The sequence below is a fragment of the Alnus glutinosa genome, chromosome 13 (assembly GCF_958979055.1).
Source record: "Alnus glutinosa chromosome 13, dhAlnGlut1.1, whole genome shotgun sequence".
NCBI lineage: Eukaryota > Viridiplantae > Streptophyta > Magnoliopsida > Fagales > Betulaceae > Alnus > Alnus glutinosa.
Window position 1 is genome coordinate 22,183,759 of NC_084898.1, and position 105,270 is coordinate 22,289,028.

The 105,270-nt window shown below is 35.0% G+C and overlaps 10 protein-coding genes across 20 annotated transcripts; 3 read left to right on the forward strand and 7 right to left on the reverse strand.

Moving 5' to 3' along the window:
- Nucleotides 1-8,551: 8,551 nt before the first annotated feature.
- LOC133853732 (binding partner of ACD11 1-like) lies at nucleotides 8,552-17,636 on the reverse strand. Its single transcript, XM_062289753.1, has 5 exons — nucleotides 17,509-17,636; nucleotides 15,604-15,707; nucleotides 15,413-15,488; nucleotides 9,413-9,493; nucleotides 8,552-9,335 (listed from the first exon to the last, which is right to left on the reverse strand). The coding sequence occupies exons 1-5, from the start codon at nucleotides 17,512-17,514 to the stop codon at nucleotides 8,763-8,765; spliced, it is 840 nt and encodes a 279-aa protein (XP_062145737.1). The 5' UTR covers nucleotides 17,515-17,636; the 3' UTR covers nucleotides 8,552-8,762.
- Nucleotides 17,637-23,893: 6,257 nt separating this feature from the next.
- On the forward strand, nucleotides 23,894-29,442 carry LOC133854473 (syntaxin-22-like). The gene is made up of 7 exons (XM_062290699.1): nucleotides 23,894-24,279; nucleotides 25,398-25,491; nucleotides 26,126-26,265; nucleotides 27,024-27,098; nucleotides 28,209-28,366; nucleotides 28,455-28,555; nucleotides 29,061-29,442. The coding sequence occupies exons 1-7, from the start codon at nucleotides 24,092-24,094 to the stop codon at nucleotides 29,124-29,126; spliced, it is 822 nt and encodes a 273-aa protein (XP_062146683.1). The 5' UTR covers nucleotides 23,894-24,091; the 3' UTR covers nucleotides 29,127-29,442.
- Nucleotides 29,443-31,595: 2,153 nt separating this feature from the next.
- LOC133854923 (uncharacterized) lies at nucleotides 31,596-36,034 on the reverse strand. 3 transcript variants are annotated; one of them, XM_062291202.1, is made up of 6 exons: nucleotides 35,842-36,031; nucleotides 35,601-35,647; nucleotides 35,255-35,372; nucleotides 32,552-32,945; nucleotides 32,263-32,429; nucleotides 31,596-31,912 (listed from the first exon to the last, which is right to left on the reverse strand). In XM_062291202.1, the coding sequence occupies exons 3-6, from the start codon at nucleotides 35,363-35,365 to the stop codon at nucleotides 31,619-31,621; spliced, it is 966 nt and encodes a 321-aa protein (XP_062147186.1). In that variant the 5' UTR covers nucleotides 35,366-35,372; nucleotides 35,601-35,647; nucleotides 35,842-36,031; the 3' UTR covers nucleotides 31,596-31,618. The 3 variants fall into 3 exon arrangements, with proteins under 3 accessions (XP_062147186.1, XP_062147185.1, XP_062147187.1); XM_062291201.1 differs by lacking the exon at nucleotides 35,601-35,647 and having other exon boundaries at nucleotides 35,842-36,030; XM_062291203.1 differs by lacking the exon at nucleotides 35,601-35,647 and having other exon boundaries at nucleotides 31,773-31,908; nucleotides 35,842-36,034.
- Nucleotides 36,035-36,062: 28 nt separating this feature from the next.
- Nucleotides 36,063-43,588, forward strand: LOC133854924 (protein SAMBA). 3 transcript variants are annotated; one of them, XM_062291205.1, is made up of 4 exons: nucleotides 36,065-36,360; nucleotides 38,175-38,285; nucleotides 42,404-42,511; nucleotides 43,215-43,588. In XM_062291205.1, the coding sequence occupies exons 1-3, from the start codon at nucleotides 36,213-36,215 to the stop codon at nucleotides 42,460-42,462; spliced, it is 318 nt and encodes a 105-aa protein (XP_062147189.1). In that variant the 5' UTR covers nucleotides 36,065-36,212; the 3' UTR covers nucleotides 42,463-42,511; nucleotides 43,215-43,588. The 3 variants fall into 3 exon arrangements, with proteins under 3 accessions (XP_062147188.1, XP_062147189.1, XP_062147191.1); XM_062291207.1 differs by having other exon boundaries at nucleotides 43,220-43,588; XM_062291204.1 differs by lacking the exon at nucleotides 43,215-43,588 and having other exon boundaries at nucleotides 36,063-36,360; nucleotides 42,404-42,764.
- Nucleotides 43,589-47,765: 4,177 nt separating this feature from the next.
- On the reverse strand, nucleotides 47,766-48,749 carry LOC133853978 (mitogen-activated protein kinase kinase 10). The gene has a single exon (XM_062290002.1). It carries the CDS (start codon nucleotides 48,747-48,749, stop codon nucleotides 47,766-47,768), a length of 984 nt encoding a protein of 327 aa, XP_062145986.1.
- A 2,919-nt stretch (nucleotides 48,750-51,668) lies between these two features.
- On the reverse strand, nucleotides 51,669-58,491 carry LOC133854098 (heat shock factor protein HSF8-like). The gene is made up of 2 exons (XM_062290130.1): nucleotides 57,927-58,491; nucleotides 51,669-53,342 (listed from the first exon to the last, which is right to left on the reverse strand). The coding sequence occupies exons 1-2, from the start codon at nucleotides 58,209-58,211 to the stop codon at nucleotides 52,122-52,124; spliced, it is 1,506 nt and encodes a 501-aa protein (XP_062146114.1). The 5' UTR covers nucleotides 58,212-58,491; the 3' UTR covers nucleotides 51,669-52,121.
- A 2,549-nt stretch (nucleotides 58,492-61,040) lies between these two features.
- On the reverse strand, nucleotides 61,041-61,785 carry LOC133854099 (heat shock factor protein HSF8-like). The gene has a single exon (XM_062290132.1). The coding sequence runs from the start codon at nucleotides 61,500-61,502 to the stop codon at nucleotides 61,134-61,136; it is 369 nt and encodes a 122-aa protein (XP_062146116.1). The 5' UTR covers nucleotides 61,503-61,785; the 3' UTR covers nucleotides 61,041-61,133.
- A 5,072-nt stretch (nucleotides 61,786-66,857) lies between these two features.
- Nucleotides 66,858-71,032, forward strand: LOC133854852 (uncharacterized). The gene is made up of 7 exons (XM_062291117.1): nucleotides 66,858-67,085; nucleotides 67,180-67,269; nucleotides 67,350-67,504; nucleotides 68,458-68,578; nucleotides 69,866-69,985; nucleotides 70,074-70,144; nucleotides 70,599-71,032. Exons 1-7 carry the CDS (start codon nucleotides 66,978-66,980, stop codon nucleotides 70,843-70,845), a joined length of 912 nt encoding a protein of 303 aa, XP_062147101.1. The 5' UTR covers nucleotides 66,858-66,977; the 3' UTR covers nucleotides 70,846-71,032.
- A 6,312-nt stretch (nucleotides 71,033-77,344) lies between these two features.
- Nucleotides 77,345-82,745, reverse strand: LOC133854450 (pentatricopeptide repeat-containing protein At3g22470, mitochondrial-like). 7 transcript variants are annotated; one of them, XM_062290666.1, is made up of 5 exons: nucleotides 80,134-82,745; nucleotides 79,947-80,033; nucleotides 79,380-79,465; nucleotides 77,504-77,681; nucleotides 77,345-77,402 (listed from the first exon to the last, which is right to left on the reverse strand). In XM_062290666.1, the coding sequence occupies exons 1-2, from the start codon at nucleotides 82,213-82,215 to the stop codon at nucleotides 80,007-80,009; spliced, it is 2,109 nt and encodes a 702-aa protein (XP_062146650.1). In that variant the 5' UTR covers nucleotides 82,216-82,745; the 3' UTR covers nucleotides 77,345-77,402; nucleotides 77,504-77,681; nucleotides 79,380-79,465; nucleotides 79,947-80,006. The 7 variants fall into 7 exon arrangements, with proteins under 7 accessions (XP_062146650.1, XP_062146649.1, XP_062146651.1 ...); XM_062290665.1 differs by having other exon boundaries at nucleotides 79,380-79,515; XM_062290667.1 differs by lacking the exon at nucleotides 79,380-79,465.
- A 1,685-nt stretch (nucleotides 82,746-84,430) lies between these two features.
- On the reverse strand, nucleotides 84,431-93,640 carry LOC133854400 (uncharacterized). Its single transcript, XM_062290596.1, has 7 exons — nucleotides 92,995-93,640; nucleotides 90,270-90,344; nucleotides 89,668-90,184; nucleotides 86,793-87,178; nucleotides 85,827-86,053; nucleotides 85,571-85,718; nucleotides 84,431-84,992 (listed from the first exon to the last, which is right to left on the reverse strand). The coding sequence occupies exons 1-7, from the start codon at nucleotides 93,565-93,567 to the stop codon at nucleotides 84,864-84,866; spliced, it is 2,055 nt and encodes a 684-aa protein (XP_062146580.1). The 5' UTR covers nucleotides 93,568-93,640; the 3' UTR covers nucleotides 84,431-84,863.
- Between the last annotated feature and the right edge of the window lie 11,630 nt (nucleotides 93,641-105,270).

Consider the following 105,270-nt stretch of genomic DNA (forward strand, 5'->3'; position numbering starts at 1 on the left):
ATGTTTAGCATTTTTTTTAAAGTATATTTCTTTACAAAATGCAAATTTCTACTTATTTTTATTTATTTATTTATTTTTTGTACAAAATTTCAATATAGTCCTCAATGAAAATGAAAGGCAAAGGGATAAGAAAGTAATATTTTGTTGAACACACAAGCACAAATCACTTGGATAAATGCAGTAATTCGCGAAGATATAGGGTATTTTTATTTTTTTCTATATTTAAAAAAGAAAACAAATTTTAGAAAAGCTATTGAGAGTGCCACACTTTCTCTGTTTTCTTTTATCAACAAATTAACAAATAATTTTATACACAAAACATTAAAAAAAAATTCAAAAATTCAAAACTTCTTTGATCTTTATCTCAATTTTTTTGAACCAAAAAAAAAAAAAATTACCTTTAAGAAAAAGTTATCAAACCAACTCTATAATTCTTATAAAATTTCTCAAATCTCAATAAGCTTTTTAAATTAAAATTTTCAAAAAATTTATTATATCATCATTAAAATTTTAAGAAAATATTCGATGATAATTGGTTGATTTGTTAAAAATAAATGTTGACATGATAAAATTAAGATATTTTAATTTTGAAATAATAGTTGACATTTGAAATATTGTAATAGGAGGGAGGGCTTGCAGTTGTTACACGCGTCACAATATGGAGACGGTTTGACGGGAGAAGTATGTAACAAAAGTGTCGGTCGCTGAGGCAGTACATTAGTCCAACAGTTTTTTGTTCGTTTGGGTGTGCTTTTGCAGGGGTTTAAGCTTTGCATTTTCACTGGACGGTGTCGCAAGCGCGTGATAAGATGCGCTTAGCGATGACGATCACGTGCCACGCTGTGATGACAGGTGGCACACTTCTCTTCTGTATCGTGCGCGCTGTGTCATCACGGTTGATCATAGACTTGTCGTAATGGTTTACATCACGTGGACTCACAATTATTTATTCCGATTCTTTGGATGAAATATGATATTTTGCCGACAAATGATATAATTATTATTATTATTATTTTATTATTTTTTAAATTCTTTTAAATAAAAAATACAAAATTAGACCCTATCTCATTTACATGATTTTGTGATTTTTTGTTTAATAAAAAAAATTAATAATTGTGTCAATAATTTTGCCATAGATGACAACATATCATCTGTCAATTTAGATACATAATTAATAGAGCTTTGTTTGGCAAACCATTATAACTCTCCCTTTATTTCTTTTCACTTTTCCTAAAAAAATCAAATAAAAAATATTTTAACTTTTTTTATTCTTTTTATATCACATCAATAATTTTTTATTACTATTTAAATAAAATAAAATAAAACTCACTACAAAACAAAACATTTTCACTTTCCTATAAAATATTCTTAAATTTTATATCACATCAATCATTTTTTACTACTATTCAAACAAATATTATTCACCAAATAAGACTTAAGAATCTCAATTTAATGGTTAGTCTCTTGAATTTTTTTATTTTTTTTTCCCTTTCAAAATGAGGTAGGAAGAACTTTCTTTTTTCTTTTTTTTTTTCTTTTTTTTTAAATTAACATGAGTGACATAAAAATCGCTAACTACAACCGTCTTAAAATTATAATTGTACCATATAACCGTTTTTAAATTTAAGCATTTTAAGATTATTTTTTGGTGTTAGACTTCCATTAAACTTCTTTTTTAGGATTTTTTTTTTTTTTTTTTTAATATATGGTGTCATTTAAAACGACGTCGTTTTGTGTGTTTATATATATATATATTATCAATTAGCAGTTTAGGATGGTTAGTGGTTAATGAGCTGATATTACCTAATTCATATTATTGTGCAAAAGTAAGAATTTCAATTTATTATATTATATTCCCAAAAAAAAAAAAGAAAAAAGAAAGAGGTGAAAAGATTAGTTGAATAAACCAATTCAACGAGAACTGTGACGCAAGAGTGGTTTCCGTAGCGGGTAAGTTTAAGCATGGTTTATTTTAACCATTAATAATTTTATATATATATATATATATATAAATATAATCGAGTCTATGATTTAATAATAGAATATAAAAAGAAACGACGACGCTATCTCATGCTATTATTCCACAACCTTCCTTTTCAATGAAATTAATGATGGAAAAAAAAAAGAAAAAAAAAGAAAGAAAAGATAATGCCTGCCCACTGCCCTCTGGTCCAGTGGTCCCTCACTTTCTCATTTCAAACAAAAACGAAAACAAAAAAACAAAACGGTCCCTACTACCCGACATCACCTCGTGATTGTTTCCGGCCTTTGTTTTTTTTTATCCTTCTACCAAATCGATCACAAGGTAAATTATAAATTGATAAATTAAATTAAATTAGTTAAACCTTTTAACTAAGGGAAAAACTACATCAACCCCAATTTTTTTTTTTTTTTTAAAAAAAAAGTACCTCTAAAATTCTTTTCAAAATCAAATTTTTACCCCCACAAGGGCATGTTTGAGTTACGCATTTTTTTTTAATTATTTTTCAAATACATGTTTGAGTTGTTTTGTTAAATTTGAATTATACTAAAGTTTTATCTAACTTCTTCTAATTTTGTTTCAGATTTTTTAATCCATCTAAAAATAATTTCAAAAAACAAATTTTTTCAGTATTCACAATTTTGAATATAGTAAAAATTAAAACACTAGAATATAATACAAAAAAATCGCACACCAAAACGCACCCTTAATTCTAGTTTTGCTACTGTTCTCGACCCTAACTCGCTAATTTTGTATTAAGTTTTCGGATCGTATCAAAAATTTTTAACTATAGACTAAAAATTTCTAATTATTGACAACAAGCCGTCTCAAAAATTTCTAACTTTTAATTACGTGACTTATATATTATGGACCCCAAAAAGAAAAGAAAAAATAAAGTTTTTTTTTTTAATTATATGTTATTATTTTTCAAATACATGTTTGGGTTGTTTTGTTAAATTTGAATTCTACTAAAGTTTTATCCAACTTCTTCTAATTTTGTTTCAGATTATTTAAACCATCTAAAAATAATTTCAAAAAACAAATTTTTTTTGCGGTATTCCCAATTTTGAATATAGTAAAAAAAAATACTATAATATAATACAAAAATAAATCGCACACTAAAACGTACCCTTAATTCTAGTTCTGTCATTGTTCTCGACCCTAACTCGCTAATTTTGTATCAAATTTTTAGGTCGTGTAGACTAAAGATTTCTAATTATTGACAACAAGCCGTCTCAAAAATTTCTAACTATTAATTATGTGACTTATATATCATGGACCCCAAAAAAGAAAAGAATAAATAAAAGGAAGGTGGCCCATTTGCACAAAACTTTCCAGTATCTACCAAATGATTAGATTACTTATAATAATAATAATAATAAATAAATAAATAATAACTAGATTGGACACGTATAGACTTATTAGCTCTAACCCAACATGCATTCTGAAATGTTCTTTTGGGAGTTTTCGTGTGGTTTAGAAATAGTGGAGTGTCTTACTCCACGACATGCCCTCTTAATTGAGTTAATCCAATCTGCTTCAATTTTTCTGATGTGAAACTGTTGACAATTTTTCTTTTGTTGTAGCCAGAGCCATATAAAACAACAGACATGTTGATCACACACATTAAACTTTCGATGTTGAGATCCTACAAGAAAATAAACAAGTGAGAGTGACACGACGGAACCTCCTCCGATGGCATTATATTAGTGATGACGAAGTAGAGAGATAATGTCTGGAATATGAATACGAGTGAAAATGTAAGTAAATTAAAGAACGGATCAGAAGAAGGTATCTGAGTTATCACGACTTTTTTCCACCTTTTGTAGGGGCTGCTTGTCCTTGATTGGTAAGTGTGCCGGGTAAAGCGAGTGTCGTGGGACATGGGATCATGTATTAAATATGGTGATTTTTTTCTCTTATTGGACGAGTCTCGGAGGACAAGTCTCGTAAGATTCGTAGTAGGCTTTTCTTAGGTGGAGGACAACCGACGGTTACTTCTCTTCCATATTTTGAGGCGCAAGTAAACGTAGGGGTTCCAAGTGTGCGTGCTTCTTGATGAACTCGAGTCTTTGATCGGAACCGAACCTGCTTTTGAGCCAATGGACCTTTGGTTGAGCCAACTAGTCCTTATAGTATTCTGAGTACTCCAAGACAAAATATTACTCCAAAGTCCAAACTAAGTAAGAGAAATCTGTCTTTAGAGTATGTAAATCTCACATGCATGATTTCTTTTTTAAAAAAAAAATGTGTGACAACAACGTGCTTTAAAAGAAAAATATCAATTTAATTAAAAAAAAAAAAAAAAACCCTTCTTTTGTCTTGTCTAGGTGTGGTCCTGCCACGAACGTGCAGATTTATTTATTTATTTGTTCTTTTTTCTATTTTGGTCTCATTAATATGACAAATTCAAAAACTTTAATTTCGGTTATAACAAGATTGTTCTTATCCCCAACGTCTATAATTTGGAAGGTTCTTGGATTTTGCCATGTCGTATACAATGGAATTCAAGCAGTGGGGCAGCTTGAAAAAGAATGGAAACTTTCCACCATTAAAATCCCATCAAAGGTTGCTTCAACACTTTGCAAAACTCAGCTTTTAGTATTGCCCAAGCAACCACCAAATAAAAGAAAAAAAAAAAATAAAAAATAAAAAATCTAACACTCAAAATTTTTTTATGATTTCCATGGGCCAAGTAGGTAAAATTTTCTAATATCATAAATCTTAGCCTTGAATTTCTATCCTAGACAAATTCAAATAAGAGTATAACTCAACAATAACAACAATAATAATAATATAATAATATTACGTGGAGAATACTTTTACAAAACTAAAGACTTTCCTCTGAACTAGGTTGGAGGGCTTTGAGCATGCCAGAATTAAAAATCCACATGAGAATTACATGCTTGAAGGACATATGTCAATTTAATAGACTGGATTGAAGGAATTTTCTCTTACCCAGTTTAGAGGAAAACTATAATTTTATGATAAGATTTGGCTTAAGTGTCGTAAAAAAAAATAAAAAAAATACAACGCATTTTTTGTAGTTTTTTCAACGGTTCAGATTTAATTTTACTCTATTTTTCTCATGAAAAACTTGAAATTAAATCTAAACCGTTTAAAAAATTACAAAAAAAAAAAATTGATATATATATATATTTTAACAAGGTATAAGCCAAATCCTTTAGAATATATAAGGCTAATTAAGTAGGGCATAAATTACAACCAAGTTAGGTGGCATTGACATCTTTAGGTGGTGTGATTGAAACAATATGTTAATAACAATGAAGCATAAAGTAGAGAAGTAGAGAATGTCATAACTCATAAATATTCTTCTCCTTCTAGAAGAGAAGCATTTATTCATTTCTTAGTTGTGGAAGTGGGTGGGAGTGGTTTGGAAACTTAAGAGTTAAGATAGGTTTATTTTTTTTGTCACCAGTTTTAGAAGAGGTGATCAGGAAGAATAATTCAGCATTAATGCTTCTTGGCTTTTCATGGCTTTTGTAGATCCAATGCACTCCAATTAGCCTTTTAGAAATTCCTATCTTCAACCCCCAAAAAAAAATATGCTAAGTTGGACTGCACAGCCTTAAGCAACTCCTGAACATTGGCTCCTCCTAGCATAACTTTTAAGACTTAATTAGGTTGTCCACTAGCTAAGTATTTTATGCCCACATGACTACATATGATAATGAGCCACAAATTCTAGAAGTTCAAAAATATAGTTTAAAAACCTGCTTGGAAATGCTTTGGGTTATGCTTGCTAATGTATTTTCCAAGTGTTTTCTGTATTCAAAAACAAAAATACATTTTTAAAATATACAAAGCACTTTTTATAAACATTTTCACACCTTGTTATAAATATTTTCACAAAAGAAGTGCTTAATTTTTACAAACTTATTATTCAAAATTAAAAACTAAAAACTTACAAAAAAAAAATAAAAAAATTAAGGTGTTCACACTGGAGGAGAGGGGTGGTTGCGCGGCCACTCTTGTCCTATAAAATGTAGTCGCGCCACCACTACAATAGGTCAGGGGTGGTCACTCACCCACTCCAACTAGATTGGGGTACTTACGCTTGTATAAGGGTGGTTGCATAGCAACTTCGACTAAGACATAGATGGTCGCGCAGTCACCCCTCTCTTTCACTTAGGATAGCCAAACATACATTTTTTTTTTTTTTTTTTTTTTTTAACTTATTTTGTTTGTGTTCTCTCTGAATAAGTAAGTTTACTTTGTAAAAAGTTTTTTTTTTTTTCACATTTATGTTAAATGAAAACACTTCTTTAAAATAATAATAATAATAAACTTAACTTTTTTCGGCTTTTGCCCTTTTTATCTTGAAGGCAAGCTAATTTTGCGGGACATTGATAAAAAAGGGTGAGTATGTGAGGAGAATTTCATCATTTCATTGACATTAAAAGCCACGGCAGCTTTTGAGAAGCACATGGAGTGCTTCTCATGTCAAAGACTCAAAGGTGGCCGCATGGTGCTTTCACACAAAACAAAATCATAATCTATTAATTAAATAATTATATTTTTTATTAATTTAAACTTTTAAGATAAGTCAAGATTTTCGAGCTCCAACCTTTAGCTTGCGTTCTTGACTGGTGCTCGCCGGATGTATCACTCATCTTTCTCCTAAGGTAAGGAATCTTCTGTGTATTATAATCTTTACCAGAATGAATCACATGTTGGTTGAGAATTGCTTGGAAATGCATTAATAGTTACTTTGTCAGGTTCTAGTTGTTCTAGGGAGCTATTCTTCTTTTTTGTCGTTCAAGCCGCTTTCCCTCATCCCACTCATCCAGCCCTAGCTTCATCAGCCCCCTAGATTTAATATAGTTTCAAAATTATCAAAGGCCTTGAATTCAAATTTTCTCTTTATAATTTATCCTCATTTCAATTAAATATTTCACGTGGTAGATTTCACTTGTTAATGGATGGAGTTTAAGCTTACATGGAAAGAATGTGTTAAAAGTATTAATTAAATTATTAAATTCACTATTATCAGTCAAATTAAGCTTTTGAAATAAATGGTAATTTAACATCATTTCACATACTAATAGTTATCAGTAATTATTTTATAAACTCAACAATTTCATACAATAAGATTGCATATGAATACTTCTCAAATGCTAAATGGGGTGATTGTATAAATCATAGGAAATGGTGGGAGGATTGTAGCCTTCAATTTCTCGATGCAACACTAATAAGAAACTTTACAAACAATCAATTAGATTAAAGTTATACACTTAAGAATAATGTTATTTTTCACATCCATTTATTGGATTCATTTTACATCGGCTGAAGTAACGTGTTTTCAATGGCTAATAAGAAGCAAAAAAAATAAAAAGCTACTTAAAACACGCTAAGTCAACCGGTGTGAGTGAGTATAAAGAATAACATCACTCATATACATATGAATAATTTCACATCTATACAAACTTAATTGTCATAATTTAAACCAAAACCTCTAAAACTTAAAAATGGCTAGAATCATTCTACTCAATTTTTAATTTTTTTATTTTTTAATTTTTAATTTTTATGAGTAACTTTTCCTAGTTTTGGACGTTTCTAGAGACAAAATAATGTTATACACTCCACATTTATCTTAACTATGCTGACATAACAGGATTTAGTAGCCATTGTGTGTGTGTGTATATATATATATATATATATATATTTTTTTTTTTTTGATAAGTATATATATATATATTTAACAAGGCATGATCCAAAGGATATATAATAACAATAATTCAATGTTGTAAACTTTTCCTTCTCTGTCTCTTCATTAGATAGTAGATTTAAATTGTATATAGAATCATATCTATCCAACTTAAACTAACCCAACTAACCGACCCCATTATCCCTTGATGTTTGTTTCAGGCATGCATGCCCAAATGGATAGGGTATCCACGCTGTCTCGACCAACTTTTCCCATTATCAACACTTATCTTATAAATCTAGGCTGTCTGGTTGGTGGGGTATTGAAAATGCTCAGACTATATATTAAACGAGTTAGCGACACAAGTAATCTTATACTTTAACAAAGCAACAACAATAATAACAACAAAAAATTCTCAGTCTTTTTCTATTTACCTATTTTTATGGGTCCAACAACAATAAACATTAACTGTATGAGTTTAAAAATCCTTAAATAAAACGTAAAGGTCTAAACGTAACGTGATAACTAGGTTTGATAAATCTCCCTTTTGTTTGCTCTCAATCTGGCTGTTTCTGACGCTCTTTTAGGGTACTCAATCCCCTCAAAACTTGTATAAAACTTGAGCCAAGTCCATGGTTTATACCATTGCATAATATATATAACCTAATGTTGCACGACGCCTTCACTGTAATCGAATAAACTACTTTCAGAGCAAAAAACAAACCCTTCTTTTCTTCAGTGCCATTTTATGGAACTTAATTCTCAGCTATACATGCTTTTGTTTCAAAGAAATATATCTATATGTTATATGTACAAGTAACATAAGAATACAAAATCGTGTTAAAATTTGTTGCTAATGTGAAATGTAATCCAAAACCACACTGAAAGATATAATCGGACAGTAAAAAGAGGAAAAATGGTCAAAATAACATATCATGATCTTTCAGTTTGACATTCTTAGAAAGAAAAATCAAAATATAAAATGCATCATGACCAACCAATTGGGTATTTGTCCTAGAGTCGCTACTACTTCCCACGCTAGAAACACAAAGCAAGTAATCCGGAGAGAGATTCTAGAAAGTTCAGAAAAATGGTATTTACAGTGGTGGGAAGTCAAAGGATTAAACCTTGGGCAGGTGCTGGCTTAGAAGGATGCTGCTCACTCGGTGCAGATGCTCTTGGAGACTCGGAAAGAACCTCAGCGTAGCCATCCACCACTTTTCTTTTCTGTTCTTCTTCAACCATTACCACTTTCTCTTTTGTTTTCTGCCCAACTTCCTCAGCTGCCTTAGCAACTTTGCCGAAAGCCCCCGTCACCCATGAAGTCCCTGTTAATATATAGCGGTTCTTCATTATGGCAGATCCGGCACTACTCATTTTTTGCTCTGCCACTGCAAATGCTGATTTGGTTTTCTCTGAAACCTGAAACTTCTGGTCCACTTCCCGTACTTTATCACCGACAACAGAAGCTCCGACGCTTATTTTCTCACTGAACCCGATCTTTTGGTCAATAGAAGCAACTTTCGCTGTGGCCGTCGAAGATAACCGGTGCTTCTCATCAAAGGTCTTTGCTTTATTGACTGCATCTTTGCCTAAGATAAAGCCCTTAGCAAGCATACCGCTAACCACATCCTCCGCCTTCCTCAAAGCAGATTCAGTACCACCTGGAGTTTTATTTTCTATTACCTGCAGAGATTTGAAAAAATCAGGTCAGGGTCGCTCTGGTTTATGCAGTATAACAGTAGTCTGTCAACGACACTTACAGGGGGTGCTGAAGCAACAAATGGCAGCTTGTAATCTGGGTCCAGAGTTATGGTGACAGACAGATCAACTATTGTTGCTCCCTGAGATAAAATGCATTTGAAGTGAAAGTTTCATATGCATAGAAGAGAAGGAAGCCCGTGTATGTCATACGAGATCGATCTATCATAAGGTCACCAATTTAATGTTGTAAAAACGTATAGTCGTATAACTAGGTAAAACCAAAACTTTAGTCAATAGATTGTTCTTCCCACTGAATATATTTTTTTGATAAGTTTCTTCCCACTGAATATATGTAAAGCATGATCTGAGATCTCTATCCATTACATGCTTATACATCCTCAATAGATGGAGCATTTAGTTTATGATGCTTAAAACTTCAACAACAAGAATTCAAACATATGCCACAAAAGCTTACAAACAAAACTAAAAGCCCCTCAGAATCTTTCACCTATATATATTACGCCAGAAACTTGTACAAACATAGTGGTGCAATACTTATCAAAAAATGAAAGCCATCATTTCAAAACAAAAAAAAAAAAGAATCAAAAACTGCAAGTTGATTTAGGACTTGAAAAGCAATTGGTGGAGCAACCTTAAAACCATTTCCAATTGTACAAAGCCAAATTCATTGCTCTGCTTATGAAAGAAAGAGAAATTTGGGTATTGATGGTTTATAAATTGTCTAGCATATCAACAAAATCAAGCTTAACCTGCTAATCTTTCCTTTCCTTTTCATTTTTTTTTCCTTTCCTGCAGCAGGCCATCAGCTTTACTTTTTTTTTTTTTTGATAAGTAAGAGAAATATCATTAAAAAGCGCAATGCGCGATCAAGTACACAGGAAGTATACAAGAAAGGCATCTAAGTGGAAGTAGAAAACAATACAAGGAAATCATTAAAGCTAAACGATAAGGGTGCGAGGAACGCAGCCGACCAAGAGTACAAAGAATGAAAGAAAAAGGAAATGAGATCCTCAGTAGTTCTTTCTTTGTCCTCAAACTGCCTATCATTGCGTTCCCTCCATAAACACCACATAAGGCAACAATGGACCATCTTTCACACGACTGCACTCCGGGAGCGGCCACCCGTCCACCAACAAACGAATAAATCTACCACCCGAAGAGGCATAACCCAAGACAAACTGAAGCGACTAAAGATGGAGTTCCACAAAGCGCGAGCAACCTCACAATGGAGAAGAAGATAATCCACTGACTCTCCATTCATTTTGCACATGCAACATCTATCAATCACTATGACCCGCTTCTTCCTGAGATTGTCCAAAGTAAGGATCTTCCCATGCGCTGCCGTCCAAGCAAAAAAAGCCACTTTCAAAGGAACCTTGGTCCGCCAGATACTTTTCCAAGGAAAATGAATAGCCTCTTTGCAAGCAAGAGTCTTATAGAAAGATCTAACATCAAATTTCCCTTTGTGAGAAGGAGACCACCAAAGCTTATCCTCCCCCTCGTAGTTCACTCTGGAAGAGTACAACAAAGAGAAAAAAGAGGCCAAAACATCCACCTCCCAGTCATGGGCCGCTCGGAAAAAGCTAACATCCCACTGATAAGACCCACTCACCACAACCAAATGGTCTGCTACAAGAGCATCCTTGTCACGTGCAATATCATACAAAACTGGGAAAGCTTCCTTGAGAGGCACCTCACCACACCACACATCATCCCAAAAACGGATCCTAGATCCATATCCCAACATGAGTCTGATATGGTTGCGAAACGAACTCCATCCCTTCCTTATATTCTTCCAAAGCCCCACTCCGTGAGACCCAGGGGGGTCTAAAGAACACCAACCATCCCGAGTAGGTCCAAACTTTGCATCCACAACTGATTTCCACCAAGCCTCTCTCTCATGGACATAGCGCCACAGCCACTTCCCTAAAAGAGCCTTATTGAAGAGCCTCAAATTCCTGATGCCCGAGCCACCACTTGAAATAGGGGAACAAACCTTGGGCCAATTAACCAGATGAAATTTAAATTCTTCACCTATGCCACCCCACAAGAAATCTCGATACAACTTCTCTATACGACTAGCTACACTGGAAGGAATAGGGAAAAGAGATAGAAAGTATGTCGGAATATTAGAGAGAGTGCTTTTAATCAGGGTTACTCTGCCACCCTTCGACAAATACAACCGCTTCCAGCTAGCCAGACGTCTCTCGATCTTCCCAACTACCTCATCCCAGCTAGACTTAGCCTTATAAGGAGCCCCCAATGGAAGACCAAGATACTTTAAAGGAAGGGATGAGACACCACAACCCAAAATGCCAGCAAGATCATCCATATTATCCACAATACCCACAGCTACCAAAACTGACTTATCCAAATTAATCTTCAAACCTGAAACAGCTTCAAAGGACAGTAATAACATTCGAAGATAGAGGAGATGATCAGGACTAGCCTCGCAGAAAACTAAAGTATCGTCTGCGAATAAAAGGTGAGAAACATTAATCACTCCAGTGCTTCTAGAGCCCACAGAGAAGCCAGAGAGAAAACCCCTTTGAACAGAAATAGAGAACAGCTTACTAAAAGCCTCCATCACAATGACAAACAAAAGAGGCGACAGAGGATCACCTTGTCTAATACCACGAGAGCTGCTAAAAAAACCAGAAGGGGTGCCGTTCACCAAAACCGAGAAACGCACCGATGAAATACAGTGCGCTATCCATGAACACCATCTCTCCCCGAAGCCACATCTTCTCAACATATACAATAAGAAGTCCCAATTAACATGATCATAAGCCTTCTCAATATCCAATTTACATAGTAACCCAGGCTCACCTGATTTGATGCGGCTATCCAAACACTCATTCGCTATAAGAACAGAATCAAGAATTTGCCTCCCTTTCACAAAAGCATTTTGGGGATTCGAAATAATCTTCGCCACCACCTTTTTGAGTCTATTAGCAAGAACTTTAGCAATGATCTTATAGACACCACTTACAAGACTAATAGGCCGAAAATCTTTAAGATCCATAGCCCCAATCTTCTTCGGAATTAAGGCTAAAAAAGTGGCATTAATGCTTTTGACACCACTTACTAAATAAAGTATCTGCTAAGTTTTAGTTTCGGTTAAAAGATCTCAATTGTAACTAGAAATTCTACTTTGCAGAAAGGTAGAACCAAGACGAGCAAAAATCGACCATCAGTTTCTCACCACCTTTTTACATATGATCTCATGATATTCAATAGAGCTCACCAAAGAGATGCGGGATTCATCCAATCGGCCCTTAAAACTCTATGAAATTTCAAGGGAGAAATCCGGTACTTCAGTTGAAATTTCAAGGGAGATAGGGTGCTTCCTCGAATGCCTCATTCCTTGATCTGAAGAACTTTCTCCGTAATGAGAAATATTTGAGGCCTACCAAGCTCTTTGCAACACTCCAAAAGGAAGAGCTTTGAGGAAGTAAAAGAAAAGAAAAAATCAGGAAAAGATTTCTGGATGGAAAGCTAAAGTCTTATCCCAAGCAGGTAGAACCACCCATATAAGGTCTGTAACTGCCAGCATGCCTTCCTACAGAATGTCTATGTTTCTTTTCCAAATAATTATGCAACTTTCTGGATGTTATGCTTAAAAACTTTTGGTGGAGGTTTAACAAGGACAAGAAAAGATATGTTACTCTGAAGGCTTGGGGCACGATCTGCTCCGCAAAAACTTTGGGTGGCCTTGGATTGAGGAAGATGTATGACATGAATTGCAAATGTGGGATGAAATATTCAACATAACTCCAACATACTTGGTTTTAAGCTCTTAAAAGTAGATACCTCGCAAACTCCTCTTTCTGAGAAGCCTGACTCGCAAGTAATGGCTTTTGGATTTGGAAAGGTATCTTGAAATTCAGACCCCTACTCGAAAAAGGGATTGACTTGCTACAGGATAAAAAGTGGCAAAAGAATCAACATCTGGGAAGATCCCTGGACCCTGTGACATGGTTAATATGAAACCATTCCAAAAGACAGAATGGATCTGGAGTCAAATGACCTACATATGGCAGACTTGATTCTGCAAAACCTTATAGAAGATGGGATGAAGATAAGCTAAGACAACTTTTTGAACATGAATCCGTAAACAATATTACAAAGGTAGACTTCCCCCAAGATTCCTCTGAAGATTCATTAATCTGATTACCGGGCAGTAAACGGCAATTCTTGGTAAAATTAGCAAATAACCTGATTTTAGAAGATGGAATGAAGATAAGCTAAGACAACTTTTTGAACATGAATCCGTAAACAATATTACAAAGGTAGACTTCCCCAAGATTCCTCTGAAGATTCATTAATCTGATTACTGGGTAGTAAACGGCAATTCTTGGTTAAAATTCATGAAAGACTGAAATTGCTGGTTTGGAAAGTCGTATGTAGAATCCTTCCAGTTAGGACAAATTTGAGTGCTTACATCCAATTAGAGGAAGATGATCTCATATACCCCTTATGTCATTCAGAAGTAGAAACTCATAAGCACAGTTTTTGAGCTGCCATTTCTCTCGAGTAATGAGAAAAAAATCCCCTTGGAAGGCTATTTAAAGTCAACCCCCTCAATGTGAAAACTATCTTCAAAAAAGAATGTGAAGGAGGCATACACTATGCTGAAGAAACTATGCATTCTTTTCTTGCATACCCTACTTCAGCGACACTCATGAAAAATAATTCATTCTGCCTGCTTTCTGTTCAATCTCAATCAGAAGAGGTCTATTTCCAACAAGGCATGATTAAAGTCCAACTTTTACATCCCCTGACTAAAACAACCAACGCCTTCAAATTCTCGCTATTAATGTGGAGCAGGCATAGGTGTAAAGCGAAACGGCCAGCACTTACTCAACATGGATAATTTACTCAAGAAGTTCTACATATAAAAGTCTAAATTTTAGTTTTACCCATCTAGTGAAAATCTCCAATAACATTCAAGAGACACATGAATGGGTTATCTTATTCTATCAACAAACCTATATAAACATGGCATATCAAGTGAGGAAGGTGGACCAAATGGGAAAATATCACTTGGTTTACAGTTGTTTTCATATCCTAAAAGATTTAGAAGTATTTTTTTTTTTAATTGAAAATAATAAAAATGCTCTTCAAGGTCACTTCTCCAGATTCCTAGATCTGGCAATCAGGAAGTAGATAGGTTAGTTGTAACAGAATGCTCTCCTTCTAGAAACTTCATATGAAACTATATTCCCAATTGACTTTCTATTCTTGATTTTGTTTTATCATTGCTCTGCTCTGAGAAGTCAGTTTCCCCACTCTTATATGTGTTCTCTTCCTTAAGAACTCTTTTTCTAGGAAAAAACAACAAATAGAATTTTTATTATGTTTCCCCACTGAGATCCATTAAATAGGAATATACAGAACCATCTTGTACAATATCATCTCTATACTGGAATCTCTCACTCTTCAAGAATGGATGTCCCCACTAGCTTTAAGAACCACACACAAAGCTGTTCAGTGTCGGTGCTTCCTAGTTAATTTCTTTTTCTTTTAACTCTGCTCACCCCTTATATCACATCTTTGCACATAAAGCTGAGACTGATTTATAACCGACAACCTTTAATCCATGTTGTAACTAAATCCAAGGCATATGGCGTGTTTAGTACCATTTAGAAGTTCATTTTCATTTAGGATCATCTTTGAAATCTTATAAACAAAAACTGAAGGTTTTAACTATGTTGTTTTCTCTATTGTTTTTCTTAAGAACAATTACGAAAACATAGGAAACATCATTGTTTTCATGCACAAAGCTTTATTGCAGTTATCATGATGCACTAAAACTTATTGAAGCTAACATAAATAACTGCCCTATATGCCATGGCTCTTAGGCAACTAACATGCGCAATGTGTTCTCCACATATCAGGTTTTGTTTAGGCAATCTTCCATCCTCACACCATTAAACCTCTCCCCCCCCCCCAAATAATTCAGAAGTCTTCATATTGCAAAGCCTAAGGCACCAAACATACACTAACATAATATATGTACTCAAAAGTGAAAGTACCGAAAGAAGAACTGCAGTCTCAGCTCCTTGTGAATCCTTGAAGCTAACATATGCAATTTGAGACCGTTCATTATCACTGCATAAGCATTCGATAAGCTTGGTATTCATTTAACAACCCGAGAGAGAGAGAGAGAGAGAGAGAGAGAGAGAGAGAGAGAGAGAGAGAGAGAGAGAGGAATGATGGAACTAACCTCTGCATTTCAACATATTCAATATCACCAGAAAAAGAAAAGAACTCTCTGATGTCCCGCTCAGATGCTCCTAAAGAAACATTGCTAACTCTAACAGTTTTTACCTGCAACAAGAGCAAATATATAAGTTAAACACCACCGAGGAAAACTAGTACAGCATACATGATTATGCTTCAAAGATCCCGTGTATTAGGGTTGCGCCCCTCTGCGCTTTTTTATTGAATTTTAAATTACTTATCAAAAAAAAATGCAACAAAGCAAAGGCTCATACAATGTAAGAAATTGAGAGCATCAATTTCCAATTCCAAGTTGGAAAACGTGGAATGAACATCCATTAGAACCACTACTTTGGAAAAAGTAAAGAAAGCAAAGTGCTTTTTAGGGCTGAAATTCAATACTTTTAAGTAGTTTAATGGAAAATTCTTCTAAGATGTGCTCTCTCATAATTAGTGATTCTCAAATATGATTTACGTCAAACCCCAGTTTATCAATGTGACAAATTCTGGTAAAGCCACCTGATGCCTCGTCAATATGCACATTTGCCACTTATGGCTATCATGCCTTACTTTATATTTTTCAATCCCATTAAGGCTGCCTCTTTCAGAAATGAAATAATTAATTAAAAAAAAAGGGAAGCATCTAGCATTCTCAAGATTTGAGATTGAGCAAAGTTCTGTCTTCAATTAATAAATGGTGGACATATAGGAACTTCTGATCCCACCAACTCGCAAAGAGGCCATAATCTATACAATAAATTACTCACTAACATTTCGTTAAATAATCTTTCTGGTCAAAACAGAAGGATAACCATTTGAATATTTTTCTTTCTATGAGGTCACAGTAAGAATCAAATCCAAAAATCTCCTCCTCCCAACATACAACTTAACAACATGACCCCTTTGGTAACAACCGAATCTTAAAAGAACAGAAGAAATTTGATCAAGAAAGACTGTCCGTTTCTTGACATTGTGCACTGAAATCAGTGGAGAGATTTGCATACATGTTTTCTTCAAATCCAAGTCGCACTTAGGACAATCAGATGACTGCACTAATCAAATGGTTTCATTCCTAAAACCATGCCAGCCAAAAGGAAATACACTGTAAATAAATGGTTTAGTACAAATGCTTTGCACTAATGACATTTCCATTCTTAAGGAAGTTCAACGAAATTTCAAAAAAAAAAAAAAAAGAAGCCAAAATTGAAAATCCAATAGCATGAGTAATACTCAGTCTCCTAAACAAAGTATGCTAAGCAACACAAGAGAGGAACATTTCTCATTGAATTCACTTCGATCTCCATTGCGAAGCAGTCCATAACCATCAAAGCCATGAAATAATCTTGAGTTCTACGCAGGACCTACATGCTTAATAACGCAATCGATACACATACATTTTTTTTTTATCAATAAGAATTTTATTCAAGAAACAAAACTAAGAACAGTAGAAAGAACAAGCAGCACAGCTGAGAAAAAATAAGATACTCAAATTACACGAAAATACGTTTCTACAAACCAAAAAAAAAGGAAAAAAGAAGCAGTTTCAGAACCAAAACAATAAACAATTAAAAAAATCAACAAAAATTAAACAAAAAAAGTACAAAAATTATATAAATCTAATCAGAACTAGGTTAAAACGAATCAGACCATTCCAGAAATAGCATACCACAACTATACATTCTAACATACAGTACATTTCAACTCTCTAATCACGCAAAACACCTAATTGCACAAAATCTATTATAAGAAGCAATAACATGCACCACAGATCTGTGCAGATCACTAAGTCAAACAGCAAACTTACTCAGTAAGCAAACAATCAATCAAAGCCCAGAGACAAGGCTTACAAAACCCTAACAAATCAAAAAACACATACACAAACACGAATAGAGAGCAGAGAACTACTGACCGACATCGTCTTAATCGTTTCCGAGAACCAGAGCCAGAGCGCTTTGAACTGTTGCAAGTCTTTGTGAAAGAAAATGGGCAGAGGGAGATATTTATATACTTATTATTATTTTTGTGTATGAATGAGGGGGACGCCCGGACGTGGGGGTTTTGGGTATCGTACGTGTGAAGTCTTCGCATGCGCGAGTAACGTGAGGGAGGGTTTCCCCGGGTCGGTGTTGATAGGGTCCGACATAGGGTTGGACTTTCGAGAATGGGACCCACGTTCTGGGACCCAGCCATTTATTTTGGCGTATAAAAAATGGTACAGAATTTCATAAAACTGTTTTTTCTTTTTTTTTCTTTTTTCCTTTTTGAAGGAGCGTGCTGCGTGGGTGGCGGTGTATTCACCATTTTTGTTTATTAATTTTTTTTTTTAATTGTTTAATACAAAATAAGTGAGAAAAATAAGTATTTTGATTTTAGTTGAATTGAATAGGCCGCAGTAACCCATCAATCCATAACTTTCATATAATTATTGATTTATTATTAATTTTTAACTAATATTAATAACATATTGTACTGAAAGAAATAACTGAATTCTAAAAATTTCTTCTTTTTTTTATTTTTTTTGTTCATCATAGCAAAAATATTTACGGGTTTCTCAAAAAATAAATATGTCGGTGTATAAAAACCATTAGACGGGTTAAATTGATCCTTTATGTGCATTGGACCGATGGATACGAAATTTGGAGGGAAAGATTTATTGTTGTCAATTCAAATTGCAAGAATTTATTTGATAAAGTTAAATATTTAAAGGACTTTTTAATAACGTATCAAAAGTTCGAGACACATTTTTGAAATAATATATGTAATTTTTAATTAAAAAAAATTACCAGTCTTGAAAAAGGGAACAAAGTGAAAGAGGTTTTTTTTTTTTTTTTTTTTTTTTTTTTTTTTTTTGGGTATTTGATTTGGGTAGAAGAAAATGAGAGAGAAAAGTCAAAAAGAGGAATTCTCTTTCCTTTTGAAAAGTGAGACTGTTTCAACATCATTTTGTTTGACCTCCAGGCTTTAAGACAGTGAGACACCCTCAAAGGGGTAAAGCTGTGATTTTGTTTGACTAAAATCACCCCTAACTTTTTTTTTTATTTTTTTTATTTTTTTAAGGGTAATTGCATCGTTGATCTATGTGGTATGTCATAATTATTTTTTACTCCCTATGATTTAAAAAGTTCATGGAGGTCCTTGTACTATGCAATAATTACAAATCGATCCCTAACTTCAAATTCTATTAAATTTTTTAACAGATTCCGTCAAATGCTACATTAGCACCACGTGTTGCCAATAAGATGGCGACACGTGTCTATCTTAATAAAAAATATAAATTTAGTAAAAAATAAATAAATATACTTATTTTTTAAAAAAAAATTAAAATTTAAAATTCCCCCTTTTTTTTAAAAAAAAAATAATAATAATAAGTATTTTTATTTATTTTTTAATAAATTTTTATTTTTTTTATTAAGATGGACACGTGTCGCCATCTTATTGGCGACACGTGGCACTGACGTGTAGAGCTAACAGATTCTATCAAAATGGTGGACGGAAAATCGACCCAGTGAGTAAAACGTAATTATTGCATAGCACATGGACCTCCCATGAACTTTTTAAACCATAGGAAGTGAAAAATAATTATGGCATACTACAGGGACCAACGGTGCAATTATCCTTTTTTTTTTTATTGATATTATTATTATATAACTAAATTGAAACAAGAACTACAACAACAAATAAAAATAAAATAAGAAAATTACAATAATCAAAACAACGAAAAAAAAAGCAGGCCATTTCTAATATATGAGGAGGACCATCGTGATTGAGGAAGTTAATTAAAATCTTGATAATCACTTCCATCTTTCCATCTATACTAGATTGAACTTCTTGTTAATCCTTTTTCAAAATTATATTAATCCTAATAAATATAACCCTTTTTGTCAAGTATTGTACATAATGGATACATCTAGATGGCAAGAAGCACAATAAATTTTATTTATTTATTTATTATTAGTATTATTTTTTCAAAGAAGCACAAAGGCATAACCTTGTAGCTGAGGCATGACTACCCGTCGAGATCCTTCGGATTGTTATAGTAAGCGCAGCTTGCCTGTCCTATAAAAAATTGAGTAATGTTACACTTTTACGTTGCTAGATTGATGTGTTCGTATAAGAGTTGATGAACACTATCACATCAATCTGGTAAAATAAAGATAGAATATAATTGTAGTATATATAGCATTACTCATAAAAATAAAAAATAAAAAATAAAGGTCTCGCTTAGTAGATTTTCAAAATACTCTTCTTTTTTTCTTGGTTCACTTCTCATACGCTGAAAACTCTTTTCAAATACCAATTTACCAAACCAATTTTCATATGTGGCCCCACAACTAACACACTTTTAAAAACAAACTACAAAACTCTTTTTAAAAATTACCAAACACTTTTTAAAAAATAAAACATAATTTATATATATATATATATTTTAATAAAAAAAAAAAAGTGAGGGTGTTGTGGCCGCTTGATTGCAGCTGCCACCATCCAGCGTCCACCAGTGAGATTTAGTGGTATGGCAGCCCCCTCCAAGGCCGCCAACTCACCACCATGGTGATGGCACTGTCACAGTGGCACAACACCTTCGTTTTTTTTTATTTTTATTTTTCTACCTTTTTCTTTTATTTTATAAAATTATTTCTCAATTTCTTATTTTTACAAAACACCCTACAAAATTTTACCAAATCAATTTTCAACTTTTCGATATTCCCCCATCAAATCAATTCTCAATTTTTACTTTTTTTTTTTATTTGTTTGTTTGTTTGTTTGTTTTTGTTTTAAATCCAAAGCACTTCTCAAAACCTTATCATACAAGTTTATTTATTTATTTATTTGTTCTTCTCTCAATAAACAATTCAAAACATACAGAATTTTTCAAAACATGAAACCTTTTTTTTAAAAAAAAAAAAAAAAAACTGACATTCTTATAGGAATATTTTGAGAAAACAATTAATTAATTTTTTTAGGTGTACGGACTAACTTATCACTTTGAAAATAATAATAATAAAAAAAATATATTAGAGAAGGTCGCCACATTGCCACCTCAAACGAAGTAGAGAGGTGGTTGCGTAGCCACTTCCATTAGACAATGGTGATCGTGCGACCATCTTTATCATAGTCAATGATGACTGTACATCTATCACAACAGGCCAGATGTAACCACGCAATTAACACAACAGGCAAACAGTGGTCGGGTCACCACCCCGACCGTATAGGGGTGGCCACATAGCCATACTGACTAGATCAAGATGACTAAATAAGAGTGATCGTGCGACCAATCCAACTAGATTGAGGTGGTTGTAAAACCACCACTCTCTTCTTTTAAAAGTGTATGTTAGCCACTCTTTTATATATGGGTATGCACATGCTTGTGTGTTTCCAAAATAATGCATCAGATCTTGAAAATACCATCTTAAAAGGTGACTCTCAAATTGTCCTGGTGAGAACCATCCAAAATGGTAATCATTTGGCAAAATGGATAATTTGATTCATTGTTGTGGGTGTCTACTTGGCTTTCTTGCAATCTGGATTTTGATATATTTAAAAAGGGAAAAGTACACATAACCCCCTCAAACTACCATATCATTGTCAATGTACCCCCCAAATTACCAATTGTGTCAATCTCCCCTCTTAAACTACCAGAAAATGTCAATGTCCCCCTAATAACAAAAATGCCCTTCATAAAATTATTAAAATAAAATAAAAACTAAAAAAACTTATTAAAAAAATATAAAATAACAAAAATTTATTCCAAAAAAAAAAACTGTTTTTTTTTTAAAATAATAATAATAATAATATTTTTCAGTTTTTGTTTCTTTAAAAAAAAAATTGTTCTTTTTCTTTTTTTTTTTTTAAAAAAAAAAATTAATAAAAACAGGTTTTTCTTTTCATTTGTTTTATTTTTAAAAAATAAATAAATAAATTTCAGTTATTTTTTGTTTTTTCGTTTTTTTTTTCTTTCAAAAAAAATTGTTCTTTTTTTCTTTTTTAATTTAATAAAAACTGGTTTTTTTTTCATTTTTTTTTTAAAAAATAAAAAATAAATTTCAGTTATTTTTGTTTTTTCGTTTTTTCATTTTTTTTCTTTAAAAAAAAAATTATTCTTTTTCGTTTTTTAATTTAATAAAAACTGGTTTTTCCTTTTCTTTTTTTCATTTGTTTTATTTTTTTTTTAAAATAAATAAATCTCAGTTATTTTTTGTTTGCTTTTTTTTTTTAAATAAAAAAATTTGTTCTTTTTTTTTTTAAAAAAAAAAAAATCGTTTTTATTTAATTTTTTAAAAAATATTTAATTTTTTTTTTTTTTTTTAAGTTTTTTAGTTTTAGTTTTAATTTTTTGAATTTATGAGTACATTTTTGTCTTATTAAAAAAAAATTAGGGTCATTTTTGTCTTTTTGTTGGTCTTAGGGGGAACATTGACATTTTTTGGTAGTTTAGGGGGAACATTAACACAATTGGTAGTTTAGGGGGGTACATTGACAATTGAGTGGTAGTTTGTGAGGATTATGTGTACTTTTCCTGTTTAAAAAATTCATTGTAATACAAACAATGAGGTTTATGGCCAATTAGGAACCATAATAGACCATGTTTGTTAACAGTTTTATTTTATGTTCTCAAGGCAAAGAAATTAACTAAAAACCTAATACATAAAATTATCTTTATATCCCATTATAACATTTAAAAAAACAAAAAACTCAAAATATATCGACAAACATTTTAGTCTAATTTATCCGGATAATATCAGCAGCTCTAATCTTTTGGGTGTAAATCTGTATTTTATTTATGAGAAATGCTATATACACTCACACTCCCAATCTCCCATATTTATTAGAGCATTCATAGTCTATTTTTTTTAGCTAAAAAATTCACATTTTTTTTAGTTTAACTAGCAAATTTACAAAAGCACTGCACAATAAACTCTATAAATCTCACTCTATTCTATTTGAATATAAATTTTATTCTCGCTTTATTTTTATTTTGTTTATTCTCAAAATCACCCTACAAACTGAGAAAGAGTGAGAAAATGAGAGAGAGAGTGTGGGAAAATGAATATAAAAATGTATGAAAATGAGATAAAGAGGAGTATTGTTTATCAAAATATGAAGTACAAAGCTGACAAGTAAGCATTCCTAGTAGCCTCACCAAATTTTACTCACCAAAATAACTAAAAATTACTTTTTTCTATTCTGATGAGCCACTTTATTAAAATTCCCCCAGCAGCCTCACCATTTTAACTAGTCAATATTCACTATTCCATTTAAATAATAATTTTTTCATATTTCTTTATTTTTTCTCTATATAATATTTTTATAAAAAATCATTTATATCCATGAAATAAGGACATTATCGTGTGAGAGATGGGAGATGAGAGAAGAAAATGAGAGAAATGTGAAACAAAATTTGGTGAGTGGGTTGTTGAGTGAAAATGCCTGGTCTAATTTGACTAGTAATTTCAGTCATCAAATTTTTTTGGTTAAAATGGTGAGGCTGCTGGGAGTGGTTTTTAAGAGTTTTCATCAAATTGGCTCACCAAAATAGCTAAAAAACTAATTTGGTGAGGCTACTAAAAATGCTCTTATAATAGATAATGAAAAGAGAGCTTGATAAATAATGGTTTTTTGAATTTTATGCAATAATAGAAATCCCTTATGCACATGAAGATCAACAATATATATATATATATATATATATATATATTTTTAAAAAAATTAAACTAAAAATTGAGATTTAATTTATTATAGACAAAAATTTCTTTCATATTAGGTCGGGGAAATTTACTATAATTTTTTTTATAGTAAAATGTTACTTCTATTCAAGTAACCACAAAAAGAAAAAAAAAGAAATGTTAGATGTTATAATTCAATTCAAATAACTGCAACAATGCTGACGTGTTACTCTTAACTAATTATTGGATATTTATTAAATGTAGATTGAATAAAATTATAATATCTAAGAGTAGTGTTAGTGACTAACCGACTATTTATTCTCTCAAATTGATGTGACTTTTAAAATTATTATTAAATTTATAATAAATTATTATTAAATCTTGATTGAATAATATTTTTAAAAGTCATATAAATTTTAAGCAGTTATAATAAAAATAAAAATAAAAATAAAGAATTCTAGCGTTACTCAGAAAGACTAGGTCCACGTGCATATCACTCTAACAGAATCAGCATGCTCGTCGCCCATCCCAACCACCCACGTGTCCCTTTCGACCGGTCCCGATCGACGTGCCTGCACCGAATAATCAACGGAAACGCCTCACCTAATAATTTAGGTCTCTCTCCCTCTCTAAGCGAAAAGTCATTTCTCTGTACCGTCAATTGATCTCTCTTTCTCAGCTCCCTAAAACCTAAGTACCATCTCAGGTCAGGATTTTGCAGATCCTTGTAACCGAAAGCCGACCTTGCGTCCCTTTTTCTCAGGAAAAATTTCCTTTTGGGATTGATTTTCTCGAGAAAGTTAGGATTAGGTTTCCGAGAAGAGACGGATAATGAGCTTCCAGGATCTCGAGGCGGGCCGGCCCTTGTATTCGAGGCGAGACCGCGTCAATGGCAAGCAGGACTCCACCCAAGCCGTCGCCTCGGGGATCTTCCAGATCAACACCGCCGTGTCCACGTTTCAGCGGCTCGTCAACACGCTCGGTACCCCCAAGGACACGCCCGAGCTTCGCGAGAAGCTGTGAGTTTCATTTTCTGGTTTTCTTGTCTGGAAAATTATTGGGTATTGTGCATTTACTTGATACACATGTGGAGGATATAATTCGTTTCTATAGGTTGAATTGTATGCTAATTGGGTTATCGTTTGGTCGAATTGACTTTTTGTGTTCAATTGGGGTTTTTTTCCCCTTTTTTATTTTTTTGGGAGGGGGTAATGATTAGTTTGGGATTTGGATCATTGGGTTTGAACAAAGCTGTAATGTATGATTTCAAGGCCTACAATGTATACTCTGTTAAAGAGAAATGCTACATGCTCTCAAAGTTCACTCCCTTTCACTAAAAATCACAATTAGATTTTGGATAGATCATCGTTGGATTTTGGATCTAATGGTAATTTTTAGTTCCACATCAGGAAGTGTGCACTTTGGAGAACGAGTGTACACTTGGGAGTGTGGACTTAGGAGTGCATTTAACATTTCTCATATGTTAAATTATGTATTTTTGGCTAGCGTTTGGGAAGTAAATCTATTGCTTTTGTGGGCGATAGTCTGTGTTAAGTTTCGCTTTTGAAGGCAGTGCTGGTGATGAAAGTGATTGTTGATTGTATATGATGAGGATTTGCATTGTAGGTAGAGGATTTTTGAGGTAATATATGTTAGGGAAACTTATACGTGACGATAATTTGTTACTGGATGTGCAGTTAGCTTATTCAGCCTTTTTGATCTATCTAGTATGTGGAAATTGTACTGTAAAGTGCATTTCTGTGTGCTCTCTTAGGCCTAAAAGTAAAGGGTTCAGGACGCTCATTTTAAGACAAAGATGTTCTTTTATTTGTCCAATCCACCCTTTTTGTCAACATGCAAGAAGATAAGGCCATGCCTGGGGATTAGGACGCCAAGTTTTAGTACCTCTTAGCATTTTGCTTCTTATGTATTATGCTCTCTAGTTATCTTCCAAGCCAAGTTCTAACGCCAGGGTTTCTTGTGTGATTTTTGGAACTTACTATGTTTGCAGTGTAATTTATAAAGTTTTGATTTATGTATCCTTACAGGCTATCGTTTCTGTGCAACTATCTTGTTGCTTTATTTCTTTAATTTTGGTACTCATCGAATTTTTTTTTTTAAAAAAAAAAACTTGCAGGCACAAGACAAGGCTACATATTGGGCAATTGGTGAAGGATACTTCAGCTAAACTTAAACAAGCCAGTGAAATAGATCATAATGTAGAAGTTAATGTAAGTAGTTTATAATTCAAAACTCTCCCGCTCTCTCTTCCTCTCCTCAGCACGTACCACCAGCCTTATCATAAATGGTGAAAAAAACATCTTTGGTCTTCAGTTAACAAATTAAGATGCACATGTGACTATGGTTACCTTTTGAGTTTTGTATGGTTGTGTACTGGAAAGTGTCAGGTCAATACTTTTAATTACTGAATATGTCATGGTTTGTTAAGAATTCGCAAACCATGACAAACAGGTGATGGTTTATCAAAGTTAAAAATTCCATAACCTGGTTACTTGACGATGAGCTTACAGTGAACTGGTCGTTAGTTTTAAGGTGATGGATAAGAATTTATGTATAGACTATGGAGATTGAACTGATATCTAGAAGCACGCTTGGGTGGTGCTAAAATTGGATCAAATCTGTATACTTTCTATGTGCTTGGGGACGCCTTACGCTTTGAATAATATTTCGATTACATAAAAAAAAGGGAGTTTTTAGAACTTAAATCGCTTGCACACTTGGGTGGTGCTAAAATTGGATCAAAATGTTTTTAGAACTTAAATCTTTTGCCCTTTGCTTTGTTTTTGCCATTTAATTCTGGTTTCAAGAGTATAGTGATCTTCAACGTCTCCCATCTAATTTCAGGCCAGCAAAAAAATTGCCGATGCTAAACTTGCAAAAGATTTTCAAGCAGTGCTGAAAGAATTTCAGAAGGCTCAACGGCTGGCAGCTGAGCGGGAAACAGCATACAATCCTTTTGTTCCCCAAGCATTTCTTCCTTCTAGGTAATAGGTGTCAAACTTTTTTTTTTTTTTTTTTTTTATTAGTAAGAAAGGTTTTATCAGAAACTTTAATGATTAAACATGCAACTTTCTTAGTTCCATCCTTTTTTCTTTTTCTTTTTTTTTATTCTTTTGTGCATGCTTGCAAGAAAGCAAAATTTTGAAAGGTGAATTGATTCTACTAAATTTCTGAGTGGATTTATTTGCTTGCTGGTGGACGGGTGGTCGCTCTCGGAGTGTTGTTGTGTGGAAGATGATTTTTTCTTGCCTTTTGTGGTGCTTGTGGAGGGAACAAAATGATAGAAATCTCGAGAACAAAGAAAGGATGATTGAGGAGCTCATTACTTTCTTCTTTTTTTCTTTGTTCTCTTAGACTGTTGCATTCCTAGCTCCCTTAGTGATTAGCTTTAATGATTTTCTTATTCTTTTTTCCTTCTCCTTCTTAATCGCTTCTCTTGTATATTCCATGTGTATTTGATTGCTATTTTCGTTTTTCTAATGATATTTCTCTTACTTATAAAAAAAAAAAAACTAAATTAATGAGAATACTCGTAAGAACAAAATTTATTTTTGGGGTAGAAATCTGCCTCAAAATCATTTTCCAGGATTTATTGTTGTTTAGTATTTGCTTGTGCAGCTCAGCCAGTGGTTGTCAATGCATTTATGCTCTATAATTTTGAACTTGACTTGTATGTATCTTACATGCATACAAATACATATTTGTATGTATCTTACATTTGGGTCATTTATGCTTCATACAGCTACACAGCCAGCGAGATAGATGTAAGTTCAGATAAGAGTCCGGAACAGCGTGCTCTTCTTGTGGAATCTAGAAGGTGAGTTGTGTTTATTTCACCCATTTGGGTCTTTGTTTCTCAAAAATTTATTGCAAAATTATTATTCTGTTTCTGTTCAAACTACATTCTCCAATTTTCTTAGTCTTTGAGTGCTTTTGTATTATGTTACATTTCATTTTTATCTTGGGTTTCAGAACTTATGGTTATATTTTTAGACTTAAACCAAAATATGTTCCTTTGCTACGTGATACCTTGGACACATAGTTACACTGTGTCTAGTGAGTTGTATGCATTCTTCTGTTTCTTTGTTTTCCAACTTTTTTCTTGGTGAGGCTCTAAGTGAGACTGATATATGATTTCCCTTGAACAAGATAATATTTCTGAACTGAGAATTTGAGGTAAAATACTTCAACCTCCCCTAGATTTTGACGAAAAAAAATTCTTGGACCTCATTTTTAAAAAAAAAATTATTTAAGGCTGCCACGTGTTTCATATGTGGCAAACACTTTCGATCGAGACCGTTGTTGGCACAGAGGAAAACTATTAATGGCATTTTTAAAATAATATGAAAGGCCCGAAACACCTTAGTTGTTGTTAGAAGATCCATAATAATATGATACATCATTACTCAAAACTCTCAAACTCGTACCCTACACATGCAGTTGTATTTTAGTTTCTTTTTTCTTTTTCTTTTTCTTTCTTCTTCTTTTTTTTTCCCCAAAATGAAGCACAATCCTAATTTTTGTAAAAAAAAGAAGAAGAAGCCAAGGGCAGGATCATCAGCATATAAGTTCTATTGACAGAATCCTCTGACATGGACTAAAGTATAATTTTAGAAAACACTAGGGAGTGTCTTGAAGTAACATTTGAAAGAATCCTTCTCTTTTCCTTTTCATAGAGTGAATGCTACTTATTTAGTGCCAAAAGGATGTCGGCGTTGAAACCTCAAATACGGAGGCCATTGTGCATCTGGGGAGTTGAAGGCCTCCACTTCCTTCAGCTTTTTGCTACTCTGCATCTTGATTTTGTTCAATGTCCATTGGGAATGCTCTTTGTTTATCTACTTTGGTTAGAGGGTTTGCACTCAGGCATTGGTTTAACCAGTTGCTCAAATTGCATACCCTTAACTTATAATGATTTGTGCTGCAGACAGGATGTCTTGTTGCTGGACAATGAGATTGCCTTCAATGAGGCTGTGATTGAGGAAAGAGAGCAAGGCATACAAGAAATCCAACATCAAATTGGTGAAGTGAATGAGATCTTTAAAGATCTTGCCATTCTGGTCCATGAGCAAGGAGCCATGATTGGTAAGTCATCTAGCTTATTCTCTTTAAGTCACCAATATTTGTCTTTCTGGCTCATGTTGTCACACATCATGCATATTTATTTTTGCAGATGATATTGGCTCCAATATTGAGGGTGCTCAGGCTGCAACTTCACAAGGGAAGTCTCAACTTGTGAAAGCGTCAAAGACACAAAGATCAAATTCGTCTCTGGTAATTTATAATGCCCCGTTCTCTTGTTCTTTTTCTTTTTCTTTTTCTTTTTTTTTGGGGGGGGGGGGGGGGGGCGGGGGGGTGTGGGGGTACAAAATGAGAGAGGGTATCGACATGCATGAATGCATGCATTCTTTGGTGGGACCACCCAATTTAAAAAATGTCACCAATTTTACTTGTTTTATGATATATGTATGTCTGAAAGCCAGTCTCTTATATACTCTCTATGTACTTGGGGCGCCTTAACGCTTTTAATGAAATCTCGAGTACTTATATTAAAATGTCTCGATTACTTATTACAAAGAAAAAGCTAGTCCAAATATCGAACTTAAGATTTGGGTGGAGAAATGGTATAGATTAAGTGCAGTCCCATTCTTTATGTTTTTCTTGGTGGATGGGTTGTACCATTCTACCCCTTAATCACTCTGCTCAATCATTTCTTAATCTGTGAACCAAAATGATAGATTGTAAAATTACATTCACTTCTTTTTTGTTTTGTATGTAGACGTGCTTGCTGTTGGTGATATTCGGGATTGTGCTCCTTATTGTGGTCATAGTTCTCGCTGCCTAATCAGAAGATAGCCTGGTTTGTTTGGTGGAGCAAATTTGGTTTGTGCTCAGCAACAAGATGGTATCTCTTTGCTAATTTCTTCGAAAGTGTTATTTTACGTGACACCATGGCTGACCGGAGTGTGTAACTTTTCTCCCTAGTATATATATATATATATATATAAATCGGGTGTCCGCTTATCGTCTTTGGTTGTTTTCGTTGGGTGACTGTTTGTTATCCTTTGTAAGTCTGTGTTTGGGGTTCTGAGGACGTGTTACAAGCTTCTTGTGTAATGGTCCCGTTTCCTATTTATAATGAAATTCATTATTCTTTGGCTTGTCTTGTGGTCTTTATGCTGTGAAATTGGCAATGCCATCTGCCATTTAGTTTGAGGTAGAGTCTAGGATCTGTTTGGTTATCTGTGGAAATGGAAGCAACATGAAATTATTATTACAACTTTTGAAGAGAAACAAAGAAAGCAGTCGAACACCAAAGAAGGAAAATGGTGAGGCCATTCAAATTAGCAGGACAATCAGTTGTGGAAATCATTTTCCGGCACTTTATCATGTTCAAGCTCCAGGAAAGTGGAAAAATTATGAGGCTGTTTCTTTCTCCTAAAGCTTTGTTTGCTTGAAGAACTGGTGCTGCTACATTTATATCCTAGTGAATGATATTGCTTAATCACTGTTAGGTAGTACTGCAAGGTGTGTGCTCAATGATATTTTAATTTGGGCTAAAATATACTTTAGCCCTATAAAAAAACTACTGTCATTTTTGTATTTAATGAAACTCAACTTTAAAAAATGACATCCCGGCTCAAATTACCACTCCCTTATCAAATAAGGCACTCCAATAAGAATTGACATTAAAATGAACGGAAAATAGTCACGTGATTATTTTCTAATACATAGCAAGTCCTTAAAATAGTTTTAAAAAAAAGTAACGAAATAAATAAAACAATTGAAAAAAGAAAAAAAACCAAAGGGGTGGCCAAACCGCCACCACATCTAAGGTGGGTGGTTCGGCCACCCTATGGTGTTTTACAAGGGGGCTCACAATTTTATAATTTATAATTTATAATTTATGATAATTTCAAATTTCAAATTTTAAATTTTATTTAGAATAATTTGAAGGGTATTCTAAAAAAAAAGAAAAAGGAAAAGAGGTCATATGTGGCGCAATTGACCTTTTTTCTGTCCAATTTGACAATATTTCCTAACAGTGGGTTTAGTTTGATAGGGGATAGTAATATGGCGGAGCTAGGTGTACTTTTTAAAGTTTGGCAGCATAAGTGCAAAAGTGACAGTATTTTAAAGAGCTAAATCACATTTTCCCCTCTATTTTTAGTCTTATCTTACACTGTAATGACTATCTTTAGGGTGTTTGTTGGGGTTTCCCACTCCCCTCCTCTTGTAGTTTTATTTTATATTAATGCTATGGTTATTCTGCTCAGGAAAAAAAAAAGTTGGCAATTCAAACCCGATCCAAACCACTAGCGAGTAAAGTGAGTAAAGCGTTGATCATTAAATTACCAATTGTCCCCAAAATTTAGGTTTATAGAAATGAATGAATTTAATTACTAACTTTTCTTCTTACGTGTGGGTTCAAACTTTATCTCAGTAAGTGAGTCTAACACATGAAATACTCAACCAAAATGGAGATAAACTGTGGAGTCCATGTTCACACCCAGGACTTCTGTTTTGATATCATATTAAATCATCGCTAGTCTCAAAAGCTTAAACTTATAGTAATTGATGGATTTAATCTTTTAACTTAATATTCTACCACTAACTAACTTCTATAGCAAACACCAATTCTTTAGAAAACTAAAGGGCATAATTATCTCACTTGTCAACCTCAAAAAATATACAACTTATAACCTCGTGATATTTTGAGCCAAAAAGGTGAGATTCTGAAAAGAGGGAATCAGAAACTGGAACTCCCTTACCTAGATGTACCTATAGTAGCACTTTATCTGTCGTGACAACAGTTAAAAGGGGCCTAAATAGGCCTATAATGAGGGAGATCTGCAGACGCTCCCTCAAGAGGGATTGAGTTATAGCCTTACTCTAACTCTAGATAGAACCACAATGAGAGGGATTCACAGGCATTTTAGAGACTGAAACTCTTTACCTAGATGTAATTATAGTAACACCTTATTTTTTGGGATGGGCCCATAATGATGGGAGATCCGCATGCACTCCTTCAAGACGAACCGAGTCATAGCCTAACCCTAGGCCTAGCAGGCTAACAATAAAAGGAGATTCGTAGGTGCTCTCTCAAGAGAGACCGAGCCATAACTTGACCCTAACCCTATTAAGGGGGATAGTAGTAGGAAGCCGGTGACCAGAGATTAAACGTCATGAGTCTCGTCCTCTTAGAATCGTGCTTATAGAGATTCAAAGTTTCAAACCTATGTCCTCCCCTCACCAAACCACTTGGGAGTATGTCCCTAGCCAATAAGCCAACCTTTCCAGCAGTGAAAAGTCAAATCGTTAAGCCAGAAGATAAAATTACGATTGTTTCAGAGTTTTGTACATTCTGGCGTCTGAATAAAATATGCATGTCAAAACAATAAACAGAGTTGATAATAAGGCTGAAATAAAAGTAACAAAAGATACAACTCCAGCATGTGTCTTCATCCCGGCAGGTTTTCTCCACACAATCTCACCACTTTCCAGTTCAGCATCGTCACTGGTCAAAGTAGATAAAAAGCTCTGATTATGTGTCTTTCCCTCCATGCTGCAGCGCACAAACAAATCGGGTGCTCCAAATTTGACTCTTGAGTAGCCACTTTCATCCACTGGCTGCAAAAAAAAAAAAAAAAAAGGAAAAAAGGGATTTTTTTTTTTTTTTTTTTAAGAAGTATTGCAGCCAACCATTGCAGCCATTCAGTTGTTCTGACAGCATATGACTCTACATATTTTGAGTATGCATGAATAAAAATCAGTTTTTTTTTTTTTTTATTTTTATTTTTTTTTTTTTTTTTTTTTTTTTAAATATCAAATAGCAAAACCACTTTTTCCAACCATGTATGGAACTTTGGCAAAATGGTTAATAGGATAACTTAAAAATATTGCCAGATACATGGATGTCTAAATTATGAAAGTAGGAACTGTTTCTTTTTTTCACAGTTCATAATATCCTCATCACTTACCGGATACCGTGCATGTAGTGGAAGCTCTATGTTGATGTCAAGTCCATTCTTGTGCCTTGACAAGAGATTGGGACTAACATCCATGTGAACCTCAACAGCAGAACGGTTGGACAGAAATGAAGGCAATTCCAAATTTGTATCTCCAAAAACAGCTACATTGTTAAGCACTGCAGCATATGGTTTAAACTAATTATACTTGAGAAAGAACAATGTAATATGCTTGAATTTAAGAAACTGGATAATTTTTTATTTTAACTTTTTGTTAGGAAAAATGAAAGTAGAATTTTACCACCACGCTGAAGAAGATGTTGTAGCTCAAATGGGTCAGCAAAAACTCCGGATGGCAGTCTTTCAATAATTATGACCTCACAATAGAGAGTTGGTAGTAGCTCAGTTATGGATTTTGGATCAATGTTAAGTCTGATGGATGTGGATAGATGACGATGAGAACCTTCACCAATCAGATTGCGCTTTAGAACTGACAATCTTGGCACAAGGTTCAAATTATCTTGCAGAATTCCACAAATCCCAGAGGGAAGTGCTCGTGCCACAAAATCTTGGAAATCTGAATCAAGCAAACTTCCGTGCTTTTCATAATAAGATTCCATTATAAATTTCTTGTCACTACAAAAAGAGCTCATATTTGAATTGTTGGAATCGAAATCCGGATTAGACCTTCGTGCCTGAAATTATGGACACACGTGAGAAAACTAATTCGAAGAGAAGGTGACTATTGGCAAAAAAAATTCCCTAAAACATTGGATTCGATGCTATTTGCAATATTTCTGACTTGGGATTAATGATATTAATAAATTCAGGGTGTGTAGAATTTGCATAACTCTATGGACTTGTTATCATGATACGGAACCTCCAGACCGCATTAAATGTGAGGAACAGAGATTTTTAATTAAGACCAAGCAATCAAGAAAAGTGTTGTAGAGGTTCTTCTATTTAAAATGTGGGGGAGGGGATTCAAGTTTAGAAAGGCTTACAAATTTTGATGCAGCAGCTAATAGGTAATTTCCAAGAGTTAGCATATTTGAAATTAAAGACAACAATTAGAGAAACTTGAAGACTTAATGGCATTCTAGTTGAGGCTTGAGGGTATATGAGATATGATGTAGTCAACAGATGGCCACAAAAATATAGAGAGAAAGTACTTTTTTTAACTTGCAGATGGCAACAAAGGAGGAAGCAATATTTGAACCAACAACTGCGTCATTAATTGACTGCAAGAAAGATTGATTGTACATAAAAGCTAATTCTTCCATGCTTGGGGAGTTGAATGATGAAGCTCCATATTGGCTTGGGAAAGCATACACACATTAGAAAAGAAAGGACTATAAACTGATATATTAATGTGTTCAATGGATATTCATGATGCAACAGTGAATATCAGAAAAGGAAACAAAGAAAAGATAATTGAATCTTAATTACAATATGATCAACTAAGCCCAATTTTTTCCACTGGTCATGAACAAATTGATTAGGCATATTCTATAAGAGATTCATATGTTAATAATGATCATGTCATTTGTTCTCATCATTGACAAGAGATTCTAGGCAATGGAAGTTAGAAACCATTTGTGACTTCTGGTATGCTTCCCCATTAATCTCTGCTATTCTCTTAAATTAGACCATATGTTTGAAATATTAAATGAGATACGTTTTGTCTCTGTCCTTATTCCAAAACCTCTGATTTTGAAACAAATATTCATCATTCCAACCTAGTATTGTACCAAACCTATTGCTCCTGAAACCTTTCCTACTTCCTAATTTGTGAACTAATAATGTCAGTTTCAGTGTTCTATGTGAAACGTTGTTCTTCTGGACTTATGAAGCTATAAAAAATAAAATCAAAGCTATTATAAGACAGCTAATGCAGCCTGTGCTTTTCCGTTGTAGATAAAGGCCATGTCAATAAAAATTATGGGTGAAAAATATGGTTTAGGTCAAGCAAAAGATGATCGTTTTGACATCTTGTTGTTTGAGCATGACCATATACATATATTGACCATAACTTCCTCAGATGACACAAACTGAAAATTAGTATGCTTGTCCAGTAGATGTTTTCTTGATTGTTTGTTTGAGAGAGAAAATAAGATAAGTATATTTCAAAAACCATGGAGCAGATATAAGAAGTACAGCTCCAGCAAGAGGAAGAGGGAAAAAAACAAGAAGAAAGCCATAGAAATTCAGGAAAAAGCAAACATTTTGACAAGCAGGAGGATCTCTAAATAACATTAAGAACCATAGTTATTCTCTATAAAAACACAAGCAAGAACACCAAACAGCCACCATGTCAGGAATGCCAATATAATAACACAAGAAATATACAAAAAGGCCACCATGTTGACAATGCCAGTGATTGATATCAGCTATATTCCTCTCCTTGCAAATGATGTACTTAGGTTTTGCAAGCATAATCATCATTGTCTTATAATAAGCATCCCTAAACTTGGCAACACACTCTAACTATTAATTTTACTCTTTCTTTTCTTCTAAATGGTCTATAAGGAGGAAAATATAAACCACATTATCATTCACATAACCTTTCCCTCGAATCTCCAAGCCTGGCAACAGCCAGTACCCAGAATCTCTACTGTAATAATGACATCAACCAGTGAACTGCAAAATTACCATGAACCCTACCAATCATCAAGCAAGAAACTGAGAAATCGGTGGGAAATCAGTATCAATGGGCATGCTCCCCATTTTATACAGAAGCAAATGCTTGGCAAAGCACATACTTCAACTTCCAACTCAAAGAATAGACAAAACCCAAACTTTGTTCAAGTGAAATTCCCTAGTCATTAATAGATTGGAAGGTGTAACATATATAACATCCAGACAGATGGTTAGGAGTGTGTGTTATGAAAAGTACCTCGAATAAGAACAAGAAAAAAATTGCCAGCGTACTAAAATCAACTATCCAGGTTGAAAGATACTACATTCATAAAAATTCAGCTAACAAACACTACGGTCAACTCACCTCACTTGAAAGTGAAGAACTATGCACGCAAGAGCCATTGCTAAAGAAGAGTACCAATGAAATTCCAACCAACAGATAAATGCACAATTGAATATGTCGCCGAGTTTCCATGGAGTAACTGAAAAAGAATAAGAAGTGGAGCTATAAATCCATATAGAAAAAAAAATGCAACAAATGTTGACTTAACAAAGTAGCAAAATAGTATAAATTCCATGGAAAACATTTTGAATTCTAAAACGATTTCATTTTCTTGATGGGAATCGACACTAGGGTCAAAAACACAGACAAAACAAGACCAACTTCTTCGAATCTAATAATAAAGAGTGCTCAGCTTCATAACACTAACTGAAAAAAGGTTCAATCTTGCAGCCTTCAATTTCCACAGAGTATCCCCTATATTAAAAAGAAAAAGAAAAAGAAAAAGAAAAAGAAAAAGAAAAAGAATCATCTAATACCCAAAATTCCAAGTAAAACCTGTGATTCCCATACTAATTTACCAAAACAATAAAAAGATCAGATTTATTAGTAACATAAATGGTTTAATCTCTCAGAACATGTATACAGAAGAAAAGAAAAAAAAAACTCACCTGAATCGGCTAATGATGGTGGAAAGTTCGGCTAACAATGGAAGAGAGAGAGAGAGAGAGAGAGAGAGAGAGGTTGCAGAGAGAGGTGGGCTAATATGGGCCTGGAAGCAGCCATGGGGCTCATTTCCTCAGCATACAGTTGGGCTTGAAAGCCAGAATCAAGCCCGCCCCCAAAACCAAATAAATAAATAATAAATTCTGACTACACCCAAATTTAAACGAGGTTAGCGCAGTGATAGTGCAGCTGTAGGGGACACACCCATTTGCTTCTATCTGTGAATTTGATATATATATATAAAAAAGCTTTCTTTGCCTAAGCGTGAAATTTTCCCAAGTAATTTTCCCAGAAAAAAACAAAAGGGAATACAAGAATGAATAGTACATCGCCGGCTCATTCTTCGATATCGACCACAGCAATTGTGGGAGGGAGTAGCAGCAATGCTGCTTTGTCCACAGAAGAGTTCCACATCCCACCTGATCTCATATCTATACAGGAGCGCAAAGACGAGGCTTTGCATGGTTAGTTACTTTCGTTTAGTTGACTTTCTCTTTTGTATTATTTATCCCCAAAAAAAAAAAATTATCTCTTTTGCATCACAGACCCATTTGAGTGACATGTACATTCTCTTGGATTTTCCTCAATTAATTTGGCTATCTGGATCATTTTGTTTCTACGTTATATTTGTGGGTTGCTGCTATTCTCGTTAAAAGTTGTTAATTTGGGCAATCTGGGTTCTTAAATTTCTTTATTGTCTATGTGTGATTAAGCTGATCTGGTGAAGTTCATTAATTGTAGTCATCTGGGTCATTGTTTTTTCTGCATTATCATGGTGGGTTTAGTTAGTTATTGTTACCTCAAGGGGTTAGACTCGTAGGCTTTTTGGATTGGGTGAAGTACCTCAGCTAGTTATCTTATGTGGGACGGTCGCCTGTACATGCCTAGGATTAGTCAGGTGCTCCAGGCCATATTGTTGTGAATTTATATCTGAATTTTAGCTTTTACTATTGTGAGTATTAAGCTATGTTCTTGAAGTTTGTTTGTTTGTGCCATCTGGGCCATTGTATTGCAAAATCTTGGTTGGTTTAGTCTTTTCTCTCTCTTTTTTTTTACTGAAGTTTCTTATAATTTAGACCATCTGGGTCATTTTATAGTTATTGTGAAATTCCTTAATTTTAGCCATATGGGCTTTTCAATTCTACATTTAAGCTATAATTGTAAAATTCCTCAATGTTAGCCATCTTGTTTTGGGGAGGGTGGAGGTTAAGGCTTAACTTCAGCCATCAGAACATTTTCACTTCTACAAAAACTTTAGGGTTTGCAGGACTGGTCTTGTGCTTTTCAGGCTTATCATTGACCCTCTATTTAATTGCTGATACTTGTTTTTTTTGGTGGTCTGGGCTACGACAAATTTTGAGCAACTGTGTGAAGTGTAGAAGTAGGATTTGGACCTGTTTTTGTTCCTGACATTTGTAAAATCCTGAAGCCGTTGAAGCGATTTTGTTGCTGAAGCAGCCAAGTAAAAGAAAAGAACAAGAAATTTGAACCTTATATTATGTGTTCTTTTGGTTTCCTAAATGGAAGATACTTTCCTTGGCTGTGCGAAATAATGCCTACTAGTGGATGGGGGAAGACTAAGAATTTTTATTTTATGTTTTTGTTTTATGGGTTGACAGTGGATGGCTGACAAAGGCAAATAATTATTTTAAGATCAGGTGTGTGAAGAATTCTTTTTCTAGGCTTGTAAGTAATGAGAATTCCTATATTTTCTCATTAACCTTTCAGATTATTTGTTTATTCCACAGTTTCAGTTAGATTTCATTGGTTCATTACTGTGAATATTGTAAGGAGAGTTCATGGGGACTGATTATGTCTAGCGTTTTTTTTATGATTCTTCTGCTCATTAAGGTGTCTATCAAGCTATATTGTTTTTAATTTACAGGAATTCACTGGCCTAAAGCATCTTTTGAGTTAAATCTCCCTGTATATGGCTTAAAGAGTTTCTGAGGTTGAATTCCTTGTGTTCTTCATTTACTCTTTTTTCGGTTTCTGAGAGATGATGTAAACAAAGTTAAATCTTTGGATCTTGTGTTTCTTTTTGTTTTTGGTTGGGAAAAAAATAAAAGACTAACAAAAAGAGAGAATCCGCTTAACGATATTATATTAGACTCAGTTGAATGGGGTTAATTTTCTCCATGGATTCTAAGTAGAAAAGTGTACAATTGTTGTATTGTCTCTCCTTTTCTTATGCTTTTATTATTTTTTTAATTATTATTTTATACCAGATAGACCATTGTTCTTGTAATAAGACACTGATTTGCTTTCTGAATTCTAGTTTTAAAGTCAGATCTGATGGCTGCACTTGATAAGGAGGTTAAATCCTTGGATGAAGATAACTGGAAGTTTGAAGGACCTCGCTCCCGTATCCACCTTATATCAAGGCGAGGTTAGTTCTTCAACCCACCAAACCTATTGCTTTTGTCATATCCTTTGAGCTGTTGATTTGTTACTAGACTACAAGACCCTTATAAATTTTGGTGGATCCTAGGTCCATAATCTGCAATAATTCATAATGACTGCTACGAATATTCTAGTAATAGTTTTAAATACATTCTCTAGTCAAATTGCTGTCAATCTTAGTGGGTACCTCATGTTTGATTTGTCATGGTATCGCTTCAACAATTCAGTTTAGGTTTTTCAAAACATAATCCAAACTAGTTGCAGATTTTCATATTGGCGAGTTAGGGCTGATAAGGTGTTGGTTGGCTTTTTTTGTCCCCGCTGGCTATTAACTTTGCTGATTTTCTTGTTCGTTTTTCTATTCCTAGTTAGATGTTTCCTTTTGTATACTTCCAGTGTATTAAGGGGCGCCTTACGTTTTCAATAAATCTAATTTACTTATAAAAAAAAAAAGAAAAAAAAAAAGGGTTTTGGTTGGCTTTGTGTGAGAAGCAAATTTTCAATATTAACTTCCTGGTTACAAGTTGGCTGAGACTGAAAAGCTTAAATGAACAGAAACTATATAACCTGCCTACTTTTAGGGATTTAAGTGGGGTCAAACTACTAGTGCTTGGCTCTTCAAAAGACGTTTTCAAGATCATTTGTGGGATGAATGCAGTATGTTTATTTATCAATTAAAAAAAAATGAATGCAATATGTTTATGTTAAATCACCACTTATCCCAATAGCTTAAGTTGATAGAAAATAATGACTTTAATCATTCAATTGATATTATAATACTTTTCCTTACGTGTGTGGTCAAACTTTCCTTCAACAAGTGAGGTCTAACACGAGAAGATATTTAGCTAAAGTAGGAGATAAACTGTAGAGTTAAGGTTTGAACTCAAGATTCTTACTTTGATACTATGTTTAAAATATTAAAATTAAATATATAATAGGAGAAGCGGAAGCAAGAGAGAGACAAAGATTTGAGGTGGTTCAGCCTTAGAAGCTTATGTCCACCGTTGGTAATTCTCAATAGGCCTACATTTTTTGTTTATATGAATTGATTATAATGTGTTACAAGATGGTCAATTTATAGGGTAGAACTGGTAGGTGAGGTGTGCTAGGAAATGTAAGGAAAATCATGAAGATTATGATTTGATACAGACATATTTAGTTAAGAATCCTCTGGATTCTAACATAGCTAATGGTTTCAAAGTTATCCTGGCTGGTTTCAAAGTTATCCTGTCTGGTTTCAACTTTTCTATGATCAGCCAACCTGACTCCTTCTTTGGCTGTAGGAGGATCAAGCTACCCATGCTTGTGCTCTGTAAAAGAGTTTCATATTGTATGTGGAATGAATGAAGAACACTCAATCTTGTCTTGTAACTTGTTGACTTTCAGATTCTGTTCGTTTATGAGGCAAAAGTGTTTTCCGAGCAAAAAATGTTTTCAATGTAAAATATTTTCAAGGAAAATGATTTCTGTTTCAGTGCCGGGTTGAAAACCTGAAAATCGACGATAATTTACATGTGTTGTCTTCTCTGGAAATTCATTTACAACTCCAGAAATCCAAAAACACCAAAAACTCATCTGCCACCTCCATTACAACAATAACACCAAAGATATGCATCACTACAGTGCATTGCCTTGGAAGGGATAAATTTCCTGTGTACCTAGGTTGCGCTTTTAATGATATTTCGAGTACTTGAGATAAATTACAAAAATAAATCTATGCACTTGCCTAGTTTTACTTGAGAGCCTCAAGAACACCTAAACATTCCCCGGCAAAGACATTGGAATCTAAATGCTGCTCGTACTAATCCCCTAGAAACCGAGGTACCACCAATCACATCCAAACAAGAAAAAAAATTCACAACCTTTCCCTTATCATCCTCCCTAATTTACCGATCTAGAATTACAAAGTCACTCCTCCTTGCCTTAATCTCTGCTGGGGCCTAGCAAATTGCGCTGGTGGAGAGTTGTGCAACGGAGGCGATGAAGCAGACCTGAGAGGCATGGCTGCTGGAGAAGGAGAAGTGGTCAATGGAAATAGAGGCATTCATGTTGTTATGTAAGAGGGTGGGGTTGATAGTAGATGAGCTTGATAAAGGCAATGAGGGTGACGTGGGAGGAGGCTAAGGATGAGAGAGGAGGGAGAAGGGGCAGAGGAGAGTGGGGGTAAGGATGAGGGTGAGAGAGATTGGGAAGAAGAGGCGGAAGTTGGTGGAGAGTTCAAGGAGGAGGGGTTGTGGTACTGCAGAGAGGAATGTCTAGCTTATTAGGTGGTGGTGGTGGAGGATTTGGGTGGGTGGAGGCTGAAGTTGGAATCTTTGAGGAGGCCGGTGCTATCAATGGTTGCATGTGGCGGACTTGCTCCGAGATGATATAGGAGCAGGACTGGAGGGTTTGGCTTTGGCCTTTGGAGGGTGAAACATGACAAAGAAGCCATGTAATAAGTATTGAAAATGTTGAAAATGTAGAGAATTTTTTCCTTTGGTGGCATTTTTTGATTGCATCAAATATTGAAAATGTAGAGAATGTTTTACGTTGAAAAAATTTGAGATTAGAGCAATGCTCAAGCAGAATATTATGCATGGCTTAGTATGACTTGTTAGAACTTTAAGTACCTCAACTGCTTGAGCTTGATTCGGTTAAAGATTTATTTCTTCTTCTTCTCTAATATTCAGATACAAAAGCCAAACAGTCCTAAGTCGAAGTTAATTGATAATTACACAGGCACCTAGTGGATCCTGAACCCACAATCTCATTCCCCATCCTGTTCTTATGGGGAGAGGCAATGCCATTCAAATCAAGCTCATTCGCAATTTGGAGCTTGTTAATTATTCAAGCTTAGCTCAAATACCCCGTTGCTCAAATTCTATCTTAACTAATAAATAATAATCAATGAATAAATAAACTTGAGATTTATAACTAATGGGCAAATTATCTATGCATTGTTCTTTCCTTTTTCTGTCTCTCTTTTTTTTTTTTGGGGGGGGGGGGGGGGGGGGTGTCGTTGTTCTGTATTGTCTATACCAAATTCCATTATGCTCGTATAGTGGCCAAAGCATTGCCCTGTTGATAGAGCTCCTTACTAGATTCAGTGTCGACTCCTTAAGCATGATTTTCTGACTTTTCTGATTAACATGCAGCGAGAAAATCTTGTCATAACTGAGGTTTAAAGGAGTTGGGATTACGACCTACAGCATAGTGACCAAATTAGGCCTATCATATACATCGCTTGGAGAGAGCTCCTTGACGTTGAGATCCCAATCTTTGATTTACTTTGTCTTGTGTGATTTTCATTTTGGTGGAAACCCATACAGACAAGCTAAGAAGTGGACTGCTTTTAGCCCCACTATAAGTTGAAGGTGCCTAGGGTGGCTTAGGGTGGCCAAAATGTGTAAATTATTTCATTTGTTTTCAACCATTCAGTTTGGGATCTCATGCTTTAGCCTCTAAGGACGGCTTCCACCATTGGTGGATTAGAATTTATGTTGGCTGTGCCGAATAGTTGATGTATCAAACGCCTTCTCTCAGAAACTTAAAAATGGGAGAAAAAAGTTAGAAATCGTAGTGTCAAGGATTCTACTTCTTGGTTGAAATGCAACTGTTTTTTGAAATAGACAATGTCAAACTTTATAAGAACATATGTTGGGGAGGATTTAATGTGTAGTTGAAGAAAGAAGTACAACAGGAGGAAGAGATCCTCTTACAAATCCAACCATGGAACCCTGCTACAATTAGTTTCTGTGTTTTGTTTGAATGAGTATCAATAGAGGATTTGCATGTGCTGCACGGAGAGCAATGTAATCTATAAGGTTTATAAAACGTGTCTAGAAAATCAAAGCAAAGGGGCATGCTTATTGTGGTCTTGCTCATTAGCATGGCCTCTGCAATATCTTTCATGTTTTCTCTAGTTTTCTATTTATTTATTTTTTTTTTTTTGAAACATTGCTTACACCTCTTTGTATTTTGACAGCCTGGTTTGGTTTTATGTTGCTTCAATCCTTCATAATTTCATTTTATTACTTCAATATTACTGTAACCATTACCTCTTCTATCTGTTTATTGTAAGATTAACATTGGTGATTTTTTTCACTGTAAATTTCACTTCAGGTGGTTTTTTACACAAGCAGACAGGATCAAAGAGCTGGAAATTGGCTCCACCAAAGTGATCCATAATTCTTAGAACAGAAGCTTATTATACTTGTGATAAATTAAGAGGTTGTGCTTCTTTCCGTCTTCAAATTAATTAAAGCTGTTCAAGTAGAGAAATTCGTCTTGAGTCCATTGAAGGGTTGTCTGTAAACCCCTGAATCTGTCTCTTATTGTTGAACATATTCCTTCTCTGTTTTCATTGAATTTGATGACTAAGCAAATGTATATGATGTGATCAGCACTTTTCCAATTGGTAACCTATTCATTTCAGGAGGTCCCTGACGCAAAATTGGAATGTTAAACAACTCTTGAATGTCAATAGCACCATATGGCTGTGTTTGAGCCTGACCATTCTGCTAGTAAATTTTAGTGATGGCTTATGAGACAAATCTTGATTTGCCTGATTATGTGCTTATTGCTGCATAGTTTTTGTTTTGTGGCTCTCCCTTCTAGTTAGGGACCTCTATTGCTGGGAATTACTTTATTTCATTTATTATTTATGGGAATAACTTTATTTTAATTATTATTTATGGGAATAACTTCATAAACTTTGGAGGCATCAGCCTCTTGTCAGTCTACCTTTTGGCCATTTATCTGGTTTATGAGGGTTATTCTACTGATGAATTTATGGGCTCTTCTACCTATTAGGCTAAAGCTGAAGCTTTTCAATTGTAAGCATTGAACAGAGTCCTAAACACTCACTATATCTTGATTTCTCCATACAACTTCAAGTAATTTTTTATTTTTTATTTTTTATTTTTTTTTTCAGTACAGAGGTTGTATGTGAATCGCCAAAGGGGATGATGCCCTAATGGGGGTAAGGTCTTGGTTCCAACCCTCATTATGAGGTCATGAAAAGGTTTGCTACCATTTAAAGAACAGGCAAGTTGAAGTCTTCTTGCAGCTTGAGACTGGTGTGTTTGTCTTCCAAATTTGAGATCGCAGAAGCCAGACAAGAAGTCCCAGATCAAGGATTATGGTCATTTGAGAATCAGCCTATGTTTCTCGGATTACAGCCTTCAACTAGGGCGATTGGCAAATAAAAAATAATTAGGGCTCACATTATGTCAGAAAATCATATCATTTCATGCTAAAATGTCTAGTTTTTTATTTTATATTATCATTATTATTATTATTATTATTTTTACAATCTCATGATATAAAGTTTTTATCTACTTCTAAAGTGAGTTTACTTATGTTAAACGCTTAGATCCACCTTGGACATACCGAAAGGTCAAACTTTTTGTTCTGCAAATCAAAATCAAAGCTCTAAGATTAGCCATGTAACTAAGCACCAACATAAACCCATAGTAGAAACCCCAATGTGGGCTACAGTGAGATCAATCACTGCTGGGCAGTGGTTGATCACAATTTTTATTTTTAAATTTTAAATTTTGATTTTTTTTTCTTTCAATAAAACCAAGTTAAAGCAGATTTTTTTTCCTTAGAACATAAAAACATTTACTTATAAGTAACATTCTTATACTTATTGCCCATCTACACCATTACGTCTTGTGTACTTGGATTTGCAGTCCTTGTGACCATGACAGCGCCTGTGGCAGTAGATGTGCCGATCGACTTGCCAATTAATCAAGGTGCACTCGACTTGGCTATATAACATAGTGATAGATTACCACCTTCAAGCAAGTTTCCTTTAGTGGTTCCACTTCCATCCAAACAACGGTAAGTTGGTACCAAGCAGACCAAAATTACCTCCTCCACACGTGTGCCCTCATCATAATAATTGTTACTCATTCCTTTACTTCTCATGAAACATCTTAGAGTTACGTGTGAAAGGGTTTAACATCTCTATACTTTTCTTATTTAGAACTTTCTATAAATGAAAAACTATTCTTAAATAGTACTTTCCCAATTTGGAAATGTACCTTAATTAGAATGGTTTCAGATTTGGAAACTTTCTAAAAATAGAACAATTGTATCCAAAGACTGGAGTGACTTAAGATAACTTTTTCACTTTAAAACTCTTTAGGAAAAAGATTTCATGAGAGTATATCAATTCATATAACATATGTGAAATAATATATTCATACATTCATAGTGTACGTAGGAAAAACAATTGATAAAAAGAAATGCAATGAAATAAATTTTAGAAGGGGTAAGTGATTAAACTTACCTCTATAGTCTTCAAATAATTACTTAAAATTCCTTAACCTAGACTTAACGTAACCTTGCTAAAACATTGGTAAGGATGAATTTAATGATCATGCATGAATTATGCTTATGACCTAAAAATATAGGGTTCATAAATCCTTACTACTTGTCCTTCATCCCCATGATATACTCTTAAAGAGTATTTAAGGATTATATGTGATAATTTTGTGAGGGGTAGTAATTATGGACCATGCTTTACTTACTATCTAGATTTGTTTCTCTTGATGTTTTTCCCCTTTCTCCCACCTGAATCCAACAAGCCCTAAACCAAATCCTTCCCACTATCTAAGTCTACCACATACAAAAACTATTGTGTTCCGAGCACTAAAATTCAAGTTCTAAAATAATGCTCAGTCACTAAAACTCGAGTTTTAATACTCCAACAATGTGACAGCAAGACCTTTGTTGCTTCAAAAATTCATAATTAATTCACCTTAACTCCAAATTGCATCAACCCAATTTCACTCCTTGGAATAATTTTCTTACTAAATTTGTAGAATCTTAGAGATAATTTGCCTATCCTAAGTCTCATGATAAAACAATCCAGATTCTCATGATCACTTATATAAAATCACCAAATAAATTATGGTCGATTCCTAAACTGTTAATAATAGCTCCACAAAATTTTATGACTTAACTCCCATTAGATATTTCTTAGGAAAGTCAGAAATAATCACTAATCACTAGTTTCTACTAGTCCAGTGACAAAACACTACAGTTACATTTAGTACACAGAATGGTAATTCTATTAAGAAAATGAATAGTTTTTATTGAAGATAGAATAATGTTTAATGATATATGTTGAGACAGTTTCCTGTGTGGTGGCGTGTTTGTGATTAGTCTTTTCCAATAAACTTCGCTTTCTTCAAGATCTGCAAAATAACAAACAATTTGTCGAGGGTGTCAACTACGCCCACCCACTCCGATGCCTAAGTTAGTTTGACAAACTAATTTTCGGGAGTAACGGGAATGAACAATAATCTCAGAGTTATTTAGAACGTGTGTTTTATACCTGACGTAGCCGTCTTATTTATAGGCTCAAGTTTCACAGTTATGAAACTACTGGAGTATTGTTTGGAGCATAATCGGATTAGGAGTTTGAGTCTTAGATCGCATAGGCTTTAGACTTATCTTAATAGAGTTCGAATTGGGTAGTAGAGTCCAAGTCGGATAGGACACTACCTCTTTAGCTGATTCCATGCTAATAGCTATCTTATCCCATATTTTATGGAATAAGAGTCTATCACGAAATATTCAGGATAAGAGTCTTTTTGAGATTATGCAGAGTCCTAGATTCGAGTATGGGCCCATAAATCTCGGACGTAACGCCCTAAGTGTATTCAAACACTTATTTGTTGAGTCTGAGAAGATAACTTTGAGGCAGTGTAATGTGTCTTGATCATATATCCGAGGCAAAGTGATCCTGAGATGTCTTCAATCTGAGATCGGGAGATCTCGGGATATTTCACACCCTGTGGAGTCTTTTGGTCCTAGGTGCTCAGGCATCGAGGTGAGATTTAGTCCGAAGTCTTATTGCCTGAGATGGTCCTGCCATATAAAGTTGTGACTAATCCTCTGAGATAGTAGTGACCGAGATCCGACCAAGCTGGGTCAGATCAATGGGTTCGACCCCTAACTTAACTTCGGGTCCACGTGGCTTCGGAACTGATTATATTCCCAACAAATGAAATAACATTGGAATAGTCATTCTCATTGCCCATGAAGAAATGACTATTCCTTAAACTAATGACTAACTATTCCTGTCAATTCCTTAGTTTAAGGAATAGTCATTCCCTCATGAGCATTGAGAATGTTTATTCTAAGTATTAGATGATTATCATATACTCTAACATCAAGGCTATTCTATTCTACATTCTTCCATTCCTAATAAAAGTCATCTCTTTTTCCTAATATATAGAGTAACCATTCTGCGTACCAAACATAACCTCTAACCCTAACTTTTGGAATTTCTAAAACCATCCTAAATGGCCTCCAAACACACTTACTATATTATATAAATTAAATAATAATATCCTACTGAATTTGGTAATTTTTGGGCATATCCTCTGCCAAATCTTTCTCACCGCTGTTGTCAACCTAGAAATTATAGGTTTAGAGCGGCATCCGATTTTTATAACCCCTAAAATCATATTTAAAACTCTTTCAAATTAAAATCAATCCATTTTAAATCCTGAAAACGTAAGACATCATAGAACAATATTATGTTTTCGTTTTGATCATATCAGTGCCTTTTATACAATTCGAAATTTCCATTTATCTCATGACGTACTGGTGCAGAAACTGTGCAGTGTGTGTGGATTCATGTGATTCATGTGTTCTAGCTATTATCCTACAACCCAAATTATATTCAAAGAAAACGACCATATCTACCCCTTATTAAGATTGAAATAGTGGTTAATTTGCTTATTGCATGCCCTTCGATCTCTTGCAGTTCGTGTAGGCTAGCTAGGCCAGGGTAGTACTGTTTGTAAGGGTGCATGCATGTGATGGCCAATTGTTGCCCAAGTTCTTAGGCTTCTAGGGTTTTTGGTTGTTCAAGAGAAATGTGCTAATAATTAGTGCAATAATTAATGTAGCGTAATTTGATTATGAAGATGCAATCTGTACTAAGCAATGAAAATAATAATAATAATAAAAAAAAAAAAAAAAAAAAAGTGCCTAAAAGGGGTGACAAGCTAGGAAGGTCATTTGGAGATGGCCGGAGAGGAATTTAGATAAAATTTTGAAACAAAAGTGTAGACAATTAAGCTGGTGAAATGAGAAAATCTGGGAATTGAAAGTCGCCAGCTGCTTAATTAGCAAGTTCTCTAATTAATGATGATCAAAACACATAGAAATTAAGAATTTAATTAGGGACCTTCATTGATCTTTTGAAGACTAATTAGACAAAAATTTCTTATAATTTCAACTAATTATAACCAAAATATTGTATTGTGAAGGACTAATCCCGGACCAAAAAGAAATTAATTAGTAAGATTAATTAAAAGAACTGTTATAATTAAACTCAAATCAAAAAGAATTTCTAGCTAGTGTGAGGTTTAAAGAGTACGAAGCAAGAGCATGCAACTCAATCAATTAAGCAGCCCTAGCCTTTCCATATATAGAACTGCAACAACGTAACATCGATCTATATATTCACAAAAGGATGGCCAAGAAGCTCAGCAACCGTGCCTCTCTTCCTCCAGTCCTTCTCTAGACACCTCCGAACAAAGCTCCGAAACTCCGGTGAGGCCATCTCCGGCATCTCCGGCCTCTCCCCAAAGCAAATCGCACACATCAATGTCACCCAATCTGGATTTTGCTCTGGACTGATTAACGGAAAATGACCAACATGGCATTCCAACACCACCACTCCAAGAGACCACACGTCCCCCGCAAACCCGTTTGCGTTATCACCGCCCCACCTCTCTGGATCAAATCTTTCCGGGCTCATGTATGCGCAAGTGCCCATGTTAGAGTCACATGCCTCGCGTGTCGCCGCCACCTGCACATGGCTGACCCCAAAGTCTGCAATCTTTACCTCTTCCTTTTCATTTACAAGTAGGTTTGACGGTTTTATATCCCTATGCACAATCTGCATACCATGCAGATAGTGCAGTCCTTCCAGGACACGCCTGGCCATGCCGGATATTACCTCCTCCGGTAATCTCTCGCATGCACGCAACATGTCGTGTAACGATCCTCTTTCCATATACTCCATGACAAAGAAAACATCACCTCCTCTTTCCGGCGCCATATCTGCCGTGAAACCATTATCGATAACTGCATGGCACCTTATAACATATTGCGAGTCAACTCTTGTAAGGATTTCGGCCTCGCGTGCAGCCTGTTGGCGAATGCTCGCCGCATTTTGATTGAACCGGAGGACTTTTAGCGCGTAAGTTGCGGAGGTCTTCTTGTCAAGAACTTTATAGACCGTGCCGCCACCACCGTGTGCTAGAATAGCCATTTTCTCAATGTCAGAAAGGTTTCCGATGGCCAGAGAGTGAGGACCCGGGGATGGCAACAATGCCCGCAAGTTGGTCCGGCCACGGAACTCGGCTGCTGGATTTGGTGATGGTAAGGATAGCCTTAGAGCTTGTTGGTGCCTTCTCTCTCTCACCAATGTCATTAATATATTTACACTCTTATTTCCTTTAATTTCTCTGTCACTTATTTCTTCACTTCTTTGTGTATTTATACATGCATGGTGGGAGTGAAGAGCAAGCATATGGAAGCCACAAGCATATGATCAGAGATCTGAAACGTACGTGGGTGTGGCTATCCCATAATTCTAGGGCAGGTGAGTCTTTTGTGGTTAAGTAAATGCCAAATCTCTACTAGTAATTAATTGTTTGAATTTGTGATTTAAAAAAGTGCATTTTCAAAATAACGATTTTAAAATGTGTAATTTAAAAATGTGACTTTTAAAAATACAATTAAATATTTGGTAAAATCACAGTTTGACATTTAAAATCGCATAAAAATAAATAAAAAAATCGCATATTAACCTTTAAAATTCTTTTAATTGCCTGTGATTTAAAAAAAGGGTTCTTTTTGCGTTTTTAAATAGCAATTTTTTAAAAAAACAATTTTGAAACGATTTATTTTTTACAATTTAGTTTAAAATCGCACTTTTCGTCTATAAAGTTGCAATCCCAAACATATATATTATATATATATATTTGTTATTTATTTAAACTTTAATTTTATTTTGATCAATTTGATATTTGAGATGAAGATCGATGGAGGGCGTGAAAGAGTGCAGATATATAGCGAGAAGGTAGAGGGTAAAGGGACAGTTGCCGGCGGGGTCAGATTATTAGGATCAGAAGCCGGAATGGAAGGTAAAACCATGTAACGGCCGATTTTCCCTTAACTAATTACAATAATTTTCCTTTGATTTTCTATTTTTCAAAATAATAGTACTCCACAATATGTTGTTTTTCTTTATATCAATTAAATATTATTTTTTTACAAATATAAGTTTCTACCTATATATCCTTACATTTTTTTACAAAATTCCAACACAAATTCCTAATAAAAGATAGAGATGAGAGATAAATATTTTGTATTAAAATAAGAGAAATGCTAGAGATACCAAATATTTTACCAAGAGATGAGTATCAAGATGATGTGAAGCTTATTCATTGGTACCCGTATCAAGATGATTGTTTTGATCATCTCCAATGAATAAGTTCCACATCATCTTGTTACCCATTTCTTGATAAAAAATTGGGTACCTCTAGCATTTTTCATTCAAAGGGTGTGTTTGGCAAAACATTCTCATTTTTTTGTTTTTTGTTTTTAAATAGTAATAAGAATTGATTAATGTGATATAAAGTGAAAAGAGTTTTGAATTTTTTATGAGAGAAAAGTGGAAAAAAAAAAAAAAAAAATTGTGAAAAAAGAAGTTTGAATTTCTTTTAGAAAAAAATAAGAAGTAATTGATGAGGGATAAATGTGAAAAGAGCTTTGAATTTTTTATGAGAGAGAAATGAAGAAAATTGTTTGATAGTGTCAGGAAAAGAGTTTGATTTTTTCTGAGAGAAAAAAGATAGGAAAAAAGAATCTTTCCCGATTGCCACTCTCTCTCTCTCAGATCTAAATATCTAATAAGATTTTTTTTTGCCTTGCATTTCAATTCGAGTCCCGAAGTATAAGGACTTGTGGAGTCTCAACTCGAGTAATTTTAGACGTCATATCCATGTTCATTTTGTATTCCTTTAATAATAATATGGCTTTTAATATCATCATTTAATTAAAATTCAATAATGATCAATTACAAGTCTAATTATGATTTTAAAAGCCATATCATTATTAGAGGGGCACAAGAGGGACGTGAGTATGATGTCTAGAATTACTCGTCTCAACTCCACAAGTCGAAGGACTTATGGAGTCTCAACTCGAGTAATTCTAGACGTCATATCCATGTTCCTCTTGAGTCTTTTTAATAATGACGTTGCTTTTAATATCATCATTTAATTAAAATTCGATAATGATCGATTACAAGTCTAATTGTGATTTTAAAAGCTACATCATTATTAAAGGGGCACAAGAGAGACGTGTATATGATGTCTAGAATTACTCGTCTCAACTCCGCCCGTAGGAGGCAGTACTCAGCCAAAACTCTATGTCTCCATTTCTCTCCCCCTGTTCCTAGATAGTTTTTTGTATTTTGACGATTTGGGGGTATTTGGATTTGGCATTGTTGATTTTGCATTTTGATGAACCATAGGAGGATTTGGCAATTTGTATTTTGATGAATTTTTGAGCAGCTTGAAGCGAAGATGCAACGACGGTTAAGATGGATAGATAATCGCAAATTATCCATCTGCTAGGGACGGATACCGGTTGATCCCGCCCCCCTATGGATGAGTGGTCGGATAGCAAAAATCACCCCTGCTGGGGGCGGATATGAGGGTGAGCTAGGACTGAAACCAGCCTGTGGGAGACAATGCTCAGCCTAAGAACAATTAGCATCCCCTTTTCTTGCTTAAATAATCCTGAAGGAATAATGCTACTCTTTCGCACCTAATTCACACTGTAAATAGATGGTCATGGTAATAAAGTGTGAACTACTCTACAAAGCAGTGAAAGAGCGTAAACAACAGAATTCAACTCGATTCTTATTGTTAAAAGTACAATGCTAAACTATCTGTCAACTATTCAATTCCATGATCCTGGAAATAATCCAATATCAAATAACTTTGAACAAGTATCATCCTGACAAACGCAAAATTCTGCAAATTAAAAAAAAAAAAAAAAACCCCGTCAAATATATATATATATATACACATATATGTAGAGTCCTATTCTATTCATTTAACCCTTAACAATGACTACTACTAGAACTTCCTACGTACCTTCCAATCCATTTTCTGGAAAAATATCATCTCTACTAAAATCACTTGAAGGTGTCAATGGATTTTGCTCAGGCTGCATGTGATTATCCACACCAAAGAAATGTGGCAACAAATAAGCAGGAACCTCCAGTGGCATGTTACAGATCGAATATACATCCACCAAGTCAAACCTCAAAAGCATCATATGTTTACTAAGGAGGTTTCAGATAACCACGAAAATAAATGTGTATTTACAGAAGGTTAGTGCAATCTAGTGAAATATTTGTAAGGGTACTACAAGACAGAAATTTTTGGCCAAAGCATCCATTACAAGTCATTCCTTCAGACAACGGTCATGTCTACCTAGAGCAGCACATCGGCCTGTACAAAGGAACATAAAACCAAAGCTATAGCCTCTAAAACCACCTTGCTCTGTTGAGTTCATTCGTCTTACTACCAACATGACGCAGAGGAGATCAAAATAAAAAATAAAAAACTAAAACTAGGGTTCCCATATATGCAAAACAAAGCAAGGCTGAACGGGTACACAAGGCATTAGCTGGTCTTCCAACGACCAAAACAAGAGCAGCATGTGATTATAAAGATCACAAGTATTACCCCAGGAGATGAGTGAAACAAAATGTACTTTCAGTAAACTGTCAAACCTCATTGTTATCTGATCTAAGAAAGCCCATTTGTTCTGTAAGCTTGTCCATATGCTGAAGTTTGTCCCATCCGTTCTTTGGCTGCGTATCATTTCCCTGTAACATACCATCGGCAGAATTCAATTCAATCTCCTCCGGTACTGGGCTTTCCGCAAGAAGGTCCTCCCAAACATTAAAATCTAGTAAGGCATCAATATCAGTATCAGGGGACATATCAATTTCTAAGGGAATAGACCCATTAACTCCCATTGAGGTGGGGTCTATAAATCCATCATTGCCTGATTCAAGTCCCATGTAAATTTCCTCTGGAATATCGGCAACACTTTCGGGCATCATTTCAGGTATTTGAGAAAGCTCAGGCATGATTGCATCTGTCTGAGGAATAGAAATGGAAGGTGCATCTTCTGCTCCAACCAGCACACTCATATCAGGGAAAGGAGTTGTTGTAACTTTATAAGAAGTTGCAGCACAAGGGGAAGATTGAATTTCGGAAATTGCAGCTGAGGGTCTATGTCCTGAAGTTGGTGGAACCTCTTGCAGAGTCACTCCTAACATACGGCTTGTAGAGATCCCACTGTCCATTGCATTGGAAGATGAACCATCAGCAATCAGTAAACCATCTTTGCTGTTATAAGATTCCAGCCTGGAGGAAGCATCCATTTTCATAATCTGCCTAAGCATTGCCGCCTCATTCATTGGTGGCTGATACTTAACAATCTGTCCATCAGGAGCCGCAGAATGTTCGCTCTCAGAAATACCTTCTTGCTTGAGCCTCCGCTTTTTGTTGGCTTCAGTTATGCGCTTGTTGCTCTCATTTTGCTGCTGCACAAAGTGAGCCAAGAAGCCAGGACTCTGCATGGCCTTTGCCAGGAATGACATCATCTGTTGCTGCCTCTGCTCCATCCCCTGAAGACGCTGCACCATGGTTTGCAGCTGATTATCAGTAGTCTGTTGCTGCTGCCTCAACCTGACAAGTTCCTGCATAAGCACGTTCTTGTCCCTTTTAAGCCTCTCAACCTCTTCCTCCAGCCCAAACTTCCCAACCTCTACACAAGCCCCCACTGATGAACTCTGCCCATGTGATTGCTGTGGCTGTTGATGACTATGCCCATGGGCAGGTTTTCGCCGACTAATACTCTTAAGGAGGTGTTTTTGGCCCCTCAAGAAGCCCTCATTTGCAAATTCCCAGCGGTCTGGATCTACCTTTCTGAATCCCTGTTCAACAAATTGTTACAAGAGAAGGTAAAAAAACGAAAGGGGGTGGGGGAGAAGCACAATATCAATCAGCAGAAGTTGACAAAGCTAAGTAATCACATCCTAACAAATCAATGAAAGATGACAGCAAAAAGAAAAATAAAAATAGAATTCATGGATACCCAAACATAAATGAACAAAAAACTTAATCTACATTTTAATTCTAAATAAAAATAAATAAAACGCACATTGTTACATAACAATAATAAGACTGAAAAATGTATGTTACCTTTTATTCAAAATATTATGAGGTAATTGCAATTATTTGCCTAGAATTCATTCTTATTGCAAAATTTTGAATCAACTTCGAAGTAAAACCATGAACCTTAGCTCATTCAAGAATTAGAAGCAACATTTCGAAACTTAGTTTCTGATGATTGTGTCAAATCACCAGCTATCCCAAGAACTTAAGCTGATAAAAAATGGTGAATTTAATCATTTAAATTAATACTATAATACTATCATTCACATGTGAATTCAAACTCTCCCTCAACAAGTAAAGCTTAAAACATGAAATATTTAATTGAATGGATAAACTGTGTAGTTAAGATTTGAACTAAATACTTCTACTCAGATATCATGTTAAATTTCTAGTTGTCACAAAAGATTAAACTCATAAGAAATTATGAATTTCATAATTTAAATAAATAGTCTAACAAATTGGGCACTTGTTCTACGTCAATCTTCATTCAAGATAAGTTTTTTTTTTTAACGAGGAACCCCTTCAATGCAGAGCTCCTTCCTGTACCCACTCTTATCAGGTAAACCTCGAACCCATGTAAAACGCCCCCTCCACACGAATCGGGTAATACTCCAGCTTCGCCGGCGGGCTGGCCCCAAAGAATTGTTTGCATCCAAGGGAATTTGAACTTTAGACCTCATGGGACATCTTTATTCAAAATAAGTTCTCAAATTGCACATACAGCTGTATAAACTTTTACTTCCTCCAAGCCTCAAATATAGATTTCTCACCATAACACCAGTCAACCTCAAATCAATGGTGCCATGCATTAGGGATATTCAAACAAGTTGCAAGTCCTCACATCACCCAAAATACATAATTTTGCTTCTTCCTCACAAGTTAGCTATGACATTTTTCCTTGAAATCAATAATAAAAATAAGACGTAAGTAAACTACATGAGAAACTTTGAGAAACAAAAGGGGAAAGAGGAAAAGACTTTTCTTCCAAGGGAATTTATTGTCACCTTCATTAATATCCAAAAATGGCCCCATGTCCAACACAAATTCAGGATAGATTCTGACTATGAATCTTGGACAACATCACCACTCGGTACAGGACACATCTACAGATACAATGGTAAGTGTGAAATTACAAGGTAGGAGGGTACAAATTTACATAAAGCAGGCGGCCTTACAAACAACAGAAAACTATGAGGCCTAATAATTGCAGAAAGGAAGCCGACATGAACACCTCAAAAAGGTTTCTCATGAAAGGCCCCCTTTAGTTGGCCTGAACAAGAACCTACCATACACCTTAACCACTGTCACAAAAATAAATTATGAAAGGGGTCTCCCCACAAATCCATTGGTTCACCCGTACAATGACTTATTGACTAAATCAAAGGATGCCATGAAAGTAAATCACACAGAAAATGAAAATCTTTATTCACGTTATATCTATCATGTACAAGAGGTACAATGAATTCAGAGAAACACCTCATCCATTTCAACACTCTACCCCCCAATCAAAAGAGTGCAATTTTTAAGGTTCCAACCCTCAAGAAACAAAAAGCTAATTAACTCTAGAACAATGTTTCTTTTTTCTTTTTCGTAAGCAAGTAATTTTATTAAAATAAAATGCCGAATGGGAACAACCCAACACCAAGTATATATGAGACAACCACCGTAGACTCATGCACTGGGGGCAGGGGAGAGAGAAAGAATACAAACACAAAGAGTCAAGAAAATCAAGAACAGAAATATGAGATCATCATGCAGCATTCCTCAACCATGACAAAGGTGCCTAAACTTTGTCTTTATAAAGCTCCTCCTCATCCATGAGAAGAAGGTGAGCAGAAGGCTGGCCTTATGTCTAAATTTAAGGTTCATGACCGTCAATATTCCATCCAGTCAGGAGAAGACCTCTGAACCATTTATTGCTTCATATAATTTTGATACAGGAGTTGTGGTGATCCATTCTATCCCTTTTTGGAACACTATGCGTAACACCATACACTATAGAAAGTAGAAACCACAAGCTTCATGCCAAGCTAATGGGCGATAACTAGAGAATCCATTGTCTCTTCCTTATAATGGTGATAATACCAAGGAAAGAATAATACTTCTCCCAGAGTAGTGATGAAATTCCTTCAGAACATTCATATCGAGCTTGGTGACACCCCAGTACCTTTAGTAAAGCGACATAGTAAGCAAAACTTTATCTCCATGCAACTAACCAAACACTGAACAACCTATACATTTTCTTTTCCCAAGGCTTAGGCACACATTGGAAATAACTCACCCTGTGCTGAACAACGCCTCTGCTTCAGAGAATGGCTTCTCCAACAAAAACATCAGATCCTTATAAACTAGTTTGAATGAAACATATATTTGACACCATTCTGAACAAGTTACATGGCCCCTATAGATGTTAACAAACTTCAATTCCCTTTCCAACAACCCACCAAAACAAGAATTTTAACATGGTTGTCAAAACCCCATCACTATGAAGTGTCTTCCTGAACAACCAAATCAAGACCAACCAGGAAAAGCCATGATTATTCACAAAGTCAAAAACATATGCTAATATTAAAGTAACTATAAATAGGAATCAGAACCATAATAATTTTCCTTAAATAAATTAGCATGATTCTCCAACTTCATCTTGTCCATAAAGAGTGCCCTCCTCATCAGACTTCAATGCCCGTTGAACAATGATAGACATCTTTTGTTTGTTCTTTTAATTGTTCTCCTGCTTGTATACCTCCTGTGTACTAGGTACAAGCCCTTTTTTTCTTTTAATGGAGTTCCATTACTTATCAGGGAAAAAAATATCAAACCTCCCATGTTACTCACCAGGCCCCCACAAAAGTATTGTCCCCCACAACAAGCTAAGCTAGCTCTAATTCAATTAGTCTCTATCACCATGCATGCCTAAACCAGCAAAAGCATTAAACCATACTTATTCAGTTGGTCATTCCTTCCCTATGTGGCAAGAGCACTCCTTCTAACTCACAACTAGGATTCCTAATCATTGTTTGGGATAGCGTTAATGAGCTTAAATAGTGCTTTTGGTTTGGAGGGAGAGATGGGTTTGCAGGCTGTCACTGCTGGTGGTGGTGCTATAGTTGCAAGATGACGAGGCGCCAGGATGAATGTCGGGAGTCATTCGGCCACCTCCTCTTCCAGATTTTTTTTTTAAGTTTTAATTTTTAGTTTTTAGTTTTAATATATTTTTATAATTTTTCTATTTTATATATTTATATTTTTTTTATTATGAGTGACACGTGTCACTATATAATCGGATTTGAGGTAGCACACTAAAGGAATCTGTCAAGATTTTTTACGGAATTTGATAGTAGGACTTATTTGTTATTTTTGCATATCACAGGGAGCTCTCATAACATTTTTATTCTACATGGAGCTTATTGCAAATCAGTATAAACACAAGGACTGGTTTTGCATTTTTCCCTCAAAAGAAAACCAGCAGAATTTCCACATCCCATATAGGAGTAATCCATCTGAGGCTTTTTCATAAGCTGCAAGAGGTGTATCTATACCCCTCTCATCAGTTCGTATGTTTGCCTTGCATTCAGCTATGCCCGGACTGCAAATGCAAAACAAGATCATATGAAAAATGAAATCATTATTAACCTTGGAAGCAGGTCATGATCGACCTGAGACTTGCTTCCTTTTCCTTTTCTTCCTCTTTTGCTCCATTTGGTTGCTGATAAAAATGCAGGAACACGAGATATCAAAACTTCAAATCTTACAAAGTTCTTATTGTTTTGGAGACTAAGAGACAATAGAGCATCAAATCCCTGACAATACCATCCCACTTAATTTAAACAAGTTCCTAATTTTCCAAGCAACACAAAAAACAAGACCATATTTCATTCATTCCTCTCTTATTTTTCCCCCTTTTCGTCAAATTCTCAGCAACCAATGGGGGGATGACAACATGCACCGCAACCTAGCCCTAAATTATTAACTTATATTTACTAGAATCCCATGTTTAATCATTTCCAAATTATTTTCACCAAAATTAATTTAGTCGAGGTGAATCCCACGAATTTCAAAAACCTGAAACAGAAACATCAAATTTAAACAATATTCCAACCAAAAAAGGGTTCCTATCATAAACCCAATTGATTTCCTTTCTACAAAGCGAACTTTACTTCACAAGCTAAAACTAAAACTAATTTCTAATTCCACCCACTACACTCATCATCATCGACAGTCACCCAAATCATTTAATCAGCAAAAATCCACAAAGTTTCAAACAAAACAAAAACACACACAAAGCTCAAAGTAATGAAAAGAAGAGCAACAAGAAGTTGAGGAACAGAGGTGAAGGCATATACGTAGGTGTTGAGCTGCCTGACGAAGCTGGAGAAGTTGTTGTGCTTGAAGTACTTGGGCAGGAGGTCCCGGGCGAACTCGGGCGGGTTCCACACCACGAAGCTGTTGTTGGTGGCGCTCCACGAAACTATCGGGTCGGTTGCCGGGTCGTCCACCATGTCGTACGTCTTGCTCAGGAACGGAGGCGGCGCGTTCACGTTCGGCATCGGTGCAGGCTCCGGCGCCGGCTGAGCTTCCCCGCCACCGCTCGAGACCGACGAATCGCCTTCGTTATTCGCTCCGGCCATTTTCCACAAAACAACTTTTAATATAATGGATTGGAAAATTTATATTAGGGTTTTGAGAGGGTCGCAATGTACGAGGCCATTTGAGGGACAAACCTAACCCTAGATTGCAGCGAGAGAGAGAAAGAAAGATTTGCAAGAGAAAAAAGTGAGAGCTTGGAGGGAGATTGTACGGACACGAGACAGACAGAGAAAGAAAGGAAGATGAATGTGTATAGGGGGGCAGGTGACGACGGAGGGAGTGGCCACAAAGCGGTTACCCTTTTTCGGGGTTGACGGGACAATTTACGGATGAAAAAATATTTCCCTATCACACTATTTAAAATTTGGTTAAATACCTTTTTGATTCATGTGATTTAAAAATTTTATTTCTTTTTATTTTGGTTTTAATTTGTTCCACATATGGTGTCTAAATTTTGAAAAAAACGAATTTAGTATCTCCATCTATTTTTTCATCTAAAATTTAACGGACTATCACGTGTTTACTTAAGGTGTTGACACGTCGCACAATCTAAAAGAAATAAAAAATTTATAAAATTTATAAAAAAATTAAAAATTAAAAATATTAAAAATATTAAAAACTATTTTTTTAAAAAAGAGGTTGGGCCAAATGGGGGTGGCATTTTGGCCAATGGAGAGGCTCAGCCACCCCCTTGTTTGGGGGTGGCCGAACCACCCCCATGGGCCACGGGGTGATGTGGCCACCCACAATGGCCAAAACTTTTACAATTTTTTTTTTTTCTTTTAGAGAATTTTGACCCTTAAGGGTGGCCGAAAAACCCTCATAATTTTTTTTTCCTTCTTTTAGGAGTTTTGACCCTTGATCAGCCATCTCCTTGGCCAAAATGGGGGTGGCTAGCCACCCTTCTTTTTTTTTTTTTCATTTTTTTTTTTTTTAAAAAAAAGTTTTTAATATTTTTATTAGTTTTTAAAGATTTTTATTTTTATTTTTTTTTTAGATTGTGCCACGTGTCAACACCTTAGAGTAGACACGTGGCAATCCCATTAAATTTTGGACAGAAAAATAGACGGAAGTACAAAATTTGTTTTTTTTCCAAAACTCATGTACCATCTGTAAAATAAATTGAAAAATTGAGGTACCAAAAAATAAAGTTTTCAAACCATAGATACAAGAAATGTATTTAACCCTTAAAATTTTCATATTTCATTTAAACACGTGAAAAATAAATTTTTTTTGAAAAAAGTACACATATCCCCTCAAACTACCAAAACATGTTAATGTCCCCCTATGAGTCTATGACTAACAAAAATACAACAATGACTCTAAAATTTTTTTTCAATAAGACAAAAATGTCATTATAAATTCGAAAAAAAAAAAAAAAAACTAAAAAAAAAAAATTAAAAAAATTAAAAAAAAAAAAAAAAAAAAAAACCAAACAAACAAATGAAAAAAAAAAAAAGAAAACCCCATTTTTATTTTTTATTTTTTATTTTTTATTTTATTTTATTTTTTTATATACAACTTTTTGTTATTTTAGATTTTTTAAAATAATTTTTTTAGAAAAACAAATTTAATAATTTTATGAAATGGTATTTTGTCATGAGGGGGACATTGACATTTTTCTGTAGTTTTGGGAAGAGATTGACATAATTTGTAATTTGGGGAGGACATTGACAATGAAATGTTAATTTGAGAGGGTTATGTAACTAACATAGAAGTACATCATTAATGGCTTGTTTGGATTCATAATATAATTCTTATTCTATTCGGGTTTTTTCTAAAACCCGCTCACCCGCCAAAAAAACCCGAATTCCACCCAAATTTTGTTTCAATTCAAGATTGACATTCTGATGAGTTTGATTTGATGACCGGGACCCACGCGCAGGACAAGTTGTCTCCAAAAACGCATGGGTCCCACATTTAATTAATAAAATAATAAAAAATTTAAATAAAAAGAAAAGAAAAGAAAAAAAAAAAAATATATATATATATATATATATATATATATATATATATATATAGGGGTGGCTGCCAATTTGGGGGTGGCCACGCACCACCCCCGGTCACCTCCCCCACCCCGGTTGGTAGCCACCCCCTTGCATCTTTTTTTTTTAAAAAATAATAATAATAATAATAATAATAATTTTAATTATGTTTTTTTAAAAAAAAAATATTTATTTTTTAATTAAACAATCAATATATAATAAATTATTATTCCACACAACTTTTCACAATACTAATTATTATACACAACTTTTCAAACTTTCAATCATTTTTTACCATTAAAAAATAATATTTTTCAATCTAAAAATTTAACACCCAAACACACCATAAGTGCTTGAGGAAGTTATTGACAACTTTGAACGCAGCCGGAAGAAACTAAGTAATTAACGTACAAGTAAATCGTTTGTTAGATAAAAGTAAAAGAAAAATGAAAAAATAAATGTTCTACCTTACAAAATTGCTTTTTTTTAAAGAAATTATTTGTCCCACCAAAAATAACAAGCAAAGGGTTATAGCAAATATTTTTTCAAAATACAATGGGGCTCAAAAATCATCTGATTTTTAGTTGCATTTTGCACAAATGAAACTAAACCCGAATACCTTCAGATTACTATTGTAGCAAAAGACAGATACGCGAAATTTTAAAGTGCATAAGGTATCGGAAAAGAAAATAGTTTTGTATATCTAATACTGGATTGCAGTTACTTCTATATTGTGTTGAATAAATAACTGCTAATCCAACCTTCATAAACTGATAATTTAACATTCATAAACTGTTATTTTAGCAGACATTTAATTCTGACCATCAGATCAAATGACTATAAAAATAAAAATAAGGAGAAAAAAAAAAAAAAAAAAAAAAAAAAAAAGATCAATGCACCAGATATGGTTATGCTTGGTTTTCACCAAATGAAAGATCAGAGTAATCGCAATCACTTTCAAAGGTTAGCGCATAAATTTTACAAAACAAAAACACACACAAAGCTAAAAGTAATGAAAAGAAGAGCAACAAGAAGTTGAGGAACAGAGGTGAAGGCATATACGTAGGTGTTGAGCTGCCTGACGAAGCTGGAGAAGTTGTTGTGCTTGAAGTACTTGGGCAGGAGGTCCCGGGCGAACTCGGGCGGGTTCCACACCACGAAGCTGTTGTTGGTGGCGCTCCACGAAACTATCGGGTCGGTTGCCGGGTCGTCCACCATGTCGTACGTCTTGCTCAGGAACGGAGGCGGCGTGTTCACGTTCGGCATCGGTGCAGGCTCCGGCGCCGGCTGAGCTTCCCCGCCACCGCTCGAGACCGACGAATCGCCTTCGTTATTCGCTCCGGCCATTTTCCACAAAACAATTTTTAATATAATGGATTGGAAAACTTATATTAGGGTTTTGAGAGGGTCGCAATGTACGAGGCCATTTGAGGGATAAACCTAACCCTAGATTGCAGCGAGAGAGAGAGAGAAAGAAAGATTTGCAAGAGAAAAAAGTGAGAGTTTGGAGGGAGATTGTACGGACACGAGACAGACAGAGAAAGAAAGGGAGATGAATGTGTATAGTGGGGCAGGTGACGACGGAGGGAGTGGCCACAAAGCGGTTACCCTTTTTCGGGGTTGACGGGACAATTTACGGATGAAAAATATATTTCCCTATCACACTATTTAAAATTTGGTTAAATACCTTTTTGATTCATGTGATTTAAAAATTTTATTTCTTTTTTACTTCAGTTTTAATTTGTTTATCAAATGGTGTCTAAATTTTGAAAAAAAGACAAATTTGATATCTCCATCTATTTTTTCATCTAAAATTTAACGGACTGTCATGTGATTGCTTAAGGTGTTGACACGTGGCACAATCTAAAAGAAATAAAAAATTAATAAAAATAACAAATATTAAAAATATTAAAAGCTTTTTTTAAAAAAAAGAGGTTAGGCCAAATGGGGGTGGCATTTTGGCTAATGGAGAGGAACCACCCTCCATGGGCCAGGGGGTGATGTAGCCACTCTCAATGGCTAAAATTTGAACAATTTTTTTTTTTTTAGAGAGTTTTGACCCTCCAAAATGGGGGTGGCTAGCCACCCTTCTTTTTTTTAAAAAAAAAAAAAAAAAAGTTTTTAATATTTTTATTTTTTATTTTTGAATTTTTTTATTTTTTATTAGTTTTTAAAGATTTTTATTTTTATTGTTTTTTAGATTGTGCCACGTGTCAACACCTTAGAGTAGACATGTGGCAATCCATTAAATTTTGGATAGAAAAATAGACAGAAGTACGAAATTTGTCTTTTTCCAAAACTCATGTACCATCTGTAGAATAAATTGAAACTGAGATACCAAAAAATAAAGTTTTCAAACCATAGATACCAAAAAGTATATTTAACCCTTAAAATTTTCATATTTCATTTAAACATGTGAAAAATATTTTTTTTTTGAAAAAAGTACACATATCCCCTCAAACTACCAAAACATGTTAATGTCCTCCTATGACTAACAAAAATACAACAATGACTCTAAAATTTTTTTTCAATAAGACAAAAATGTCATTATAAATTCGGAAAAAAAAAAAAAAACTAAAAAATTAAGTTTTTTAAAAAAAAATTTTAAAAAAAAATTTTAAAAAATTTTTTTTTTTTAAAAAAAAAACCAAACAAACAAACGAAAAAATAAAAAGAAAACCTTGTTTTTATTTTTTATTTTATTTTATTTTTTTATATACAACTTTTTGTTATTTTAGATTTTTTTAAATAATTTTTTTAGAAAAACAAATTTAATAATTTTATTAAATGGTATTTTTGTCATGAGGGGGACATTGACATTTTTCTGTAGTTTTGGGAAGAGATTGACATAATTTGTAATTTGGGGAGGACATTGACAATGAGGTGTTATTTTGAGAAGATTATGTAACTAACGTACAAGTACATCGTACTAAAATAATAATAAATTTTTTTTTTTAAAAAAAAAGCATAGGGGTGGCCGCGCGGCCTCCCCCGACCACTGGTGGTGGCCGTGCACCACCCCCGGTCACCTTTGGGGGTGGTGGCGCGCCACCCCGGTTGGCAGCCACCCCCTTGCATCTTTTTAAAAAAATAATAATAATAATAATTTTTTTTTAAAAAAAATATATATTTATTTATTTTTTTAATTAAACAATCAATATATAATAAATTATTATTATTTAAATTATTATTCCACACAACTTTTCACAATACTAATTATTATACACAACTTTTCAAACTTCCAATCATTTTTTACCATTAAAAAATAATATTTTTCAATCTAAAAATTTAACACCCAAACACACCATAAGTGCTTGAGGAAGTTATTGACAACTTTGAACGCAGCCGGAAGAAACTAAGTAATTAACGTACAAGTAAATCGTTTGTTAGATAAAAGTAAAAGAAAAATGAAAAAATAAATGTTCTACCTTACAAAATTGCTTTTTTTTAAAGAAATTATTTGTCCCACCAAAAATAACAAGCAAAGGGTTATAGCAAATATTTTTTCAAAATACAATGGGGCTCAAAAATCATCTGATTTTTAGTTGCATTTTGCACAAATGAAACTAAACCCGAATACCTTAAGATTACTATTGTAGCAAGAGACAGATACGCGAAATTTTAAAGTGCATAAGGTATCGGAAAAGAAAATAGTTTTGTATATCTAATACTGGACTGCAGTTACTTCTATATTGTGTTGAATAAATAACTGCTAATCCAACCTTCATAAACTGATAATTTAACATTCATAAACTGTTATTTTAGCAGACATTTAATTCTGACCATCAGATCAAATGACTATAAAAATAAAAATAAGGAGAAAAAAAAAAAAAAAAAAAAAAAGATCAATGCACCAGATATGGTTATACTTGGTTTTCACCAAATGAAAGATCAGAGTAATCGCAATCACTTTCAAAGGTTAGCGCATAAATTTTACGTACTGCGAGCAGTTACGTTAGAAACTTTTTATAGTACAAGAAGATGAAGGATGTGGGCCAAAAATATATAGGAAAAGATGAAGGATGTGATGGAAGGGAAGGAGGAGGGTGCGAATTAATTAAAAAAAAAAAAAAAAAAAATCGAATGGGGAAGGAAGAGAATTAATGCATTTAGTTAAATATGTCAAATTTAAATTAACTTATATAATTTTATAAATATATCCACAGCACAAACCCAACGTGAGAAAACAAATTGTTATAAGAGTAATGATTGAATATCATCCTAAAATACAACTTTTCACCACCTTGTCTATGTGGAAAGGTGGTCCCCCACTACTTTTTGAATTTTTTTTTTTTTTTTAAAAAAAAATAAATTAAGGTAGGAGATTATCTTGCCACATAGGCAAGGTGGTGAAAAGTTGTATCTTTAGGTGGTATTCAATCATTACTCTTGTTATATTGCGTAGGAGTAGTAGGTGAAGATCAACGACTCATATTAGCCCAGATGTGTAAGTAGGTGAGATTTGACGTGTGTTTGATGCTGGCTATTAGGTCTTGTTGGAATGGGGGAAAATTGCGTTAGAACACGATTGCTAAACTCGGGTAAGTTTGAAGCTTTAAAACATTGAATGAATGAGGAAAATTCATTTTTCCTCATTCCTTCCGCCAAAACCACCAAGACATTGAGAGCTTGAGAGAGAGAAAAGATAAATGAAAGAGAGACTCAAGCAAAAAGAGAGAGAGAGCTTGAGGATGTATAATTTTCTTACACCCTCTTTTTCTCTTGATTTATATTTCGAGTTCCTTGGCCTTGGCTGTGGTTTTAATTGTTTGAAGTTTGAGTTGAGATTGTGAAGTTAAAATTTGGATTTTTAGTGTCTGTAATTGTGTGAAGGGTTCTGATTGTGAGGTTGAGTTGGAAGTTCTTATTGTGTATACTATGATTTTAGTGTTTAATCAATGATATCATGTCAATGATAGTTGCTTTGGTTGTTGTAATTTTGTGATATTTTAGAGAAAAAAAAAAAAAAATCAAGAGGAAAATTATGGTTATGGAAAAAGAAAGTGTTGAACTTTGTGGTTGAATGGGTGTTTTGGTGTTGCATGATGAGTTGGTTTGGTATTTGTAGAAGACAGATTTCTGATTTGGGTGAGTTTTTAAGTTGAAGTGTGGTTTTATGTGTTTTGTTGTTCAAACGACATGAGTTGCATCTGAATGAGCCAGTTCCCGAGTGCTCTGATCGCAATTATGGTCAAAACTCGTTCAAACAAGATTTACACTGACGGATTAGGGTAACTCCAGAAGGCTTTGATCACAGTTTTGGTCGCAATCCATTCACAAAATGTAATGTTCGAAACCCGGCCACAAGTTGTTCGAACGAGACTTCCCATAATTGAGAAACCAAGGTTCTTCTTGAAGAAAGAGAAAGCTTATGATGTTGAGTGAAGGTCTAGGGATTTAATAGGTGTGAACCCTAACTAATAGTCAATGACTTGCGGACGATCATGTGGCACGTGGCACGTATAGGAGAGAAGGTAAACTCGATGTAAGATTTGGAACTTTGATAAGCGCGACTAATGGGACCATTTTAGGAAGCCCTTAGTCAAACATTCGTAAAGGGTAATAACCAATGCGTTTAATAGAACTTGGCCCAATTTTAAGTTGAGTGAAGAAATGCCACATGAGAGCTAGCTAGATGATAGTTAACTATGAAATAGGATTCAGGGTTTGAAAGTTAAACCACGACTAATGATACGAACGCAATAAAGCAATTTGTAGGGATCAGGATCCCCTCAAATTCTTTGCCCGAATTTGATACAATTTGGACAAGTTGTTGTGAGTAAGCATTTATGAGATTCACCTGACCGGATAAGCAGTTGGGCAGCCCAACTTTTATTTGGTCAGGTGGGTCTCATAAATGCTCACTCACAACTACTTGCCCGAATTCTATCAAATTCGGGCAAAGAATTTGAGGGGATCTTAATTCAATTTGTAGACGAAACGTTACGGAGGCACGGTGACACAAGATTTAAACTAGACAATTAAGTAAACACCCATTCAAATAGTAGTAAATGTATTTTGCATGAAAATGTGTTTAATATCAGGGTTGGTAATTCGGGTTCACGGGTCGGGTTCGTGTCAACCCGACTGTCCCGATTACATAAACGGGTCTGACACGAATCCGACCCGATTATTAATCGGGTTGTGACACGCGACCTGAACACGACTCGATTAATAATCGGGTAACCCGAACACGACCTGACAAACACGACTAATAAGCGTGTCACCCGTTTACCCAACACGACCCGACCCGGCATCAATTTCACTGTTTTCACATGTTTCAACCTTCAATTTTTTTTTTTTAATCGGGTTAAAATTGTGTTGGCGAGTAAACCCGCGTAATCGGGTTAAATCGTGTTGGTGGGTAATCGTGTTAGCAGGTCAACCCGATTATGGCCCGAACCCGATTATAACAAACCCAAACTCGATTTTTTCGTGTCGTGTTCGTGCCGGGTTCGCGGGTCGTGTCAAAAATTGTCAACCCTATTTAATATGCAAGTATAAATAGTTATAGAGCATGTGTTATTTAACTATGACATGAGCTGGTCTTTTTAGTAATTTCGCATGATATCATATTCAATTTGATGAGCAAAAAAATCATTTTCGACATTAAAAAAATCAAATTCAAAAGAAAAGTACATTTTTCTTTGTTTTTGGTTTTCTTTTTTATTGAATTTGATTTGTTTGATGATAAAAGGAGGAGAGGGGACGGATGAAGTCCCCTCTGTAGCATTCCTCAATCATTTTCTAGTCACACAGATCTTGTTTGGGGCTTTCGCATATTTGGCGGGAAAAAGGAAGAGAGAGAGAGAGAGAGAGAGCATGAGCTCGTCGGCTGTAGAGCCCGAAGCCCCTGATCTGGTGTGCCAGCTGGACAACGTCCAGGGCATGGTCGATGCCCTCACCGCCGTCCGATGGAAACGCCTCCAGGTGTTTCTCCACATTCCTCTTCCCCCCTTTTCTTTTCACATTCCTCACACTTTTCCGGGATTGCCTTCTGATTGAAATTCGCTTCGCTAATCAGGACGCAATCGTGGAATTGTCAGAACACGGCATCGTTTTCATTGTGGAGGAAACCGGTTGTCTTCAGGCCAAAGTCTATCTTCAGCGCGAGGTACCCGATTTCAACTTTTCCTTTCTTTTTGGCCAAACAGGGAGTTCTGGGACTTAACTTTGTTTAATTGCCGAATTTAGCTTTTCATTCATTACGAGTACGGCGCGCAAGGGCGTCCCCGGTTTGGTGTGAGCTTGGGCCTCCTGGTGGATTGCTTGAACACATTTTCGGTTCCGGGTCGTTCTAGCATGATTGAAATTCGATATCCGGGACCTGATATGCAGCTCCTTCTCAAGTATGTTAGCATGCTTTTTACAATCTATTGGAATTCTTCTTTTCCACTCTTTTCAAATACATGATGCTCTGGGTTGTTAGGATGATTCATCTTCACCTGCTGATGCTTTATTTGTTTGCGTTTTAAATTACTAATTATCAAAAAGCTTAAGCTGATAGGAAAATGATGATTTAATTATTTAATTAATAACATTCTAACAATCCCCTCACGGGTGGGGTTAAATTTATTCTCAACACGTAAAATATATAATTGAAATAAAGGAGTCATGATTTAAATGCTGTAGTATGGCTGCAGCATTTTGGCAACGCCTCAGTTAACTTTCTTGAGAGGGGTTTGTCTGATCATTCCCCAGCCTTAGTCTCTGTGGCAAAGTTTGTTAGCCTCGACCCTAAACCTTTTAAGTTCTTTAATTTTTGGGCTGAGCATAAACAGTCCATGGAAGCACAGAAACGATCTTCAACATGGGAATACTCCAAAGTCGGAGGAGACTATAGTGGCCAATTTTATGTGGGAAGTCAGATCAAGAATGTTGGCTAAGGGGAAGTTTAAGAATCTGTTTAAACACTTGGCTCTTGTGTATAGGTGGAATTTGCATTCGTTATTGTAGTTTTGTGGAGCTGCAAATGTCTGTTGTTGCTGCCTGTTGCAGCTGTATGAGGTTAGTTTGTGGTGTTTTTGCTGCTGTTTGTAGTAGCTGCTGTTGCAGCTTGTAAGTGTTGAGTTGTTGGGGTGTTTTTTGCTGCTGTTTTGCAGCAGCTGATTGAGTCTTAGTGTTTCTTTTTGGAAGTGTTCCAGTTTTCACTGGAGAGTTGTAACTGTTTTGGTGTTGTTAATAAAGCTTTAATTCATCCCAAAAATGAAAATACCATGTTAAATTATTGAATTAATATTCTAATATCCTGATTCCATAATCCAAATTCTACTTTGATGCTATATTGTATTTGTATTTTAAGGTCTGTTGATTCCCTCGATGCTTGCATTTATGCGGAGGTCAGGACAAGAATCCCAGACACAATTTCATGGGACTACAATTTTGAACCTGCAGGAAGCACGCCACTCAGTTTTACTGTTAAGGTATACTCTCGTTTAGTGTTAAATCATTACTTGTTCCAAAAGATTAAGCTTATGTTAAATTACTACTTATCCCAAAAGTTTAAACTAATAGGAAGAGATAAATTTAATCATTTAATCAATACTTTAACATTCTCCCTCACGTGTGGGCTCAAACACACTTTTAATAGGTGAGGCCCAACAAGTGAAATATTTAATTGAAATGGAATGAAGTGACGGAGAAAGAGTTTGAACTAATGACCTCTGGCTCTGATAATAAGTTAAATTACTATTTATCCTAAAAACTTAAGTTAATAGGAGGAAATAAATTTAATCGTTTAATCAATAGTCTAACGTTTATCATCTAGTCTTCTAAATTTCTAATGCATGATTGTGGTAGTTTTGTAGCTGCCCTCTCTCCAACTTTTTCTGCTTCTCTGCATTCTAATGCATGCATATGGTGCTTGTGTGACTGTACTCTCTTTTGACTTTTGAGCATCACCTACACTTGATGGCCCCTTAAAGTTACAATTTTCTTTTCCACCCTAATTTGACTCGTTTTAGTGGTTTGAACTAATATTCTCTAATTCATGCTAATAGTACTATCTTAAGCAAATATCATTGGTCATTTAATGTAAGAATTTATTCATTCATGTTATTTCTGCGAAATGTCTTCATTTTAAGTGCTGGAAGGTGAGACAGGATTTCTGCTGTCCATCCCAATTAGTTGTATATAAGGCTTTGTTGAGGTAACTAGCACATGTGCCATTTTGAAAACTCACTATACTTAAACTTAAAAGGGACTTCTTTTTATCACCTTCTTGCCATTGTCAATTCTTTCCCCATTTGTAAGTAGCAATCATGTATCTGGTTCTAGTGTTATAGGGTTTGAAGGTGCTAAAGTGCTAGATATCATGTTATGTCTTAGACAAATTACATAGCGCTCTGGTTGGTCTTCAGATCTTTAATCCAGGGCTTCTCTTTTAACATGTGTGTTACGATCTTAAGTGTTCTACATGGCTTAAGTACAATCTTAACCATGTGTATATAAATTCTTAGGCACCTCCCCTTACAGGCCAGTTTTCAAGGGTGAGTTCTACTCAAAGTTTGCATTGACGTGTGCCATGAAGCAATGAATCATATATTAACTAAGTTACTGGACAATATGGAGAAATAGCAATTGAACATGAAAATATTCCTCTAATAGGTGAATAAGTATGGTTTTCAGCGCATGCGTTGTTTATTTTGTTGCCTGCTGTTATAATCATGAACCGCAGCTAATAATTCAAAATCACGATATTTAAACCTCAGTCTGCAGCGTTGAAGGAAGCTATTGATGATCTTGAATGGCCTGGATCAAGCATCCAGATCATGCTACAACCAGTTCCTCCTTCTGTCACCTTTAAAGGTGAAGGCCACGGAGACTTGCAGGTAAGGTTTGTTTTTAACTTGGAAGAAAGCATCTACTTTATGGGGTATTTAATATTTTCATAGGTTTAAATCCTTGTCCATCTTGCAGATAGACTTCATGTATTATGTGAATACTGATCTCTTGACTGCATTTAGTTGTGATCGTCAAGTTTCTTACAGGTACTCTATTAATTTTTTTTAGTGATTTCATGTAATGCACAATTTCACTCTATTGAAATTTACAAGGGGTGGCAATTTGTGTTCGCATGTTGGGTTCGGATCGTGTTGAGACATAAGTATAAGACTATATAGGTCTACCTTAACCTGACTCCCCTTTAATTAAACATATTAAACCCTTCAACCCTAACCTACTAATTTTATGTTGAGTTTATGTCGAGTTTGCTAGTCATATTAAAAATTGCTAGTCCTAATTGCGTGTCGGATTCAAATTGTGGCGAGACATGCGTATAAGATTATATAGGTCAACTCTAATCTGACCTATTTAATTAAACGGCTTAAATATCTCAATCCTAACCTGCTAATTTCCTGTTGAGTTCATGTCGAGTTTGCGAGTTGTGTAAAAAATTGTCAGCCCTGAAATTTATTGTGTTGGTTCTCATCCTCATTTTGACAGGTACAAATACAAGTTCCTTCGAGCGACGACTTCAAATATACCGAGCAGCGTCATTAAAGAGAACAGAGGAAGCAAGGTGACTGTGGGGCGAGGTGGAATGCTGAAAGTTCAGCACCTGGTTTCAGTTGCAAGAGTATCCATTCCTCATCCGCACATTGATTCTGCTGGCTATCAGCAACCCAGCAGAATTGCTTACATAGAGTTCTTTGTAAAACCAGAGGAAGATGAAGACACTGAAAATGATTAACATTTGCTATCAAATTTATGGCAACTTGTTGCACATTGTTCCTTGTCAATGAATCTCACGGTCTCCCAGCAACCCCTCTTTATGCTACTTCTGTATATATTTTTCATGCATGATAAAGGAACAAGGACGTCTTCATATCACAGTTCATACTGCTTGTTCTAATTCAATATTTCAGCTATGTGTTGAATTCTCGTTCCATAATTGATTTTTTTTTTTCTTTATAGTATATTTCGTTTTCTCTGCTTGTTTGTCGAAACAATTGCTTAACTCAAGCAATCAAGATTGCTTAAATCGAAGGATCTTGGTAGCTAGAGATTCCAAATAATTTTGCTGCTCGTATTGCTAGTAATTCGAACAACAAATGTGAGACAGTCTTTGTGGGATCCATCTGCTTAGAGAGGTGGTTGAACAGTCCACAATTTATTTGAACAGATAAATTTCATATGGACTATCTCACAATTGTTGTTCAAATTGTTAGAAAATTGCTGAAAATTTCAATCCCAATTATCTATCTTTTCGAAGGGGTTATTCTTTAGGTATAATAATTTTTCTTGCTAAGTCTAGCCGAAACATAGGGCCTAAGCCCTAATGTGCTCAGAAAAGAAACAACCTAATTGCTTTTCTTCTAGTTGAAATGTATCTGTATGGAAAAATTGTAGTTTGATTGTCATGGGTAATAAAAGGATCGCTCATTTTGGGCAACTGGTTCTTGTCTTATGAGTGGTTGAAGAATCCAGCTCTTGCACCTGCTAATTCTCTTTAAACGTTAGGACATGACTTGAGAATGTAATTAATAATTGATCAATACTTGAAGAACAAATGAGAAATGTTATTGTTATTGAATATATTTTGTCACCTCAACATCTACTACTTTAAAAATATTTATAATAAGTTGGCAGATGTTGTCATTAGATTTTTGGACACGTGGCAATTTAGTAAATGGGAAAATGTAAGATATTGGAATGAAAAAAAGATTGAGGCACGTGCTTTAGCTAAATTAGCCGTTTCTCATGTTATTTTTAGAAGCATTCCTATAAGATCGCCTATTCTCTCTTCCATACGGATCCGGAATGAGAAAGAACCTCCCCGGTAACATTTTTACCTTTTTTTTTTTTATAAGTAAGAATTCATTAAAGAGCGCAGAGGGGCGCAACCCTAGTACACAGGGAGTATACAAAGGAGCCCCTAATTAGAGGACCGAAACGAACAAGAAAGTAAAAAATCAGCGTACGACATACTACCCATGCCATTCGCCGACACCCAAAAAAACAACATATTAAGCATAATTCTACAAAGAGCCCCAGCCTGAACCTCCACATCCTCAAAAAGCCTAGAATTTCTCTCCCGCCACAAGCCCCACAAAACACAAAGAGGAACCTGCTTCCAAACACGGTGAGCAGGACCACGACCCAACAAAGAACCCCAAGCACTCAATAAGTCCAAGACGCTCCTAGGCATAACCCACTCCACCCCAAACAAACCATAAAAAAAACTCCAAACAACTCGAGCCACGTCACAATGGAGAAGAAGGTGATCAACGGATTCCCCATGCTTTTTACACATAACACACCACTCGACCACCACAATTCCACGCCTTCGTAAGTTGTCATGAGTTAAAATCTTCCCTAAAGCTGCTGTCCATACAAAGAACGCAACCCGCTTCGGAGCTTTAACACGCCATATACCCTTCCAAGGAAAAGAAGCCGTCTCGTGACAAACTAAAGCTTTATAGAAGGTCTTCACTTCAAAATTCCTCCTCTTGGAAAGAATCCACACCGCCCTATCAACCTCCCCATGCCGAACCCGAGTAGAGTATAACTGTTCGAAAAAGGACATCACCATCTCCAACTCCCAATCCTGAGCATTGCGCGTAAAGAGAACATTCCAATGAGCCACACCTCGAACCATAGACAAATTATCCACCACCCAAGCATCAGGAGAACGCGCAATGGTAAACAAAGTTGGAAAACAGAGCTTGAGAGGCCTGTCCCCACACCATAGATCATGCCAAAAGCGAATATGGGACCCATCACCCACCTCATAACGCAAAAACTTGGCAACATTATCCCACCCCTTACGAATAAACTTCCAAACACTGACACCATAAGGCCCTGTCACCGGTAAAGAACACCAACCTCCCCTCACACTCCCATACTTCACCTCAATAACCGATCTCCACAAAGCATCGCGCTCCTGAGAAAACCTCCAGTTCCATTTCCCCAATAAGGCTTGATTGAAATTAATAACATTACGAACTCCTAGTCCACCAGCCTTAATTGGAAGACAAATACGATGCCAATTGACTAAATGAAATTTAGTCTCATCACCCAATTAGAAGAAAAAAAGAAATAAAAAGAGATTGATCCTTATCCGAATAAAAGACGCAACCTTCTTTAAAAAAAAAAACCATAAACCTAGTCAGGTCGGGTCAAAATTTATGAAAAACTCACTCGGGTTTCTAACTTCCAACCCAATTTCAGTTGGAAATTCAAAATGCAATCAACATACAACCCGCTTCTGCTAGAAGCTGACCCATGCAGGTCGGTGCCGGATCAAAAGAACCTGCCCACCCCTATTCTTTATCCACCAAAAAACCTATTTAAAACAAGGGATAAATGCATTTTTGATTCCTATGATTTGAGATTTTGACAAATAACTTCATGGACTTTAAAAAGTGATTAATCACTCCTTAGAATAAGCAAATAAAAAAAAAAGAAAAAAAAAATCAAATCAAATCAGCCCTACTGTTACAAAAGTTGACAGAATCCGTTAATGTACAATATCATATCACTAATCATAGGACTGCCAAAACAGCATATAAATTAACGAACAGAATCCTCTCAATTTCAAGTGAAGTGTCCAGATTAAACATTGATTAAGAGCGTTGTTCTACCGCTGCTACTGTTATTGTTTGTCATCGCAGTTTCTGTGGTCATTGTTGTTCAAAGCCTTGTCCATCTGCTGTGTAGTAAGCGAATAAGACTTGGTTGAAGTTGGCTTCATCCTTGCAATGCCTTCCACCTTTTAGTTATTTTTTGCTCTTTACTAGTGCAGTAGCTGTACTTAACACAAGCAGACAAATTCACCTGCTCACATACACAAAGAAAAACAAATAAGAACCCATCACCCTAGCACCAACTATTAGCAAAAAGCTCAACTACAAAACATAACAGAGAGAAAGAACAAGCTTTGATATTGAAATCAATTAAGCTAGGGGTAGCCAACTGTAGTCTTCTCTTACTTTTGTTTTTATTTTTCCAACATCTTGATGATCTACAAGAACACAAGGCCTTTGGTTAGGCAGACAAAATCGCAACCTTCCAATGGTTTTACCTGAAACAAGTAAGCGGCTTCCTTTAATTAAGGGAAAATTTAATGCATCTGAATCTCCTTATTTTCAGGAATAAAATTTGTTAGTGCATGTATACCAATGCCCTAGAACTAGAACAATACACCTTTGCTTAATCAGCATCAACACAATGACACCCCCGCCCAAAAAACCCCTCTCTCATCTCTCTTTTTATTTAATCTTAAATAGGGTTTTTGTCTTTTTGCTAAGCAATTACCAGCGGCCTTGGTTGTACACTAGGATTTCAGCAAGACAAAAGGACCATAATAGCTTATGCTCAATCATACTTTTTCAAAACTAAATTGAGAGCATATAATAGTAATATAATAAATGCCTAGATCTGTTTTCTTATCAAAAAAAAAAAAAGAATAATTCAGAAACTATCTTGCAATGTTGCTTGGACTAATGTTAAGGTAATCTACACATCATTATTTATTTTCTGATAAAAACAATTAAAATCAACATGAAAGTATATCTTCTAAAATATGATTTCTATTAGCAAAAACCTTAACAGAAAAGATACTGCTTCATACTCAGCAAAAAGAATCCATCTTTCCATGTCAAATTCCACCAAAAGATCTCCTCAAGATCGGCTTTTCCTCAGTCATCCTAGAAGAAGTTTGGACATTTGAAGACATTTTATGAATCCAGAACCTGATGGTTTTATCTCAAAAGAGAGAGTGGCTGATAAATGTTCGGGAAATTACATTGACTTCTCTTGAAATTAAATTATATTCTCCCTTGTCTAATTGTTTTGAATTAGACAATAACCCCTCTTAAATTGAAAAATCTTGCTAACATAAAAATAAAAATTAGCAATTAGTTAAAGCTGTTTTTTAAGTGCCTTGATAATGGCTGGCGTATAATATTTTCCTATTTAGGGGAAGTTAGCGTCTAATTAAAAACAATAGGGAGTTAGTGTAGGTTCATGAAATCTTGAGGGAGGTCAATATAATTTTTGTGAAGTTTTATCCAGAACCGGGTAGAAAGAGCTATGATGTTCGGAAAGTTTATAACTCTTTCCCTAGCAGATCCATTCCATTGACAACCACATAATGCACGGACAGGAAATCTTGTTAAGAAAAATTAAGAGAGATTGTTTAGAAAAAAAAAATTGCAGGTGTAACTTGAATGATGAAAACATATAAACATGCAAGGAATACGCTATAGTTTGTCTCAACAAATCTGGTTGATTTGATTTGCTTTTTACACTGTAACAGCTTATAGGGTTAAGTTCCTATTGTATAATTTTCGCGTACGAGGGTTTAAGCTCACTAACTCAGATAGGAGAAACAACTCCATTGAGTCACTGTTGGTCAATGGATCAGTTTCCTTTGATCATTTTGAGATTAGGGAACATATTGTGCTTTCTATAGTAGATTGTTTTTTGAACGGTTTGGTTGGCGGCCCAATCTTTATGACCTCGCTTTTGAATCGTCAATGAGGCCACTTCGTTAAAAAGACTGTTTGAAGAGATTAAGGTGTTGGAGGTGGTGAAAGATATGAATAGTGATAAGGCACTGGGCCCTAGTGGTTTTACTATGACTTTCTTCCATGCTAGAGGTAAGTTTGAAAAAAGCCTTAATGCTACTTTTACTATAAAGAAGCCCGAGGCTGTTGTTGTCAAAGATTTTAGACCAATTAGCCTTGTGAGTGGGGTTTATAAGATTATCACTTAAGTCCTAGCAAATAGGTTGAGAAGGGTTATTGAGAAGATTATCTCGAAGTCCCAAAATGCGTTTGTCAGAGGTAGGCAAATTCTAGATGCTGTTCTTTTAGCTAATGAGTGCTTGGACAATAGGATCAGATCTGCTGATCCAGGTGTGCTTTGCAAACTAGATATTGAGAAGGCATACACTCATGTTCATTAGGAGTTCTTGTTGTACTTGTTGAGGAGAAATGGCATAATTGGATAGCACATTGTATTTCTTCAGCTCGCTTTTCTGTTTTGGTGAATGGTTTTCTTTCCAGTTTCTTCAGTACCTCTTGTGATCTGAGACAGTGAGATCCTCTGTCTCCTTTACTCTATCATTGTAATGGAGGCGCTTAGTAAAATAATATCTGTTACTATAGATGGGGGCTTTCTTTTAGGCTTTTCTGTAGGTTCTAGGAACTCTGACATGCTTCATATCTCTCATCTTTTGTTTGCATATGACACCTTGATTTTTTATGGGGCTAACCCATATCACATATGTTGTTTGCGAGCCTTATTTTTTGTGAGATTTATTCTTTGCCCTTGAAGTATCTTCACCTCCAGCTGTGAGCACTTTTTATCATGGATAACTAGTGTTGACTGGTGTTTGACTGGTGTTGTATATGTAAAAGAAGTGGGGAGACTGTAGATCATCTTCTTTTCCATTCTGAGATCGCCAGTGCTTTGTGGAGTGCTATCTTCCTTCGTCTTAGGTTAACTTGGGTTATACCTAGAAGTGTAGTAGACCTTTTTCTCTGGTTGGGGAGGTTTGGGAGGTAGTCCTTAATGTGCAACTGTGTGGAATATGGTTTCATCTTGCCTTTTATGGTGTTTCTGAAGGGAAAGAAATGACAAAAGTTTTGAAGACTGTAGTGGATCTAAAGTCTTTTTTTTTAAAACTCTTTACCACTGGACAACTGCCTTAGACCTTAATTTACTTAGTTTTCATGATTTTCTTGACTAGTTTTCTTTTTTGCTAGTTAGGTGTTTCTCTTGTCTACTTCCTGTATACTTGAGCTACGCCTTTTGCGCTTTTAATGATATTTCAATTACTTATATATATATATATATATATATATATATATATATATATAAAATCATCAGGTACTTCAATATATAAGAAGACCTATAAAGGAACAATGCAACAAACAAAGCTGATTTATATCAATCAGTAGAACCAATATGTGTGTGTGTGTGCGTGTGTGTGTGAGAGAGAAGAATATACTAACCCTAGAATGGATCAAACTTTAGACATCATTCATTGGGACTAGATAATGCCATTAATGACGAATCTCTAATTGGGAAAGTGCTCAATCACTAAAAAAAATTTAGACATTGTTAAAGGAAAATATTAACTGATTAAGAAACCTTCACTGCTAAGCAAGATTGTTGAGTAATTCAAGGGAAAAATTGAAAATTGACTTAAGTAGGTGAAAATTTGGAGAAATAAGCATATCTTGCCTTATTGGAGGTTCTAGAGACAGTTTAGAGGAGTTTGGGCATTGCTCATAGCATCTGCAAGATACATGTAAATTCAATTACACAGAATAAAGATAAAAAGAATGCATGCGGTCAAATACAGCAGAACACAAATATAAACATCAATGGTACACTACTGGCTTGGGTCTCGCTAGTGTCCTCGGTGGGGTTGGGTCAGGCTTTGGCTAAACTAGCTTGAGGAAGCATCTGCAGTCTCCCCATCCATCTAGGCCCCTCCTATCATTGGTTCCCAACGGCAAGTATTAACTATGGTCACAGTCAAGTAGAGTAGCCACTCTCATCGCCATCTCCTGTCTTTTTTCAAAAAAAACAATGATACACATTACAGATTGAAGCAACAATTATAAGGCAACTGCTTTGGATTGAGAAATAATTATATTAAAAAGACAAGCTTACAAATAATTCGTAAGCTAACTTAGTTACCAAGCTGCATTTATATAACAATAACAGTGCTCAAAAGAATTAAAGTGTCCCATCTTTTACTAGTTTAACATTGTATGAAACCATTAATTCTATAGGCAGACAACTCAATTTTGATGCTTATAAGCCTTTCAATGGAACCAAGGTTGTTCAGCACTGGGATAACAGACAAGATGAAGATATTAAGGAACTGACTAAGAAACAGGCTCCACAGATTTTCTAAATCAGTATATATTATAGACGATGTATTGATGCCTCATGGTGTATTCCTTCTAGTGTGTCATTATGTTGTAGGGCTCACAACACTAAATCATATATGTAAAAGCTTAATGATACTGATCTAGAAAAACAACGTTGCGACCAATATCAGTGGGTCTAATGTGTCACATTTATATAGTTTATGGAGGGAAAGGTAAATGGCTTATTGATAAACCCAAGTTCAGATTGGTTGATATCGGTGGTTTTGAGGCTAAAGGTATGGGAAAACAGTTGCTATGTTTCTGGACAAGGAAATTTTTTAGTTTTTCCAAGGGAGTGCATAAACATATGGTTTTCTTTTTTTTTTTTTTTTTTGATAAGTACTAAATTTTATAAAAAAGGCGTAAAGCACCCATACGTACACAGGAACAAACAAAACTGCCCACAGTGCATAAACATATGGTTACGACCAAAGCCTCGAAGTAGGGGATTTTTAAGCAGCGAATTGTTTGTACAGATAGGGTTTCCATGTGTGAAAAGCTTACACAGAAGTGCATAAAATAAATACAAATATGAAGAGAAGAAAAACAAGGAGATTCAGAACCAAAGAGTCTCGCCTAAGCCCTCTAGGAGTCTCACCTATAAGACTAATGGAGTCTAAGAATTAATTTAGTGCAAAAGTTTCTGCGAATTTGTTATTCGTAACCCGTTTTATACCCCATTATACCCATTAGGAAATTCCCCCACTTTCTCATTAATAATAAAAATAAATCACATATTTTTTCAAAAGTCGTGCACCATACTCGTATAGAATTTTTTTATCAACCATGAGTCTCAAGTTAAATAAATTTGCTTCAAGCCCCTTCTCTCTTCTTCTCTTTTTCTCTCCCCTAACCCCAGTTGTTGGATGGGCATTTTCTGTGTTCCTCCCTGCTTTTTTCTATTTTTCTGCTGGTCAAATGTTACACTAAACAAAGGAAGGACGGAAACAAGAACGAAAAAGCAGAGAAAAAAAAGGCAAAGCTATCTAAGGAGACATATACCAAACACTAAAGCATCAAACTATTCCTAACTTCCATACTTCATAGTTCATACAATGATTTGGCTCTTCATTTAAGGGAAGAAAAAGTTCCACCATCAGTTATGAATCAAAAACATATTATACACATCACAATGTTTTAGCGAAATACGAAGAAAAACTGTAATGCACACACCTGCATATGGCTTTCATGATGATACAGAAGTTATTTTGGTCATGCATTATTATTGAAAACGATGCAGAATAATGTGATGAGAAGAAGTAGATGCTTGTAAAAACCAAATTCAAAATAACTACGAGAGTTTTAAATGAGATGGGGTTCCTAGAATACTTACCCAAGGTGGCTTTTGCAATGTTATCCAACTCCATAACCAACCCAATTGTGTACTCCTTAAGTTGTATCATCCAGAAATAAATCCCTCTTCAATCACCAAAAACCTCGAGTCATAAGCCTTATCCGCTTCACTAATACTGTAGCATAAAGTGAAAGCAATAGGCTATCTTCATAATTCCTTTGATAAATTTATAATTCAAGAAGAAGTACACCATCTAAACAAGTACCATGAAGGAAACCACTGGCAACACAGACAGGTGTCGGATTTATGCACTTCATGGTTCAAATTTCAGAACCTCCCCCGAAAGAGGAAAAAAAGAAGTAAATATCATACTTGGTTGTGAATGGTATATCTTTCAGAATACTAGACAAAAATTTGGATCTTAAGAAAATTGTATATCTACCAGTATTTGAGCAAAGGGATTTCTTATGGCCATATATTTTCAGAATTGTAGACAAAGTGTGGAAAACTGAATATAATTAGCTTCACAAGAAGTTTTGTAGGTCAAACTAGTTTATAGAGTTTGAAATACCAAACTATACAGAGGGAAAGTGAGGAGTAATATACCATCTGGTCCTCACAACGCCATTCCCTCAGCTTCCTAGCTTTTGGAAACTGCACCAGCTTTTATGCCCCAGCGCAAAGCAATACCATCTGGAACAATACCACTTGCCTTCATTTCATCAAATAACTCATGTGCTCTTTCAGTATTTCCAAGTCTATGGTAACAAGTGATGAGAACAGTGTAAGTTACCACATCTGGAGTCACTTTGTTCCTCTTCATTTCATCAACCAACAAGTTAGCCATGTCCATGCGTTGCAAATTGCAAAAACCATAAATTAAACAGGTATAAGTTACAACACTGGGCATATGGCCTTTCCTCAACATCTCATCGAACAATGCCCAAGCCTTCTTCATGTCATTAGTTCCGCTAAACCCAGCAATCAAAGATGTGTAAGAAACTTTATCTGGAACCAAACCTTTTTCAGTCATTTCCTTGAACAAATTATATGCTTCATGCATTTTGTGTTTCTGGCAAAATATGTTAATAAGAATTGTATACGTGACTGTGTCAGGCATGACCCCAACTTTTAGCATTCTTGTGTACAACATCAAGGCCTTCTTAAAATTTGACTGTTTGGCAAAACCATCCATCAGCGTACCATAATTAAAAACTCCAGGGAGTACATTCCTCTTAAGCATTTGAGGAAAAAGTTCCCAAGCTTTTTCTGATTTTCTTTCCTTGCACAGCCTGTTAATAACTGCATTATAGGTATACGAGTTAAGGAAAATGCCTAGGTCTTGCATTTCATCCATAAGTTTCAAGGCTTCCTCCAAGTGCCCTTCCTTGCAATATCCAGCAATTATAACATTGCAAGTGATGGTATTAGGCAAGACACCATGAAGTAGCATGATATTGAAAACTTCCAAGGCCTTATCTAAGAGGCCCAACTTGCAGAACCCATGAATCAGGCTGTGGAAATTGAAAGCATCAGGAACCAAATTATTGCTGATCATCTCCTCCAAAAGTATACAGGCAGAATACATATCGCCCTGCATACAAAACCCATTGATTAAGATTTCATAAGCAATATGATCATATCTATAACCAGCAGCCCCAAGATTATGGAACATGTCTAGTGTGATGTTCATCAGTCCGCCCTTACATAGACCATAGAAGAGTGAACTATAGCTAACTAGGGACGGTCTCAAATCATAGTGACCCATTTCTTCAATCAAATTAAGACCTTTCTCAATATCCCCCTTCCTGCAAAACCCATCAATCAAAATGCTGTAACTGTAAACATCTGGTGATATTCCAAAGCTCTTCATTTCTTCCAAAACTTTCAAAGCTTCATATACTTCACCTTTTTGGCTAAACCCATATATAATAGCATTATAACAATAGTTATTTACAGGCTCGTTTCTCCATCTCAAATTCCGGATGTATTCCAAGGCAAACTCGACACAACCAACTTTACAAAGTCCATGGATATATGTACCGTATGTCACAACAGTTGGGTTTTCCCCACTCCTCTCCATCTCTTTGAGAATCTCAGTCGCTTGTCCAATATCTACATCCTGACAAAGATGCCCTTTACAGTAAAAGTTAATCATAATTGTGTAGGTGTAAACATTAGGTGATGGTCCAGAGTTTTTTAAATCTTCAAATAAACTTCTAACAAATTCCACTTTATTTTCTTCCACCAAACACTTCAATAAGAAATTACTCGAAAAAATATCTGGTTTAAGCCCAACACTCTTAGCCCGCATAAACACATCCACAGCATTCTCAAGCATTGAATTGGCCGCAAAAACTTTTATGAGTACATCAAATACAACAATCGATCTCACCACATGCTGAGATGAATCCAGCAAAGTTGGGAACAATTCAAACGCATCATAACCAACTTCATTGTAATATCCAATGATATCTCTAAGCAAAGCATGAACTTCCATCTGCATCCTAGCTAATGCGAATATATGAACAATAATTCTAAATGCATCGATTGAATGAGAAAATCCATACTTTCTCACGGCCGTTGAAAATCTTATTTCTCTGGCAACTATCCAATTCAAAGACTTGAAAACTCTGCCAACTAAGGGAAATAGTTTGGGCTTTTTCCGGATACGCGACCTGTTTCTCGGCACATTAACTTTATCAATTATATTAGTTTCAATTTTAGGATTTTCCTCGAACATATGGTCTTCTGAAAAAATTGCAGAAGCAGCAGCATAATAAGCTCTAACAAGGCATTTTTCCCGGAGAATGACTTGGTTCCGAAGTAGACACGACTCAGCTAAAAATATCCTTGAACATGAGCAAATACCCATCAACCCCCAATTCGAGTTTTTTCAAGCAATACCACAAACTGCCTCATCCCAACTCTTTGGGGTCAGTGAAACCAACGCTATTCCACCATTGAAGCTTCTCAAAAACCAGTTTTTTTAGCTCAAAAACTAAAAATAAAGACAACCCAGAACACCATTCTTGATGAAGAAGAAATTATGCTCGAGAAAAACTAAATTTACTGCGGGCTATATATGACAAAGTTAACAGGTATTTACAACCAAAAAAAAGAGGGTGGAAATAATAGAAGTACCTCTATTTGAGGAGTCCATGATTCCCAGAGAGAGAGAGGTGGGTCAATCAAAACCCGGAAAGAAGGTGGGGCGTGTAGTGTTTGTCAGATTTTTCTGTGCCTGAAAGCTGAGTAGCATTGCTCTCTGCAGCGCGCTTATGTTTAGAGCTTGTATACTGGACTGGGCCAGAATGAAGACCGCCGCCTAGCACTAGAAGAAAATGGACCGAACTAAACCATTGTATCCTAGGAGACTCATCGGAGTTTTCCGGCCAAAATATCTAAAATCACTTTTCATTACTTCGGACAAATCTCAAGTTTAATAAATTGAATTAAATAAATTTTCTTTAATCTAGTTTGAATGAAAACTTTGTACGTTAGATCAGCCTTTGCTGAAAAAAATAAATAAAAAAATCCAAAAACTGACTGAATATATACCATTACTCTTTTAAAAATATGATCACGTGGATCTCGTATATTTTATGCACTTGGAGTTAAATTTTTTTTTTTTAATATGATTTACGCTTAGGGAATAACTTCTATCAAGATACGGCATAAACTAGCAACATTTTGCCTGCAAATTAGACGTTGACACGTAAGTACTGAGCAAGAAAACCAAATAGGATAAAAACACCCGATCTTCTTCAACTCATACACAGACGTTGCCATTACAGAAACTGAATGGGCGGTGAAGAAAACACACGAACGATGCCCAGGCCCGAACGCCGCCACCCTCGCCATGCCGGGACTTCTAAAGAAAACACACGAAGTCCGCCCACGCCCACGCCGCCCACTCCGTCTCTTTCTCTGTCTGTGTTCTCTCCGATTAGTTTCCCACATTAACAATTGGCTCACATATGATTCTCAGAGCCAACGTCGGGGTCCTCTCTCTCTGTTTGTCTTGTTCTACCACAAAATGCTGATGGGCGTGAAAATGGTGAAGATGGGTTCCATTGGTGATAGTTGGATTTTTGTGTTTCTTTTTTTTTTTTTTTTTTTTTTTTTGTTAATTCATTCTTCAGTCCTGATTATGGGAGGATTTGTTGTATAATCTAAAGGAAACAAAAATGCAAATATGCATACAAGGTGTTTGATGAAATGCCTTAACCAATGAGTTGTTATTGTAGGCTCTGTTGTTAACGCAGGTATGAAAATCGTGAAAATAGTGATTTGGGGACGATTAGGGGCGGACGGCGGACCGGCGGATGTCATTTGGGCAGTGGGGTTTTTTTTTTTTTTTTTTTGGAATCGTGGGATACTTCATCAGAAGAGAGGGGGGAAGGATTGGCTACTTCAACAGCATTTTCATTTTTTGCTTTTAGCTGATGTGTCAAGTGGTTATTGGTGGGCATAAACCCACTGTTTTTTGCCACTGCCGTATAGAAGGGGCTCTCTTAGGCTTAAGTGCTGTAAATAAAAAATAAAACTAAATCATGTAGTAATTTTTTAAGGGTCCAGATTTAACTATACTTTCTCTCTTTCTCAAAGAAAATTTGAAATTAAATCTATACCTCGAAAAAACTACAATATAAGTCTTGTAGTTTTTTTTTTTTTTTTTAAGCACCCAAGTCAAATTCAAAATTAGTTTTTTTTCTTTTATATTTCTCACGCTCTTTAAATATACATTTGGTTCTAAAGTTGTCGTTGTATACGTGTTTTGTAGGATTACTAACTGCATATAAATGTTTGATAATTTGGTAATTTGTCAAACATCCGATGAGTTTGAGATAAAGAGATGGAGGATGCAAGTGTAGATGTTGTTTGATGATGAGCAAATAGAAGAAGCTTCAATTTACTGGAGCACCATTTACATGTTATGGTATGCAATAAAAATAGCAACTGCTAACAATTTTGATGATAAAATGCCAAAAATAAAATGCTTTTTTTTTTTTTTTTTTTTTTTCTGTAAAATCAAACAACATATGCTTTTATATCAGCTTATTAAAACTATCAAAATGGTACAAATCAACTCAAATGTTTTCAGTTTTTTATTTTTTTTTTAATTTATTTTTCTTCTCTTTTTGTTGGTCTCAACTCCAAAATTGGAAGAGCATGCTCAGTACAACAACAACTCTCTATCTACAGCTGACATCCAACATGGAGCCAGAGGAGAAATTACACTCACTCAAAACATCACCCAAAGGAAAGAATGTAATGGCAAAAAGCTCTGAAGCAAACTAAATATTTCAATCAAATTATGAACGAGATTGGAGCCATTGATCAATGCCTTGCACTAGAAGGACCTTCCCCTGGAATTTTTATATAAATCACCATAAGCCTCAACAGATTTGGTTGTAAGTGCTCTTCAAAGAGATTTTCACCAAATGTTTGGTTTGGTTTGGTTTGCATCTTTCAAATAGGCTATACCATTACCACCTGATGATTTTCACTGAATCACTACTACCCCACTGTGTGCTGTTTGCAACCCCTGGGTCCAAAATGCTGAGAGCTACGCTTCACTATCTTTTTGCATAAATAGCAATAATGAACTTGGCATGCCCAGCAGAAGATATGATTGTTATTTCCAACCTGAAATAAAGCCATATCAGTCAAACTAATGCAACTCCATGATTTTAAATGACAAAAAAGCAAAAGAAGACGATATTCAAGACGCCTCTCAACGGAACAAGTTATTATCTAAAATTGTTGTAATCAAGAGAGGGAAAAAAAATTTGTAGTCCAGCTTTCATAGATGAACTAATGCCTCGGGGTCCAGTTGACTTTCGACTCGATCTTGACATGGACATGGCCATGGCCAGATGTCTGATCCTCAATATTATGAAATATATTTTATTTTCTCTTCAATTTGAGATACACAACTGGCATGTCATAAGCAATGTGGTTGCTTCCTTTCTCTTGTTAATTTTACTATTGTCTCTAAAATAATAAAGGCTGGGACTTCATCATTATAAAGGTTATAATTCTATAATATGAGGATTTCAATTCACTAAAACCTTTATCCACTTGATTGATTCATATACTTAAAACCATCTGAATCAGAGAAATGCATACAGAATACTGAGAGGTGACAGCCTACAGATGCAACTTGGATATAACCACCATTATCAGTATCTGAACTTTAAAAGAGAGACCCAATCTTAAGTCACCTTTGCATTAAATTGGCCACAATTAGAGCATGCATGACCATGTTGAGCAAAGAGTTCAGCTCGAATCTGACCCAACACCTGACGAGGATTAATGCGTTCTTCCCACTCCCGAATCGCTTCTTGTGGGAACAGATCACACGTCCCATCCCTTGAATGAGTATAAGCAATTAATTAAGTCCATATCATTAAACACATATTTACGAAGAAACAAAACGAGGATAACTAATAAAATCTTAGCTAGTTGTAAATCACATACTGGAAATGATCATATCCATCAATCGCCTGGTTACAGCGGTAGCAGAAATACTGCCCACAGTTATTACACACCATCTTGTTGCAACCTTCAATTCTGGAAATTGCCATCTTACAAGATGGGCATTGCTTCGCATCACGAAGTACTTCCTTGACACTAAGAATTTCATTGATCATCTCACGTTCTCTAAGCAATTGATCCTCTTTTAGTTGAGATGAATTTTGGCGCTCCTGCAACCAAAAAGCAAAAGACTGAACGTATAGTAATACGGAAAGTTTTCTACAGTGTGGAGGAAGTTCCCCAATAAGACAAGGAAAAGCTTGAAGAATGCTTAAATGGAAATAATAAAGAAAACCTAAAAGCTCAAATAACAGAAGATATCATTATAAACCAAGGTTGGCAGAATACCAAGCAACAAGTAAAGCCCCAGTTCCAGTGGACAATTTATCTATCATTAAGTACATAGAAAAAAAGAGCGAGCCAGAACTTTATAGGACACACCTTAACTAAGGAGAAAAATATCTGAAGACATCTTGAGGTTTCTCACACAATGGAGCAGTTGGTGTACTGTAATAAGAAATGACAAAAAAACATACTTGCTTTTTGTCATACAGCACACGGCCAAAAGCAATGCTATAACCTCGTAGATATGTGAAGATCCTCTCCTCAAGCTAACATGCTTATATTTTACCAAACTAAAAAATTAATCCATCTAAAAGGGACTTCAAACTCAAAGGTGCAAGGAAAAAAACTGAATCCATAGCCATAAGCAGAGCCAATTCCATGGATAATTTCCTATCGTTCCATACCACCGGCCTCACACAAGGTACAAGACAGTATTTCCACCAAAAAAGAGTTGACAGACTAAAGTATTCTCTTTTGATGGAAATGACAAGCATGCATCATAACACAGAAGGAACCAAATAAATTGCAACAAAGGAATGCAAGAGAAGAACCTACAAATTTTACCTGCAAAATACGGAGCTTCAGTTCTGGTGTCATACAAGCTACGCCTACATGGCGTCGCTCCCTGCATAGTGTACAAAAGCTAAAGAAGCACTTTGAGCATTGAGCATGCTGTTCCTCATCTTCTATGCAGGGTGTTTCACATCTTGGGCAATAGGCAACATCAGACATTGAATCGAGCGTTTTTTGTAACATTAAGGACTCCCAACGTTCATACTCCTCATCACCAAGCAATCGTTTCAACAAAGCGGGTGGGACCATGCCCCCACATTTTGCATCAGGACATTGAAGTTTGTTTATGGTACCTTCCTTGACATGCATGTCAGAATAAATCTTCATGCATTTCCAGCAGAAGAAATGCTCGCATGGCAGTCTAACGAACTCACTACCTGGTATGTTTAACAGGGAAAAATACCGTAATATGAATTGGATAGTCATATGATGATAAATTTTCCAACGGTAGACAGGAATACTAAGTTTGAACATCCATGCAGATATAGCTAACAAAAGAAATCAGTTGAGAGAAGAAATCAACTTGATCAAGAAACCCTATCCTGGAACCAGTGACAGAATGGAAGTCCTTTAACATATGATTCAAGGGGGATATATAACTATACCTATATCACTGCAGGTTGTACAATGGGGTCTTATAATTAAAACATATTATATGGATTTGTTTTCAAAATAAACAAACACAGTTATTCTTAGGCCGAAATATTGTGAAGAGGAAAAAAGACAATGTCCTGATGCAAGCAAATGAACAACTGGTTTTCAGTTGATAAACCTATTTGGAAGTAGTTAGTAAACATAACCAAGGCGATAAACTATCAATTCTAGTTGGTCCAAACAAAAAAAGGCACCATCAACATTGTGTGGTGTCTCCTATTAAGCTTCCACCTAGCCAAAATACTCGTGCTGCACAGGGTAATATATTACAAAAATGAACATAATATAATAAAAAGTGTCAAAAAACCAAAAACAAAAAACAAAAAAAAACTATATATATTTTGAATTAACAACTTTTTTATCAATTTGAAAGTCATTGGAAAGTAAAAAAACAGAGAAAACTTCACTTAATCACCCCCGAACCTTCATTACTTTTGCAATCTCCCTCCCAAATTCAAAAACTCTCAAATTCGTGTATCGAAATTTCAAAAATTTGTAATCTCACCCCTCCATTAGTATTTTCCGTTAAATCCTAACGGAGGGGGTGAGAAATTCCCAAACTATCCTTTTTTTAAAAAAGAAATAAAAATAAAAATTGTAATTAAAGGTCAATTTTGTAACTTCATAAAGTTTACAGGAGTATATGGGTCATTTTACTCTTTGACCGTCTGCTTCAACCCCAAACCTTAACGGGAGGGTGAGATTACAAAAAAGTAAAAGTTTGATACACTAAATTCTGAGTTTTTGAACTTTGGTGGAGAGATTGCAAAAGTAATGTAAGTTCAAAGGGGTTAAGTGAAGTTTTCCCTAAAGCATAAGAATCTCAAAAGCATTGATTACATTCTTACAAAAAAAATAGGGAAATTTTGGAAGATTCTACCGGTTAATAATGAAAACATGTAACAAAGTAATAAAATATATAATACTAATATAAGAAGAATGGTGGTTTATCTACATCAGTAGTATAGTGTAAATAATGTTTAAATTCTTCAATTTTTTTTTTTTTTTTTTTATAAAACAGTATTAAAAAAACATTGCTTTTCTTACATCATTGGAAAAAAAAAAAAAAAAAAGTCTTATTTAACGCTGCACATGTGGTGGAACATCTACTAGCATATGAAATGAAAGAGTATTCTTTAATTTTATACTGTCCTAAAAGCATATATATTTGAGCTCTTCAATATCAAAATTATTTTTTTTTCCAAAAATAAGGAATGTTTGAAAATGGTTTTAAAAATTTATTTATTTATTTATTTATTTTGGGATTGAAAAAGCGTTTTGAAGTGATATAAAGATGATAAATGTTTTTTTGGTGCAGTCCACATTTGAGAAAATATTTTATGTGGCATCCACTTAAAAAAATGTTTGGTTGTATTTTCAAAGAAACAAAAACAGGCTTATTTTGAGAAAACACAAGTAGATATAGAACTGACTTCTTACTGATAAAAAAAAAAAGAAACAAATTTTTTTAAAAAGAAAAAAAATTGTGGTTGTGTGGTCACCCTTAGCGGGGAAAAGGGATAGCTGCACAGCCAACCCGATTTGATTGTGGTGGGCGCGCGGCCACCCCTGGCCTGTTGTGGTGGCTGCACGGCCAACCCTATCTAGTTGGGGTGGTCGCGCAGCCGCCTTTGACCTATTGGGGTAACCATGCAGCCACTCCTCTACCTAAAAAATTAAGCACCTCTTTTTTCAAAATATGTGTAAAAAGTTTTCTAAAATGTGTTTTGAATTGTTTGTTAATGATTTTGAGAAAAAAAAAAGTGTTTTTTTGTTTTGAAAATAGAAAAGTGTTTTCAAAACCATTACCAAACGAGGCCATGCTTTTCAGCCGATGACAATCTGCTGGTTTCTTTTGTTTTTTTCCCCTTCTTTATAATTCATACATACTTTGGTACTTATACTTCTAGCTTAAATTCTTGTAATGCTGAAATATACACCTCTAGACAAACAAATCTTAAGCAGTTGAAAAGATCTAGCATGCCATGTTCTTTCTTGATAGTTAAACACAACTCAAGCACCTGTATGGGATTGAACCCATTACACCATTCCCCACTCCACCCATCACTTACGGGGTGAGGAGATGCAGGTTGGTCCAACTTTGTAGACATTGTCCAAGTTAGGAGCAATTTTGGACAACAATCCCACGCCACTAATGTATTTTGAAAATAAAATTCAATGAAACTTACGTCAAGCAAAGGTTGACAATTACCTGCATACTCACTAAAACAGATACAGCATTCATGCAAGTTTTTGAGGAAGTTCTCATGGTGTCTCTCATCGTTGTAACTTTTTATTGTAGGAATATCAACATCTGGCAAAAAAATTCCAGAAACTGCACGTCTATCTCCTGCATGTCTTATGCCATAAGGACCAAGCATTATTGCTTTATCAAACCCAAGATGAGAAAGAGAAGAAATTTGTAGCCATTCCACCCACTGGTACATGACTTCTTGCCCTGGCTGTTCCCTCCATATTGTGTCCAGCATGGAGCAAAGATTGGAAATCCTACTAGAATCCAGCCACTGAACGGAGATAGTAAAATAAGGCGGTAGGTGGCTTGGGTATGATTTAGGTAATAAACAAGTCAATAAAATTGGTGGAAGATATTGGACTTCGAAAGAGTATGAGAAGTCATCTGAATTGTCACTTTTGGTCTCAAAATCACCGGATGAATTTAGCTTTGCAGTAATAGAAACTTCACCCTGTGTTTCAATGTGTATATGAATCTGCAAAATAATAAGTAGGTGTTGGACTATTCACTTCTTTATGGATATTGAACTTTGTCTTTAAGACATTGGCTTACTGCGAAACCTGAAAAGATCTTAAGCCGCTGTGTCTGTCAAGGATGAAAACATTGTCTCCATAGATGGACTCCATAGCAAGCAACTACGAAAGAACACAAAAGATGATAAAGGGTAAGAAATTCAAAGCAGTCATAATGTTCCTACCATGCAAAGCCATCGTTCTTCTATCCACAGGCATGATTTTAAATTTAAGGAAGATTTCTTTTCAGATCTTCATATTCATTCTACTTTGCAAAACATTGAATATTTGGCATTTCAAAATTTCAACCATCTTTTTTTTTTTGATAAGTTCAAAATTTCAACCATCTTTCAAACAACAAATTTCTCTAATTCAATAAAATTCTGGGTAAAGGGTCTAAGATTTCAATTTCTATATCTATTTCAACCAGATTCTAATTTTGAAATTATAAATAAAATTCTAGTAATGGCCGATGGATGAACACAAACTTAACATAGGCCATAACACTTGCATGGATGGAATTCCTAAACTAAGCAAGATATAATTGGAAACTCTTATGACAGTAACAAAAACTTTCATAAAGGCAATTCAGAAAGCCTGCAAGATTTTTAGAGAGCAAATATAGATACTAATGCTAAAAGTGGGCCAGTTCTAACATGTTTAAATTCCAAAGCATCTTCTAGTAATAATCTAGCCAGGACAGGAGGCAATCCTTTGATAGCTTGGAGGCTTATGACTAAGCTATCTTTTCAAATAAAATGGTCTAAAGCTCAAAATCTTGCCTTTCCTTTTTTTGGCCTGACATGTTTTTATATCAATTTCACCCATTTAAGATTCAACTTCTTTAATGTCCTCGTGAGCTCTCAATGCATGACCACACCATCCCAACCAGCTCTCCCCTAGGTTTCACCTAACAGGGGCTGCATATCTAAGTAACTACTTACAGAAGACCTATTTTTCTTGATGTCTAAGTCTTCCTTCATGTTAACCATGACACTCTCAGTACAGGTACAACATAATTTTACTTTAACAAGCTAGATAACTCATGAGGTCGACCCAGGCCAAACACACTTAACATGTACGTAGAAAAAAGTGATACCAGATAAACAATTATTTGCCTAAATGTTGACCGACAAAGTGTTTACTTAATCTGATAGCTACACTGTAATACAGAGCAAGGACTCTACACAAGGACTTCCTCTTGTAATACTCTAATTTGTTTCCAAAGCATAATCCTATGTCAGCCAATAGCTCTTATCTAACAGAAGCATCCTCCTAATCTCTCTCTCACAAAAATAAGAAGATACTTCTGAAGAGACTAAGACAGATTCATTGCATTGGCAACAGATTCATCTCAGTGGCATATCACTTCTAACTCAAAGTACACATGTTCTTTTCAAACTAATCTGAAACATACTGGATATCTTTAAGCTTTTGTGTCGTTATTACCAATCACCAGTCCCTTATTCTCATTAATAATGCGAACCAATTGAACATGTACACAAAACTGTCACAAATATGAGCAATTCATTTATCCATAAGATTGGGAGAAATAATTTTATTCATTGGAGCAAGCAGGGAGAAAGTTATGGGGAGGGCATGGCCCACCCAAAGATCTGGAAAAAATAAAAAATAATAATAATTATGGGCATTTTTGTCACTTTCCTAATTGTATTTCTCAACGATACCCGTCATAAAAGAAAACCTGGCCAAAAAAAAAGAAAAGAAAACCCATGTCTCATTAGCGATCCCCTTCTCTCTCCAAGCAAAAAGTTCTCAAAAGAATAAGGAAAAAAAAATATATCTTATGCCTCCCTCTTCTGAGTCTTCTCCCACTTTTCCTTTTCCCTTCAAGCTTTCCAAACTATTCATCCTTCATCAAAGTCACAAAAAGGGGCAGACAAGACCCATTTCACTAAGCAAAGCCAGCCCCACTGCCCTACACCATAAGTGTCTCAGTACCTCCCAAAGAGACCAACCTCTTCATTATTGTAAGCTCCAATAATCGTATAGTTTGTAAATATATTTTCTTTAAGCTTGAGTCTCTTTTTTTTTCTTTTTCTTTTTTCCCTTTGTGCACTTGTTATTTTTTACTCGCTAAATCAACATCGAGTACACTTAGCATAATCAATGTTGTTGTTTTTTCCCCTTTGTGCACTTGTTTTATTATAATTTCCTTAATATGAATGATGTTATAAGAAAACATACTTTTGTGTAAGAACTTAAAGATTTAGCCATAAGCCAATTGTCAGAAAATACATCTTTTTAAATTTTATTTTAGAGTATATCCAACTCCCCAGATAAAAATCTTGGTTTTGCCCCTAAAAGCGACCTAACATTAAATAGGAATTAGCTCTTAACAAAGGTTCCAAACAGGCTAAAGGAACCCTGTTTACTAAAAAAAACTCAACTCATTATCAGCCAAGTTTGAGCCAAATATGCAGTTTAAGCTGGGCTCAGTATAATCTTGGGTCATGCACTCATTATTATTATTATTATTTTGGATGAATATGCACTCATTATTTATCAACAAAACGTGATTTAATTTATTTTTGCACAATTTGTCCATTTATATTGGCCAGACAGCCACTTGATCATGTACATATGTTAGAATTTTCACCTTAAAGTCTGTGGCACCATTCCAGCAAGGTTTCAACTTATTCAACAAACTCTACTTAGCAATAAGCGGAGCAGCATATACACCAACATCAGTCATCACCAAGCTAAAAGAACTAAAATTTCATATCATTGGCAAGTTCACTAAATTAATTACCTCATCCTCCTGCAGTTGATCATTGATCCTCAGCTGTTCCTCAGACAACTCCGGCTCCTCCATGCCCAACCGCAGCTCTTCCAATCTTTTTAAAACACCATCCACACCCTCACTTGACTCGGACACTTCAACTGTCTCTTTCCCACTTTTTTCCTTCCCTTCTTCTTCCTCCTTGTCTTTCTCTCCTTTCTCGTTGACCTTCTCCCCAATAATCAAAGACCCTATCTGAGAATCCAAAGAATTCAGAGAACCCACTTCATTATTCAAAGAACCACCCTCAGGTTTTTTCTCAAACTCTGATTTGACTGGATGGGGGCACCGATTCTTAGACACCCACTTGGAATTTTGACGGATTCTGGGTTTACGATATGAGATAGGTATACTTGCGGTGGTGGGTTCGATTCTGCTATCTGTAGCAGAAGTAGTAGGGGAGGAAGGCGGTGAGAGCTGGGTTTCGACAAGATTGCGTTCCTGATCGTGTGGCGGACTCACGGTCCAGGTCTCGTCAATTTGAAGAGGCCGGTTGTGGTGGCGGTGGTCCTGTCTTCCTCCTCTTCTGCTGTCCCCTTTCATGGCGGATTCAAACAGCTCTCCGACACCAAACTCTTCAATTAATATCTATTTATACACGATTAAAGCTAAAAACCACAATTTTTAACTCTCAGTCATCTTAACGCTAAGGTGGCGGCATCTTCAACAGTTGAGTGATATTAGGAATTTTTTTTTTTTTTTTTTAATTTTTTTTTTCTCAAAGTTTAAATGGGAGAATTACCACGTGGCATCATCATATCGTAAGGTGGTAGACGATTAACGGCCAGATTTAAGGGATTTGATTTATACACAACACCATCACAACAACCACACAACAACTCCTCACATGAGTGTGGGCCCCAGTGTGTGGGGTCCACCCTCATGTGAAGGGTTGTTGTGTGGTTGTTGTGTTGGTGTTGTAAATTTAACATTTTCCCAGATTTAATCACGTGCCCAAGAGATTGATTTTACACAATTAAATGTTAGAACGTCGGTGATGTTCGAATGCGTATCGACCGGAGGAAATTTTTTCGTGTCAATCATTATGCGGCGAGAGATTTCGGCTTCCATGCGGTAGTTTAGGTTCTATAATGAAAAATGGTACCGTTTTTCACTTAAAAAAATTTACAAAATTTAAATCTAATAATAAAAAATTTATTAAAACTTAAAAATTATAATAATTGAAAACCAAAAATAAAAAAACATAAAAACACAAAAGGGGTGGCCAATGTTGCCCAAAGGGGTTGCGGGCTACCCCAGATCGGCTTTGGAGATGGTTTGGCCACCCTCCAAAATTCAAACTTTTTTTCTTTTTCTTTTTTGTTTTTTTAGCCTTTTGGGTATGGCCGGACCACCCCCAAAGCCGATCTGGGGTGGTTCATACACCCCATATCGGCCCAGGGGTGGCTCCAACCACCCCTTTGTCCAATAATGGGGTGGTCGGCAACCCCTTAGGCAACGCTGGCCACCCTTTTTTTTTTTTTTTTTTTTTATATAGTTTTTAATTATTATAATTTTTAAGTTTTAATAATATTTTTATTATTAGGCTTAAGTTTTGAAAAAAAATTTAAGTGAAAAATGGTACCGTTTTGTGGAAAACGCATGCATGCAGTAGTTTTAAACTACCGCATGCAAGCCAAATCCGCGATGAGACTTCTTAAGATACTTTCTATGTGGCCGTCAACCCCATTGGGCAACACCGGCCACCCTTTTTGGTTTTTTTTTTTTATATTTAGTTTTTAATTATTATAATTTTTAAGTTTTAATAAATTTTGTATTATTAGGTTTAAGTTTTGCAATTTTTTTTAAGTGAAAAAGGGTATCGTTTTGTGAAAAACGCATGCATGCAATAGTTTTAAACTACCGCATACAAGCCAAATCCACGATAAGACTTCTTAAGATACTTTCTATGTTGCTACATCATCGTTCCAATGCTTATAGTTCGAAATTGCAATGCATTCGAAAATTTCTATAAATTGAAATTAAAGAAAAACTAAAGACCTAAAAACCTAACAAAAATTAAAGGAAAACTCTTAAGTTTTGCCAAAACTAAAAGCCTAACAAAAATTAAAGTTCAACTCCAGGATTTATTATGTAAATATCTAAAAGGTTTAGTAAATGAGAGAGAGAGATTGGCCTTATATATTGCACAAACAAATTGTACAATTCAGCCCAATAGGGTTCAATTGGGACACACACACAAAAAAAAAGTTAGCTAGGCCCAACTTTAGGTCCAAAACAGAAAAAGAAAATTATCAAATTTTTTTTTTAATATATTTTTCACGTTCATTTTACATTGTTGATGTTGCATGTTTTAAGTAACTTTTTATGTTAACTACTTAAAACACGTCACGTAAACTAATAAAATAAATAAATATGAAAAGTAGCGGGATTATTTGCTAACTCATCGTCTTTTTTCTTTTTCATTTTTATTCAAGAAGTCAACTTGTTAACAAATAACTTTTCTCACAAAACACTAAAAAAGCTCGTAATAAAACGAGTTAACAAACAATTACTGCATTATTATTTATTTTTTAGGCAAATGAAAATTGTTTCGAGATCGAACAACAAAGCTTTGTCGATCCCAATTGGGTGATAGGATAATAGAAATTGAATCGTAGAGAAAATTTAAAATTCCAAAGTAAAAGTTATCAGTCTTGCAAAAATATTTAAATCCTTGTTCATTATTTTTTGTATAAGAAAAACATGTTTTATTCGTAATTTTTAAGTTTTTCCCTTGAAGGGAATTAATCAATCAATTAGGCTTATAATTATTTGGCACAAAAGCCCAAATCCAAAGCCCACCCAAATCAACCAACAAGTGGATTGGACCTTTTTATTTTTTTAATTGATTAAGAAAAAAGGGTTATAAAAGAAAATCATTTCTACTCCTAATCCAAAATGAAGAAGAAGTAGACAATCCTATGAACAAAAAATGGGTGGGCTCCCTAACAATAGACCCAAAACAACCAAAACGTTGTTAAAATAATTACAAATAGTAAAAAATTGGTCAAAAAAATGACTCTATTCTCTCATCTCAAGGGGCCGCAAAAGGCGATTACAGAAGCTAAAGAGGTACAGATTAAGACGAACTTATCTATACCTTCACTTGGGAACAACAACAATCACCTGAAGGAGGCTAAAAAAAAAAAGAAGCACCAACACAAATTCAAATACAAGAGTCTCTCTTACAAAGAGACAATAACCCAAATAAGATAAAATAACATAAAAGCAACAAAAAAAAAAAAAAAAAAATGCAAAACACTGTAACAACAGGGATTGGCAGGGCGGAGAACTCCGGCGCGTGAGGTCCAACAAGTGAATTGGACATTAATTGATGCTAAAGGAACTATAACTTTTTTTTTTTAGAAATTCGTTACAAATTAAGGTGTCGATCTATGCAACACTTATTTTAATAAAAAGAAATGTTAGAAACCACACTTTTTTATTTATTTTACAACTATTCCACTCTACTGATATGGCAGTGTCAATCAACTATTTGATCATCAATTTTTTTAAAAATGTGGGATAGTAGTGGAATAACAATGTGGTTTCTATTATTACTCTTTTCATAAAATGTGGAGCAGCACGTCAATTTATAAGAAATTTGTTGTAAAAATTATACGAGCAATACTAGAAACTACACTTGTATCTCACTACTATTGCCCTCTACTAATGTGGAACGCCAATCAAACCTTGTTAAAAAAGGAAAATAAAAAATAAAAAATTGACTGACACTAACAAGTTAGAAGAATGAAAATGATAGTGTGACTAAATATATAAAAGTGCGGTTTTTAGAATTGCTTTCATTGTAATACTCAAAATATTTTGCTTAAAAGGCAGTTGGGTTATGGAAGTGGGGGCACTAGGAAGAGTCAGTCATGTATTGTTTCTTTCACCACCTCACTGACAGAAAATAATTAATTCACAATGGGATCCAATATAAATGATGATGATTACAAATGCAATAATTGGTGGGATGCCATCAATCCGAACTAGTCTTCAACTACAACAAGAAAGTCACCAAATCTTCAAGCTAAGCAGGAGGCAATGGCAAGTGCAACTATTTGACCTAATTTAAGCACATGTTATGTTGTTGGCTTTCCTTCCAAACAGATGCTTCCCACCTACAATCTCACTTCACCAACTCAAATCCTGCATCCCCCTCATGTTTGCATTGGGGCCCTCCAGCAAACAGATGATAAGCCTCCTTTAACTGTGATGCTCAAACCTATACGTTTTCCCAGTTCTTCTTCTTCTAGTTGGAAGGTAACAATTCGTTGATGGGTCTGCTTAATTATTGTGTATTATTTGTGTGTGTGCTTTTGGCAGGAGCTAGGCCCCTCAGAAGACTTCATTATATTGTTTGTCCTTTGGTTCAATTGTCCCTGTCCCAGTTTTCTTTCTACTTAACAGGAGTCGAAGGAGGCCAACAATGCAGGATTTGGCTTTGGTATTGTGCACGTGAAATATGTTATTTCTACGTCACATTGGCTTACATTAATTGTACACTAAGACATATTGGATGTGAGATCCATGTATATAGGATCTATATGCATGAGTCTCACACCCTATATGTCTTGGTGTAGAGTTAATGTACACCAATGTAATGTAGAAAAATCATTTCCCTTATGTACCTACCGGTATATGTGTTGTAGTGCCATTTTACTTATCAAAAAATATGTGCCTTGATTTTTTCAACTGTTATATATATATATATATATATATATATATATATATTATGAAAAACTTGGAATTGAATTTGTAGTTTTTTTATAGCACCTAAACTAAATTTAACAATGCAATACAAGCCTTCCCGAGTTAAAAACTACATTTTTTATTTTACAATGCTGACATAACAATGTCAACCAAACCGATCAGTCATTGTTTTAAATTATATATATATAAAATTGAATTTGTAGTTAGCACCTAAGCCAAATCTAATAATGCAATACAAGCCTTCCAGTGTTAAAAACTACATTTTTATTTTACAATGTTGGCATAACAATGTCAACCAAACCGATCAGTCATTGTTTTAAAAATAAAAATTCAAGAGTTGGTTAGGACTGTCACGTTAATATTGTAGGATAAAAAACATTTTTTTTTTATTTGGTATTCATTTGATATATTCCCAACGAGAAGAAGAAAAAAAAGGTATTATTATATGTTTAAAGTATTACTAAATAATTAAATTAATAGTTTTGTATGAATTAAATATTGATTTAATATGATATTAGAGTAAAATATTGAATTCTGATGAAAGAAAAGATAAATTTAAGGAAATTAAAAGAGAATAAAGAGAGACAGACACATAAATGAATTTACATGGTTGAGTTTATGATCTACGTCTGCAGGTTAAAGATCTAAAAACTACATTTTTTGCTTATTTTTTATAGTGTTACAATACCCAAAAAAAATTCATATTTATAGAAGAATTTGAATAAATAAATATAATAATCAAATCGTGACCGATCAGAAGAACTAGTCATTCAACGAATGACCGCCGTATTGAAATTAATATATAGTTCCATCCCGAAGCGGAGGGAGGGGGGTCGAAAGGGGTCGAGAGATCTGATTCAAGTCAAGAAAAAAAAAAATTAGAGTTGAGAGGTTGAAGACGAAAGGACAAAGGTGGAAGACAAGACAAGGCAACATTTTTAATTTTTATCTCCAAAACTCATCGTTTAGAAGTTTAAAATAGTCAAGAGTCATTTTTTTTTTTTTTTGAAGGGAACATGTAGTCATTCCATTAATTCACCAAAGGGTAACAATATTACAGTCAAACAGAGTCAAAACTCGACTCAATACCATTACAGGGACTCAGAAAAGAACACCCCATTACAATTACCCTAGGACACAGATTATATCAACAGTTTCTACAAATATGCCTAGCCAACAGAAAGATGCATCTGCGTTGACATAAGAACCTCTACTTGCACTATGGAGTCGGTCACAAACAATCTGTGCTAAAAAGCAATGACAAGGCTAAATCCAACCCAAAGCACACTATCAAATACAATCTGTCAAATACAAGAAAACACCCAAGACAAAAGCTGCCGGCAAAATAAAGCACTAACGGAGACGGCGCGTGTGCTACACGCGCCGCCACCGGCCCTTCCCCTACAACAGCCTAACACAAGGAACCCCCGTGCACCACCAGGAACGGCAAAAGATGTAGAACGTGCCCATCACGCGCGGCCCAAAGTGTAGAACACCCTGGCGCGTGATGACCACGCGCCGATTCCCGATGAGCTTTCCATCCGCAGCGGGCAACGGCTGAACCAGAGGACGACAACGAGCATGGCTGGGGGGCGCGTGTCAACTAGAAGGCGGTGGATCAGCGCAGATCTAGCTTCAAAGAATGATACAAACTGAGGCACGACCAAATCTCTCCACTAGTGACACGAGCGGCGAGCTCTCCTCTACTGGAACTTCTTTGGAGTGTTTTCCTTCCACGAACAAACAACTAAAGGAACTAGAAAACTATACAAACTTCCATAGACCAAACGGACTAGGAAGACTAAAACTACCACCGGAATAAGCCCGGGGGACTCAAAACTCCACAGTCCTAGTGATTAGGAGACTCTAGTCTCTACTGAAACAACTAGGGAGGAATCAAAACCTCTCTTAGCCCTTTTAGGGCTAAGAGAAGAAGAAAAACCGGGAGGAGGGAGGTTTGGAACCTCCCTCCCTCGGCCAATGACACCACTGTTAGGGGGAGAAGGTTCTGGAGAGAAGGATAACAAAAAAGAGAGAGATAGTCAAGAGTCATTAATGACGAGTCAAGTCTCTACAAGTACAACTCTGCAACTTTCAAAAAAAAAAGAAAGAATTTATATAAAAAAATTTTTAAAAAAAAAGAAAGAAAGAAAGAAAAGAAAGTCTACAACTCTACATATTACTTGAGACTACAGCTACGTGGACGGTGTGAGTGGTGTGATTGTTGCGTGTGGCTTTAGAAGTCGTGTGAAATTTTGGACAGATCAAATTTTGTTTTTTATCTAAAAAACGTTAATTTCATAACATTATAAATTTTTTATATTACACAAATAATTTTTTTATTACTATTTAAATAAAAATAATAATTTTTTTAACTTTGGAATATAAATTATTTCAACTTTATATCACATCAATCACATTTTACTTTCACTAAAAAAAAAATTCATTCCCTAATATAAGGGAAGGGGGTTGTCAAACGAGCTCGCTCAAATCTTGATATCTTGTGACTTGTGGTTTGAAAAAAGAAAAAACAATATTATTATTTAGAGCTATGTAGCGCCGTGTGCAATTGTGCGTGCATAATCATTCAATCAAATCTTGTCATAATATTTTATACTTAAAGCTTCGGGTTAAACTTGACACCAGTGTTATTTTTTGTTTTTCTATATACCTTTTTTATTCGAGTGTTATTTTACAAATCATTGAAAAGTATGAAATGAAATAAGTAAAACTGTAAAAGAATTTGCTATGTTCGATTTGTTTTTAAGGTATTTTTTCCAACTAATTAAAGCATTCAACCATTCAAAAAAGCCTTCAAAGTTCAACTGTTCAAATTAACTTTTAAACAAAATTCAGTCTTTCAGTTTCAGGTATATAATAAACTTTCATATTGTTTAAGATTTAAGCTTTTATATTTGAATTGTTCTTTTCAATTTTGATTAATTATTTATTTATTGCGTTAGTTAAATTTTTTAATTAATTTTTATTCAACTATATTTTTTTTTATTATTCATTTAACAAAAAAAAAATAAATAAATAAAATTGACTCCCCTAACCTAAAATCGTGGCTCTGCCACTGGACTTCCATCATTTGCACTATGGAGGAATTTATTTATTTAATTTTAAAGTACATTTGCATTGTGGAAGTTAATCCATCGGTTTCAGGAATAGTATAAAAGTAGTTCACTAATAAAAATAATAATAAAAATTAAAAACAATATGTACACGTAATTTAAACATAAGAAAGAAAGGGCAAAAATTTCTTACAAATCGGTTTATAAAAAAAAATTTACAATCCACATCTAAGTTTGACATGTGTCTTTTGACATATGAGAATCACACGTTGTTTTAATAGCATACATGCACTTCTCACATGCTTTTTTAATAGCATTAATAAAAAAATATATGATTTATATATGAATCGTAAAAAATTTCCTAAAAACTAATTTTTCCAATAAAGAAAAGATTGAGCTTTGTTTTCCGAAATAGAAAGCTGTTGATCTTTCGTGATTTTATGTAATTGCTTGTGTTCTATTATTTTTTAGATAACATCCTTTTTGTTTGTCTGTCTGTCTGTCTGTTACGATATAAACAAAGAGTGACGCAACCTCAATTCCCCCAACTTGTGTATGTAGTGGGTCGGCGGACCAACGTTTCTAGCGTGGAATTTATAGAGATGTAGAGAGAGTAGGTACTTTGACATCAAGTGTCTCTATGTCTCATTTTTTAATTTTACCTTTTTAAAAAATAATCAACTTTAAAAATATTTTAACCTTTTTTTTTTATTATTTTTTTATATATATTCATCAATAATTTTTTTTTATTATTTCTATTCAAATAAAACAATTGACTATAATACAAATTTTTTTTACTAATTATTCTGATTTCTGGCCCACTTCAATCTCAATAATATATTTATAGAGATGTACACCATCCCCACCATCCAAACGACTAAATCCCGGTATCACTACCGTCCATGTCGTCCTTCGCCTCGGGCCCTCGGCCCTTACGCTTCTTCAACTTGACTATCTCTAGGTTCTCTCCCTTCTCGTTCGATCTCCACCATGTCCTCTCCAATCACCATCACTTCATTAGAGTTCTCATCATCGCTCCAATGCTTTGGTCTGGTTGAAATGCATGTCGACATTGACAGACTGACAGTGGCTCGTTGAGCCTGAGAATTCTCCCGTTGACCTCTTTTGAATTGCTACTCCAAGGACTGGAAGACGGCCAAATCCCGACCCCTGGCCTCATTATCATTGTCGTCCATGTCATCCCTTGCCCTTTGCCCTTCCTTCGAGGGATCAAGTTGATGCAAGACTTAATTTCCACGTTAAGAAAAACAGGAAAGTGAAAAAAAGAAAAGGAGGGCTCAGCAGAGTTCACACGTAGCAATCAATTGAAAGCGTTTTCCAAGTGGGAAAATGAAGAACTGAAGACTCAACCACCAACTCGATCCAACACCTCGTGTGCGGCGCTAGCTATAATTAGATCGTCGCTTTCATGATTACGATCGATCGGATTGACTGCGGCCACAACCACTCCACAACCACCTTGTAATGGAAAAGAATGCTCCTCCTACCTAGGACAGTACAATTGTTGCCTTCCAGCGTTGAAAAACTTGCCTATTGCCTATTGCCTATTCTGTTGAATCAAGTAGGCCTGATCACACCTGATCGGTTCATGCATGCAAACAGGCCGACCTGATCATTTCAACCCGTCCCGATATGGTACGATCAGTTGAATCACGTGGCCAACTAGGCGGGTGGGTGGCCGGAAGTTTTTTTTACAAAATTTTGGCATCTATAGGTTAGGTGTTTGGTTTAATTAGGTTGATATTAATTGAAGTTTACCTTCAATAAAAGTAATCAATCTCCTACTCTAATTTCATTTCTAATGTTGTTATAAGCGTATTTACTTTATGGTTAGTTGTTGTGTTAGTTGTACGTATGCTAGAAGTTTTATGTATGGGTATGTAGATATAGGTTTCTAAGATGATTCTTATGAGTTTGAGGTTGGTTGATAACCATGTTGTTGAGACCCATAGGGCATGATGATGTTCCGTGATAGGTTTATCGATGAGTTTACTATTTAATGATAATATATAGATCGACTTAATTAAACATGTATGGATGATAGATAACTAGCTATAACCTATGAGTTTATTATTTAACGATAATAGATGGACTTAATTAAACATGTACGGAGGATAGACTTTACCCCTCAAAAAGTAGATCTGAGAAGAGGAGGAGTAGATCTGCTCCCTCCTCCTCTCCATTTTTCTTTCTACTTCCCGCTCTTACCCTCCCTCTCTCATTCTGGTTTTTTCTTTTGTCTGTAGGTGTTTTCTGATCAGATCAGCAATTTTGACCTCTTTATGCATCAGTCCATTTACCTTGATTCGTGTTGTGCCGTTTATCTCCTTCATAGCCACTACTGCTGTTTGCTGGTTGTGTTTTTGTTTTGAATAAGAGTTTTCCTCTCTTTAGATCTGTATTCATGGGTGATCTATGAGATGAAGATTAGTCAGGTGTGAGAGGTTATCTCTCACGGCCTGGATAGTTCGGTGTGAGGAGTTATCTCTCATGACCAGTTTAAATAAATTTTTCTATGATATTTAGCTATCTTTGTCTTAGATCTAGTCTGATCGGAGCATATTTACTCTTTAACTATTTTTGTACATGGGTTAACAGAATAGATAACATTTTATTGTAAGAATTTTGTTTGTAATTTTGCAGAGTTTTGTAATGTAAGAGTTTTATACTTGTGATTTTTTATCAATGAAATATTCAGATCTTTTGTTCAAAAAAAAAATGTTTTAACTTATCCACATGCTTCATTTATGTCTCAACTTACTTGTGACAATGAAGTTTTCTTTGAACTTTACCCCACTTATTTTTGTGTAAAGGATCCAATCATGAACCATCCTCCTCCGCGGGTAAGAGTGAAAATGGCTTGTATACACTGCCTGCCAATTGGTTGGTGAACGTGCTTCTTTGGATCGGCATTGTAGGCTCGGCCTTGAGACACACCTCTCACAGAAGTTATGGAGGGTCGGTCTCCATGGCTGTGGGTCTCTATGGCCAACTTTTTTTTTATTTTTTGTTAAAAAAAAAAAAAAAAAAAAAAATTTAATAGAAGGGTATAATTGTAATTTTCTAATCATTTCAATTATTTACTAGCGAAAAAGTTAATGTAGGTCTCAATTTACAAATGCCGGTAGCACACGTCTCAAATTTATCACATTAAAAATTGAGGTCTCAATGTCAAAAAATGCGAAAATACGATGGTATGGTAACGTAACTTCCCTTAAAAGTATGTATTTTTCGACATTTATGGTTGAATCTTAAGCTTGCGGAGGAGTATTTTAAATAGTTTTAGATAGGGAAAATTACATTTACTCTCTCTCTATTATAATGTCCCCCAATATGTCAACTTTTGCAATACTGCCTCCCCCTAAGGCCTAATCTATTATTAAAGTTGCAATGTCCCCAATGTGTGACCCAAAATGACAAAAAATACCTACAACCTACCATTTCTTGATTTTTTGCTCTTTTTTTTTATTTTATTATTATTATTAAAGTACACATAACCTTCTCAAACTATCAACTCTTTGTTAATGTCCCTCCCAAACTACCAATTGTGTCAATCTCCCAATCTAAATTATCAACAAATGTCAATGTCCCCCCTAATGAAAAAAAAAAATAAAAAATACCCTTTATAAAATTATTAATTTTTTTTTTAAAAAAGGAAACTAAAAAAAAAATATTTAAAAAATCTAAAATAACAAAAAGATATAAAATAAATAAAAACAAAAAAAAAGGGTTTTTCTTTTTGTCTTTTTCGTTTTTTTTGAATTTTGAATTTTCATTTTTTTTAAATAATTTTTGTTCTTTTTTTTGTTCTTTTTTTTTTCGAATGGACATTTTTGTCTTATTAAAAAAAATTATGGTCATTTTTATCTTTTTGTTGGTCTTAGGGGAATATTGACATATTTTAGTAGTTTGAGAGGAAGACATTGACACAATTTATAGTTTAGAGGAACATTAACAATTGAGTAATAGTTTAGAAATATGTGTATTTTTTTTTTCTTCATAATTTTTCTCTTTTTCTAAATTTTTGCTTTTTCCGTTTTTTTTTTTTTTTGAATTTCTTGTAATTTTTTTTCCTTATATATATAATTTTCTGTATATTTTTGTCATTTGTGGCACAGAATTGTAAAAATTGAAATATTGAGGACATTAAAAATAGGGTAAACTTAAAGGGGGTAAAAATATTATGTTTGTAAATTAAAATGAGAATTAATAGGAAGATTTGAAATGACAGCAAATCCCTGGCTACAGAGGCTCCACAAATCAAGTACTTTTTTTAAAAAAAATATATTTTTTAATAAATAAATCGAGTAGTTATTTAATCTAGGCACTATTCGACAAAACAATTATCAACTAGATTTCAATCTCCACTCCTCCTGTCTGTTCGATAAACAGGCAGACAGGCCGATCCAGACGGTCCAAAATTACATCATTT

Coding starts and splice junctions, on each gene's coding strand:
- LOC133853732 (XM_062289753.1), bottom strand. Junction 9,494..15,412: donor AGACTGCAGTTCTTCTTTCG/GTACTTTCACTT, acceptor ATTTTATCTCAG/GGAGCAACAATAGTTGATCT. Junction 9,336..9,412: donor TTGTTGCTTCAGCACCCCCT/GTAAGTGTCGTT, acceptor AAATCTCTGCAG/GTAATAGAAAATAAAACTCC.
- LOC133854473 (XM_062290699.1), top strand. CDS start 24,092: ATGAGCTTCCAGGATCTCGAGGCGGGCCGGCCCTTGTATTCGAGGCGA. Junction 27,099..28,208: donor CTTCTTGTGGAATCTAGAAG/GTGAGTTGTGTT, acceptor TTTGTGCTGCAG/ACAGGATGTCTTGTTGCTGG. Junction 28,556..29,060: donor AAAGATCAAATTCGTCTCTG/GTAATTTATAAT, acceptor TTTTGTATGTAG/ACGTGCTTGCTGTTGGTGAT.
- LOC133854923 (XM_062291202.1), bottom strand. CDS start 35,365: ATGGAAACTCGGCGACATATTCAATTGTGCATTTATCTGTTGGTTGGA. Junction 32,430..32,551: donor ACATCTTCTTCAGCGTGGTG/GTAAAATTCTAC, acceptor CATATGCTGCAG/TGCTTAACAATGTAGCTGTT. Junction 31,913..32,262: donor CACTACATGCACGGTATCCG/GTAAGTGATGAG, acceptor TTTTTTTTGCAG/CCAGTGGATGAAAGTGGCTA.
- LOC133854924 (XM_062291204.1), top strand. CDS start 36,213: ATGAATAGTACATCGCCGGCTCATTCTTCGATATCGACCACAGCAATT. Junction 36,361..38,174: donor CAAAGACGAGGCTTTGCATG/GTTAGTTACTTT, acceptor TCTGAATTCTAG/TTTTAAAGTCAGATCTGATG. Junction 38,286..42,403: donor CCACCTTATATCAAGGCGAG/GTTAGTTCTTCA, acceptor ATTTCACTTCAG/GTGGTTTTTTACACAAGCAG.
- LOC133853978 (XM_062290002.1), bottom strand. CDS start 48,749: ATGACATTGGTGAGAGAGAGAAGGCACCAACAAGCTCTAAGGCTATCC.
- LOC133854098 (XM_062290130.1), bottom strand. CDS start 58,211: ATGGCCGGAGCGAATAACGAAGGCGATTCGTCGGTCTCGAGCGGTGGC. Junction 53,343..57,926: donor TCAGGCAGCTCAACACCTAC/GTATATGCCTTC, acceptor TTTGTTGAACAG/GGATTCAGAAAGGTAGATCC.
- LOC133854099 (XM_062290132.1), bottom strand. CDS start 61,502: ATGGCCGGAGCGAATAACGAAGGCGATTCGTCGGTCTCGAGCGGTGGC.
- LOC133854852 (XM_062291117.1), top strand. CDS start 66,978: ATGAGCTCGTCGGCTGTAGAGCCCGAAGCCCCTGATCTGGTGTGCCAG. Junction 67,086..67,179: donor TCCGATGGAAACGCCTCCAG/GTGTTTCTCCAC, acceptor TTCGCTAATCAG/GACGCAATCGTGGAATTGTC. Junction 67,505..68,457: donor GATATGCAGCTCCTTCTCAA/GTATGTTAGCAT, acceptor TTGTATTTTAAG/GTCTGTTGATTCCCTCGATG.
- LOC133854450 (XM_062290664.1), bottom strand. CDS start 82,215: ATGGGTATTTGCTCATGTTCAAGGATATTTTTAGCTGAGTCGTGTCTA.
- LOC133854400 (XM_062290596.1), bottom strand. CDS start 93,567: ATGAAAGGGGACAGCAGAAGAGGAGGAAGACAGGACCACCGCCACCAC. Junction 87,179..89,667: donor CTGTTTTAGTGAGTATGCAG/GTAATTGTCAAC, acceptor TAAACATACCAG/GTAGTGAGTTCGTTAGACTG. Junction 86,054..86,792: donor TGAAGCTCCGTATTTTGCAG/GTAAAATTTGTA, acceptor TTTTGGTTGCAG/GAGCGCCAAAATTCATCTCA.